Here is a 144,179-nt window from a genome sequence, read left to right on the forward strand (position 1 = left end):
ATGCAAAAACTTCTGCAATTAACAATATTTTATTGATTACTCTAAAGCTTTCCTAAAATTCATCAATTTTTTGATAAGAAATTAAAGTTACATACAGCTGGGAATCACTGGGGAAAAGAGATTAAATAACAAATATTTAAATAAATCTTATCTTTTACTGGTTTGTTTCATACTTTCATACTTTGTGAAATGAGAATAATTTGCATTGTTTTTAGTGTTAAAAAGATCTTTAATAACCAATGAAAAGATTCTTTTAGCTGCTTTTATTTCATTTTTCATGCAAAAACTTCTGCAATTAACAATATTTTATTGATTACTCTAAAGCTTTCCTAAAATTAATCCATTTTTTGATAAGAAATCAAAGTTACATAAAGCTGGGGAAAAAAGATTAAATAGCAAATATTTAAATAAATCTTATCTTCTACTTGTTTTGTTTCATACTTTCATACTTTGGATTGTGAAATGAGAATAATTTGCATTGTTTTTAGTGTTAAAAAGATCTTTAATAACCAATGAAAAGCTTTTTTAGTTTAGTTTTAGTTCATTTTTTGTGCAAAAATGGCTGAAAAAGCTAAGTTCATCGTCAAATGTGGAGATTTTGGAGCCAAGACAAACATTTTTCACTATTTTCCGACATTTAATCGACCAAACGTTGAATCGATTCGTGTCTGAATGTGAGTTCAGTCTGGGCTCGTCGTCCCTCCGCCTCGTCTTGAAGGTGTGTGAGTGTTTCAGCATGTGAGAGTGTTTTTTAAACGAGAGGAAAATGTGGGTCGCTCCTCGGAAAAGTCCCGAGAACAAGAGGTGCATTGAGAGCGGAGCAGACGGGTGATGATGATGATGGTGGTGATGAAGGAGCAGCGGGGCCTCTCCCCTCAGTCTGGTCAACAGAACCAACCTCTTCTTTAAAAAACACTCGGAAACATCTGGAGGGAAAGATTCTGCTTCTGCACCAAGAAACAGATTCAAACTGCAGACTTTCATCTGATCTGGAACCAGCCGGTCTGTGTGGGGAATAATCAAAATAATTATAATTCAGAGGAAAAAATATGTTTTTATCCAAACGAGTGCCATAAAAAATATTTAATCTCTGTGAAAGAATATTAAAATAAATGTGGAACTATGAGGGGAAACTGAAATAATTAAATAAATGATAAAATAATAAATACAAATATATCAATTAATTAATAAATACATAAATATATAATAAATAAAAGAATAAATAAATCAATTAAAATGTGGAAATATATAAAGATCAATACTGGAATGTAAATAATTATTTAAAATGTTTATATTGTAGTTCTCTATATATTTGTATATTTTCAAAAATGTTTAAATCATTTATTTGATTATAATAAAACAAAAAGATTTTTAAAATGTGTTTTTTATCCAGATGAGTGCCATAAAAATATTAAATCTGTGAAAGAATATTAAAAAAAATATGGCACTATAAAGAGAAACTAAAATAATTGAATAAATAATAAATACATAAATATATAAATTAATATCAGCATAAATAAGTAAATAAAAATGTGTAAAGATAAATACTTAAATATAAAATAATTGTCTGCATTTAATTGTTTTAAATGTATTTTTCTATATATTTATTTGTATGAATGTTTTCTTGTATTAATTTTTTTAATAATAAAAAATCAAAATATGTTTAATCCAGAAGAGTGCCATAAAAATACTAAATCTGTGAAAGAATATTAAAATAAATGGGAAACTAAAATAATTTAGATAATAATGAAAAAATAAATACAATATATATAGAAGAATAAATAAGTAAATAAAACTATTTCATTTTTAAAATATATTTCTGTATATTTATTTGTATATTTTCAATTTTTTAAATAAATGATAAAAACATTTTCAATAATATTTTTATCATTTTTTTAAATCATCAAAATATGATGTTATTCAGATTCAGAATTCATGTGAGTGCTATGAAAAATATTAAATCTGTGAAAGAACATTAAAATAAATGTGAAACTATAAGGAGAAACTAAAAAAATAAATAAAAGAATAAATAAATAAAAGAATAAATAAGTAAATAAAAATATGGAAATATAAAGATTAATACTGAAATATACAATAATTTTAAATTGTAATTCTCTGTATATTGTACATTTAAAAAAATATTTAAATATTAAATATTAATCATTTATTTATTTGATGAAACAAAAGATGATCGTGTTGAGTGATGTGAGTGCCATAAAAATAATAAATCTTTTAAACAATATTTAGTACATTTTTATAACTATTAAATGCATGTGTAACTTTAAAGAGGAATACATAAAATTATAAATGTGCAAATAAAAATTGTGTCAATAAAAGTAAAATTATAAATAAGTAAATAAAATTGAACACAAAGAGAAATACTAAAATTTAAAATAATTGTTATATGCACTTTCCTTTTTCTCATTTATTATTAAAAAAAAATATAAAATGTATATAAATAATTATATATGGTTACAAATGTGTAAATGTTATTAGAAATGAATAAAATGCTCATTCAGTTCAGTAGAGACGCGATTAAAGAACGTAAAGACATAAATTTCACTAAAATCTTCACGATTACAACTTTTAACGATCAGTGATTAAAAACAGACGTTTTATGTTTCATGTTCGGACTTTATTTGGTAAATAAAGGATGGGGGGTTGTGAGTGGGCGTGGCCTGTGTGGTGAAGGGGGCGTGGCTTGTCCTGCAGCTCAGAGACTTGTCCCTGATCCAGTTTCACTTCCTGCTAACCTAAACAGGAGACGAGCTCCTGCAGGTTCATGTGAGGGAGCCGACAGGAGCTGCTGCCGGGGCCTCAGGGGCCTCAGGGGCCCCGTGGTTAGATAAACAGCAGCTCAATTAGAGGCTCCGCTCTGTGATATTTGATACAAAAAGGAATCTGTTGAGGCAGCAGTTACTTCAGGTCAAACATCACATTAACTTCTTCACTTCTTGAGCCACTTCTTAGATGAAATCTGGAATAAAAGACGATAAACAGACGCTGAGTTTTGTCTGACTTTGTGCTGGATGAGATGGAAGTGATTATCTCTCTCTAACATCTGCTGTTTGTTTTGGGCAGATCGTGTTCTGCAGCTGATTGGACCTGCAGGCTGTAGATTGTTCTCTGTATCAAGTTGTCTGCTGCTTATCTTCTACATTCATCGTTTAGGCTAAAACCTACAGTGAAAAAGCTCAAAAGCTTCAGATTTTTCTTCAAAAGCCAAAGATATTCAATCTGCGATAACAGAAAAGTGGCACTTTCTCAAATATAAGATGCTATTTTGCATTTTTGTCAGAGAAAATAACCTCAACAACTAAACGTTTTATTGTTTCAGCTCTCAGAAGGTCTTAAAACCAGATTTTAGCTCCCTGGATAAGAAGGTTACCAACACTAAAAAGTTTTTTTTTTCATGCTGCCAAAAAAAAAGGATCATTATGAACTATTCCACGTTCAAATTTAGAATTCACATCACCCCTATAACTGTCTTGTTTGCATTAATTTATTCAATTTTAACTTGATGTCTTGTTTGAAATCCATGGCTGATTTTTACACTTTTATCCAGTTTGCATTAAAATGCAAAAGAGTTTTTTTCTTTTGAATCTGAAGTGATTTGTTCACAAAACTCCTTCAGTAGTTCAGTTTGGACTCATTCAGTTCCCGTGATCGGGCTCTTTAAGAGTGTTCAACATACTCATTTCCACTTGGTGAAGCGGCTTTGAGCTACAATGATTTGTTGATTATCTGACTGGTTCTATTTGAAGAAGGGTCCTGGTGTTTCTGATAAATCTATTTCACATCTTCAGAGACAAAAAAATCATGGATAATGAAAAGAATCTCTGTCATTGCAATTTTTCTGAATAAGTTCTTGTTAATGTGTCCGAACGTAACATACAGGTACATCTAAAAAAAAATGACCTCTAAGCCAGAATCATCAAAACTACAAGAAAAGTAGGCTTGGAATATTTCACTCTATGTGATGAATCTATATAATGTATGAGTTTCACTTTCTGAAATAATTGACAAAAAATATTGAACTTTTTCATGATTTTCTAATTTTTGAGATGTACCTGTATAGAAGATGTTGTCACACACTGTTTGTGCTTCTAATTATTTTAACACTTTAACCATGACAATATTTCCTCTTCTTCCAGTTCTGTGAGTGGCTGAAGTCTCTGATCCGGGACCAACGTAATGTCCTGCTGACGGCGCTGCTGGGACTCGTGTCCATGGCGTGTTTGGGCGTGTCCTCCGGCACGGCGCTGCCCGCTCTCCTCGTCCCCTTCACCCTGTGGATGGCGAGCTAGAAGCTCCGTTCGCCGCCTCGCCGCTGGTTCGATACCCGGGCCGAGCTGCCATGACGGACAGGACAGAGTCGTCTGCAAAGAAGTTGACTTTTTACTACATTTTACTGCTAATAACACAATAAGGACTGAACCTTCGTGATGCATTTTTATATTTTCTGTTGGATTAGAGTGAACAGAAGAAGAAGAAGAACAGGGTAGTTAGTTTGAGCAACATTAGCAACCAGGACTAACCCAATAAGAAGACTTTTATAAAAGACGGACAGAAGAATCACTTAGTACCGTCAAGGATGTTGAATCGACAGTTTTTTGTTGTTGGTTTTTTTTCTTTTAGTTTTTTGAACAGTTAAAGGCTCTAACTTTAAACTCGGAGGTTAAAGAGACCAAAGATCATTTCATAATTATTGCGTTCTACTGAAGATGCAGCTTTTATTTTGAAGGAGTCATTAAGGAAATAATAATATGTCAGCGTGTCACATCTGGACACACAAAACCACAGAGTTAGAGTCTTTTTTTGTCTAAATTTATACTATTCAATATTAAGTCTGATTGGCCATCCAGTCAACACACTTTCACCAAATGGTGTGCAAATAATGCCAATTTTTTCAAGCCTTTTCGCGTTATCACTTGCATTCTTTACTTTACGCCACTGTGGAGGCCAGGGGACGTAGTATAAAGAGTGAGAAAGTCCTCGCAGGGAGATTTCCATCCAGGAGGCCGCTGTTTGATTCCTGTGTGAAACCAAAACTCAAAGATTGAATGACTTACATCGACTACTTAAACACGTAACTTACTTAACGTGTCAAACTCACTTATTTAACCCAAACATGATCTTTTTACGGTGGCTCTGCGAGCTCACAGCGATGCAACTTAAGAAAACACATGCAAATACACAAAACACAAGCAAATTAAGAAATCATCTTCATCAATTTGACAACACAAGCGCAGCATTTACAAAAAGCTGCAAAGACCACAACACAATAAGAAAAATCGCTGCAAAAAGACCACAACACTACAGAAGTGCTTCCAGAGGACACTTAAAAGTGATGCACACGTCCGGACACGCTTGATATCACGTTATAAGTTATAACGATCCTAGCGTGCTAACGTTAGCCGGCGATCGATAGCATGTTAGCGTTATTCGGCGATCGATATCATGCTAACGTTAGCCGGCTATTAATAGTGTGCTAACGTTAGACGGCTATCTATAGCTGTTATAACATGAAATTGTAATTATCTTGAAATAATGTGATAAATCAAGTGTGTCCAGATGTGTGCATCACTTTTAAGTGTCCTCTGAAAACTTCTTTCAGAGCACTTTTTCTTATTGTGTTTTTCTTAAAAACACTTGTTTTTCTTCTTTCTCTAAATGCTGCACTTGTGTTGTCAAATTGATGAAGATGTTTTCTCAGTTTGCTTGTGTTTTGTGTATTTGCACGTGTTTTCTTAAATTGCAGCGCTGTGAGCTCTCCGGGCCACCGTATCTTTTTCTTAAATAAGTTTTGTTTGAATTACAACAACAACGTTAACTACGGTTTGAAAACTACGACCGTTCGTCCGTATGTGACAAGTTGGGAAAGAGAATGTGACGTTAAATGACACGTAACAAGTTTGATTTGTAGAAGTGGCGCGCTATTTACACACCATGGTCCAATCAGGCCACTTTATAGTGTTTTAAGCTGTTGATTTTGAACTGGAGCTTATTTGAAATTTGAATGAAAACCAAATGTCTCCGGAACAAGAAATACTGAACAATGATTCCCCCTGAAAAGATTCACGTTGCATCGCCAGAAGTCAAGGTTTTTTTCATATCTTTGAGGTTTTTTATAATAAATTTTCTCGACTCTTACAGGAGCACAAAACTCCTTAATTTACCAGCTTTTCACCACATCTCAAGGTCTCGGAAAAGCCTGGAGATTGTTTTTTCTCTGAACTTAAACGGAGAAACTCAGACTCCCTCTGCACTGCCGCCAGGTGAAGCTCTTGTGTACATTTCTGTAGATATCTTTCTCGATTGTTCGACGACAGTCACAGACTTTTGTACAGAATTTATTTTTTAAGATGCTGTAACACTTTATATGTGTTTTCTATGTAAATAAAGGAGAAGGACGTGATGAAATCTGACAGTTTGAGACGTTTTTGTGCTCTTTTTCTTTGGTCAATTTATGCAAAAATAAATAATATTTTCTCAGTAATTCAAACATTTAATTCTAAACTTTACTTTAATTTTGACAAAAATGTTTTTAATCAAATGCAATATTTTGCAAAAAAGAAAAAAATAATATATATATATATATATATTAATACAAACTACTAAGTTACTATTTTAGTTACTTATTTTACCATTAATAACATTTTTCAACATATGGATCGAAGAATGTCAACTTTTTTGATTTATCCATGAAAATAATAATAACAATTATTATTACTTTGAGCCATAAAAATCCAAATAAAGCCAGACAGATATTATTGCTTATTAAGAATATTAAAATCTGTGATACGGAGATAATCTTTAATTAATAAAATAAAAATAATAATAAATAAAAAACATAAAATAAAATAAAAATAATATAATATTTACTAAAATACATTTACAGCAAAATCTTATTTGTTTTAGCCATGAAAATATATATGTATATATAAAAAAAATAGATGTTATTTTTTTAAGGAAATATATATGCAATATTTTAGTATTTTTTCCCAATCACTTGTGTACAAAGATAATTAATATCAGAGGAAAAACGTCTCTTAAAAAAACTTTATCTATAAAACCATTATTATAAGAGATTTTTACTTATGTAATTAATAGTAAATGTTTTGAGACAGTTACTGAAATAATAATAAATATCCAGCCCAGTCCTCAGTAATATGAGACCTTTACCGCCCTCTAGTGGTGACTGCAGGAATTACAACAACACAAATATTATTATTTACAAAGCATGTGAACAATAACAATCACAGCTCAGAGCTCTGAAATGTTTCTTTAAAATACAGAAATCTATACACAGTAAATATTGTTTAAAAACATATCTGTGGAATAACATTTTTATTTTAATATTACAGTAATTGACTTGTTTAGTGACTTTTTTTTTTTTACCTCTTTTTATGATTTATTTTACTTTTTCCACCTTGTTTTACTGTAAGAAAAGTGAAAGTTACCTTAATTTTACATTCAGCAGTATAATGAAAGTAGTTTTTACAGAATTAAATGTTTTGTTTAAGAAAATTATATTTTTATATTTTATATAGAACTGTAAAAAAAACCCTGTAATTTACTTATTTTATTTTTTTTGGCGTTTGTACTCAATGTAGAAGAAAAAAAAAACAAGAAAAACCCTGTAAAATAATACAATAAATTTCTGGTAAATGTTTTCTTCAGTGTGTCAGACTGACAGAAACATCTTGTAAAGAAAAAAGTTGTTTCGGCTGGAAATAGATTTAAATCCCCAAAAAATTATTGAGATAAAAACCTGTTTTTTCACCAGTTCATATGTCATAAAAACATTTAAATCAGATGTAGAAAAAGGAAGAACACACTTCTGTCTCCATGAGGTATAAACATTGTGTCTCAGTACCTTATTTATTTATTTATACAGTCTATGCTCAGTGCAGGTATTAAATCTCTGTGCTGCTGCTGCTGCTGTGTGGAAACACTGCTCACATAATGTTGCTCAATTATAATAATCCTGATGTGAAACTGGCTCTATTGTTCTGGGCTTTGTGTGAATGATTCAGTGAAATTCTGTGAGAAACTTGTTGTTTCCAGTTTCTTCTCCCAGAGAATATCTGTTTTAAGAAGCTTGTCATGTTGATTTATGGGTTTTTATTCATAGTTCAAGCCATGAAAAGGCTGAGACTCTTTTATTTTTCTTCTCATTGTTTCCTACAGAACAAGGTTCATTACAGAGTTTTCACCAGAGAGAATGGAAGTTGTGTCCCATTCTCCTGGATGGAAGTTTCCCTATGCGGACTTTATCGCTCTTTATACTACGTGACCTTACTTTCTTTCTTTCTTTCTTTCTATCTGTCTTTCTTTCTTTCTTTCTTTCTTTCTTTCTGTAAGCTTTCTGAAGTTTCTCTTTGTGGACTTTATCGCTCTTTCTACTACGTGACCTGGCTTTCTTTCTTTCTTTCTTTCTTTCTTTCTTTCTTTCTTTTTTCTTTCTATCTGTCTTTCTTTCTCTCTTTCTTTCTTTCTTTCTTTCATTCTGTAAGCTTTCTGAAGTTTCTCTTTGCGGACTTTATCGCTCTTTATACTATGTGACCTGACTTTCTTTCTTTCTTTCTTTCTTTCTTTCTTTCTTTCTTTCTTTCATTCTGTAAGCTTTCTAAAGTTTCTCTTTGCGGATTTTATCACTCTTTATACTTTCTTTCTTTCTTTCTTTCTTTCTTTCTTTCTTTCTTTCTTTCTTTTCTTTCTTTCTTTCTTTCTTTCTGTAAGCTTTCTGAAGTTTCTCTTTGCGGACTTTATCACTCTTTATATTTCATACCCCTGACTTTGTAGCAAAATTGGCATTATTCACACATCAGTTGATGTTTTTAATGGTTTCCAAAGGCGATATTAAAGGTTTTGTGATGACGGTACAGACGTTGATTCATTTAGAAAGCAAGTCTGCTTTTGTCCAAATGCCGCCGTGGTTAAATGAGCCTGATGGGGGCGCTGCAGTGAACTTTGATAAGTGACCCTAACTCCTGAACTGAGAGGGTGATTAACACAAAACTTGCTACAAATACTACAAACTCTAGTAAAAACAGTTATTAGTTAGTTAGTCAGTTATTAGTATATACAGTAAATATATACTGCTGAATAAGTCTTTGGCAACTTTTGCTGCCACACTTTTCACTGTATTTTTTTTTTTACCTTACTTTTACCTTTTACATTTAATTTAAAGTTTTACTTCAACTGAAATATCATGTATTTTTTTCAACGTACAATTCACTGTAATTGGAAATTAAAGACCATTAAGCAATTACATTATATATATATATATATATATATATATATATGTATATATATATATGTATATATATATATATATATATATATATATATATATGTATATATATATATATATATATATATATATATATATATATGATGTCCCATTATATTCATTCACAGATTTCAACTTTTATTTTAGGGTTAATACTTGTAATAAAAGTATTTTTTTGCACTTAATGTAGAACAATCCTGTAAGGCAATACAGTAAATGCTCTGTAAAATGATGCACCTGTCCACCAGGTGTTTTTTTTAGACAATAATCATTATAAAAAGTGACATTTTGAGCTGTGTTTGTTTATATGTCCTGGATCCTAGATGGTAGTTTCTCTATGCGGACTTTAGTGCTCTTGATACTACATATAAACAAAAACAAAAACAAACAAAAAACAAAACAAATTATCTTATTTTTATGTTCTGAAATATCATGTATGTTTTTTTTAATGTACAAATCACTGTCATTTCACATTAAAGACTGTTAAGCAATTACATAATAGTGTGAAGTATATATATATATATATATATATATATATATATATATATATATATATATATATATATATATGTGGCATTAAAGAAAACATAAAACATAAAAACAGAACATGGAATTCACTGTTATTTAACATTATAGACCATTAAGCAAATAGATAATAGTGTAATATATATATATATATATATATATGTACCATTATATTTCAACTTTTAGTTTAGGGTTAATATTTGTAATAAAAGTCATTTTTTTATTGGCATTGTCACTTAATGTAGAAAAATCCTGAAAAATAATTCAGTAAATGTTCTTTAAAATGATGCATCTGTCCACCAGGTGTGTTTTAGACAATATTCATTTAAAAAAAAGTTACTTTTTGAGACCTATTTGTGTATGAATTGTGAAAGCTGTGATCCTGGTCCAGACTGGGCAGGATCTCTAATCCCCTCTGTGCCCCTCCTCCTCCTGCCTGGGAATAAAAACCTGCAGAACCTCTCCTTCCCCTTCTCCTCCTTCTCCTCCTTCTCCTCCTCCTTCCACCATGTTTCCTCTGCAGCTGCTCGCTCTGCTCTTCATCTCCACGCCGAGACCCGAGCCGAGGGACAGGAAGAGACAGAGGACGGAGGAGGCGGTGGACAAGGGGACGGACAGGAAGAAGTGTGGGGGGACTCTGAGGAGGGGGGACCTGCTGGAGGTCCCCAGGACTCTGTTCACTCACTTTGGGATCTACCTGGGCGGGGACAGGTGAGTCTTCTGTTTCATCTCAGTGTCCACTAAGGCAGCCATTCTCAACCTTGGGGTCCCGACCCCAATTGGGGTCGCGAGGTGATTTCTGGGGGTCGCCAAATCATTTTGGAAGTCAGCTCTGTCTCCACTGTGTTAAAGTGTTCATGTGTTAATGTGTTTTAGTCTTTCTGGTCATTTAATGTCTTTTTTTTGGTCATTTTGTGTGTGTTTTTAGTCATTTTGTGTCTTTTTTTGATCATTTTGTGGTCAATTTGTGTGTTTTTTGGTCATTTTGTGTCTTTTTTTAGTCATTTTGTGTCTTTTTTTGGTCATTTTGTTTCTTAATTGGGCCATTTTGTGAAGCCTCCATGGGGCCCTAAGCAAAATTCAATTTCGGGGCCCTCTATTTCTGCCAATAATATTGATTGTTTATCATTCAAACACACCTACTACAAACTCATTGTGGCTAAGGCAGTGTTGTTTACATTATCCTATTGTCAGCCTGATATGTCTTCACACATTTAAGGGGGTGTCCCAGTTAATTACATAAATAATACCAATGCAATAATGATACAAATGATACCAATGAATGAATGATGTCCGGGGTGTCACATGTGTTTTTTAATCTAAAAATGTATCACATTCAACTACACTGTAAAAAAATAATCTGTTAAATTTACGGTAAATTACCGGCAGCTGTGGTTGCCAGAACTTCACCGTAAAAAATACAGTGAGGGGGTTTTCTACTGTAAATTTAAATATCAGCAAAAACTAATTTAGACTGAATATTCTCGTTATTTTTAAAGTAATTGTGTCATTCATTCACACATCATGGAAAATCTCCATTAACTTTACATGAAAATGTTATATTTTTACAGCAAAACTGTGCGTTTCCTACAGTTCATGACAGTAAAAGTAAAAATTGTGCTATTCTTTTATGTACGGTAATTAAAAGTGCCTACTACGGTGATACACAATTTTCAATTTTACGCCCCATTCCTGATGCAGTTTGACAGTGTTTTACTGTCATTTCTACAAACATTTTTTACAGTGTACAGTGTAAAGCATTATTTTTTTACTGTAAAAGTGTCATCTGGTTTATTATTTTCGAAAAACGTGAAAACGTTCCTTTATCTTGGCGTTTGTTGACATAATATTGTATTTTTGTACAATAATATATCTTTGATCATATAGAAAGTACACTCATGCATGCAAAATATTAAACAAAATATGTACATATTTTTTGTTAATTGCTCTTGGGGGCCCCCTAGTGGCCACGGGGCCCTAAGCAGTCGCTTAGTTCGCTTATGCCTTGGGCCGGCTCTGCCTATGTCCTTTCCTCTGTTGTTTCCTCTCCTCTCTCAGAGTGGCTCACTTCATCCCAGACATCCTGCCCGTCGTCTGCAGCGACCAGTTCAGGATTAAACAGATGGTGACCAACAGCAGGCTGCTGCTGGGAGTCCTGGCCAAGGTGATAAACTCCTGTTTAACCTCTTGTTAAATATAGAATATATCCAACATGGTCTCACAGAAATCCGTGAAATAGCCACGGATTTCGCTTAACCCTCCTGTTGTCCTCGGGTCGAGGAAGGAAGAAGAGGGAAGGACGCAAAGGGAAGTAAAAAAGGATGGAGGAAAGAAGGAAGGAAAGAAAGAAGGATGGAGTAAGGAAAGAAGAGAGGAGGAAAAGGAGAAAGAATGGAAAGGAGAGAGAAAGGAAGGAGGATGGAGGAAAGAAAGGGGAGGAAGAGAAGAAAGGAAGGAAAAAATAAAGAAGGAAGGAGGGAGGGAGAAAAGGAGGGAGGCAGGAAGGAAAGAGGGCAGAAAGGAGGGAGGAAGGAAGGAAAGAGGGCAGAAAGGAAGGAGGAAGGAATGAAAGGAGGGAAGGAAAGGGGGGGCGAGGGAAGGGAAGAAGGAAGGAGGATAGAGGAAGGGATGGAGGCGGGAGGGATGAAAGAAGGAAGGAAGGAGGAAAGGAGAGGAAATCAGGAGGAAGGAAAGAAGAGAGAAAGGAAAGGAGATAGCGGAAGGAGGAAAGAAAAGAAGGGAAGGAGGGAGGAAAGGAAGGAAAGAAAGAAAGGAGGGGCGAGGGAAGGAAATAAGGAAGGAGGATAGAGGAGGGAGGAAAGAAGGAAGGAGGAAAGAAGAGAGGAAGGCAGGAGGAGGGAGGAAAGAAGGAATAGTCAAAACAGATTGGATCAATTTGACCCGGAAGGACGACAGGAGGGTTAACTCAAAATCCGTGGAATAGCCACGGAATCACTCAAATTTCCGTGAATCTGACACGGATTTCGCTACAATGCAAGTTAATGACAGTCATATCCCGTGGCTATTCCAACATACAAAGTGATTATGTACATTCACTGAGTGAATATTTAGAAAATAAAACATATATTTCTCGCTAGAAATGTGATCAAAATCCATTTTTATGCAGAAACTAAGTCAAAATATAGATTTTTTTTCACTAAAAATGAGAGAACTGTCCGCCATGTTTTTTGTTCTGACCGCCGGGACCTTGAAAGTCACGTGACTTGGAACAAACCAATAGGAACAAACATCCATGGAATAGCCACGGGATATGACTGTCATTAACTTGCATTGTAGCGAAATCCGTGTCAGTTTCACGGAAATTTGAGTGCTCCCGTGGCTATTCCACGGATTTTGAGTTAAGCGAAATCCGTGGCTATTTCACGGATTCCTGTGAGACCAGGTTCAATATATGATGATTCCTGCAGTGTGTTAATGGCGTGTTGTCCTCAGTGTGGCAGTGTGAGGGTGGACTCAGTGGAGGACTTTGCTTACGGATCAGAGATCCTCGTCAACACCATGGACACGGTGAGAGCAGCTGCACTACATGAACTCATTCTGACATAAATTCAGTGCAAAGGAGATATTCAGAACCACAAAATAGAGATTAAAAACTAGTTATTGTACTTTTACTTCAGTAAATATCATCAGTTTTTAGTTTTAACTTGAGTAAAAGTAGCAATTAAACAATATAGAAATCCTCCACTACAAGTAAAAGACCTGCATCTGTCAAGCAAAGTTAATATATTTTTTCCAAATCTTTACTTTTTACAGAAAATGTCTCCTAAATTGAACAATTTCTCTCAGTTGAACCTCAGCTTTCACTGATGAGATGAAGGGCTGTGTGAAGCATTAGTTGAACCAATGATAAGCCACTTCTCTACAATCACTCAGAGCTGAATCATTAAAACCATAAACACTTTACAACATACACTACCGGTCAAAAGTTTTAGAACACCCCAATTTTTCCAGTTTTTTATTGAAATTCAAGCAGTTCAAGTCAAATGAACAGCTTGAAAGGGTCCAAAGGTAAGTGGTGAACTGCCAGAGGTAAATAAAAAAGGTAAGCTGAACCAAAACTGGAAAATAATGTACATTTCAGAATTATACAAGTAGGCCTTTTTCAGGGAACAAGAAATGGGTTAACAACTTAACTCTATGGAGTCTTGGGCTATTTTGTCCATTTTTGAATTCTTTTCATGTCTTTGTAAGTCATTTTGTGTCTTTTTTTGGTCATTTTGTGTCTTTTGGTGTCGTCTTTTTTGTCATTTTGTGTCTTTTGGTGTCTTTTTTTAGTCTTTTTGTGTCTTTTTTTAGTCATTTGGTGTCTTTTTGTGTCTTTTTTTGTCATTTTGTGTCTTTTTTAGTCATTTTGTGTCTTTTGATGTCTTTTTTGGTCATTTTGTGTCTTTTTTGGTCATTTTGTGTCTTTTTTTTGGTCATTTTGTGTCTTTTTTTAGTCATTTTGTGTCTTTTGGTGTCTTTTTTGTCATTTTGTGTCTTTTTTTTGGTCATTTTGTGTCTTTTTTTTGGTCATTTTGTGTCTTTTGGTGTCGTTTTTTGGTCATTTTGTGTCTTTTAGTGTCTTTTTTGTCATTTTGTGTCTTTTTTTGGTCATTTTGTGTCTTTTTTTAGTCATTTTGTATCTTTTGGTGTCCTTTTTGTCATTTTGTGTCTTTTTTTGGTCATTTTGTGTCTTTTTTTTAGTCCTTTAGTCCAACATAAAATGTGATTTTGAATCTTTTTTTTACTTTCAAAACCTATCATGCTCAATAAAGAATTGTAAATGTTGCAAATGTGCATTAATTTCAGAGTACACTGAGACATTAAACTGCATCATTTTCAATTAAATTCTGGAAAAGTTGGTGTGTTTTAAAACTTTTGACCAGTAGTGTATATGAACCAAGCAGGGCATAGTGAGGACCATTTCTACAACACTGCAGAGGGTTGATTCAACCCTCGAGGAGAAACTTTCCTTGCTACATTTCCAGAGATGATATTGTCTGTGATGTAGATGAAACTATGTGGCCAGACAGAGAAACATCTGGATATGCATGAATGATTTACAGTAATATTTATGTTGTATGTTCAGTTCCAACTGTTGTGCACAGCTCTACCAAAGGGAGTTTATGTTTGCTGTAAACAAATTAGAATTGAAAAGAGCATATGCAGTAAATACATGAAACATACATATTCAGTGTGTTGTAGTCAGTTACCTCACTAAATAGATATATAGATAGATAGATGGATGGATGGATGGATGGATGGATGGATGGATGGATAGATAGATAGATAGATAGATAGATAGATAGATAGATAGATAGATAGATAGATAGATAGATAGATAGATAGATAGATAGATCAGGATTGATTGAGATTGAGATTGATTGAGAAAAGCATTTATGTTGGATGGTAAAACAGCTGAGTGGATTCTCGGTGCTGCTGTGTTGCAGGTGTGCAGCCGCCCGGCGCTGCAGGCGGAGGAGGTGGCGAGGAGGGCGGAGAAGCTGCAGGGCCACGTGAGCTACAGCCTGCTGTGGTACAACTGTGAACACTACGTCATGTACTGTCGATACGGCACCGTCATGAGCTACCAGACCTTCCAGGTACTGAACCCGAGTCAGACTCAAAGACTTGGACCTCATACTCTCTCCTGCCCTTCATACGTTTACGTAGCTATTTTTGTCTTTTTAACCTCCTGTGACCCTGCCTCCTCATATGTGGACATTTCATTTTAGGTTTTTCTGGACCTTATAGTTAAATCTGCTTAACTATAACATGTTGTCCTCAGTAGTACACACTAGCACAATACATCAGTGAGTGTAAAAATCAGATGGCAGCATCTTGGTCAAGTCAATCAACAGCTTGTCCCCAGACAAAAGTGGACCAGGTACAAAAGCTGATCAGATTTTGTGATTAAAACTTGTTTATTTGTGCTTAATTATGTTTGTAGTTTGATGTTCTGTGCAAGTTTGACTATTTTTTAGCAATAGCAACAAGCTACGACACTGGTAATCAGGAAGTACTCATTTGAGAACTAATAGACTTTTACTATCGTTCTTCCAAAGAGAGGGTGTAGATGTAAGGAAATAAAAAGTATTAATTGTGTTATACAGTAAAATTAAAGAGATAAATCAAAGATAATGCTTAGTTTTTGTACTCATCAGGTCCTACAAATCCAAAATATCTAGGAGAAACAATACATACCAAACAAAAGCTTGGGTCTCAGGAGGTTAAGAGGGAGACAAGGGGTCTTTAGGGGGAGATAGAAGGTCAACAGTAGAAGTCACATAATAGAAGAAGTGTACATCATCTGAAAGCTGGAATGACCACTCAGAAACTGATAAAAATGGTCTTGAATCCCTCCAGCGTCACATATTCAGACTCCAAGACCTTCAGAACAGCAGAGACAAATCCATGCTGTGATTTGGTTTCACAAACTTTTGACATTTTGTGAATTTGTGTATTTTGTGCGATTGTTTGGCAGCACTTGTGTTGTGTTGCTGCTTATTGTGAATCTAGTGTGTCAGCCATCCATCCTCTGAATGCTCCAGGTCTCTAGTTTGTGGTTGTAAAGTTTCATGAGGCTGTGATTATCCTAGAGGTCACAGCAGCTCATTTTATACACTGAGCTCAAGTTTCACTCACTAACATCATCACACATGAAGAACATTGGGCTCATTGAATCCACAAGAGTCTCAGCTTTACACTCAGACCTGATTTATGCAGCTCACAGACTGTTTACAGACGCCAGGATGCACAAAGATTCACATATAAGAGGACACAATAAAACATTTTACTGCAAAAACGGAATGTATTTTGGCCCAAACTGTATTTTTTAGCATAAAGTGGGCATGTCTGTAAAAAAAGAGACTACACATTGGACTAATTTTCATTCAGATATCTTGAGGTCAGAGGTCAATGGACTCCTTTGGGGACTAACATTATCACACATAAAGAAAATTGTGCTCTTCGAATCCACAAGAGTCTCAGCTATCCAGTCAGACCCGATTTATGCAGCTCACAGACTGTTTAGGGACCCCAGGATGCACAAAGATTCACATACAGTAGGAAAAAATAACACTTTTTAATGATTTTAATAAAAACGATGTGTTCTAAACAGCAGGTCATTCGCATAAAGAGGCCATGTCTGTAAAGAGGAGACTTATGGGTACATATAGAACCCTAGATAAACTAAATTTCATCCCCTTCCCCACACGATAATATTGTTGGTAGAGATATATTCCTTAGATCTTCTAGTTTCTCCGCAGTCTTGAATTCTGCTACAACCTCCAAAATGCAGAAATATTCAAACACAATAGGACAAAACTAACACATTTTACTGCATAAAGTGGGCATGTCTGTAAAGAGGAGACCCGTGGGTACACATAGTCCCCAAAAGAGTCAGCTGACCTCTGATTTCAAGATATATGAATGAAAACAGGATCTAACATCATAACACATGAAGAAAATTGGGCTAATTAAACCCACAAGAGTCTCAGCTTTCCAGTCAGACCCGATTTATGCAGCTCACAGACTGTTTAGGGATCCCAGAATGCACAAAGATTCACATTCAAGAGGACACAATAACACATTTTACTGCAAGAGAAACACTGTGTGGATTCTGCCCCAAACAGCTTCTGATAAAGAGCATAAAGTGGGCATGTCACGTCTAAAATCAGCCCAAATATTAAGTAAAATATCATATGAAACTGAGAAGAGAAGCCGGGGTTCACAAACAGAGTTTAGTCTTGTTGTCTCTCCCGATTTATGCAGCTCACGGACTGTTTAGGGGCCCCAGTGTGCAGACATTATCACACATAATAGGACAAAATCACCAAAACTGCATGCTATCAGCATAAAGTGGGCATGTCTGTAGCTTGGGGTCACAGGAATGTCTCGGCCTGGTTACTTTGCAGTGTAAACAGTATTAAACTCTGCTGGTGTTGCTCAGTTTGTGTCTGCAGCAGCACACGGTGACCTTTAGCTGTGAGCCGTTTATTCACTGCTGCAGATTAAAGCTGATCACAGATCAGTTGGGCTGCTCTCTTTAATTGGGTTAAGCCTCTGTGTTGCAGCAACAGTCAAGTTCATTACAGAGCTCTTTTGTTTGTGCGGTTTGGTTTCTCAGCTGCAGATGGTTTTCATTGCACGTCATTAAAATCGTGATAGAATGTAATTTGTGAAATAGGACCGTGTGTTTTAAATGATGAAGAGGGAGACAGACAGACTGAGGGACTCAAATGGAAGATTTACAAGTTTGGGGTCAAAATTTCTCATTCTGACTTTTTCAAGAAAACAAAATAACATCAGTTTGTGTCACTTAATCACTTAAATAACCTAAAACCTATATATATTTTTTATTGTTTTTTTTTAAATTAATTATTGTAAATGTTATATGTAAAAAGAGAAGAGACATAATATCTAAATGAAGAAATTAATGAATTAATAAATTATGTTTCTATTACATCGTATTACTTCTATTCTTTAAGTAAAACAAGATTATTTTTGCTTATTTTTAGCTTACTTTCTTTCCTTTTATTGTAAATTGAATATCTTGTGTTTTTTCCACTCTTCTCCAAGATAATTTATGATTATATACATATTTATACTATATTCATATATATATATTTTTTTCCCCCCAAAATTATTAATACTGAAGCAGTGTAACAATGCAAAAAAGAGGGCACATAATGAATGAATGAATGAATGAATGAATGTATTGTATTGTTCATTTTTATATATTTATGTTTTTAATACATTTTTATTTAATTTTCTTTTTTATATACATTTAAAATAACTTGATTTTATACGTAAAGTAAATTAAATCATTTAATTTATTAATAAATAAATAAATAAATAAATGAATGAATGAATGAATGAATGAATGAATGAATGAATGAATAAATAAATAAATAAATAAATAAATGTGTTTCTATTACAATCAGGCACATTCCTTAAGTAAAACATGAAGATTAATTTTGCTTATTTTTTTCTTTTATTGTAAATTGAATATCTCTTTTTCCTCTTCTCCAAGATTATTTATTATTATATACATATTTATACTATATTCATATTTTTTTTATTTTTCCAAGAGCATTAAAACTAAACTAGTGTAGCAGTGTGAAAACACATAACAAGTAATAACAGATAATAAGAAAAAAATGAATGTGCTTCTCATCCAGTTCAGATGCAGATAACAAATTTACATCTGGGAGAAAATATTTCCAGTTCAGGTTGTAGTTTTTCAGATAGTAGATGTCAGTGTAACGGCTCCATCTAGTGTCTGACTGTTGCTAATGCTCCTCCTCTTCCTCAGTTCTGTAAGACGGTGAGGAAGCTGCTGCTGAGTCGGCGTGTGGCGAAGGCGGGGCTGCTGCTGGGGGTGTGTGTGCTGCTGCAGCTGCAGGCGGTGAGCGCCGGCGCCGCCCTGCTGGCCCTGCTGCTGCCCTTCCTCATCTGGATGGCTGCATGAACACCTGGATGACTCACATCTGGACGAGTCTGCAGCGCCCAGAACGAATGAGCATAATCTGTAAAAATGAGTAATGAATAAAAGAACGTATTTTTCAGTTTGTGGTATTTGCTGTGATGCTGTATTTATCATCAATGGTCGCTGTGGTACCAATTTTTTAAAAACAAAACAAAACAAACAAACAGTTAAGCATTTTATATATATATATATATATATATATACACTACTGGTCAAAAGTTTTAGAAAACACCAACTTTTCCAGAATTTAATTGAAAATGATGCAGTTTAATGTCTCAGTGTACTCTGAAATGAATGCACATTTGCAACATTTAAAATTCTATATTGAGCATGATAGTGTTTTGAAAGTAAAAAAAAGATTCAAAATCACATTTTATGTTGGACTAAAGGACTAAAAAAAGACACAAAATGACCAAAAAAGACACAAAATGACAAAAAAAGACACCAAAAGACAAAATGACAAAAAAAAGACACGAAATGACCAAAAAAAGACACAAAATGACTTACAAAGACATGAAAAGAATTCAAAAATGGACAAAATAGCCCAAGACTCCATAGAGTTAAGTTGTTAACCCATTTCTTGTTCCCTGAAAAAGGCCTACTTGTATAATTCTGAAATGTACATTATTTTTCAGTTTTGGTTAAGCTTACCTTTTTTTATTTACCTCTGGCAGTTCACCACTTACCTTTGGACCCTTTCAAGCTGTTCATTTGACTTAAACTGCTTGAATTTCAATAAAAAACTGGGAAAATTGGGGTCTTCTAAAACTTTTGACCACACACACACACATACACTTTAGTGTATATATATATATATATATATATATATATATATATATATATGTATATATGTATGTATATATACAAGCACAATATATTCTATGTATTTAAACTTGACTAAAACCTTCAGTTAAAACCTTTACTTAGACAAAGCAAGGATATGCATTTATTTAAAATGTTTGATTTTTATACATACAGCATGTAGTGGTGTCAATGCTCATTTCCATTTATATAGTAATATTAACATGGATGATATAAAAGTTCAGTTGTATTGTTCATTTTCACATATTAATGTTTTTTTATTAATTTATTTTGTATTTTATATATATTTAAAATAACTTGATTTTATACGTAAAGTAAATTAAATCAAATTAATTTAACTGCTATCAGGCACTAGATCCCGCCTTCCGGGCTCCAGATTCATGTTGATTGGCTCAGACAGTCTGACCCTCCCGTCAATCATATTTTTTTCAGATAGGTTCATTTATGGTTAATTTGAGTTAATACAGAAGTTTGTTTAAATGTATAATACATTAGATTAAATTAAATTCAATTAAATTGAATTAAATTGAATTGAATTGAATTAAATTAAATTAAATTAAATTAAATTAAATGTATTTAACTACTATCAGACACGTGATCCCGCCCTCCGGGCTCCAGATTCATGTTGATTGGCTCAGACGGTCTGACCCTCCCGTCAATCATAATTTTTTCAGTTAGGTTCATTTATGGTTAATTTGAGTTAATACAGAAGTTTGTGTTTAAATGTATAATAAATTAGATTAAATTAAATTAAATTAAATTAAATTAAATTAAATTAAATTAAATTAAATTAAATTAAATTAAACACGTGATCTGAATGCGCGCTGTGATTGGCTCAGACAACCTGACCTTGCTGTCAATCATGATGTCGGTTGGGTTGATGAGCCGTTGAACAGCTTGTTTCCAGGTAAAATCTTTCTGTCCGATGACATTTTAATTGATCTACACGTCACTGAGCTGCTGCTGGTCGAGGTTTAAACCCTGTCAGAGGAAAACGTTTCACCGGGAGGAGAGATGGCGGCAGACCGAGCCGGTGAGTGTGTTGCTGGGCAGTTTAACCGACCGTTGGTGACGCCCGGCCGGAATAAACTTCTGCGGGTAACGAAAGTTTCCGTAACGTGACGTAGCCGCTAGCTTAAATGCTAGCTGATTTAACGGCGGCTAGCGCGCTAGTTTAGCTTCTGGTGTTGTTTTGTGGACATTTTTACGACTTTAATGTAACTTAATAAAAACTAAACCAACTCGTAAGTTCAGCTAACTGCTTCACATGACTGCCGTTTGATGTTTTCATAAGTTGAACCGGTTCAACAGAAACATGTGAGCTAGCTAGCTAGCTTAACAGCATATTGAAGAGTGCACTGTAAAAAAAAAAGTGTTTTACGGTAAAAAAAAAAACCGGAAGCTGTGGTTGCCAGAACTTTACCGTAATAAATACGGTGCACCTTTTTGTAATATTACGGTGATGATATAAGCACTGTTGATTTCCCATTTAAGATGATATTTTATTCCATATTTTTCTTTTTTTTTTTTTACAATGAAAGAAAATAAAAAGTTTCCTTATTTTTACATTCAGTAACATGATGTGCATTTCTGGGGATTTTTACATAGAATTCACTTCACCTTTTAAGCAAATGTAAAAATTAAAAAAAATTAAATAAAATTAAATAAAAAAAAAAATAAAAATAAAAAAAATCTAAATTTCAACTTTTATTCCATGGTTAACATTTGAAATAAAATGAATTAATTTCCTGATGGCATGTGGGTAACACTTTACAATAACCATCATTTATAAATGGTAAACAGATACACTGTAAAAAATAAACCTGTTGTTTTTACGGTAAAAACCGGCAGCTGTGGTTGCCAGAACTTTACCGTAATAAATACGGTGCACCTTTTTGTGATATTACGGTGATGATATTAGCAGTGGTGGGAAAAGTATTCAGATCCCTTACTTAAGTAAAAGTACTAATACTACACTGTGAAATTACTCCACTACAGTAAAAGTCCTGCATTCAAAACTTACTGAAGTAAAAGTACAAAAGTATCAGCATCAAAATGTACTTAAAGTATCAAAAGTAAAAGTACTCGTTTTGCAGAATGACCCCACTCAGATTGTTAAATATATTCTCAATATATGATTTGATAATTATTATTGATGCATTTATATAAGCAGCATTTTATTTTCTTAAGGTAGGGCTCATTTTAACTATTTAACATGCTTTTATGAGGTCTAATTTAGAAAATGTCACTTTAAACTTTAAACCGATCATGTTTTTCATGTTAAATCCCGATCTGAAAAGTAACTAAAGCTGCTGGCTATATGTAGTGGAGTAAAAAGTACAACATTTGCCTTAACAGCATATTGAAGAGTACTGCCCTACAAAGCCTAACTGCAGTAACTACGCAAAGAGTAAAACTGAGAAAAACTGCTTTAAAGTTTTTTTTTTAACGTTTTTTAACTGGCCAGCCAAATGTGTTATAGGTAGGTCAGTGATATGACACTTATTTCTACATGTAATGATGATGTAATTTTTATGCTCAAAAATCATGATGATTTAATTGACCTTTGACCCCAAAAATGTAGTTACTGCACTCTGGTTTTGCTGTAAAAGCTTCTAATAGTAATGATAAACAGAGTGCAGTAACTATAATGTTGTTGTCTTCTTTCAGCTTTTATATTTTGTTTTCAGTGAATTAACATTTTCAAATTGATTTTGTTATAAGTGTATTTAAAAGTGTTTAACAACTCTTTTCAAAGATGTGCGTATTTTAGATTTATTATAAAGAAATGTTATATTTTATTCTTAATAATATTTTTATCTCACTTTTTCTCACTTAATCACTATGTCGATAATAATTGCACTTTCAAATAAACTTATAATTTCTATTATTTTTATGTTTATTTTTTTTAATTTAAATTAGTATATATATCCAAAGCAGACCATGGTAAGTGCAATTACTGCTTGGTTTTGAGTTGGATTTTGTGGTTTTTGTATCATTATTTCTCTGAAATAAAGCAAAATTGAAATCTAAAACTTTGTCACAAGATAAACAGACATCAAGGAGTTCATTTTTAGTTATAACTCAATTTCGACCAAAAGTGTAGATACTGCAGTTAGACTTTGTAGGGCAGAGTACACTGTAAAAAAAATGTTTTTACGGTAAAAAACCGGCAGCTGTGGTTGCCAGAACTTTACCGTAATAAATACGGTGCAACTTTTTGTAATATTACGGTGATGATATTAGCACTGTTGATTTCCCGTTTAAGATTGCCATTTTATTCCATATTTTACCGTAAATAATAGAAAGTTTTTCCATCAAAACAAACGGCGTTCTACCTCATGAAGTGCTGCATAAATTAAAGGTTCTACCATTAAATATGACAGTATATTTTTGTTAGAGATATGAAGTTTAGTACATTTAACAGTGAGAAAAAAGTCTTTTTTACAAAAAATAAATGCAAAAATCATGGCTTATATATATATATATTACAGTATATTTTTGCTATAAACACTGTTTGGCAGCTAAGCTACATTAGCTTATTGTTTATTTATAAACAAACCAGTTTTATCTGAATTTTGCAGCGGTGGAAGAAGTATTCAGCTCCATTACTGCAGTGAAAGTACTAATACCACACTGTGAAATTACTCCACTACAGTAAAAGTCCTGCATTCAAAACTTACTGAAGTAAAAGTACAAAAGTATCAACATCAAAATGTACTTAAAGTATCAAAAGTAGAAGAACTCATTATAGTGGGGCTGCGTAGCTCAATATATCACAATAATCGTTAATTTTTTGATAAAAGCACTAAATTTGGCAGATGCATTGATAATTATATTGGGAACAAAACTGGATATTGGGCCATCACAAATTCAGACCCTGGTTGCCGTGGCAGCCATTTTTTTAAATGGCTACCAGCAGTTGGCTAAACTTTCCTTTCCCATTGGGCCCAGGTGCAATAATGGACATGATCTAGATCCTATAACCCTGAGAACCAAATCAAATACTCACTCTCACTTTTACAGACTTTTACAAAGTAATTGGTCATCTCATTATATTATAATGTTATTATAATGCAGGCGGAACATAGGAACGCCAAGGGGTTCCATTCATTACTGTAACATGCAGAGGCAATCTCAACATTTTGTTGCATTTTCTTTAATTTTTTTATTGTTTTACATTGTCATAAACTATATTTTCACTTGAACTATTATGTAATTAATATTTGTGGTGAAGAAAACATGTAAATAGCATCTTGGAGACGGCCCAGGTTCTATCTACTTGTAACAGCTGGCCGCCATTTTCCAAAATGGCCGGCATCGTCATCAGATTGCGAATATGCGATAGCCCAATATCCAGTCTTTTTCTAAATATATTAAGCTATATATGTACCAAATTTGGTGCTTTTATCACAACATTAACAATAGGTTAGCTATGCCGCCCCACTATTACAAAGAATGGTCCCATTCATGTTAGAGCTGCAACAATTTTTCAATTAGTCGAACAATAATCAATTATTAAATTAATTACTATTAATATACTATTTTGATAATCGAATAATAACACAATAAGTCCAAATTCTCTGATTTCAGCTTCTTCAATGTGAATATTTCTGGTTTCTTTGTTCCTTTATGACAATAAACTGAATATCTCTTTGGTTTGTGGACAAAACAAGAGATTTGAGGACGTCAACTTGTGGTTTGGGAAACACTGATTGATATTTTTCAACATTCTATTGACCAAACAACTAATCGATTAATCGTTTAAATAATCAACAGATTGATCAACAATGAAAATAATCGTTAGTTGCAGCCCTTATTTTATTATTATTATTATTATTGATTAAAGTTAGTAAGCAACAGTTATTTTCTCAAGCCATTTTAAGCTAATTTTAACCACTAAATATACTGTTATGTGGTTCAATTTAACCCTCAGCGCCCATTCAGATTTTATGCACACTTAGACTGCTTAGCACACAAAACGCGCTTTAAAAGCAACCTCAAAAAAAATAAATACATTATGATATTCTACTTTCATTGTACTGAGTTTTTTCACCTACATCTGACCTAATAATTAAGTTTAGTTGTTTCTCTATATGGTGAATATTGTCAAAATATGGCAATCCGGTGGAAAGTAGTAAAAATGATCAGTTTCGAGGCCAAAGCCCAGATTGACACCCAGATTTAATAAAATGCATATATGACGCTTTAACATGAGTGAGATCAAAACAGCATTTTGAATGGGTTTCAATGGCTCAACCTGAATAGTAACTATTGATTTTACACAGTGTATTTTAGCCTTACTGTAGGAGCTGAGCTGAAAATAACAAGATCAAATAAAAATACACAATTCTGCCAAAATTCCTGCCAAATGCATGAACACAGCCAAAACTATTAAACTTATTATTATTAAAATTATTTAGTAAATGGAAAATAGCTCATTTTTTTTTTATAACTTTTTGTTTTTTTTCTTTTAAAAACAGTGACATCATGTAATCAAACTGGCATTTACAGGGTTAAAATCCTGAAAATAATTGAATATTTGATAGTTTTTATGAGGACTGAAGTTGATTCAAAGATTTAATCCAAAAAAGTTGGAAAAAAATGTATATCAGTAATATTTTTAAAGCATTATTTAGAAGTGGACGTGTCTGCCATCAAGTGGCCAAAAAGGGGTTTTTACATTTTAAATCTGACACTACACAAAAACTAAAAAAATCTTGAGGATTATTTCTGTTTTTACAGTTTCTGGCTAATAAATTGTTGAATTAATGCAGTTATTCAAAGAGAAAGGGCCCTTGAACCCACCATCCAACCATATGAAACATACTTTTTCTTTAAAATATTGCCAAAAATCCAGCGTTTATCATAGAAACGAGTGGTCACAAGACAGATATTCACTGAAAATCTGACAGAACTGCAGCTGTTAACCCCTGTGGGTAATTGGAAAACTAAATATAAATTCCATTTTATACCAATTTCCAAAAAATCATTTAGCAGTAAAATTCAACATTTGTTTTTTTTTTGGGATGGACTTATATATTTTATACATTGATTGCCCGAGGGTTAAAAGTCAGAATTCTTTCATTTGTAGAAGTTGTTGGTACAGACTAAATAATGTTGTCTGTTGGACAGACGGGGACAGAGAGTCGGACGGGGACAGAGAGTTGGACGGAGACTTTAGCAGGACCAGTCCCCTGATGGGCGAGGACCAGTTCAAGGCGTCCTGCGCCAAAGAGATGGCTCTGCTGTCTCTGATGGAGAAGACGGGATACAACATGGTGCAGGAGAACGGCCAGAGGAAGTACGGAGGACCGCCCCCAGGTCTGTCTGTCTGTCTGTCTGTCTGTCTGTCTGTCTGTCTGTCTGTCTGTCTGTCTGTTTCTCCTCTCAGCTGTAGTTCTGTTGGTCCGTCTGGTTCTTTCTCTGAGCTGCAGTGTGTTGGAGGTTTCCGTTCTCTGTCGCTGGAACGAGCTGTCGCTTGGATTTTAGTGCTCTAAGTCAGTAGTTCTCAACCTTTTTGAGTCGCGACCCCCAATTTAACATGCATGTTGTCCGCGAAACCCGCTCACTGAACAGAATCTCACACACACAGTTCAGATCACCCAGAAAAGAAACAAAATGACCAAAAAAGACACAAAATGACCAAAAAAAGACACCAAAAGACACAAAATGACTAAAAAAAGACACAAAATGACCAAAAAAAGACACAAAATGACCAAAAAGACACAAAATGACAAAAAAAGACACCAAAAGACACAAAATGACTAAAAAAAGACACAAAATGACCAAAAAAGGAAACAAAATGACCAAAAAAAGACACAAAATTACCATAAAAGACACAAAATTACCATAAAAGACACAAAATGACCAAAAAAGACACAAAATTACAAAAAAAAGACACAAAATGACCAAAAAAGACACAAAATTACAAAAAAAAGACACAAAATGACCAAAAAAGACACAAAATAACTAAAAAAACCCACAAAATGACCAAAAAAAGACATAAATTGACCAAAAAAGGAAACAAAATGACCAAAAAAAGACACAAAATTACCATAAAAGACACAAAATGACCAAAAAAGACACAAAATTACTAAAAAAAGACATAAAATGACCAAAAAAGGAAACAAAATTACTAAAAAAAACCCACAAAATGACCAAAAAAGGACATTAAGTGACCAAAAAGACTAAAACACATGAACACTTTAACACCGTGGAGACAGAGCTGACTTCCAAAATGATTTGGCGACCCCCAGAAATCATCTTGCGAAATCATCTTGAGAAATCATACAATATATTGTATGTTTATAAGCGTTGCTGGTTCCATATTTAATGTTAAAGCAAAACATGTTTGGTATATATTAAAAGGTTTATTTGTTCAATGTTGGCCCGCGATTTTATTCAAGTTTTAAATATTGGCCCATTGTGTATTTGAGTTTGACACCCCTGCTGTAAATGATCACGATATCGGCGGCAAAATGAATATGAAAGGTTTGGAAATTCTCAGAAATCCCTCTGGTGAAACGTGTGTAATATTTGGCAGCTGCTGGATGCAGACAGAGGAAGGCTCGGCTCGTTTAATGCAGCTAATGTAAACATATAGAGCAGTAGTTCTCAACCTTTTTGAGTCGCGACCCCCAATTTAACATGCATGTTGTCCGTGACCCCCGCTCACTGAACACAATCTCACACGCACAGTTCAGATCACCCAAAAAAGAAACAAAATGACCAAAAAAAGTAAACAAAATGACCAAAAAAAGTAAACAAAATGACCAAAAAAGACACAAAATGACCAGAAAAGACACAAAATGACCTAAAAAAGACACAAATTGACCTAAAAGACACAAAATGACCTAAAAAAGACACAAATTGACCAAAAAGACGCAAAATAACCTAAAAAAAAGACACAAATTGACCAAAAAAAAAAAAAATGACCAAAAAAAGAAACAAAATAACCCAAAAAGAAATAAAATTACCAAAAAAAGACACAAAATTACCAAAAAAAGGAAACAAAATTACCAAAAAAGACACAAATTGACCACAAAGTGACAAAAAAAGACACAAATTGACCACAAAATGACACAAAAAGACACAAAATGACTAAAAACAAACACAAAAAACCCCACAAAATGACCAAAAAAAAAAGGCATTAAGTGACCACTAAGACTAAGTGAAGACTAAAACACATTAACACATGAACACTTTAACACAGTGGAGACAGAGCTGACTTCCAAAATGATTTGGCGACCCCCAGAAATCATCTCGCAACCCCAATTGGGGTCCCGACCCCAAGGTTGAGAACAGCTGATATAGAGAACATCAGAGAACATATGTGAGCAGGAGGAGTGAAAGCATCTAGGAGGAGGGTCGGATTAATTAAAGCTCCTGTTGGGGAAACCCAGCTGAGAACTTAATAAACTGAATAATATATTCCTGCTTACATAAACCTCCAGTGGTCTGAGATGAATCATTAGATCAAACTGTTCATTTGTGACTCAACAAGAAACCAACAGGAATCATTTCATCACCTCAAGTGATGCCAAAAATTATTTAGTAAGTGGAAAATAGCTCTTTTTTTTTTTCTTTATAACTTTTTGTTTGTTTTTTCTTTTAAAAACAGGGTCATCATGTAATCAAACTGGCATTTAAAGGGTTAAAATCCTGAAAATGATTGAATATTTGATAGTTTTTATGAGGACTGAAAGTGATTCAAAGATTTCATCCAAAAAAGTTGGAAAAAAATATATATCAGTAATATTTTTAAAGCATTATTTACAAGTGGACATGTCTGCCATCAAGTGGCCAAAAAGGGGGTTTTACATTTTAAATCTGACGCTACACAAAAACTAAAAATGCATCAAAATCAATTTTGTTCTTAATCTTTGACCTACCCAAGGCTGTGATAGAAACCAATGCCCCAGCCAAAAATTATTTATTATATGGAAAATAACTCAATTTTTTAGTGTTTTTTCTTTGAAAAACAGTGACATTGTGCAATAAAACTGGCATTTAAAGGGTTAAAATTCTCAAAATATTCGAATGTTTGGTAGTTTTGAGCAGGGCAGAAGTTGTTTAAGAGGTTTATGCAGAAAAAAGTAGAAAAAAATCAACAACTACATGTCTTTGTGCAGACTAACACAGTTAGAATGACAGAAATCAGAAAAAAAGGTTTTTCCATGTGGCTACAAGTGTTCCCAATATTGTTAAAATAAGTTAGCTCCACATGCAGATTGAACCATTTCCATTTTTCTGACATTTCTTGTCCTATCCTTTTATTTTTTGGACACATTTTGATGAAATATCACAATTTTAAACCTAGATTTAGATATTTTTCCTGATGGAAGTGTCTGTCTGACATGATGGGTTCATGGCCAGTTTTAAAATTGAAAATCTTGAGGATTATTTCTGTTTTTACAGTTTCTGGCTAATGGAGAAAGGACCCTTGAACCCACCATCCAACCATTTGAAACATACTTTTTCTTTAAAAAATTGCCAAAAATCCAGCGTTTATCATAGAAACGAGTGGTCACAAGACAGATATTCACTGAAAATCTGACAGAACTGCAGCTGTTAACACCTGTGGGTAATTGGAAAACTAAATATAAATTCCATTTTATACCAATTTCCAAAAAATCATTTAGCAGTAAAGATACAACATTTGTTTTTTTTTGGGATGGACTTATATATTTTATACATATTTTTATACATTGCAGTGAAAATTACAGGTGCATCTCAATACATTAGAATATCATCAGAGGCCAACATTTCCATATTAAACATACTTTTTAAAATTGGTCTTTTGTAACTTAATTTTTTTTTGTGACACTGAATTTTGGGCCTTCATTAAATGTAAGCCATAATCATTATAATTAGAAGAAATCAAATAAATTAAGACATGAAATGTTTCATTCTGTGTGTAATGACTCTACTGGTGCATCTAAATTAAAATATCACAGAAAGGCTCATTCAATTCAAAAAGTGGAAATAGCACATTATATAGATCATTACACACAGAATGAAACATTTCATGTCTTAATTTAATTTCTTCTAATTATAATGAGTATGGCTTACATTTAATGAAGGCCTAAAATTCAGTCTCTCAAAAAATTTGAATATTACAAAAGACCAATTTTAAAAAGTATGTTGGCCTCTGAAAAGTATGTCCATCAAGCTGGACTGTTGTCTGGTTTGTTGAACTTCTCGTTTGATTTTCTTTTTGGTAACTTTTGTCAGTTTTGAGAAATTACTTTAAAATTGTGCATGAAATGAATGTAGTTTGGTGTGTGGCTGGTAGTGGACTGAGCGGTGTGTTGTGCTCCTGCAGGCTGGGAGGGCCCGACCCCCCCGCGGGGCTGCGAGGTGTTCGTGGGGAAGATCCCCAGAGACCTGTACGAGGACGAGCTGGTCCCTCTGTTTGAGAGAGCCGGCAGGATCTACGAGTTCAGACTGATGATGGAGTTCAGCGGAGAGAACCGTGGCTACGCCTTCGTCATGTACACCAACAGGTAACACACCCACATGGGACCAAGACTCACATTTACTCTTGAGTCCATTAGCTTCAATAGTTAGACAGATAAATAGGAGGCAATGTGACTGTAATCAATATTATTATATATGTATATGTAATTTATGTTGGAGTTATTCTTTCACAACGATATGGAAGAAAGTTGTTCTTTTACACATAGAATGCTCACATATAGAAGGAGGAATTATTTTCTCAAAATACAATCATTTTAACATTCACAGGGCTTCAAGTGATAATAATTTCAAGTTCATGAATTTGTCTACCAATGGTATGAGAGAAACACAGCTCTCCCTCACTCAAACTAGCATTACTAGCCAATCAGACGTAGAATGGGACAGGTCTTGGAAAAATTTGCTGCAACAGAGTCCAACTATGCAGGTTAGGTCCCGTAGGTGAGGTCCCATAGGTAATGCCCCATAGGTGAGGTCCCATAGGTGAGGTCCCATAGGTGATGTCCCGTAGGTGAGGCCCCATAGGTGATGCCCCATAGGTGATGCCCCATAGGTGAGGTCCCATAGGTGATGTCCCATAGGTGAGGTCCCGTAGGTGATGTCCCATAGGTGAGGTCCCGTAGGTGATTTCCTGTAGGTGATGCCCCACAGGTGATGCCCCGTAGGTGAGGGCCCGTAGGTGATATCCCGTAGGTGATGTCCCGTAGGTGAGGCCCCACAGGTGATGCCCCATAGGTGATGCCCCATAGGTGATGCCCCATAGGTGAGGTCGCATAGGTGAGGTCGCATAGGTGAGGTCCCATAGGTGAGGTCCCATAGGTGAGGTCCCATAGGTGAGGTCCCATAGGTGATGCCCCATAGGTGATGCCCCATAGGTGATGCCCCATAGGTGATGCCCCATAGGTGATGCCCCATAGGTGATGCCCCATAGGTGATGCCCCATAGGTGAGGTCCCATAGGTGATGCCCCATAGGTGATGCCCCATAGGTGATGCCCCATAGGTGATGCCCCATAGGTGATGCCCCATAGGTGATGCCCCATAGTTGTGGTCCCATAGGTGATGCCCCATAGGTGAGGTCCCCTGGGTGAGTTCCTAGAGGTGTTTGCCAGACGACCCTGCGTACGTGTTGCCTAGAATTTAGAAAAATCTATTTTTTGAGCTTCATGTCGCTTCATTGGTTTGCATTCACCTCATTTGACACGGAATGACTCTATTATGTGTTGAAAAAACATTAAAAAAAGCATCATATAACATTTTTATTTATGTTAATGGGAAATGAAATAACATCCTGTAAAACCTGGTTATGTAAGTGTTCTAATTAGGACAGAACGGTGGACATCTGTAGCAAATTATTAGTTTCACATGCTGCATTTCTAATATGGATTATAAACTGCAATTATTTTTGAAACGGAGAGTGAGAGCAGCATTATCCTTTACAAACAGAGTAGGAAATGACTGTGGTGAATAATTCCTCCTGATGACTGGAGTGTTGTGGTGTTTGGGCTGCAGAGAGGCGGCTCAGAGAGCCATCCAGATGTTGGACAACTATGAGATCAGTCCAGGGAAGTTCATCGGAGTGTGTGTGAGTCTGGACAACTGCCGCCTCTTCATCGGCTCCATCCCCAAAGACAAGAGGAAGGACGAGATCCTGGAGGAGATGTCCAAGGTACCAAACACACTGACAGGAACCATGGAAACGGATCAGCTGTACACTGTAAAAAACACACTGTAAAAAGTTACACTTACCCTCAAATAAACAAGTTATTTTACAGATGATTTCTTCAAAATGTTTTCTATATATTATAATGTGTGTATATACACTACCGGTCAAAAGTTTTAGAACACCCCAATTTTTCCAGTTTTTTATTGAAATTCAAGCAGTTCAAGTCAAATGAACAGCTTGAAAGGGTACAAAGGTAAGTGGTGAACTGCCAGAGGTAAATAAAAAAAGGTAAGCTTACCCAAAACTGAAAAATAATGTACATTTCAGAATTATACAAGTAGGCCTTTTTCAGGGAACAAGAAATGGGTTAACAACTTAACTCTATGGAGTCTTGGGCTATTTTGTCCATTTTTGAATTCTTTTCATGTCTTTGTAAGTCATTTTGTGTCTTTTTTTGGTCATTTTGTGTCTTTTTTTTGTCATTTTGTGTCTTTTTTTGGTCATTTTGTGTCTTTTTTTAGTCATTTTGTGTCTTTTTTTGGTCATTTTGTGTCTTTTTTTAGTCCTTTAGTTCAACATAAAATGTGATTTTGAATCTTTTTTTTACTTTCAAAACACTATCATGCTCAATAAAGAATTTTAAATGTTGCAAATGTGCATTAATTTCAGAGTACACTGAGACATTAAACTGCATCATTTTCAATTAAATTCTGGAAAAGTTGGTGTGTTCTAAAACTTTTGACCAGTAGTGTGTGTATATATATATAAATATGTGTGTGTATGTGTTTTTTTAATTATTTTTTCTTTTTTTCTTATTGTCAAATAACAGTAAACAACCATAAGTTCTTGTACAGATGAATTCTTTAAAAATTACAGAAAATATACATAAAACATCTTCAAAAACATCTATAAAAAGAACAAATAACAACTTTTTCTTGCTTAACTTTAATATGACAAAATTGTTTTGGTTATTTACATTTTCATTTATTTTTATATCATAACTTATTCCAAGATTCCATGATTAACATACAATGTAAAAAAACAAACAACAACCCAAAAAACAATAATACATTTTTTTAACATTATAAAAACATTTTTTTTTTTTAAAGTTTCTTACATTAATTGCAAGATTATTACATTATTACATTACATTATTGCAGAGTGTATTTTACATTCTGCAGCATTGTATATTTCTTTGTATTTTCCTTTATACAGAATTTATTGTAATTTCCCATTCAAGACCATCAAGCAAGTAAATAATGCTGTAAAAAAATAAATAAAATTAATTTCCAGAATTCAACCTTGTAATAAAGGTAATTCACTTTTTTATGGGATTTGCACTTAATGTAGAAAAAAGAAGAAAACCCTGTAAAAGAATCCAGTAAATGTCTGTAAAATAACTTCATTGTATTCATTGTAGAGTCTCTTTATTATAGTGAGCTGATTGTAATATGCAGCAAGGCGGCTCAGTCTGAACTCTCAGCCTTTTTAAATCTCCAAGGTACCAAATTAAGTTCTCCTACAGGCCCCAACCTCCTGAGAATAAATTAACTCTAATCAGCTTCGCCTTCAATTAACTTGTGGGAAAAGTTGTTAAAATAATCTTTGAGAACTCGGAAAGAAAACGTACAAAAGGGAAGGAGAATAAATTACAATTAGCAGCTGGAGATTTGAGTGGAGGTGCAGAAAGACGACATGATGTGGCTTCAATGTTTATTTACTGCTTCAGTCACACTTTCATTGTCCACAAGAAAACTTAACATTTAGGGGGAGATAGCAGGTCATGGAGACAAAGTGAGGGACATGGAGACAAAGTGAGGGTCATGGAGACAAAGTGAGGGTCATGGAGACAAAGTGAGGGACGAGGAGACAAGGTGAGGGACGAGTAGACAGAGTGAGGGACGAGTAGACAGAGTGAGGGTCATGGAGAGAAAGTGAGGGACTTGGAGACAAAGTGAGGGACTTGGAGACAAAGGAAGGGACTTGGAGACAAAGTGAGGGACTTGGAGACAAAGTGAGGGTCATGGAGACAAAGTGAGGGACTTGGAGACAAAGGAATGGACTTGGAGACAAAGTGAGGGTCATGGAGACAAAGTGAGGGACTTGGAGACAAAGTGAGGGTCATGGAGACAAAGTGAGGGACTTGGAGACAAAGTGAGGGACATGGAGACAAAGTGAGGGACGAGGAGACAAAGTGAGGGACGAGGAGACAAGGTGAGGGACGAGTAGACAGAGTGAGGGACGAGTAGACAGAGTGAGGGACGAGTAGACAAAGTGAGGGTCATGGAGACAAAGTGAGGGACATGGAGACAAAGTGAGGGTCATGGAGACAAAGTGAGGGACTTGGAGACAAAGTGAGGGACTTGGAGACAAAGTGAGGGACTTGGAGACAAGGTGAGGGACTTGGAGACAAAGTGAGGGACTTGGAGACAAAGTGAGGGTCATGGAGACAAAGTGAGGGACATGGAGACAAAGTGAGGGACTTGGAGACAAAGTGAGGGACTTGGAGACAAGGTGAGGGACTTGGAGACAAAGTGAGGGACTTGGAGACAAAGTGAGGGACTTGGAGACAAAGTGAGGGTCATGGAGACAAAGTGAGGGACTTGGAGACAAAGTGAGGGACTTGGAGACAAGGTGAGGGACTTGGAGACAAAGTGAGGGACTTGGAGACAAAGTGAGGGACTTGGAGACAAAGTGAGGGACATGGAGACAAAGTGAGGGACATGGAGACAAAGTGAGGGACGAGAAGACAAAGTGAGGGACATGGAGACAAAGTGAGGGACTTGGAGACAAAGTGAGGGACTAGGAGACAAAGTGAGGGTCATGGAGACAAAGTGAGGGACATGGAGACAAAGTGAGGGACGAGGAGACAAAGTGAGGGTCATGGAGACAAAGTGAGGGTCATGGAGACAAAGTGAGGGTCATGGAGACAAAGTGAGGGACTTGGAGACAAGGTGAGGGACTTGGAGACAAAGTGAGGGACTTAGATACAGAGTGAGGGACTTGGAGAAAAAGTGAGGGACTTGGAGGAAAAGTGAGGGACGAGGAGACAAATTGAGGGACATGGAGACAAAGCGAGGTACTAGGAGACAAAGTGAGGGTCATGGAGACAAGGTGAGGGTCATGGAGACAAGGTGAGGGTCTAGGAGACAAAGTGAGGGTCGAGGAGACAAAGTGAGGGACTTGGAGACAAAGTGAGGGACTTGGAGACAAGGTGAGGGCCATGGAGACAAAGTGAGGGACTTGGAGACAAAGTGAGGGACATGGAGACAAAGTGAGGGACATGGAGACAAAGTGAGGGTCATGGAGACAGAATGAGGGATATGGAGACAAAATGAGGGTCATGGAGACAAAGTGAGGGTCATGGAGACAAAGTGAGGGACTTGGAGACAAAGTGAGGGACATGGAGACAGAGTGAGGGACGAGGAGACAAAGTGAGGGTCGAGGAGACAAAGTGAGGGACGAGGAGACAAGGTGAGGGACGAGGAGACAAGGTGAGGGACGAGGAGACAAAGTGAGGGACTTGGAGACAAAGTGAGGGTCATGGAGACAAAGTGAGGGACGAGGAGACAAAGTGAGGGACATGGAGACAGAGTGACAAAATGTTGTGTCTTTGTCTCTAATCACATTGTCTTGTGGTTGTCTGTCTCAGGTGACGGACGGCGTGGTGGATGTGATCGTGTATCCTAGCTCCACTGATAAGAGCAGGAACAGAGGCTTCGCCTTCATAGAGTACGAGTCCCACAAAGCTGCAGCCATGGCCCGCAGGAAGCTCATCCCAGGTCTGTCTCTCTGTCTCTGTCTCTGACTGTCTCTGTCTGTCTGTCTCTGTCTATCTGTCTCTGTCTCTGACTGTCTCTAACTGTCTGTCTGTCTGTCTCTGTCTGTCTCTAACTGTCTGTCTGTCTGTCTCTGACTGTCTCTGTCTGTCTCTAACTGTCTGTCTGTCTCTGTCTCTGTCTGTCTGTCTGTCTGTCTGTCTGTCTGTCTGTCTGTCTGTCTGTCTCTGACTGACTGTCTGTCTGTCTCAGACTGTCTCTGTCTGTCTCTAACTGTCTGTCTGTCTGTCTGTCTCTCTGTCTCTGTCTGTCTCTGTCTGTCTCTAACTGTCTGTCTGTCTGTCTCTGTCTATCTGTCTCTCTCTCTGACTGTCTCTGTCTCTCTGTCTCTGTCTATCTGTCCCTGTCTCTGACTGTCTGTCTCTGTCTGTCTCTATCTGTCTCTGTCTGTCTCTGTCTGTCTGTGACTGTCTCTGTCATAACATCTGTAAACACACGTCCTCAGAGCTGACTCTGGGTCAGTCCCTGTCTCTGTCCAGCAGAGGGAGCTATTGTCCAGTTTATTAGGTACACTGAGCTCAGACCTCTATGAAGTCTCTGATGCTCCGTTTGTGTCCATTCAGCTCTTTGATGGGTTGTGCTGCTGTTATATTTCAAGGTTATTCTAATACTTTTAAATATTATAGAAAATGAAAAATATGAAAGCTGCAGAAAAGTTAAACAGATATTTAGTTATTTTAAAGAAAAAAAAAAACAATTCCTTGACATAACTTATTAATGCTGAGGATTTTCAGTTTTTCTGATGTGACAATAAATCTATAATTGTGTGGTTTTTGGACTGTTAAGGCATTTCCAGTTGTTGTTTACCAGACTAACTGGTAAATAAAGAGCCCAGCGGGCTGCAGAGCTGTGACTGTTTGTATTCACACTGAATACACAAACAAATGAAAACAAACAGAGCTGATGCATGATGTTTGTTAGTTTGTGACTCTGTGTTCTGTTCCACTCCACATCCATAATGACAATAATTGTTTGTTGCAGCCTCAGACAAAATAATCAATGCAAGTTTGTTCGTTTAACAGCAGCAAGAAAACCTTCCAACAAAATGATCAACAGCTGAAAATCATCATCACCATTATTCAACACGATTACCCATTGACTTTGGAAACATGCATTTATTTAACTTAACTAAAAAAAGTCTAACAGTTGATTTAATAAATGTTTACAAATATAATCCAACTGGAAAACAAATGTAGTATCAATGTAAAACATTAGGTGAATAAATAAATACATTTACAGTACAATGAAATAAATACTAAAGAAACGATGGATCAAAATTAGAAAAATAATAAAAAATAAAATAAAAAAATTGGAATAACATTGTTAGGTGAAACATGTATGTAATCAATAAAATATTTATTGAAAAAAAACCTAGATCAAATATGTTAAATGATAAATAAAAATAATTAAATGTGTTAAAATATATAAAATAATATATTTTTTAAATTGGACCAAATGAATAAGATAACATATGTAAAATAGTTAATACAAATAAATCGGACCACAATAGATTACATCAAATATGTTAAATAATGAAAGAAAATGAATTCGACCAAATTAAATGAGATAAAATATGTAAAATTATAATAAAAATAAAAATTGGAGCAACATCGTCAGATGACACATGTAAAACGAATAATAAAACATAAAGAGATAAAATAAACTAGATCGAATATGTACAATAAGAAATAAAAATAAATTGGACCAAAATAAATGAGACGCACGTAAATATATGTAGAAATATGTTCAATAATAAATAAAAATGAATTGGGCCAAAATCCATTTGATTAAATATATTATCGTGCACTGCTGCAGCCCACTAAAACTTAAACTATTTGACATGTTGGTACATGTCTTCAGTCAGTTAAAACAGCTCTGGGATTATAAAACAACACAGAACTACCCAACACTTCATCTACCCAACAGGACAATTAGTCCACCGTACGAGTCAATGAGCAGCAACGTATTGAACCTTTGCATCAATGAAGCATCTAACATTGATCAATTGCATGTTTATTTCACCGAATCAGCCACAAACACACATATTTTTATCTGCAAACTTCTAGTGTTTCCCCCTCAGGACTTAGTTTATGAGAGGAAGGAAACTTTCTCCTCTTGTGATCAATTTAAAGCCTGTTTCCACTTTCTCACTCTGAGGAGAGAGGTCAGGACCTGCGTCTCACAGGCTGACTGAGTCACTGGAAGCATTTCAGGCTTTTCTTTTCATATCTGACTCTCTGTGGCCTCGTATATAGAATCTATATGAATCTATGAGTCCTGCAGCTCTGTGGAATCAGCACAATCGGGAAAAACTCCAACATGTCTTTGTGCAGAATAACACAGTAATAAAGTCTGCAGTGACTCATTCAGCTTCACAGTATCTAATGTTCAGTAACCATCTGGTTGGTGAGCATGGTTCAGTTTTGGACACTTTTTAACTCATTAAGTATGGCGTCATTTAAGTGCCAAAATCCACGCGCGTAAAAACATGATCAGCGCGCATAAAGACCACTCTCAGCGCGCTCGTGGTCTCTGTTTATACGCTCGTTGTCACTTTCTGCGTGCTCGCGGTCACTCTCTGCGCGCTCGCGGTCTCTGTTTACACGCCCGCGGTCACTCTCTGCGCGCTCACGGTCTCTCTCTGTGCTTTCTCCTCGCTCGACGCGCGTAAAAAACATGATCAGCGCGCATAAAGATCACTCTCAGCGCGCTGAGAGTGATCTTTATGCGCGCTGATCATGTTTTTACGCGCGTGGATTTTGCCACTAAAATGACGCCATAATTAAGACCTCAGTCTGCTTTAAAACAACCTCCCAGACCCTGAACCACTGCTCAGAATATCAGCGTTTCCTAAATACTTCATTCCTCAGCCTCTGTAGCAGGTAGAGACAGGGCTGTCTGCTTTCACATGGCTTTATTTCATGTCTCTGACTGGAGAGTGTTGCCTTTGTCATCGATAACCAACAACAACAACAACAACAACAACAAAGAATGTAAGATATTCCAGTAATGTGTGACACTGTGTACATCATGAGTGTTTGTTGACAGTTAGTTTCCAGCTGCTCCTCCAGATGTGCAGCATCACTACAGTCTGAGTCCTCGTCTCTCTGTCTCCCCTCTGTTGCTCCGTCTGTCACATGTGTGTCTGTGTGTGTCTATGTGTGTCTGTGTGTTTTGGTAATATTATCTCTGTTTAACTTCAGTGTGGAGACAGAATTTTTTCTCCTTTGGTTTCCACACGAGCCGTTGGATTTAATCGGTTACGTGTCTTTAAATAGACAAGTGTGTGTGTGTGTGTGTGTGTGAGTAAGTGTGTCTGTGTGAGTCTGTGTGAGTCAGTGTGTGTCTGTATGTGTCTGTCTTTGTGTGTGTCTTTATGTGTCTTTGTGTGTGTAAGTTTGTGTGTGTGTCTTTGTGTGTCAGTGTGTGTCAGTGTGTGTCTGTGTCTTTGTGTGTGTGTCTTTGTGTGTCTTTGTGTGTCAGTGTGTGTCTGTGTGTGTGTGTCTGTGTGTATCTCTGTGTGTCTGTGTGTGTCTTTGTGTGTGTCTTTGTGTGTCTGTGTGTGTCTTTGTGTGTGTCTGTGTGTATTTGTGTGTCTTTGTTTGTCAGTGTGTGTCTTTGTGTGTGTCTGTGTGTATCTCTGTGTATCTCTGTGTGTGTTTGTGTGTGTTTGTGTGTGTCTGTGTGTGTCTGTGTGTATCTTTGTGTGTCTGTGTGTCTTTGTGTTTATCTTTGTGTGTCTATGTGTGCGTAAGTGTGTGTCTCTTTGTGTGTGTGTGTGTGTGTGTGTGTGTGTGTGTGTGTGTGTGTCTTTGAGAGCGTGTGTGTGTGTGTGACTTATTAACTCTATGCTTATGTATACTGACACTGTGTCAGTTAACGTAATATGGGCATCCTACGTGCTTGATTTATTTATTTACGTTGTTTATAATCATTAACGTGACGTCAGCCCTCAAATTGCTAGCTGCGGCTAATGGCTAATATGATACTTTTGAAAATGAGTATCATATCCGGATACAACGTTTTAGTATCGATACTTTCTTGAGTATCGATACTTTCTTGAGTATCGATACTTACAACCAGAGGTGGGACCAAGTCATTGTTTTGCAAGTCCCAAGTAAGTCTCAAGTCTTTGCCCTCAAGTTCCGAGTTAAGTCCAAAGTCAAGACAGGCAAGTCCCGAGTCAAGTCCGAAGTCAAGACTGGCAAGTATCAAGTCAAGTCCCAAGTCCAGCAGTTTGAGTTTCGAGTCCTTTCGAGTCCTTTTAACCACAGAGTAATAATATATTTACACAGATCATGTATGCTTTTAAAATCTGTTTTTATTTATAAAAACAAGTGCAGTTGAAATTGCAGAAAAAATTGTGCTGGCATTGCACTTCCTAATTGCACTATTAACCAGTCATTTTTAACATTTAACTCATCTTTTGAAAGAATATTCTTAATTTTAAATACACCTGAAAAAAACAAGTGCAACTGTAATTATTTGTTCAAAAGTGCTAACTTCGTACCTCCATACCAAAGATGCCATATTGCATTTTAACTAGTTCCACAGCAGCTCACACACAATGAAAGATACAGAGCCTTAATAACATATTTTTTTAATCTTTGGGTATGGGGGAAAGTAGCAAGTCTTCTCAAGTCAAAAGCCTCAAGTCCAAGTGAAGTCACGAGTCATTGACGTTAAAGTCCAAGTCGAGTTGCAAGTCTCTTTACATTTTGTCAAGTCGAGTCTAAAGTCATCCAATTCATGACTCGAGTCAGACTCGAGTCCAAGTCATGTGACTCGAGTCCACACCTCTGCTTACAACCCTAGCTTATATACCCCGCGCTGGCGCACAATGTCGGCTTGTCTATCGTTGATAGTGGAACGGCTTTAGCCTCAAGTGGAAGTTGGTGTTAATTCTAACCAGGAACACCGTAAAATCTAGAGTTTTTGCACTCTATAGTCATTCATGTGTCAGTGAGTGTAGATAAATGTCCTGCAGGACAGTAGGGAGCGTGATCTGTCTGTGTGTGTAATAAGTGGAACATAAAGGTCCTGAGAAGTGTCCTGCTGTGATCCACAGGAACCTTCCAGCTGTGGGGTCAGTCCATCCAGGTGGACTGGGCCGAGCCGGAGAAGGACGTGGACGAGGAGGTGATGCAGCGAGTCCGAGTCCTCTACGTGAGTCTCTTTCAACTTTCTAGTGTGTATTCGTTCCTAGAAAAGTAGCTTCTCTGCACTTAAGTAGTTTATTTAGTCACGGTGTTGAAGTTTCCTTCAGCCGCCGGCACACAAACTTTCCCGAGCTTTAATTCAGGAGGATCCAGATATGAAGCGGCGGCGCCGGCAGCTGGCCGCTCCGCCAGAGGTCGGTGTTTCAGGAGGAGAGAGTGGCGCGGCAGCAGCGTGGTGGGATGGCGGGGGGCCGGCTCACAGAGAGCTGCTCGCCCTCCAGGGGATCAATTACCGGCCAGGCTTCTCTCACTGCTCTGAGATCAGATCTGAACCCACAAATAGAAAGAAAAGAACATTAGAGGAGGAGGAGAGTTTTATAGAAGAGGGCAAGAGGTAAACACAGCCTGGGGAGGTGTGTGTGTGTGTGTCTCAGTGTGTGCGTGTGTGTGTGTGTGTGTGTGTCTGTCTCTGTGTGTGTGTGTGTGTGTGTGTGTGTGTGTGTGTGTGTGTGTCTCTGTGTGTGTGCGTGTCTCTGTGTGTGCATGTATGTGTCTCTGTGTGTGAGTATGTCTGTATATTTGTGTGTGTCTCAGTGTGTGTATGTCTGTGTGTATGTCTCAGTGTGTGAGTATGTCTGTATATTTGTGTGTGTCTCAGTGTGTGTATGTCTGTGTGTATGTCTCAGTGTGTGTATATTTGTGTGCGTGTCTCAGTGTGTGCGTGTCTCAGAGTATTTGTGTGTGTATGTCTGTGTGTATATGTGTGTGTGTATGTCTTTGTGTATATGTGTGTGTGTATGCCTGTGTATGTCTGTGTGTATATTTGTGTGTGTATATTTGTGTGTGTATATTTGTGTGTGTATATCTGTGTGTTTATGTGTGTGTATATCTGTGTGTCTGTGTCTGTGTGTGTATGTCTGTGTCTTTGTGTGTGTGTGTGTATGTGTGTATGTGCGTGTGTGTATATATTTTTGTGTGTGTGTCTGTGTGTGTGTGTGCTATCATAGAACAGTCTCCTGGTTCCTTCTGTAGATTGTGCTCTATCATTATTGTTGTTGTTGTTGTTATTATTATCAGTGTTAAAAACAGATGTTTGCAGAGAAAAACATTTAACATTTGAGCCAACGGGTCATATAATAAATCCTGGAACAGCTAACACCATGTACTTTTTCCCGCCTCGGGCCTCTAAAGAACGAACGGTGGAAGAATTGTTTGTTTTGCAGGATTCTGAAATGTCAATAAGTCAAAAAATGTAGTAGAAATGTAAACTTTGCTAAGTGAAAAGTCACCATAGTTGAGTTATTGTAATTTACCCTCAGGTGGAAAACATTTCATATCTATCCATCCAACAGCAGCTCAGATATTCCACACAATTTAAATTATTTGCAAATAAAATCCTAGTGTGAAACCAAGCAGAAAAACTGACAATTTATGTGAATTTATACTTTTATTGTTTTAAAATTAAACCCAAGAATTGAATCTGGATTCAGTATAAAGAACTGTAAAGCATGCATTTCTGGACTGAAAACTGATTTTACAGAGATTCAAATGGATCTATTTTTTCTGAATATATTTTTTCTAATAAAAAATAAAATGTGGGAATTTCAAATTATAGCCATATTTGAAAGATCGATATTTTCGCTTTGCATCTATAGTGTTTGATCGTTGATGATTTAATCGAGATATTGATGCAGATATGTGACGATATACAAATTGAACAAAAAAAGCGACTAGCCAGACAAAAAATTATAGGACTTTTTGTTAATCAAATAAGAAAGTAGTTTCATAAATTGTGCAAATCCCCAAAATATACATATATATTTTTATTGCCAAATTTGCTTTTATGAATGAATAATTATGCCAACACCATTATTTATTTTATTTTTTAATAATATTTGTCTTCCTGTCTTGGATTTTTGCCAACTAACTAATCCTAATATAATATTAATAATAAAATGAATATATAATAATAATAATAATAACAATAATTATTAGGTATTTTCAAAATACTTTTTTAAAAATTCATCAGTTTTTTGTTCATTATTCAATTGTTATTTATATTTTTCCATAATTTTAAAGGGTTAAAATCCTTTAAGAAATACATGTAAATTTTATAGTTAAGATCAGGACTGAAGTTGGATCAAAAGATTTAATGCCTTGAAAGTGAAATGAAAAATATTAATATATGATATTTTTATAGCACTTTTTAGGAAAATAACATTTTTGCACCAAGGGTCAAAGGCTGGGTATTTTTTTTTAAAAAAACAACAACTTACACTGCAAAGAATAATGCATTAAAATCAATGTTGTTGTCAATTATTGACATAAGCAAAGGTCTAATAATTTTGTGGAAAAAAAAAGAAAAAACATTTTTTGCGCCATTTTTGCAATCTGACAATCCACAATAAATATAAATGCATCAAAACCAATTTTGTTCTTAATCTTTGACATATCCAAGGCTGTGATAAAAACCAATGCTCCAGCAAAAAATTATTTATTATATGGAAAATAACTATTTTCCTACAATATACTCATATATTGACTTTTTTTTTTCTTTGAAAAACAGTGACATCATGTAAAGGGCGGAAGTTTAAGAGGTTAAAAAAGTAGAAAAAATATTAATCTGTAATATTTTTATTACGTTTCTTTGGAAGTGGACATTTTCAGCTGGAAGGCTTTGAAAAGGTAGTAAATTAAAGAGGGCCAGAGGGTTAAAACACTGGATATTGTTGGATGTTTGAGCCAAAATGTGGCTATAAATGTTGAAACGTTCCAGTAAAAGCTGAACGCCTGGTGCTGTGCAGGTGCGTAACCTGATGCTGAGCACCAGCGAGGAGACGCTCCGTCAGGAGTTCTCTCGTTTCCGGCCCGGCTGCGTGGACCGCGTCAAGAAGCTCAACGACTACGCCTTCGTCCACTACCGCTGCCGCGAGGACGCCGTCACCGCGCTCAGCCTCATGAACGGAGCGCAGATCGACGGCGCCACCGTGGAGGTGACGCTGGCCAAACCGGCCGGGCTGAAAGAGGGCGGAGCCAGGGGGAGGAGGTACAGCAGCAGCAGCAGCAGCTGCAGCAGGGGGTTCATGGGAAACGTCCCCGGAGGACGAGGGAGGATGATGGGCGGAGCCGGAGACGGGAGCCCGCCGCTGAGGACGATGTCGTCACGCCTGGGCAGCAACTTCTACAGCGGAGCAGACGGTGAGTGTGACATTTAAGATTCAAGCGTCTTTATTGTGAGGCTGCAAAATGTTGAGCATTAAATAATAATTCAACCCTCTGAACCACCTGATTTTGTGTATATATGTATATATATATATATATATATATATTTATATATATATATTTTTTAATGTCTTTTTGGTGATGTTTGAGTTTTTTTGGGTGATTTTGTGTGTTTTTTTAGGTGATTTTTAAAAAATATTTTTTTTGGTAATTTTGTGGGTTTTTTTTTTTTTAATTTTGTGTTTTTTTTTTAAATAATTTTGTGTCTTAAATACTTTTTGTTAGGGGTGCACCGATTGCAATTTTCTGGCCGATCACCGATTTTTAAAAAGCCTGACCTGCCGATTCAGATTTTCGCCGATACCGATTTTTTTGTAACTCACAGCTGAACCTTCAATGTTTGAATCTAATTTTATTGAAAAACAATAACACAGCAGTATTTTTCTTTAATAAATGACGGATACACACTGTACTGCTACAGAGCTAACTGCTGCTAATGGCGGCTCGTTAAGAAGAGTGAGAAGGAGTTGCTGGATTTGTCTCCAGTTGCTTTCTTGAAAAGTAGTTGCTAAGGGGGTTTTGAAAAGTTGCTAAATTTAGCTACAAAGTTGGGAGCACTGCTTCGCCTGTGGGGGGTTATTATCGAGGTAGATAAGATGCTAGATAAGATCGGTTTGACGTTAAAGAATCGGCCGATCGGTTGGTGCACCCCTACTTTTTGTGTTTTTTTTTAAATTTTGTGTCTTTTCTTGGTGATTTTGTGTCTTTTTGGTGATTTTGTATCTTGGTGATTGTGTCTTTTTGGTAAGTTTGTGTCTTTCTGGTGATTTAGTGTAATTTTTTTGTCTTTTTTTTGTTGTCTTTTTTGGTAATTTTGTGTTTTTATGTAATTGTGTCTTTTTTGGGTAATTTGTGGCTATTTTGGTAATTTTGTGTCTTTTTGGTAATTTCAGGACACTTGTGGGTACTTAGTGATTATATATAAATTATGTTTTATTACAATTTTCTTTCTGATTTCTGTCATTCTAACTGTGTTATTCTGCACAAAGACAGGTTTGAGTTGTTCTGATTGTGCTGATTCAATAGAGCTGCAGGACTTCTAGATTCATATAGATTTTATACATTGCAGTGAAACACAAGGACACAGAGGAGGGTGTTGGGGTTTAGTGGGTTAAACACATTCAGTTCACAGCACAAAGCACAGTGAAACTTTTCAGTTCAAGTTTCCATCCATTTAAAATGTTCACATGCAGCAGTTTGAGAAGGATGTGGGAATATTAATCCCGATCAGCGCGAGCATTTATACAGGAAAATCCATTCTTTTATCGGTGTCTTTTTCTTAATGATCAGATCAGTCACCCTGCTGAGTCATTCAGTCAAACACTGAAAGGTTAAAGCTGCTGCTGACAGCTTTGGACGATTTTCACACGAGAAATGATCCAGTAAGTAGTTTGCTCCAGGTCTGCAGTGCATTTGTGAAAGCGGCTTTCGATGACATTGATATTGCAATATATCGACAAATTGTCCGACTCCACATGTACTGAGGGCTTTCTCTCTAAGCCAGAACATTTTCTACCTCTGGGTAAGTTCCACCAAATCTGCCCAAACTTTCTACCTTCCTGACTGCAGGAGTTTGTTTGGAGCGTGACCGCCCAGACTATCGATCCCACTCGTCCCCAGGAGAGGGTTAGAACGCCCCGTTTCTGCTTCTACATAAACTCTAATGGATCTCTTCAGGAAGGGATGATTAATGAGCAGCACAGGGGCTCCACAAGGCACTGTTCTGGCTCCATTCATGTTCACACTGTATACAGCGGACTTCAAATACAACTCTGAGTCCTGCCACATCCAGAAGTACTCCGACGACACTGCTATTGTGGCGTGTATCAAGAATGGACAGAAATCTGAATATAGGGATCTGATAAAGGCCTTCAGTGACTGGAGTCACAAGAACTATCTCCTACTCAATACGTCAAAGACTAAGGAAATGATCATAGATTTCCGCAGGCTCAAACCCCCTCTTCAGCCAGTGAATACCTCTGGGTAAGTTCCACCAAATCTGCCCAAACTTTCTACCTTCCTGACTGCAGGAGTTTGTTTGGAGCGTGACCGCCCAGACTATCGATCCCACTCGTCCCCAGGAGAGGGTTAGAACGCCCCGTTTCTGCTTCTACATAAACTCTAATGGATCTCTTCAGGCTTCCTAATGAACGCCATTTACTGCTGTTTTTGTTTCGTAATGCTCTGCTCTCCCCTGAGTTTTTGACTTTGTCTCCATCCATCACGAGCCACATTCATCCAGGCTTATTGGTAACAATCCGGTGACGAAGCAAAACTCTCTGAAAATGAGAAAAGTTTCAGCGTTAACTCTCCCACAAATGGACTGGTGAGATATTTATGAGAGGGGAAACTCTCGGGGCAGTAAGCTGCTGCTTGTACTACAGCAGAGAGAAGAGTGTACGGGCAGATTTAAGGAGGGAAGAGATTAGAGAGACTCCTGAGGAGATGAGCTGGAGGATAACGGTGGGAGCTGGACGCCTGGTGGAGGGATGATGGAGGAGGAGGGCCGGACAGACGGGATGAAGAGAAGAATAAAGAGAGAGCAGAGAGAGAGATTGATGGGGATGAAGTGGAGGGGGTTTAGAGGAAAGATGGAGATGATTCTGAGGCTGAGACAGACAGACAGAGACGCTGAATGAATGTAATGCTGCCTGACACTGAGTTAGAATTAAAGCTCTCGCCACAGTTATGACTGTAATTAACAGTCATTTAAGATGAAAACCTGAATCTAATACAAGACTCACTCAAAGGACTGTCACATTCCAGAAACTTTCCATGGGATGTTGATCTGGCGAATTTGGGATATACTCCGAATTTGGAAACCTTCCATGGGAATTTATGGGAATTGACTGGAAATTGGTGGTAATGTAAACAAACTGTCCAAACATGAATATAAACTTTTTGTTTCATCATAAGCAGACATCCTGCAATATAAAACAACCAAGTTTTAATTCTTTCATTGAACAACAAAACATCAATGTTGAGTCAAATATAACTAATTTCCCCAACCCCACCCATTCAGAAATTGAGTCCCCAGAAAGTCCCATTCAACATGTAAAGGAATTGGACATGCACAGTGCATGTAGGGGGCGTGACCTCAACAGGGGGCGTGGTTGATGTAGGAGGTGTGGCCTATGTTGGCGTCACACACAGCGATGCAAGGCGGTTGGACAGACTGGTCTAAAGAGCTGGTTCTGTGGTTGGAGCCAGGTTAGACACACTGGAGGAGGTGGTGGAGAGATGACCTGTCAAGATGTTTGAGGCCATCTTGAATTACCCGGATCATCCGCTACACAAAACCTTTATGGACCAAAAAAACAGCAGTGGACGGCTCCTCTCTCTCCGTTACAGGACGGAGAGATTCAAAAGATCCTTCGCTCTTATAGTCCCCACTAACTGAATTTCCCCTCAGGGATAAATAAAGGAATTTTAATTGATTTGATTTGATTGAAACGCCTCAGTTTTTCTAATGTTACTGTAAGCTTCCTTTGCTATCGTGTCGCCCGGCTCGCTACTGACATATACTTATACGTCCGTTAGGGCTGGGCGATATGGCGCTAAAAGAATATCACGATATTTCAGGCTATTTTTGTGAAAACTATATTCTTGACGATATTAGGAAATACTTAAAAAGATATAGAAAACATGATTTTTTTTTAGTCTGTATAAATAATTAAAAATCTAAAATGTAGTTTGAAGTGCAAATCTCAACTGTTGCCAAATACAAAAAATTTACTCTTGACTCTTGAGTATGAGCAAATAATAAAAATAACCATTTAGGGTTTTTGGGGGCATATTTTAATGAAATTTTGCAAAGGAGAATAAAGGTTATTGTATGTTTTATTTAAGGCATCTTATTTTGACAGTCTTCTTGTAAATTCTGTGGTGGATTCTCTTAACACACTGTGCTCTTATTTTGAAAGCTGCATGTGTTTAGCGACAGGCAGTAAGTAGCTTTTTGTGATTAAAACAACTTTAACCACTACATCAAGAAGTAGGAACGTTGCCAATATCTTGATATGCATTTTTTTTAACCATAAAAAAATATACCGATATTATCGTGAACGATATGATATGGCACACCCCTAACGTCCGTACGTAAACATCAACATAGAATTCCACTGAATGGAGCGATAACGCCTCAGCTGTTTGAGTCGTACGGCCACAGCACGTTTTTCCACCTTGCGTCAGTCCATCTCAGATGAGCTCGAGCCCCGAGAAGTTTGCGGCGTTCCTGGATGTTGTTGATATCACACTTTCTTTTTACAACATAGGAGCGTTTTTTAAAATACTTTTAAAGATTTCATTTGAAGGCCAATCTCGCGCAGACGATGAGGGCAGGAAGAAGCCTTCCTCTCAGCTGTTTTTGCCAAATAATTAAACCCAAGTAAATGTAAATGGGTCTGACTGTGACATTCTGATGTTAAAAAAAGCTTTTCTCACAAACTGTTGGAATAATGAGCAACAAGGTGAAGATTAATTATTCCCATTAATTACAACAGAGCAAATAGAGCAGCATAAATTTCCATGTAATCATGAAAGGCAGAGTGTGTGAGTCACTGTGCGCTGCCAGATAAAGTTCACATCATGTGTTTAAAACAAGCATATTGACACAGAAGAAGCTGCTAATGAATGCACTCCCTGGCCTGATTAATGACATCATTAGCATAACTGGATATTTCTCGCATATCATGGTGATTACAGCAGCTCAAGTGTTTTGTTTACTGACAGATAATGCTGGTCATATTTCATGTCGGCGAAGGATGTCCCACGGGCCGCTCCAACACTTCGGCTCTGCTTTTAATGATATTTATTGCTGGTTTTTAGTCGGTAAAAGCTTGTTTTTTTACTGATTTAATTCAGAAGAAACTCTTAAAGTATTATTTAACAGAAATAAATGATACAAGTGTGGATGGAGGCTGATGAAGAGAGATTTAAAGAGGGAGTAATGGAGACATGGAGTTGCTGAGTCGGTCACATTTAATGAAAAGATAAGCGCTGATAGTCCTGTTCTGCTGCTGAACTCTCAATTTAATCATTTAAATGAACTGAGGTGCAATAAAACGTTTTGGCTGTAAGACTCAATTACACTGAAAATCATCACAGAGTGTAAAGACGGTTTCTGTTCAGTGGGAAGTTGATAAAAAGTTAAGTAGCAGTTGTCTTATCTAGAGTGAGCATCCGCATGATTAGTTATGAGTTTCTGATGAGTATTTGAAGTCCATCTCATGCTCAATTATGTCTCACGAGTTATAGCTGAAAATTTTTCCAGAATCCTATATTCAGACACCAAGAGAGAAAAATCCATGCTGAGATTTGATTTCAGAAACTTTTCAGAAAGCCCCTTATTGTGAATCTAGAGTCTCAGCCATCCATCCTCTGAATGCTCTAGCTCTCTAGTTTGTGGTTGTAAAGTTTCATGAGGCTGTGATTATCTTAGAGGTCACAGCAGCTCATTTTATACACTGAGCTCAAGTTTCACTCACTAACATCATCACACATAAAGAAAACTGGGCTCATTTAATCCACAAGAGTCTCAGCTTTCCAGTCAGACCCGATTTATGCAGATCACAGATTGTTTAGGGCCCCCAGGATGCACAAAGATTCACATACAGTAGGACACAACAACACACGTTTAAATAAAAACAGTTTTTTGCTTTAAACTGCATGTGATCAGCATAAGGTGGGCATGTCTGTAATGAGACTTGTGTGTTCACACAGAGTCCATGTCTAACTTTGGTGAGTTATTTCACGCCCTTCCAAACAAGATATCATGGTTGGTACAGATGTATTCCTGAGAACTTCTACTTTCTCTGCTGTCTTAAAATCTGCTACAACCTCCGAAATGCAGAAATATTCAAATGCCGTAGGACAAAACGACACATTTTACTGCATAAAGCGGGTATGTCTGTAAAGAGGAGACTCGTGAGTTCAAAAACAACCTGTCTTCATTCAGATATCTTGAGGTCAGTGGTCAGCGGACTTCTTTCGGGACTAACATCATCACACATGAAGAAAATTGGGCTCATTTAATCCACAAGAGTCTCAGCTTTCTAGTCAGACCCGATTTATGCAGCTCACAGACTGTTTAGGGACCCCAGGGATGCATAAAGATTGACATTCAAGAGGACACCATAACACAATTTACTGATTTTAATTTAAAAGAATATATAGATATAGCCTTAAACTGCCGGCCATCTGCATAAAGTGGGCATGTCTGTAAAAAGGAAAATCATGGGGACACAGAGAACCTGTTTTCATTCAGATATCTTTAGTTCAGAGGTCAGCGGACTCCTATGGGGACTAACATCATTACACATGAAGAACATTGGGCTCATTGAGTCAACAAGAGTCTCAGCTTTCCAGTCAGACCCGATTTATGCAGCTCACAGACTGTTTAGGGACCCCAGTGTGCAGTAACCAATCCCCACAAAAAAAATCAGTTAAAAATGCTGCAGTTTCCGAACAAGATGTTTGTTTTTTCTTTTGGATTAAAGTCTCAGTTGTTTGCTTTTTGTCTTCAAGTGTGCTTTTGTTCGATATTAACTTTATAAACCCATCATACAAATTGAAAATAGAAAATCCTCACAATGGAAACACTGCAACAAGGACGTCTTTGTTGTTGTCTCTTGATGAATACACTTGTTGACAATTCATTCTCTGTTGTATTTCTTCTGTGTTTTCTGTTTTTAAAACTGTTCCACAGATTGTCTTCGCCTTCGTCGTCCTCGCTGCACTTCACTCTTTATCTCTCGTCTTTTGTGTGTCTGCTAAGCACAGCTGTAATATTTCACACTGTGACTGAACGTGTCCGCTCCACTGAGCACTAATGCTGATCCTGTTTGTCTCCGTGGCGTCAGACGACCCAGACAGGTGTGTGTTCCCCCTGTTCCCGGGCACCCCGCTCAGCCCCACCAGCCCGCTGTCGCTGAAGAAGAGTCAGATCAGCTCCGCCGTCAGTCTGCTCGACTACTACTGCCTGAAGTGCTGCTGGTCAGCGCCCGAGTACCACCTGTACTCCACGCCGGGACAGGACGGGAAACTGCTGCTGCTCTACAAGGTCTTTCAAGCCCAACACACACTCACCAGGCTTCGAATTTCGTCATTTTAGGGGCAAGGCCATTTGGCCTTCCTGTTCACACTTATTTTAAGGGCACAAAGGCCACATGACAGGGCATAAAGGCCGTTTGGTTAAATTACGCTGGTTTTACCTTTCAGATTAATACCTTAACATTCTCATTCACCAAGAAACATTAATGCACAATATATTAAATATATTAGAAAGGACCTTTTTGGGAAATGACAAATGAACCTGTTTTGAAAAGATGGCAAATGCATATATTTTGAAAAGATGGCAAAATGAATCTCCTGCCTGAGTTCATCTAAGAGTAAGGAAAGAGAAATGCCTCCTCCTGCCATAAAAAAGGAACCTGCTGAGGTGAAGTTTACATCAGCTAAATGTCGAGCCCTTGTTCCTGAGGTAGTGAAGACGTTAGCGCTATCCCAACTAGCTAGCTATCGCTAGTTTTCATGATGCAAAAATGTAATGTTAGCAGTCGACTTTAAATAGGCAAATACAATGGTAATTATCTATCAATAGTACTTTCTATAAAAACGTAAATGTTAAGTTCTGTCAAATACTACCACATACTTCAGTCACAACATATCAAAACAGCTTGTCCCGCTAGCTTACATGTGCTGCACATCAACACATGGCTCATTAGAATATTCAAATGAGCCATGTGTTGATGCACATGGGGAGTGGGTCGGGTTAGCGTTGTGTTTACTGGAACTTTGACAGGGGCGCAAAGGCCACCTTGGCCGTAAATTGAACATTTTTTCACAGGGCATCAAGGCTAGAGTGTGGGGCAACGATGGCCATGGCCGTCGTGGCCGACGTGAAATTCCCACCCTGACACTCACACACCTAAGTGCCGCCTATGTGTAACAACAGAGCAGGGTTTATGTCTACAGCAATGCAGAGTGTTGTGCACTATTGACTTATCGCCTCAGTACGACTCGCCTTCCTGAAAAGAAACCCAACGAGCTGTTTCAAGACGTTTTTTTAACTCTTTTTACATTCTCCTCTCTGTGTCCTTGTGTTTCACTGCAACATATAAAATCTATATGAATCCATAAGTCCTGCAGCTCTGTGGAATCAGCACAATCAGAAAAACTCAAACATGTCTTTGTGCAGAATGACGCAGTTAGAATGAGAGAAATCAGAAAAATTTAATTGAATTTCTCTGATCATTTAAAAAAAAAAAATTGAATAAAATGGAATTTATATTTAAACACTTTTTCAAGTGCCCACAAGTGTCCTGAATGTAGTAAAAGAAATGACCAAAAAAGAGCCAAAATGACCAAAAAAAGACACAAAATGGAAAAAAAATACATAAAATGACCAAAACCATTTTGTCCACATATTGTACATATTGAAGTATTGTCATGTTTCCAACCTCTCCTGTCCTCTCCTCTCTGCTCTGTGTAAACAGCCTCTCCTGTCCTCTCCTCTCTGCTCTGTGTAAACAGCCTCTCCTGTCCTCTCCTCTCTGCTCTGTGTAAACAGCCTCTCCTGTCCTCTCCTCTCTGCTCTGTGTAAACAGCCTCTCCTGTCCTCTCCTCTCAGCTCTGTGTAAACAGCCTCTCCTGTCCTCTCCTCTCTGCTCTGTGTAAACAGCCTCTCCTGTCCTCTCCTCTCTGCTCTGTGTAAACAGCCTCTCCTGTCCTCTCCTCTCTGCTCTGTGTAAACAGATTCTCAGTGAATATTTGTCTCGTGACCGTTGGTCTCAGCAGAATCAATCATGTCTTCACAGTGTCTCTGAGGAGAATTTAATGTTTTTAACAGGATCTGGTTAGTGCAAATGCTTTATTTTAAATGACAAATGTAGAATAAAGAGATTCTGACACAAATATCAACATTTAACACAAGTTTTGGTCACTTTTTTATAACGGAAACGTTTCTAACCGATGATACATTCATACAGTACTGTCGGAAAGTTTAAACTCTGTAATAACAGGCATCATCGTCAGTTTCCCTCTGTGATAAACCTCAGATTTTTGGATTTATTTCATGATATGTATTTTATTTGTGTGTGTGTACAGGTGGTGATCCCTTCCACACGGAGCACCTACTTCCCAGACAAACTGTGTTTGCTGCTGGATGTTGCCAAAGAGCTCGCTGCCCAGACGACCCTGTGGAACCTGGGTACTGTTCACACACACACACACACACACACACACACACACACACACACAATCTATTTAACATGCGTGTAGTGTGTGTTCTGGCTGTGTGTTTACTTGCTGTATGCATGAACACACTGGTGAAGCTGCTTCGCTTCAGGAGCTTCTCACGCTGCACAGGATTCACATTTATATTCATAAGTCCTCTTACTAACAAGCTGTCCAAGATTTGGTGAAGTGAGAAAGTTTGGATTTGTTTAAGGAGCACAAAATCCTCCTAATCTGCCCTCAGTGTCTCATGCTGTTGTGACAAACGGCACATGAGAGAGACGTTACCAGCAGCTGGCTTCAGACGGCCCAGAGTCCGTCCAGGTGCTCGTCTTTTCTCTCCACAACGGGACGCGTGTCTCCACCGGACTCTGAAGCAAGGTTATTATAGTTAACGAAAACTAACTAAATAACGAAAACTACAATTGAAAAAACATTTTCGTTAACTGAAATAAAAATAAAAACTAGAGTTTTTAAAAAAACGATAACTAACTGAAACTGTATCATGTGGTTACAAAACCAACTAAAACTAACTAAAATTATAGTGAAAATGTCCTTAATCTTTGTTTTTGTCAACTTTTTTCATTCATAATTCAGTGTTTCTATTTGAACATGAACACATGGTGAATATGTTTACTGAGACTGGGATGTTTACACTAGAACCAAAATTCAAAACAGTTCATAACCTTATTGGGGCTGAGATGATAAACCAAAGGAAATAAAGGAAACATTTATTATGACCTCTTTGAATCTCGCACCCAACACATAGCCCATTACAAAAAAACTAAAACTAAACACTAAAACTAATAAAAACTAAACTAAAACTAAGCATTTTCAAAAAATAAAAACTAAACTAAAACTAGCAAACTCACTCTAAAAACTAACTAAAACTAACTGAATTTGAAAACAAAAATTCACAACGAAATTAAAACTAAAACTAATGAAAAATCCAAAACTATTATAACCTTGCTCTGAAGTCAAGACAGGAACAATGCAGCATGACGGCAAATAACAAGTCATTTCTTTTAACAAATCAGATATTCGTAAACACAACATCAGCTGAGACATTAACCTCTCGGCAGCTCAGGGGCTTTTTAACTCCACCAATCTTTGCAACAACCCTCTCAAGTAGTAGCAGCTTTCAAAATAAGAGCACAGAATCCACCACAGAAATTACAAGAAGACTGTCAAAATAAGATGCCTTTAATAAAACATAGAAGAACCTTTATTCTCCTTTACAATAATTAATTAAAATAGGCAATGATGTGTTTGTGAGGTGTTTGCTCACATTTAGCTCTCAAAGTGGACGAGATTGATCACATTGTACTATAAAATGTACAGACCCCCTAGAAGGTTATTTTTTATTATTATTTGCTAATACTCAAGTAAGTAATTTTTTTGTATTTGACAACTGTTGAGATTTGCAATTTACACTACATTTAGATTTATGATTGATTTTTGTTTTGTTGTACAATTTTTATTTATTTATACAAACTAAAAAATAATTTTCTATATATTTTTCAGTATTTTTTAATATCGTCAAGAATATCGTTATCACGAAAATTATCTGAAATATCGTGATAATCTTTTAGGGCCATATCGCCCACCCCTACTCTCAAGTTACAAATATTCACAGAAAATCAGACAGAACAGCTCTGAAAGAACTGACTGAAAAAGATGTAAATAGTTCAATATCTGTAGTATTTTTTTCGCGATATTTGTTGATTCCAGTTTTTTTCACAGTCCATTTTATTGAACATACAGTCATGGAAGGGCTACACGGTGGTCTAGTGCAGTAGTTCTCAACCTTTTTGAGTCGCGACCCCTAATTTAACATGCATGTTGTCGGAGACCTCCGCTCACTGAACACAATCTCACAGTTCAGACCATACAAACTCAGTTGATACGACAAATTTTGGACAAATAATGAAGCACACAACAACTAAATAACTAAAAAAAAACCCACAAAATGACAAAAAAAAAGACATAAAATGACCAAAAAAGGGAAACAAAATGACCAAAAAAGACACAAATTGACCACAAAATGACCAAAAAAGACACAAAATTACCATTAAAGACACACAATGACTAAAAAAACCCCACAAGATGACCAAAAAAAGACATAAAATGACAGAAAAAAGGAAACAAAATGACCAAAAAAGACACAAATTCACCAAAAAAGACACAAAATGACTAAAAAAACACAAAATGACCAAAAAAGACACAAATTGACCACAAAATGACCACAAAATGACCAAAAAAAGACACAAAATTACCATAAAAGACACAAAATGACAAAAAAAAACCCACAAGATGACCAAAAAAAGACATGAAATGACAGAAAAAAGGGAACAAAATGACCAAAAAAGACACAAATTGACAAAAGACACAAAATGACTAAAAAAACACAAAATGACCAAAAAAGACATGAAATGACCAAAAAAGACACAAATTGACCACAAAATGACCAAAAAAAGACACAAAATTACCATAAAAGACACAAAATGACAAAAAAAACCCCACAAGATGACCAAAAAAAGACATGAAATGACAGAAAAAAGGAAACAAAATGACCAAAAAAGACACAAATTGACAAAAAAAGACACAAAATGACTAAAAAAACACAAAATGACCAAAAAAAAGACATGAAATGACAAAAAAAAGACTAAAACACATTAACACATGAACACTTTAACACAGTGGAGACAGAGCTGACTTGATTTGGCGACCCCCAGAAATCATCCCACGACCCCAATTGGGGTCGGGACCCCAAGGTTGAGAATAGCTGGTCTAGTGGATAGCACTCTTGCCTCACAGCAAAAGGGGCGCCGGTTCGACTCCGTATGAACGGAAAAGGAGAATGAATGAATGAATACAGTCATGGAAAAAAATATATGACCACTTTTTTCTTCAATTTCTTGTTCATTTTAATGCCTGGTACAACTAAAGGTACATTTGTTTGGACGAATATCATGATAACAACAACAACAGCTAACAAGAGTTTAATTTAAGAGCTGATATCTAGACATTTTCCATGGTTTTCTGGATAGTGATTTTGTTTATTAAGAAAACCATGGAAAAAGTCCAGATATCAGCTCTTGGTCTAATAATTTTTTTCATGACTGTATTTCGTCGCTGAAGACACTTTTTTTTTCCTGTTGCTGTTTTTGCTAAAACATAACATTCAAAGTAAAACGAGCGCCATATCACCTTTTAAAATCATGCACAGTAAATAATATCAGTTTCCAAGACGTGCCCAGCCATAACAAGTGTTTTATTTCTTCTAGTGCGTACAAGAGAATATATTATGAGCTTTTATGCATAATACAACACGATGTAACTTGAGTTGTATTCTGCATAAAAGCTGACATTTTATCACATTTTCCCCCTGATTTGACATTTGTGAACCACTGCCCCGTGACCACTTCTCCTCCAGTTCGTACAGTGTGTGTAATATTAAAGAAAGGCTTCTTTATGTCTTCACTGTGTTACTTTAAAATGGTGGAAGGAGGTTTGTTTTTTTTTTACTGCCAGCCTTTTAAAATGCAGCAGAGTGAAGAAAAAGTGTTAGTTAAAGCCATAAAGCAGAACAAACAATGCGTTTGAATATAACGCTGTTGAGTTTAACTGCTTGACTGTTGTTTGTACAATTAAAATGAGATTTTATGAAATGTTAATTATGCCCTCAGAAAGTAGTTAAAGGACCATCGCTTTATTCATGCTTTTCATACATTTTACCTTCTTTGTATTCATACGGAGCTGTACATGTTTGAGCAGCCTGCAGCTACAGCGGCACATTAAAATGTGTTTGCATTATTACATTTATAGTCTCAACTCAACCACCATCATTTATTCACATTCACATTATTGTTTCTTCTGCTTCTGCTGCTTTATGCTGCACATAAAGGAAAGAGTTGGCCTGCTTAGATCTGAAGTAACTCACGATGAGAGGAAATCTTGTTCCTGCTTTCATTTTCCTGGTGTTGTTCCTTTGCTGAAGCAGTAAGTTTTCAGAAGTTCTCCTCCCTGCAGGCTTCACAGCCACCTTAATTACCAAGTCACCTGAAAGCAGCAGTGAGGGAGTGCTTTGGCAGCGTGTTGTGTTGTGTATTGTTGTTGACAGCTGCTGTGAAACGGTTTCGGAGTGTGAACTCGTGCCATCTGGAGCTCCCTCTGAGCCAATCACAGCGCAGCCGGCGCCAGCATCCAGCAAAGCCTGGCTGCAGGAACAACATGTTGTATGTTTCAGGAGCTCTCTTCCAAATCATATATTTGAAAATAAAAATTACTGGCACGCCACCTGGACGGACATCAAGACTTCCTCTGATATAATTGAAGTTATTAAATATCAGCATTTAAACATCTGCGCCACTAAATCATTCACATTTACAGAGTCTGAGTTGTTAAAAACGCTCGCATGGTTTTACAATGTTCGAGAAGAAAACATTTGATTTCATGCATGGAACAAAGTGGTTAACAAGTGGTTAAAGTTGGACCCTGACCCAGAGTGGTTAAAGTTGGGTGCTGACCCAGGATGATTAAAGTTGGGTGCTGACCCAGGGTGGTTAAAGTTGGACCAGGATGGTTAAAGTTGGGCGCTGACCCAGGGTGGTTAAAGTTGGACCCTGACCCAGAGTGGTTAAAGTTGGGTGCTGACCCAGGGTGGTTAAAGTTGGGCGCTGACTCAAGGTGGTTAAAGTTGGGTGCTGACCCAGGGTGGTTAAAGTTGGGCGCTGACCCAGGGTGGTTAAAGTTGGACCCTGACCCAGAGTGGTTAAAGTTGGACCCTGACCCAGAGTGGTTAAAGTTGGGTGCTGACCCAGAGTGGTTAAAGTTGGACCCTGACCAAGAGTGGTTAAAGTTGGACCCCGACCCAGAGTGGTTAAAGTTGGACCCTGACCCAGAGTGGTTAAAGTTGGACCCCGACCCAGAGTGGTTAAAGTTGGACCCTGACCCAGAGTGGTTAAAGTTGGACCCTGACCCAGGGTGGTTAAAGTTGGGCGCTGACCCAGGATGGTTAAAGTTGGGTGCTGACCCAGGATGGTTAAAGTTGGGTGCTGACCCAGGGTGGTTAAAGTTGGGTGCTGACCCAGGGTGGTTAAAGTTGGACCCTGACCCAGAGTGGTTAAAGTTGGGTGCTGACCCAGGGTGGTTAAAGTTGGGTGCTGACCCAGAGTGGTTAAAGTTAGGTGCTGACCCAGGGCGGTTAAAGTTGGGCGCTGACCCAGAGTGGTTAAAGTTGGACCCTGACCCAGGGTGGTTAAAGGTGGGTGCTGACCCAGGGCGGTTAAAGTTGGGCGCTGACCCAGAGTGGTTAAAGTTGGACCCTGACCCAGGGTGGTTAAAGTTGGGTGCTGACCCAGGGTGGTTAAAGTTGGGCGCTGACCCAGGATGGTTAAAGTTGGGCGCTGACCCAGGGTGGTTAAAGTTGGGTGCTGACCCAGGGTGGTTAAAGTTGGGCGCTGACCCAGGATGGTTAAAGTTGGGCGCTGACCCAGGATGGTTAAAGTTGGGTGCTGACCCAGGATGGTTAAAGTTGGGCGCTGACCCAGGGTGGTTAAAGTTGGGTGCTGACCCAGGGTGGTTAAAGTTGGGTGCTGACCCAGGATGGTTAAAGTTGGGTGCTGACCCAGGGCGGTTAAAGTTGGACCCTGACCCAGAGTGGTTAAAGTTTGACCCTGACCCAGGGTGGTTAAAATTGGGCGCTGACCCAGGGTGGTTAAAGTTGGGCGCTGACCCAGGGTGGTTAAAGTTAGACCCTGACCCAGAGTGGTTAAAGTTGGGCGCTGACCCAGGCTGGGTAAAGTTGGACCCTGACCCAGGGTGGTTAAAGTTGGGCGCTGACCCAGAGTGGTTAAAGTTGGGTGCTGACCCAGGGTGGTTAATGTTGGGCGCTGACCCAGAGTGGTTAAAGTTGGGTGCTGACCCAGAGTGGTTAAAGTTGGACCCTGACCCAGGGTGGTTAAAGTTGGACCCTGACCCAGAGTGGTTAAAGTTGGACCCTGACCCAGAGTGGTTAAAGTTGGACCCTGACCCAGGGTGGTTAAAGTTGGGCGCTGACCCAGAGTGGTTAAAGTTTGTCATTGATCTTGAATTCTGTTCCAAATCATATGTTTTGAAAATAAAAATAATACTGGCAGAGTGACAGCACACCAGCTGGACGGACATCAAGACTTCCTCTGATATCATGGAGTTATTAGTTATCAGCATTTAAACATCTGTGTTAATAAATCATTCTGAGTTGATGAATGTAGAGCAGCATTTTATTGCTTCAGTGGTATACTAGCATAGTTTTTCTTTCTTATTGCATGATAAAATTTGCTGTTGTAAAGCTGCAAATTCCTACACTTTGGGACTAATGAAAGGCTTTTCTTATGTTTACAAACAACATAAAAACTCATTTTAAGCTCTTAAGCTAACCTACTTTGTCCATTGGACAATAGTTTACTAAATGAACATAATGCTGTATCAAAGAAGACTTTAATCTAATGATTGAGACCATAAACTCATTATGAGAATATTTACTGAAGTCACAAATCAAATGAGAAGTAGGGTCATTTTCTCATAGACCTCTATCAGACCGGTGGTGTCGCCCCCTGCTAGCCGTTAGACAGAATGCAGGTTTTCCGTATTGCCTTCACGTTCCCTACCCGGAGGCTCGGCCCAGTTCTTTGCCTGTAAGACGCAGCTGGTCTGTGATGAAAGTCACTCCTGTGGAAATAGAGCAGAGCAGAGTTTTACTGAATGCATCTCTTGGGGATGGCACTTAAGCGCAACATCAAATCAACCATCCGTGCAGTTAAATGTGGTATTCAAAGAGAAATCCTTACATCAGTGTGAAAAGGAAAGTAAGAGCTGAATAAAGATGGGGTGAGAAAATGAACATGAGAAGGCTGAAATCTGACTCCGAGTTAAAATGTTTTTCTTAATTGACTTCTTGCAGGAAGCAGGTTTGAGTGGATGAGTTATTTCCCCGCGGTGTGAAACCACCAGCCACCCACCACGCAATTAAAAATGTCTTTTCTTTTGGACACGAGATGTGACTTTGAAAGCGTGAAGAGGGAAAGTTGGGAGTGCCTGGCGCTACTGGAAGTCCACCCTGTGGTGGACGCTTTTAATCAAACTCTTCTCACAGCGCATCCATTTTTTATTGTGCTCGCTGCTCCGGGGGGAACTGAATATATGCAGAGATGAAGCTCGACCTCCATGTCTTCTAGTCTTCTCTTTTCTCTCCCTGCTGCTTTCTTTATCTGTGTTCATCGCTGAAAACTCCACTTATTTTTCTTAATATCAAATATGAAATTATGAATATGCAGAAGTGCCTCACGACTTGAAATAACAGTGATTTTACTCCATCTATTTTATGGACCCTGTGGACAGAAGCAGAAGTGTTTTCATGACCACCGCTTTGTGTCGTACAGATCTCCATCTGGCTGAGCGTGCAATTGTTTTGGAAGCGAGGAAAAGAAAGTCAAAGCTTGTTTTATATTAATTTTTTAAAACACAGCTGTTGCTGCAGGATGCATAATGATGTGATAATGTATTTGTGGCAGTGTTAGATTAATAACTGTAATATCAGGGTGAACTTTGTATTTATATGTTTATATAGTTATATAACATTTCTAAGAAGAGGCTCAGTTCATTTTTTGTTCTTTGGTCAATTCTTCTCTTTTTCTCTTTGATGATCCTGCCCCATTATCAGCCAAAACCACAAAATAACATCCAAGATATAATTCTCCAAAGAGAATAAATAAATCCTCCTGCTCCTTTTTACCTGGGTAATGTAAAACTCAATGCCAAACTTCGGCTGCTGGGAAAGCGTAAACATGTCACAGAAACTATCGGAAGTAAATCTTGTGTTTTGAATTTTATTATCACACTGTCGGAAAAGTACAGCTGCAGACTAGCAGTAAGCACAGCTCTGTCGTCTTTGAAGTGTCGTGCCTTTTTTTCTTCGGTGCGCACAAATAGTTGGAGTTGGAGGGAAAAATACAGGTAGAATGTCGAAATCAAAAGCTCATTCTGATGGATTTTAGAGAAATTGAGAAACCCCTATTCAGTCCTACCTTCAGCTGCTTTTGAAAAAAAGATTTCCAAAGTTCGAACCATTGTAGTGTTATTTTGTAATTTATTTCAATAATGTCACACTGACATTTCTTGTTAACAGCTGTGTTGTGTATCCTTGAGGCCCGACAAAAATGCATTTCCCTTATCATCAAACATTTGAAATTTGCTTTGTGAAGCTAATTATTGACTTTAACTTGAGCTACTTCTCTGATACAAACATTTCTAGTGTGCCTGTTTTATTCTTCTCTCTGTACTTCTCTTCCATCATTTCCCTTCATCTTCGTCTTCTGCGCTTGCTCCGTTCTTTTCTTCCATCATCTGTCTCAATTTGTCATCCTATCTTGTCATAAAAGTCTTCCCATGTTGCTTTCTCTTGAGGTTGAGGCGAGATAGTCACCATGCGTTTGTAAAGCTCTAATAAAGTGGTTACGGCAAGGCGTTGACCTCGAGTGGTTAAAGTTAGGGTTGATCTTGATTGGTTAAGGCTGGACGTTGATCTTGAGTGGGTAAAGTTGGGCATTTAACTCGAGTGGTTAAAGTTGGGTGTTGACCTTGAGTGGTTAAAGTTGGGTGTTGACCTCGAGTGGTTAAAGTTGGGTGTTGACCTCGCGTGGTTAAAGTTGGGCGTTGTCTTTGAGAGGTTAAAGTTGGGTGTTGACCTCGAGAGGTTAAAGTTGGGCGTTGTCTTTGAGAGGTTAAAGTTGGGTGTTGACCTCGAGAGGTTAAAGTTGGGCGTTGTCCTCGAGAGGTTAAAGTTGGGCGTTGACCTTGAGAGGTTAAAGTTGGGCGTTGACCTTGAGAGGTTAAAGTTGGGCGTTGACCTCGAGTGGGGAAAATTGGGCATTGTTAAAATTGGGCATTGATCTCGAGGTTAAAGTTAGACGTTGTCTTTGAGAGGTTAAAGTTGGTCGTTGTCTTTGAGAGGTTAAAGTTGGGCGTTGTCTTTGAGAGGTCAAAGTTGGGCGTTGTCCTCGAGTGGTTAAAGTTAGGCGTTGTCTTTGAGAGGTTAAAGTTGGGCGTTGTCTTTGAGAGGTTAAAGTTGGGCGTTGTCTTCGAGAGGTTAAAGTTGGGCGTTGTCTTCAAGAGGTTAAAGTTGGGCGTTGTCTTCGAGAGGTTAAAGTTGGGCGTTGTCTTCGAGAAGTTAAAGTTGGGTGTTGACCTCGAGAGGTTAAAGTTGGGCGTTGTCTTCGAGAGGTTAAAGTTGGGCGTTGTCTTTGAGAGGTTAAAGTTGGGCGTTGTCTTCGAGAGGTCAAAGTTGGGCGTTGTCTTCGAGAGGTCAAAGTTGGGCGTTGTCTTCGAGAGGTTAAAGTTGGGTGTTGACCTCGAGTGGTTAAAGTTGGGCGTTGTCTTTGAGAGATTAAAGTTGGGCGTTGTCTTTGAGAGGTTAAAGTTGGGCGTTGTCTTTGAGAGGTTAAAGTTGGGCGTTGTCTTCGAGAGCTTAAAGTTGGGCGTTGTCTTTGAGAGGTTAAAGTTGGGCGTTGTCTTCAAGAGGTTAAAGTTGGGTGTTGACCTCGAGTGGTTAAAGTTGGGCGTTGTCTTCGAGAGGTTAAAGTTGGGCGTTGTCTTTGAGAGGTTAAAGTTGGGCGTTGTCTTCAAGAGGTTAAAGTTGGGTGTTGACCTCGAGTGGTTAAAGTTGGGCGTCGTCTTCGAGAGGTTAAAGTTGGGCGTTGTCTTCGAGAGGTTAAAGTTGGGCGTTGTCTTCGAGAGGTTAAAGTTGGGCGTTGTCTTCGAGAGGTTAAAGTTGGGTGTTGACCTCGAGTGGTTAAAGTTGGGCGTTGTCTTCGAGAGGTTAAAGTTGGGCGTTGTCTTCGAGAGGTTAAAGTTGGGTGTTGACCTCGAGAGGTTAAAGTTGGGCGTCGTCTTCGAGAGGTTAAAGTTGGGCGTTGTCTTCGAGAGGTTAAAGTTGGGCGTTGTCTTCGAGAGGTTAAAGTTGGGCGTTGTCTTCGAGAGGTTAAAGTTGGGTGTTGACCTCGAGTGGTTAAACTTGGGCGTTGTCTTCGAGAGGTTAAAGTTGGGCGTTGACCTCGAGAGGTTAAAGTTGGGCGTTGTCTTCGAGAGGTTAATGTCGGGCGTTGTCTTCGAGAGGTTAAAGTTGGGCGTTGTCTTCGAGAGGTTAAAGTTGGGTGTTGTCTTTGAGAGGTTAAAGTTGGGCGTTGTCTTCGAGAGGTTAAAGTTGGGCGTTGTCTTCGAGAGGTTAAAGTTGGGTGTTGACCTTGAGAGGTTAAAGTTGGGCGTTGACCTCGAGAGGTTAAAGTTGGGCATTGTTAAAATTGGGCATTGATCTTGAGTGGTTAAAGTTGGGTGTTGGCCTGAGGGGTTAAAGAAAGGCTAAATTGTCAGACAGTCTTGTGAAACTTTTTTGCAGATCTAGGTTTCCATCTAGACCTAACCTCTTCACCCCCTCTCTGTTCTCCCTCTAGACTCGTCCTTCCTGAGCACAGCTTCCTCTGATTCTCCCAGCAGCTCCTCTCCTCCGCTCTCCGGCCCGCCCCCCTCCACCAGTCCCGGGTTGCTGACCTTCGCCTCCTGCCTGCCTCCCCCTCCACCGCCCTCCCCGTTCAGCCTCCCTCCCCTCCCCTCTCTGTCCCCGATCAGCCCTCCTCCCTCCCAAACACGGGGCCTCTACCTCGGCCACCAGTCGCCTTTCTACTGATGGTGAGATGCACACATTACTTCAGATATTCATAGTTTAGGCCTACAACACTTGGATTTAAGCTTTGTTGCATTTATAGTAAAATGAATCCAATTTCATGTTCAAGACGTTCCCGAGGGCAAATCGGTGGGTGGTAAATGAAAAATAAAAATAGTTATTTATTATAAAGATAACACAGCCAAGCCGCCCCAAACAAAACACACAATGTATTTATTCATTTATTGCATGCTTAAAGATTTAAAATTCAGATTTATCAACAGTGTAGATTGATGTTGCAGGTGGCAGCTTTAAATTGTGACATTTCTGTCAGAATCGCTCAAAAGTGTGGGGTCACCCAGAAAATGTCTGTGTTGTTTTCCATGAAATGTTTTATTCATGAAACGAGTCACAAAATGAATCGAAAATATAGTAAAGACAACGACGGGCAGAAATAATAAATTTAACCTGTAGAACTTTACCTCTAGATACTCAGCCAGCCTGAGGAAGGATCATTTTACTGCCTCTCAAATCAGCACAAAACATTTTGCAACAACATAATGCTCAGGTGTTTTAATGATCAATGAGCCTTTCAACACTATAAACGTGGATTAACACGATGCGCCACTGGAACACAGGACAATATATAATAGATATTTCATAAGAAAATCGCTATCCAGCTTTAATAGTCATTTACCACATTAACAATGTATATACCGTACTTTCCGCACTATAAGGCGCACCGGAGTATAAGCGGCAGCAGCTAAATTGAATGATGTGTACATATATAAGCTGCACTGGACTATAAACCGCAGGTGTTTTAATGTTTAATTACCATATGTAAGGGTTGGTGCGCAGAGGGGATTGTGGGGAAAGAGATGGCTGCTTGAGGAAGCTTCTTTTTTCACACAGACAAGTGAAAAATAGCTTAAAAGTATATGAAGGACCCCGAGCCGATCTGGTACGTACACCTGCCTCCAGCTTTTCCTGCTGGAGCCCGCCGCTCCTCGTGGACCGGTCATAGAGCCCATAGAGTTAAAGTTGGTGGACTGTAACCTGTGAAATCCATAGATTTAGGAGGTAACCTAGTGGCCGTTAGCTGTAAAAATCCATAGATTAGCCGCACCGTTATATAAGCCGCAGAATCGAAAAATGGGGAAAAGGCGCGGCTTATAGTCCGAAAATTACGGTACTGTATTTCTATTATTGTAGTTTTAAAAAAAAATCTGCTTTTCTTTAAAAAAATAAGGACATTTCTTAGTGACCCCAAACTTTTGAGCGGTAGTGTACATGTGTCCAAAAATAAAGCGTTTGCACCTACCAGATCCTGTTAAAAACATTAAAATCTGCGCCACTGCTATCTGAAAAAGTCAGATGGGTGCCTTCCCAGTTGTTAGATTTCTGTGCTTGGACTTGAGGGACCTTTAACAGGGATGCCAACAAGTCGCTTTTCGGCGATTCTTGCTCTTTTCACGGGAGTTTGGGTGTCATACTCGCCTGAACTCCTTTGAAAAAACCTTCTAATTAACACAACGATCATTGTGACGGATCACCTGGTAATTGGTCATTTAAGTTACACTGTTACTGAAATGAGTTCACATTTATCTACAAAATATGTGCCGAATTACATTGAAGTGGCTGAATGAATTTTTTTTTTTCAATATCATCCATGTTGTTTATCCTAAACTCCTCTAAACAAGGGTTGTTGTAAATAGTGTATTTTTATAAGGGAGAGTTCAGTATCTCCAGCACACCTCCAGCATTTCAGAGCAGATGATTCTGCTTATTGTTTCATGACTTTAAACATAATTTCATATACTTATTCATTTGTTAATTCTTCAGCTTTCTGTGGGTGGTTAATTGTATTTTATTTCATATTTATTTAGCAAACAAGACAGAGAGTCTGATTTGGTGATCAAATCTCACCATAAAAGTGTGATTTTTGGCAATTAACATATTTGAATTCGGAGGCTCTCTCTTTTTTCACCATACCTACACTACCGGTCAAAAGTTTTAGAACACACCAACTTTTCCAGAATTTAATTGAAAATGATGCAGTTTAATGTCTCAGTGTACTCTGAAATTAATGCACATTTGCAACATTTAAAATTCTTTATTGAGCATGATAGTGTTTTGAAAGTAAAAAAAAGATTCAAAATCACATTTTATGTTGGACTAAAGGACTAAAAAAAGACACAAAATGACAAAAAAAAGACACAAAATGACAAAAAAAAGACACAAAATTACCAAAAAAAGACACAAAATGACAAAAAAAGACACCAAAAGACACAAAATGACTAAAAAAAGACACAAAAAAAAGACACAAAAAAAAGACACAAAATGACGAAAAAAGACATCAAAAGACACAAAATGACCAAAAAAAGACACAAAATGACTTACAAAGACATGAAAAGAATTCAAAAATGGACAAAATAGCCCAAGACTCCATAGAGTTAAGTTGTTAACCCATTTCTTGTTCCCTGAAAAAGGCCTACTTGTATAATTCTGAAATGTGCATTATTTTCCAGTTTTGGTTAAGCTTACCTTTTTTTATTTACCTCTGGCAGTTCACCACTTACCTTTGGACCCTTTCAAGCTGTTCATTTGACTTGAACTGCTTGAATTTCAATAAAAAACTGGAAAAATTGGGGTGTTCTAAAACTTTTGACCAGTAGTGTATGTTTGCATTCCTGCTTTAAAGAAGTTTCATCCAGTGATGTAAAGCTGTGACGTGTTGTTGCAGGAGCCCTTGTCTCATCTGAGGTTCAGCAGTGAGGGAAAAGATCCAAGGACAAGCAGGAGGAAAGGCAGGACTGTCTTTATCATCAGACTGTTTGTTTGGTTCCTTTCTATTTTTAATGTAAGCTCAGTCTGAGACGATTCCCGCTCAGCTTCTTCTTTCTGTCACTTCTGATGTGGAAAACAAAGATAGACGCTGTTTAGACTCCACAGTGTCTCTTCTCAACATCTGTTACATGTCAGTGTCAGCCTCCTCTCTGGCTCCCTACAGTCACCTTAAAGCACCCGCAAAAATAAGCTAATTTTAGCTCTTTTTACCCATTTTAATTGTTTCCAGATGAAAGCCATAAATCGGCCATAATCTATATTTGGACCTTAACCCTTTGATGCACAACATGGGTCAAAAATGACCCGCATTCATTTTTTCCCATGTTATTTATTGCTTGCTGTGTTTTTCTGTGCTCTATCTTTTGATATCAACTTATTTTATGATTGGATATTCCAAGAATGTTTTAAATATCTTGTTATTGATAACAACAGATTATTATTAACATTTTGCTTCTCATACTTTATGAAGAAAAAACATTTTTGTATTATTACGCAGCTAACTACTTGGCTAGGTAGCTTGCTAAGCTAACTACTTGGCTAACTACTTGGCTAAGTAGCTTGCTAAGCTAACTACTTAGCTAACTACTTAGCCAATAAGTCAGCTAAGTAGTTAGCTTAGCAAGCTACTTAGCCAATAAGTTAGCTAAGTAGTTAGCTTAGCAAGCTACTTAGCTAAATAATGGATATGATTCATTTTTTACTCATGTTGTGCATTAGAAGCGTAGTGACACAAAAAGGGATTTTATTAAAAAATGAATAGGAAAACATAAAATTAGGATGTATGATGATCAAAAACAAACTAATTGAGGAAAACCTGAAATACTGAATGAGGAAAATAATTTATTGCAAAGATATAGAATATAAAAACTCTGTCGGGTCACTTTAGACCCATGTTGTGCATCAAAGGGTTAAAACACCCTCAAAAATAAGCTCTTTTAGCTCTTTTTACCCGTTTTAATCGTTTCCAGATGAAAGCCATAAGTCTGCCATAATCTATATTTGGACCTTAACCCTTTGATGCACAACATGGGTCAAAAATGACCCGCATTCATTGCCCATGTTATTTATTGCTTGCTGTGTTTTTCTGTGTTCTATCTTTTATATCAACTTATTTTATGATTGGATATTCCAAGAATGTTTTAAATATCTTGTTATTGATAACAACAGATTATTATTCACATTTTGCTTCTCATACTTTATGAAGAAAAAACATTTTTGTATTATTACACAGCTAACTACTTGGCTAAGTAGCTTGCTAAGCTAACTACTTAGCTAACTACTTAGCCAATAAGTCAGCTAAGTAGTTAGCTTAGCAAGCTACTTAGCTAACTACTTAGGCAATAAGTTAGCTAAGTAGTTAGCTTAACAAGCTACTTAGCTAAATACTTAGCCAAGAAGTTAGCTAAGTAGTTGGCTTAGCAAGCTACTTAGCTAAATAATGGATTTGAGTCATTTTTTACTCATGTTGTGCATTAGAAGCGTAGTGACACAAAAAGGGATTTTATTAAAAAATGAATAGGAAAACATAAAATTAGGATGTATGATGATCGAAAACAAACTAATTAAGGAAAACCTGAAATACTGAATGAGGAAAATAATTTATTGCAAAGATATAGAATATAAAAACTCTGTCGGGTCACTTTAGACCCATGTTGTGCATCAAAGGGTTAAAACACCCTCAAAAATAAGCTCATTTTAGCTCTTTTTACCCGTTTTAATCGTTTCCAGATGAAAGCCATAAGTCGGCCATAATCTATATTTGGACCTTAAAAGAAACGGTGAAGCGATCGTCTCCTCGGTGACAGTTTTTACTAGAAACTTTTTCCTGTTTGACTGTGTTTGAAGCAGTTTAACCTCCTCAGGCTCAAGCACGGAGGTTTAAAGTGAACACCAGAGACGGAGCGGGGAGTGTAAAAAGGATTTAGAGATTAAAAAAACAACGTTTTCCACGACATTAAAGTCTGATTTCCTTTCATCCTCTCATTACACCGCTCGTCTCCACAGCCACAGAGAGCTTAAGACTGAGGAGGAGGAAGGTTTACTGCTTCCTCTTTGTCTGCTTCTTTCTGACTACTTTCTCTTTTTCATCACGTCTTTATGTTCTCTCTGTCTGCCTCGTTATCTTTGTCTTATTCATGTTGTTTTCCTCTATTTCTTCTTCGACGTACTCTCTTTGTTGTCGTCTTTGTTTGTCTTCTTAGTCATTGTCTGTTTCTTGTCTTATTATTCTTCGTCTTTGTCGACAACATCTTCCTTCCTTTTTGTCTTCTAAGACTTCTCTTTCCTTGTCTTTGTCTTTGCCTTCTTAATTTTCGTCTTCCATCTTCTTTGATTGTGTTTTGTCTTCAAGTTTTTAGTTTCTCTTCTTAGCCACCTTCTTCTTAATCTTCTCCTTCTTCCTGTTTGTCTTTTCTCTGTTGTCTTCGTCTCTGTTGTCTTGATCACGTCCTTTGTCTTATTAATCTTCACCTTCGTCTCTGACAACGTTGTCTTCTTCTACCTTAATTTTTGTCTTTGTCTTATTTGTGCTGTTTTTGTCTTTGTCTACTTCTTTAACATACTTGTTGTCTTTTACGTTTTTCTTGTCTTCTTCGTCTCTGTTGTCTTATTAATCTTCACCTTTGTCTCAGACAACGTTGTCTTCTTCATCTGCTTGGTCTTTGTCCTTTTTGTCTTCTAAGACTTCTTGTTCTTTGTCGATGTCTTCTTTCTTACCTAAACCTTATTCTTACCTTAAAATTAATTTGTCTTTGTCTTAATTTTCATCTTCATCTTGGATTTTCCTTTTTTGTCTTCACGTTTTTGTCTTTTGTTCTTCATCTTCTCCTTCGTGTTTGTCTTTTGTCTTCATCTTCGTCTCTTCTTTATCCCCATTGTTGATCTCTATTTCTTTATAAACTTTTTAGTTTTCTTCCGTCCTCTGCTTTGTCCACATCTACTTCTTCGTCTCTTTGTCTTATTAATCTTCACCTTCGTCTCAGACAACGTTGTCTTCTTCTACCTTCATTTTTGTTTTTGTCTTATTTGTGCTGTTTTTGTCTTTGTCTACTTCTTTAACATACTTGTTGTCTTTTACATTTTTCTTGTCTTCTTTGTTGTCTTATTAATCTTCACCTTTGTCTCAGACAACGTTGTTGTCTTCATCTGCTTGGTCTTTGTCCTTTTTGGCTTCTAAGACTTCTTGTTTTTTGTCGATGTCTTCTTTCTTACCTAAACCTTATTCTTACCTTAAAATTAATTTGTCTTTGTCTTAATTTTCATCTTCATCTTGGATTTTCCTTTTTTTGTCTTCATGTTTTTGTCTTTTGTCTTCATCTTCGTCTCTTCTTTATCCCCGTTGTTGATCTCTATTTCTTTATAAACTTTTTTTTATTTTTTCTTCCGTCCTCCTCTTTGTCATTTTCTCCCCGGCTACTTTGTTATCTTTCTTCTTCTTCTTCTGCTCCCCAGAGGAATATTTACCCGTCCCTGAGTTATTATCTGAGGGGAGGCTTAGAGAGACTTATCAAATAAAGGTATTTTCCGTGTGCTGGCCATCAAGGTTCAGCCCGTTTGTTGATGCCTCCGAATTCTCTAAAAGACTCGCCGTCGTCGTGATGAAACTTCCTTCTGGTCAACTGAGACAAAAAAACTAGAAGTTGGAGAAAGAGAGGAAACAGTGGGTGTCCTGGTTTTCCCGCTGACCCACTTCACGGCTGTTTTTGTAGATGTTGTAGCCGTCTGAAGGATGAAACGGGAAAAAAACTGTCTCTGAGGAACGATTTCAGCCGTTTTTACAGCAGACCTCTTTCTTGTAGTCCAATTTAAAGTACACTTGCTGAGAAAAGAGACGAGCTGAAAGAGGAGAGAACACCATTAGACGTGTTTTTCCCCCCGTTTCCTAATTTGTCCGTTTTCATGGTTTTCCTCTCGAAAAAAACACAGAAATTATGAGGAAAACGAAGCGTTACTGCATCAAGTTTTTGTTTATCAACTATACATTTAACAAGCTGAAATTCTAGTATGTTCTATGCTCATTATAAAGGGGGAAAAAAAGTAATTTTAGATGCAATGCATGTGAATTTGACTGCTTTAAGAACCATTAATGAGTAAAAAAAGTTTCTCCAGAGTGTTAAACCTTTTATTTTGGAAAACAACATTTACAGGAAACAAAATAAGAGGCAGCTGAAGGAATAAAACTGGGTAAAAAGTTTCTCCAGAGTTTTAAACCTTTTATTTTGGAAAACAACATTTACAGGAAATAAAATAAGAGGCAGCTGAAGGAATAAAACTGGGTAAAAAGTTTCTCCAGAGTTTTAAACCTTTTATTTTGGAAAACAACATTTACAGGAAACAAAACAAGAAGTAATTTTAGATGCAATGCATGTGATTTTGACTGCTTTAAGAATCATTAATGAGTAAAAAAAGTTTATCCAGAGTGTTAAACCTTTTATTTTGGAAAACAACATTTACAGGAAATAAAATAAGAGGCAGCTGAAGGAATAAAACTGGGTAAAAAGTTTCTCCAGAGTTTTAAACCTTTTATTTTGGAAAACAACATTTACAGGAAACAAAATAAGAGGCAGCTGAAGGAATAAAACTGGGTAAAAAGTTTCTCCAGAGTTTTAAACCTTTTATTTTGGAAAACAACATTTACAGGATATAAAATAAGAGGCAGCTGAAGGAATAAAACTGGGTAAAAAGTTTCTCCAGAGTTTTAAACCTTTTATTTTGGAAAACAACATTTACAGGAAATAAAATAAGAGGCAGTTGAAGGAATACAACTGGGTAAAAAGTTTCTCCAGAGTTTTAAACCTTTTTATTTTGGAAAACAACATTTACAGGAAATAAAATAAGAGGCAGCTGAAGGAATAAAACTGGGGAAAAATCCAAATAATGAAAGCAGTTTGAGACTGTGAGAGGCGGAGAGCAGGATGTTTATTTCTCCGTCAGAGGAAATAAGAAGCCGAGCGGCAACTGTTGTTGTTGTTTTAGAGCTTTTTATTCACACTCGAGGTCTGAGGTTAAATAAGTGTTGTAGCTTTGACTCTGAAGTGGTTTTATCGATCTGTTTTAACGTCTCCAGCAGGAACAAAGAATGGTTTTCTTCATGTTCGTGTTGTGTTTATTGATCGGTTCAGAACTGAGCAGCTCATTAATCTCCTGCTGCAGTTATTTGTTGCTTTCAGGCTCTTTTGGAGCTTTAAACATGTTATTTGTACAGTTTTAATGTTTTATTATAATTTAGTCCGCTATGTGTTTTCAGGGCTGATTGTTTCCAAGCTGAAAATGTGTATAAAAAGTTCAGTTTAGTTCAGTTTATCTACGTGATTTGTTGATATTTAATGAGTTCAAATGGAAAGGAAAGTGGAAGAAAACATGATTATCTAAATCCAGCTTATAGTTTATTTATTTTTCGAACTCAAATCCAAAGCAGCTTGTGATTTTCTGTTAATCTGTTATTAATTTAAAGTTTTAATCTGCTCACTGATGCAAATTAAACAAGCAAGCAAAAAAATATACTGATATTTAAAAAACAATCAGGAAAACTATTTGGTGTAAATAAATATGACACTATTTATTTCAATTTAAAATGCCGTACCCACTTTAAATAAAAATGAGTTTCATTAGAAAATAAGTCTCGTCCTTGTGATTAAATTTGAGGAGTTAAAATATATTTTACTGTGTTTCTGTTTTAGAAAGTTTGTTGTAATGTTACTGTGTGTGTCTGTTAATGTGTGTGTGTGTGTGTGTGTTAGAGAGAGAGAGTGTGTGTTAGAGAGAGAGTGTGTGTTAGAGAGAGTGTGTGTTAGAGAGTGTGTGTGTTGGAGAGTGTGTGTGTTAGAGAGTGTGTGTGTGTTAGAGAGAGTGTGTGTGTTAGAGAGAGTGTGTGTGTTAGAGAGAGTGTGTGTGTTAGAGAGAGTGTGTGTGTGTGTGTGTTATAGAGTGTGTGTGTGTGTGTTAGAGAGTGTGTGTGTCTTAGAGAGTGTGTGTGTTGTAGAGAGTGTGTGTGTGTTAGAGAGAGAGAGAGTGTGTGTGTGTGTGTTTATAGAGAGAGAGTGTGTGTGTGTGTGTGTGTGTGTGTTAGAGAGAGAGAGTGTGTTTTAGAGAGAGTGTGTGTGTGTGTGTTATAGAGTGTGTGTGTGTGTGTGTTAGAGAGTGTGTGTGTCTTAGAGAGTGTGTGTGTTGTAGAGAGTGTGTGTGTGTTAGAGAGAGAGAGTGTGTGTGTGTGTGTGTGTGTTTATAGAGAGAGAGTGTGTGTGTGTGTGTGTTAGAGAGAGAGAGTGTGTGTTAGAAAGAGAGGGTGTGTTAGAGAGTGTGTGTGTGTGTTAGAGAGAGAGTGTGTGTGTGTGTGTGTGTGTGTGTGTGTGTTTATAGAGAGAGTGTGTGTGTTTATAGAGAGAGAGTGTGTGTTAGAGAGAGAGAGTGTGTGTGTGTGTGTGTGTGTTAGAGAGAGAGAGTGTGTGTGTGTGTGTGTGTTAGAGAGAGAGAGTGTGTGTTAGAAAGAGAGTGTGTGTGTTAGAGAGAGTGTGTGTGTTAGAGTGTGTGTGTTAGAGTGTGTGTGTGTTATAGAGTGTGTGTGTGTGTGTGTGTGTGTGTTAGAGAGTGTGTGTGTGTTAGAGAGTGTGTGTGTCTTAGAGAGTGTGTGTGTTATAGAGAGTGTGTGTGTGTTAGAGAGAGAGAGAGTGTGTTTGTGTTAGAGAGTGTGTGTGTGTATGTTAGAGAGAGAGTGTGTGTTAGAAAGAGAGTGTGTGAGTGTGTGTGTTAGTGTGTGTGTGTGTGTGTGTGTGTGTGTTAGAGAGAGTGTGTGAGAGAGTGTGTGTGTGTTAGAGAGAGAGAGTGTGTGTGTGTGTGTGTGTGTGTGTGTGTGTGTTAGAGAGTGTGTGTGAGTGTGTGTGTTAGAGTGTGTGTGAGAGAGTGTGTGTGTGTGTGTGTGTTAGAGAGAGAGAGTGTGTGTTAAAGAGAGAGTGTGTGCGTGCGTTTTAGAGTGTGTGTATTAGAGAGAGAGAGTGTGTTTTTTAGAGTGTGTGTGTGTTAGAGAGAGTGTGTTTTTTAGAGTGTGTGTGTGTGTGTGTGTTTTAGAGTGTGTGTGTTTATTAGAGTGTGTGTGTGTGTGTGTTTTGGTAATTGTACGACTTTGTTTCTAATGTCTTTTTTGGGTGATTTTACGTCTTTTTGGTAATTTTACGTCTTTTTGTAATTTTGTGTCTTTTCTGGTCACTTTACGTTTTTTTTGGTAATTTTGTCTTTTTTGGTCATTTTACATCCATTCTTCGGTAATATGACTTTGTTTTTGGTAATTTTATGTCTTTTTTACACACTATGTGCCTTTTAGTCCTTATTTTTGGGTGTAGAGCAGAAACCTGGTTAGACTCTAAAAGACAGTTTAAACAGTACATGAATGATCTAAATGCTGGAAGTGAAGTAGTTAGGAGGACAACGTGACTACTGTTGAAAAGTTTTAAAAAGTGATGCACAATGGTTTAGTTTTGTTGTCAGGGGAACGCCGTTTCATGGGTGAAAGTCCCGGGATTGTTTGACCCACCCACCCTGCGTGCAGCTTTTCCACCGGTGTCAGGCCTGAACCAGAGCCAGAACCAGAACCAGAAGAGCCAGCATCAGACCTGGTTCTGCTGACATCATGGGGCGGAGGCCAAGAGTGACCGAGCAAGAGGCCGCCAGACGAGTAAATCTCCCACTGGCTTTCAGAGAGACTGCAGACAGACGCTGACCTGTAAGTACACCAACCAGTACTGGCTTTACACAGATCAGAGGGGAGAGGACAGGAGAGGCTGTTTACACAGAGCAGAGAGGAGAGGACAGGAGAGGCTGTTTACACAGAGCAGAGGGGAGAGGACAGGAGAGGCTGTTTACACAGACCTGAGAGGAGAGGACAGGAGAAGAGAGGCTGTTTACACAGAGCAGAGAGGAGAGGACAGGAGAGGCTGTTTACACAGAGCAGAGAGGAGAGGACAGGAGAGGCTGTTTACACAGAGCAGAGGGGAGAGGACAGGAGAGGCTGTTTACACAGAGCTGAGAGGAGAGGACAGGAGAAGAGAGGCTGTTTACACAGAGCAGAGGGGAGAGGACAGGAGAGGCTGTTTACACAGAGCAGAGAGGAGAGGACAGGAGAGGCTGTTTACACAGAGCAGAGAGGAGAGGACAGGAGAGGCTGTTTACACAGAGCGGACAGGAGAGGCTGTTTACACAGAGCAGAGGGGAGAGGACAGGAGAGGCTGTTTACACAGAGCAGAGAGGAGAGGACAGGAGAGGAGAGGCTGTTTACACAGAGCAGAGAGGAGAGGACAGGAGAGGCTGTTTACACAGAGCAGAGAGGAGAGGACAGGAGAGGCTGTTTACACAGAGCAGAGAGGAGAGGACAGGAGAGGCTGTTTACACAGAGCAGAGAGGAGAGGACAGGAGAGGCTATTTACACAGAGCAGAGAGGAGAGGACAGGAGAGGCTGTTTACACAGAGCAGAGAGGAGAGGACAGGAGAGGCTGTGTTTTGTGACTTTTGGTAATTTTGTGTCTTTTTTGGTGATTTTGTGTTCCTTTTTTTGGCGATTTTTTTGTCTTATTTTGGTAATTTTGTGTCCTTTTGTTATGGGGATTTTTGTCATTTTGGTAATTTTGTGACTTTCTTTGGCAATTTCTGTGTCTTTTTGGTGATTTTGTGTCTTTTTTTGCAATTTTGTGTCTTTTGGTAATTTTGTGACTTTTTTGGTCATTTTTGGATCTTTTTTTTTTGGGTAATTTTGTGGCTTTTGACCTTTTTATCGCTTTTTTCGTCATATAAATCTTTTGGTAATTTTTCGTCATTGTTTGGTAATTTTGTGTCGTTTTCTGTTCTTGTATTTTTCTGATTTTGTGTCATTCGTGACACATGGGCAAAAGCAAATACATAAAAGAATTCATCTTTCATTTTTTTCTTCTTTCCTGCACAAAAACATGTCTGAGTTATGATTGCGCTGATTCCATTTAGCTGCAAGACTTATAGATATTTATTGATCTCTCTTTTTCCCGCCATAATTTTCTTTCTCATTTCTGCTGTTATGCTTGTGCCCATTCCTTAGGTGCATAAAAGCGCCGATAGAAACGTCCCCTCTCTTCTTGTCCTCTTTTCCTTCATCCCTCTTTCTCTCTGTTTGTCTTTTTTTAGCTGCAGTTTTTCTCCTTCACTCTGACTCAGATTTATAATCCCTGTTCTCCTCCTCTCTGCTCCACTGTTCTCCTGTCAGCACTCACAGCTCCACACCTCTGTGCTAATCAGGCCTGCTGTTGCAGCCTTGTGTGTGTGTGTGTGTGTGTGTGTGTGTGTGTGTTAGTTTTCAGGTGTTTTCAGCTCCTTTTTGCTGTTTCTGCTGCGTGATGGTTAAAGGACATCAAAGTGTTCTTTCTCTTCTTTAACCTGCTGATGGAGGAAAACCTGCTGCTGAAACTCTGAGTGTGTGTTCGTTTAAAATGCCTCTGCAGCCGTTTTTATCACCATGAATCCGTTCAGTTTACTTCACAAATCCAGAGAAGAAGAATCACCTCCAGACTCTGGAGGAGTGAACTAACTTCTCTCCTCATGTTCCTCCTCTTCCTGTTTCCATCATCTGCCTTCCTCTCTTCCTCCTCCTCCTCATTATGTTCCTCATCCTTCTCATGATCCTCCTCTTCCTCCTTTTCTTCGTCCTTCTCATGTTCCTCCTCTTCCTCGTCCTTCTCATGATCCTCCTCTTCCTCCTCCTCCTCATGTTCCTCCTTTTCCTCGTCCTTCTCATGTTCCTCCTCTTCCTCCTCCTCCTTCTCATGTTCCTCCTTTTCCTCGTCCTCCTCATGTTCCTCCTCTTCCTCCTCCTTCTCATGTTCCTCCTTTTCCTCCTCCTTCTCATGATCCTCCTCTTCTTCCTCCTCCTTCTCATGATCCTCCTCTTCCTCCTCCTCCTTCTCATGTTCCTCCTTTTCCTGTTTCCATCATCTGCCTTCCTCTCTTCCTCCTCCTCCTCATTATGTTCCTCGTCCTTCCCATAATCCTCCTCTTCCTCCTCCTTCTCATGTTCCTCCTTTTCCTCATCCTTCTCATGTTCCTCCTCTTCCTCCTCCTTCTCATGATCCTCCTCTTCTTCCTCCTCCTTCTCATGATCCTCCTCTTCCTCCTCCTCCTTCTCACGTTCCTCCTTTTCCTGTTTCCATCATCTGCCTTCCTCTCTTCCTCCTCATTATGTTCCTCGTCCTTCCCATGATCCTCCTCTTCCTCCTCCTCCTTCTCATGTTCCTCCTCTTCCTCCTTCTTTTACTCCTCAGCTTCTTCCTCCTCCTCCTTCTCATCTTCCTCCTCTTCCTCCTCTTTCTCCTCATTCTCATCTTCCTCCTTTTTCTTGTCTTTTTCCTCTTCCTCCTTCTCATTTAACTCCTTCTTCTCCTCTTCATGTTCCTCCTCTTCCTCCTTCGCATGTTCCCCCTCTTCCTCCTCCTCATGTTCCTCCTCTTCCATCTCCTCCTCCTCATTTAACTCCTTGTCCTCCTCTTCATGTTCCTTCTCTACCTCCTTCTCATGTTCCTCCTCCTCCATCTCCTCCTCATGTTCCTCCTCTTTCTCCTCCTCCTCCTTCTCATGTTCCTCCTGGTCCTCCTCATGTTCCTTCTCTTTCTTCTCTTCTCCTGCTCCTCCTCTCCTCTCTCCCCTCTGCAGCCATTTTTATCACCATGAATCCGTTCAGTTTACTTCACTTGTCCTGCAGTGAAAATCCAGAGAAGAAGAATCACCCCCAGACTCTGGAGGAGTGAACTAACTTCTCTCCTCATGTTCCTCCTCTTCCTGTTTCCATCATCTGCCTTCCTCTCTTCCTCCTCCTCCTCATTATGTTCCTCCTCCTTCCCATGATCCTCCTCTTCCTCCTCCTCCTTCTCATGTTCCTCCTTTTCCTCCTCCTTCTTATGTTCCTCCTTTTCCTCGTTCTTCTCATGTTCCTCCTTTTCCTCCTCCTTCTCATGATCCTCCTCTTCCTCCTCCTCCTTCTCATGTTCCTCCTTTTCCTGTTTCCATCATCTGCCTTCCTCTCTTCCTCTTCCTCCTCATTATGTTCCTTGTCCTTCCCATGATCCTCCTCTTCCTCCTCCTCCTTCTCATGTTCCTCCTCTTCCTCCTTCTTTTCCTCCTCAACTTCCTTCTTTCTCTCTGTTTTTCCTCGTCTCCTCCCTTGTCCTGTTTTCCTCAGTTTTTTTCTTCCAAGCTCTACTCGTCCTTTTCTCAATCTATTCTACCTTTTCTTCCTTTCTTAAGATTCCTCCTCCTTCTCATCCTTTCTCTCGCTCTGCTCCTCTCCTCTTCCTCCTCCTCATTCTTCTCCTTTCTTTTCATCATCTTGACGGCAAAAGAATTAGAAAAGGAATCTAAATGGAGAGAAAAATTGACTAAACTGGAGGGAGGACAGGATGACACGGGGGGGAAGAGGAGGATGAAGAGGGATAGAAGAGTGGGAGGACAAGTAGAGAGGAAGACCTTTAAAAGGGGGAGGAAACGATAAGGAGAAGAGGCAGAGGGGGAGGTGCAGGAGTTACACAGCTGGGATTATGAAAATGAATCTCAGCGGGAGAGGAGGTGTAATATTTATGCTCTGTGTGTGTGTGCGTCTTTAATTAATAACAGAACTCGACACAGTGAACGTTTCATCAGCTGATTCCAGAACTACACTTTCTTCTTCTGCTCTTTTATTATCTGCACTAGATCTAGAGTGTTGATTTTATGTTGATTTTATGATTTTATGATATTTTGTTTTTATTGTATTCATGCATATTTTATTTTGTGCGGGCAGTACGTTTTACATTTTATTTTATTTATTTTTATCCCATTTTTTATTTATTTTATCTTACTGCATCTTACTGATCTATTGTTTTACTACATCTCTTTGTATTGTGTTATGTATTTATTGTTTGTGCAGCACTTTGGAAACCTTGTGTTTGCTAAAATTGTGCTATATAAATAAAGTGGATTGGATTGGATTGGATTGGATTGGATTGCACTAGGGCTGGGCGATATGGCCCTAAAATAATATCACGACATTTCAGGCTATTTTTTGCGATAACGATTATTCTTCACGATATTACGAAATACTTAAAAAGATATAGAAAATATAATTTTTTTTTTAGTCTGTATAAATAAATAAAAATCTAAAATGTAGTTTGAAGTGCAAATCTCAACAGTTGCCAAATACAAAAAAAATTACTCTTGACTCTTGAGTATGAGCAAATAATAAATATAACCATTTCGGGCAGGGGTCTCAAACTCAAATTACCTAGGGGCCGCTGGAGGCAGTATCAAAATGACCAAAAAAAGACACAGAATAAAAAAAAAGACATAAAATGACCACAAAATGACTTAAAAAAGACACAAAATTACCAAAAAAGACACAGAATTATATGGTGGATTCGGTTAACACACCATGCTCTTATTTTGAAAGCTGCATGTGTTTAACGACACAGAGTAAGTAGCTTTTTGTGATTAAAACAACTTTAATTGTTAGCCTTACGCCACTAAATCAAGAAGTAGGAACGTTGCCAATATCATGATATGTTCAGTTCAGCTTTTTATTTCGAACATGTGCGAGTAACACAACAAAGTAAACACAAAAACAAATACATCCAATGAGAATAATCAAAACAAAACAAAAAATAGCAATAGTCAAAACAAACGCTGTAATGTGAACGCAGCATGTCCGAAAAGGAGCAGGATGAAGCATATGCTTATTCAAACCTTCTCTCCCCTTTTCTAAACACATATTTCAATAATACATATTTACAAAAAAAATAAATAAATAAATTTTTTTTTTTTTTTTTTTTTAAGAAATAGATTAGATTAGATAGATAGATTCCTCCTCCTTCTCATGTTCCTCCTCTTCCTCCTTCTTTTCCTCCTCAGCTTCCTCCTCTTCTTCCTCCTCCTCCTTCTCATCTTCCTCCTCTTTCTCCTCATTCTCATCTTCCTCCTTTTTCTTGTCTTCCTCCTCTTCCTCCTTCTCATTTAACTCCTTGTCCTCCTCTTCATGTTCCTCCTCTTCCTCCTTCTCATGTTCCTCCTCTTCCATCTCCTCCTCATGTTCCTCCTCTTCCTCCTCCTCCTCATCTTCCTCCTCTTTCTCCTCATTCTCATCTTCCTCCTTTTTCTTGTCTTCCTCCTCTTCCTCCTTCTCATGTTCCTCCTCTTCCATCTCCTCCTCATGTTCCTCTTCTTCCTCCTCCTCCTTCTCATCTTCCTCCTCTTCTTCCTCATTCTCATCTTCCTCCTTTTTCTTGTCTTCCTCCTCTTCCTCCTTCTCATTTAACTCCTTGTCCTCCTCTTCATGTTCCTCCTCTTCCTCCTTCTCATGTTCCTCCTCTTCCTCCTGCTACTCCTCATGTTCCTCCTCTTCCTCCTTCTTTTCCTCCTCAGCTTCCTCCTCTTCTTCCGCCTCCTCCTTCTCATCTTCCTCCTCTTCCTCCTTCTCATGTTCCTCCTTTTCCTCCTCCTCATTTTCCTTCTCTACCTCCTCCTCTTCCATCTCCTCCTCATGTTCCTCCTCTTCCTCCTGCTACTCCTCATGTTCCTCCTCTTCCTCCTTCTTTTCCTCCTCAGCTTCCTCCTCTTCTTCCTAAATACAATTTTTTTTTAATTTTTTTTTTTTTTAAAGAAATAGATTACATAAACAAATACATGAATAATTTATAATTTATGAAAACACCCGGTTGTTAAAGCCCTTCTTCCTGCCTGTACCTTGTGAAAACCATGTGTTTGTACCGCTATGCATTTTTTTAACCATTAAAAAAAAATTAATAAATAAATAAATAAAATAAAAAAAAAAAAAATATATATATATATATATATATATATATAATATACCATTAAAAAAAAATATATATATATATATAAAATATACCGATATTATTGTGAACGATACGATATGGCACAGCCCTAATCTGCACATTCTGTGTCTCCGTTAGCAACAAAAAACCCTCAGAAAGGTTTCACTCTTCTTCTTCTTCTTCTCCTGTTTGTTTTATTTTTCCTGCGTCACTCTGTGCGTCTTCTTCTTCTTCTGTTGTTGCCTCTCTCACCGTGCTGGGAGTTCATCTTCCAGTCAGGCGTCTCCCTCGGCGCCTCGCCGCCGACTGCCCTCCGCCTCGCCGCCACAGGAACAGACAGAATCAAAAGCTGCTTTTTGGTACACGTGTTTAACTCGCTTTAACTCAGAGCTTATTTTATTTATTTCAGGTAGTGCTGCAACGATCAGTCGACTGAACGACAGAAAAATAACAAACTAATAATAATAAGTGTATCATGTAGCATTCTCCTCTCTGTGTCCTTGTATTTCACTGTATTATATAAAATCTATATTAATCTACAAGAAGTGGGAAAATCTCAAACAGGTCTTTGTGACGAATAACACAGTTAGAATGACAGAAATTAGAAAGAAAAATCTCATTTTAATTAGAATAAAATGGTGTTTATGGATACAATACTTTTCCAAGTGTCACAAATGGTGTAAAAAAAGTGTTGTAAAACAAAAAATGTAAAAGGGTAATAAGTAAAAAGGAAAATGGAAAAGGGAAATTCAAAAGACATAAAATTCAAAAATTACCAAATACACTAAAAATGTAAAGAAAAGAGACAAAATCACCAACGGACACAACATTACGAAAAAGACTAAAAATCAAACGAGACAAAATGTAAAAAAACCCCACAAAATTGACAAGAAACGACACAAAACTACCAAAAAACACACAAAATTACAAAAGAACACACAATTTACCAAAACAAAGACGAAAAATGACCACAACAGACACATTACCAAAAAAAGGACAACAACCAGTTTTCTCCACATATTGTACAAATTGTCAGTATTGTCATGTTTCCAGCTTCCCCATAACAAAAGGACACAAAATTACCAAAAAATAAGACAAAAAAATCACTAAAGACACAAAATTACCAAAAGTCACAAAACACAGCCTCTCCTGTCCTCTCCTCTCTGCTCTGTGTAAACAGCCTCTCCTGTCCTCTCCTCTCAGCTCTGTGTAAACAGCCTCTCCTGTCCTCTCCTCTCTGCTCTGTGTAAACAGCCTCTCCTGTCCTCTCCTCTCTGCTCTGTGTAAACAGCCTCTCCTGTCCTCTCCTCTCTGCTCTGTGTAAACAGATTCTCAGTGAATATTTGTCACGTGACCGTTGGTCTCAGCAGAATCAATCATGTCTTCAGTGTCTCTGAGGAGAATTTAATGTTTTTAACAGGATCTGGTTAGTGCAAACGCTTTATTTTAAATGACACATGGAGAATAAAGAGATTCTGACACTAATATCAACATTTGACACAAGTTTTGGTCACTTTTTACTACGGAAATGTTCATAACTGATTATCCGTTTAAGGACCGTTGGAAAGCTCAAACTCTTACGATAATGTCCGTTTTACAGTTTCTCTTTGATAAAAGGTGGATTTTTGGCGATTCTTTAAAGAAAACATACACTACCGGTCAAAAGTTTTAGAACACACCAACTTTTCCAGAATTTAATTGAGAATTATGCAGTTTAATGTCTCAGTGTACTCTGAAATTAATGCACATTTGCAACATTTAAAATTCTTTATTGAGCATGATAGTGTTTTGAAAGTAAAAAAAAGATTTAAAATCACATTTTATGTTGGACTAAAGGACTAAAAAAAGACACAAAATGACCAAAAAAAGACACAAAATGACAAAAAAAGACACCAAAAGACACAAAATGACCAAGAAAACACACCAAAAGACACAAAATGACCAAAAAAAGACACAAAATGACAAAAAAGACACTTAAAGACACAAAATGACCAAAAAAAGACACAAAATGACAAAAAAGACACCTAAAGACACAAAATAACTAAAAAAAGACACAAAATGACAAAAAAGACACTTAAAAACACAAAATGACCAAAAAAAGACACAAAATGACTAAAAAAAGACACAAAATGATCGAAAAAAGACACAAAATGACTAAAAAAAGACACAAAATGACCAAAAAAAGACACAAAATGACAAAAAAGACACCTAAAGACACAAAATGACTAAAAAAAGACACAAAATGACTAAAAAAAGACACAAAATGACTAAAAAAAGACACAAAATGACCAAAAAAAGACACAAAATTACTTAAAAAAGACACCAAAAGATACAAAATGACTAAAAAAGACACAAAATGACAAAAAGACACCAAAAGACACAAAATGACCAAAAAAAGACACAAAATGACTAAAAAAAGACACAAAATGACTAAAAAAAGACACAAAATGACAAAAAAGACACAAAAAAAGACACAAAATGGCCAAAAAAAGACACAAAATGACTTACAAAGACATGAAAAGAATTCAAAAATGGACAAAATAGCCCAAGACTCCATAGAGTTAAGTTGTTAACCCATTTCTTGTTCCCTGAAAAAGGCCTACTTGTATAATTCTGAAATGTACATTATTTTCCAGTTTTGGTTAAGCTTACCTTTTTTTATTTACCTCTGGCAGTTCACCACTTACCTTTGGACCCTTTCAAGCTGTTCATTTGACTTGAACTGCTTGAATTTCAACAAAAAACTGGAAAAATTGGGCTGTTCTAAAACTTTTGACCGGTAGTGTACGTGTTTTATTGTATTAAGCAAGTCAATTATAATTCTATGGATTCAGGTAGTTTTTGAGTCCGACTCGTGACGGAAACAGAAATCTTTAACGGAGCTCAGTTTGAACTCTTCCTCACGTTTCATCCCTTCATCCTCCCTTGCAGATTGTGTTCCACTATGAGGGACCTCTTCCTGTAATTGCACTGTAACATGTTCACGTGGAACATTTAATGAGCCCCACTGGCACACTGGTATCATTTTACTGTCTTTCTCCGAGCTTTGAGAAAAATCTTCCAAAAAGAGAAACCCCGTCGTCCGTAACGCGCCAGTTTTCACAGAAGTAGGTGAAGGGAGAAGATGATGAAGTTGCATCACATGGGGATTAGTGAAACCGCCAAGGGAGCTCCGTCTCTGAGTCGTTACTGTTCAAATCAGACGAGGCAGGTCTGCACGGGATTTAGAATCACAAACTCCAATTATAGCAAATCCTGGCGGTCCCTGAGAGGCGGCGGCCCCCGGGGGAGCTCGCTCTGATGTACGGATCCAACGCCAGTCTTTGAAGTGAAGCCCACCAGACCTCTTTCTTTTCTCTCCTCCGAGTGTTTTCCTCTGCGAGCAGTAAAGTAGGCTGCCAGGACGTCCCTCTAAGACACACAGACGGACACATGTGTCGTCTTAGCAAAATCCAATCAACAACAATAAACAACTCATGGGTCTCAAACTCGCGGCCCGCGGGCCAATTGCGGCCCTCGTGATGATATTTTGTGGCCCCCACCTTGATATGAAAGTTTAATGTGAGTTTTATATGAATGGCACTTTATCGTGTTGTGTGTGTAAGGTCCCTTTAATTACTTTTTTTTGTTAATTTTGTGTCTTTTTTTTGGTGTCTTTTTTAAATAATTGTGTGTCGTTTTTAATAATTGTGTGTCGTTTTTAATAACTGTGTGTCGTTTTTAATAATTGTGTGTCCTTTTTTGGTAATTTTGTGTCTTTTTTGGGTCATTTTGTGTCTTTTTTAAATAATTGTGTCTTTTTTGGTAAATTTGTGTCTTTTCTGGTAATTGTGTGTCTTTTTTGGGTCATTTTGTGTCTTTTTTAAATAACTCGTTTTTAATAACTGTCGTTTTTAATAATTGTGTGTCCTTTTTTGGTAATTTTGTGTCTTTTCTGGTAATTGTGTGTCTTTTTTTTGGTCATTTTGTGTCTTTTTTAAATAATTGTGTCTCTTTTTTGGTAATTTTGTGTCTTTTTTTAAAGTCATTTAGTGTTTTTCAGTCATTTTTTGTCTTTTTTGGTAATTTTGTGTCTTTTTTTAAGTAATTTTGTGTCTTATTTGGTAATTTTGTGTCTTTTTTTAAAAGTAATTCAGTGTTTTTCAGTCATTTTGTGTCATTTTTTTGGTAATGTGTCTTTTCTTGGTCATTTTGTGTCTTTTATTTAGTAATTTTGTGTCTTTTTTTGGTCATTTTGTGTCTTCTTTAAGTAATTTTGTGTCTTTTTTGGGTAATTTTGATACTGCCTCCAGCGGCCCCCAGGTAATTTGAGTTTGAGACCCCTTGATTTAACTGATTGTTTCTTGTAGGATTGTCCTATGTTTGCAAAAAAAAAGGGGAATTTAGCGACACATGTGCGAGCTGGGAGAGTGCGTTCGTGCTCTGATGGGTTTATAATCAGCAGCAGGTTCACTGTGGAATGAGAGAAACTAGTTTTTGTGGTTGTGTGAAACAAATGTGCTCATTATAAGTATGAGCAAATAATAAATATAACCATTTAGGGGTTCCGGGGGCATATTTTAATGATATTTTGTAAAGGAGAATAAAGGTTCTTGTATGTTTTATTTAAAGGTACACTCCACCGTTTTTTCATATTAAAACATGTTATTCGGGTAAGTAAGACGAGTTGATACAGACCTCTTGCGTCTCAATGCGTGCACTCAATCGCCCTGGCGCGCGGCGCCACTTGGCTAGCACTTAGCTTAGCCCAGTTCATTCATTAGGATCCAAACAGATGGACAGTTAGAAGCAACCAAACTCCTCCACGTTTTCCCTATTTAAATACAGCTGCACGAGTAGTTAAACGACCAAGTATGCCGACACAAAATGACAAAAAAAGACACAAAATGACAAAAAAGACACTTAAAGACACAAAATTACTAAAAAAAAGACACAAAATTACTAAAAAAAGACACAAAATTACTAAAAAAAGACACAAAATGTCAAAAAAAGACACAAAATGACAAAAAAGACACCAAAAGATACAAAATGACTAAAAAAAGACACAAAATGACCAAAAAAAGACACAAAATGACAAAAAAAGACACAAAATGACCAAAAAAAGACACAAAATGACAAAAAAAGACAAAATGACAAAAAAGACACTTAAAGACACAAAATTACTAAAAAAAAAAGACACAAAATGACCAAAAAAAGACACAAAATGACTAAAAAAAGACACAAAATGTCAAAAAAAGACACAAAATGACAAAAAAGACACCAAAAGATACAAAATGACTAAAAAAAGACACAAAATGACCAAAAAAAGACACAAAATGACCAAAAAAAGACACAAAATGACTAAAAAAAGACACAAAATGACAAAAAAGACACAAAATGACCAAAAAAAGACACAAAATGACTAAAAAAAGACACAAAATGTCAAAAAAAGACACAAAATGACAAAAAAGACACCAAAAGATACAAAATGACTAAAAAAAGACACAAAATGACCAAAAAAAGACACAAAATGACCAAAAAAAGACACAAAATGACTAAAAAAAGACACAAAATGACCAAAAAAAGACACAAAATGACTAAAAAAAGACACAAAATGACAAAAAAGACACAAAATGACCAAAAAAAGACACAAAATGACTAAAAAAAGACACAAAATGACTAAAAAAAGACACAAAATGACTAAAAAAAGACATGAAAAGAATTCAAAAATGGACAAAATAGCCCAAGACTCCATAGAGTTAAGTTGTTAACCCATTTCTTGTTCCCTGAAAAAGGCCTACTTGTATAATTCTGAAATGTACATTATTTTTCAGTTTTGGTTAAGCTTACCTTTTTTTATTTACCTCTGGCAGTTCACCACTTACCTTTGGACCCTTTCAAGCTGTTCATTTGACTTGAACTGCTTGAATTTCAATAAAAAACTGGAAAAATTGGGGTGTTCTAAAACTTTTGACCGGTAGTGTATGTCGATTAAAAAAGAAGAAAACAAAGGTCTCATTCTCTCGGGACAACACACAAAATAAAACGTGGCGCTTTTCTAAGCGGATAAAAAGGATAACTATAATGTATAATAGCACTTGGGAGCACTTCGACTCGGCGCAGTAATATCATCACTCCTGAAAAATCTTCTCCCCTCAGGAGTGATGATATTACTGCGCGCCACGTTTTATTTTGTGTCGCCATACTTGGTCGTTTAACTACTCGTGTAGCTGTATTTAAATAGGGAAAACGTGGAGGAGTTTGGTCGCTTCTAACTGTCCATCTGTTTGGATCCTAATGAATGAACTGGGCTAAGCTAAGTGCTAGCCAAGTGGCGCCGCGCGCCAGGGCGATTGAGTGCACGCATTGAGACGCAAGAGGTCTGTATCAACTCGTCTTACTTACCCGAATAACATGTTTTAATATAAAAAAACGGTGGAGTGTTCCTTTAAGGCATCTTATTTTGACAGTCTTCTTGTAAGTTCTGTGGTGGATTCTGTTAACACACTGTGCTCTTATTTTGAAAGCTGCTTGTGTTTAGCGACAGAGAGTAAGTAGCTTTTTGTGATTAAAACAACTTTAATTGTTAGCCTTACGCCACTAAATCAAGAAGTAGGAACGTTGCCAATATCATGATATGCATTTTTTTAACCATTAAAAAAATATACCGATATTATTGTGAACGATATGATATGGCACACCCCTAATCTGCACATTCTGTGTTCGCTTTAGCCGGGAGAGTGCGTTCGAGAAATTAGTTTTTGTGGTTGTGTGAAACAAATGTGCTCATTATAAGATCCCTCTCTTCCATTTCACAGCTGAGATTAGTCCGCCTGCAGAGGGAAACACAAAGTAATGTAACTCCAGCCACTCATAACTCATCTCGGGGAAAAGCGCTGTTACATTAAAAACAAAACTGCAGGCAGAGCAGAGACGGATGGCACAACAGAACTTTACTGACCTCCATAAAGTCTGCGGGCGTTTCTCCTCTCATCAAGACTCTCCGGTGACTCTGGTGAAACCTCTAAAAGTGAGGGATCTCATGTACTGAGAGAATATTGTTCTCATAACATTTTGAATTGATGATTGCAATGACAAAAAAAGACCAAAAAAGTCATAAAAGAGCTACAAAAATGTAGATGACCAAAACAAAAAACATGAAATGACCAAAAAAAACACAAAATGACCAATAAAAGACACAAAATGACCAATAAAAGACACAAAATACTCGACAAAAGACTTTTATTTCCGCCGGAGGACGAGGCCCGGTGACTCTGGTGAAACCTCTAAAAGTGACGAATCTCATGTACTGAGAGAATATTGTTCTCATAACATTTTGAATTGATGATTGAAATTACTAAAACAGAGCAATAATAAAAGTAAAGATTACCAAGAAGTCATAAAAGAGCTACAAAAGATATAAATGACCAAAAAAGACACAAAATGACCAATAAAAGACAAGAAATTGCCAATAAAAGACACAAAATACTCCAAAAAAGACTTTGATTTCCTCCGTGACAAAGCCCAGTGACTCTGGTGAAACCTCTAAACAACAAAAAATTACAAGAAAGGCTGGGACAAAAAAACTTTACTGACCTCCATAAAGTCTGCGGGCGTTTCTCCTCTCATGAAGACTCTCCGGTGACTGCAAAAGATTTAAATGACAAAAAACCCCATAAAATGATTAAAAAAAGACACAAAATGACCAAAAAAGGACAAAAAAAGACACAAAATGACCAAAAAGACACAACATTGCCAAAAAGTCATTAAAGAGCTACTAAAGATTCAAATGACAAAGTAAACAACATAAAATGACCAAACAAAGACAAAAAAGACACATAATGAACAAAAAAGACACAAAAAGCACTGTAACATTACAACAAACCTGCAGGCAGAGCAGAACTTTACTGACCTCCATAAAGTCTGCAGCCGTTTCTCCTCTCATGAAGACTTTTATTTCCTCCAGAGGACGAAGCCTGGTGACTCTGGTGAAACCTCTAAACGTGATGAATCTCATGTACTGAGAGAATGATGCTCACATAACATTTTTGATTGATGATTGAAATTACAAAAAAGACCAAGAAAAGTCATAAAACGGCTACAAAGGAAAAAACAAACAAATTAAAGACACAAAATCACCCAAAAAAGACAGAAAATAACCAGTAAAAGACAAAAAATCACCATAAATTGACACAAATAACAAAAAAAAAAAAGTAAAAGTGAAAAATCTGATATACTGAGAGAATATTGCTCACATAGCATTTTGGATTGATGATTGAAATTACAAAAAAAAATGACCCAAAAGTCAAAAGAGCTACAAAAGATTTAAATGACAAAACAACGACATAAAATGACCAAAAAAAGACACATAATGACCAAAAAAAGACACACAATGACCAAAAAAAGACACAAAATGACAAAAAAAGACACAAAATGACCAAAAAAGACACAAAATGACCAAAAAAAGACAAAATGACCAAAAAAAGACACAAAATGACCAAAAAAAGACACATAATGACCAAAAAAGACACAAAATGACCAAAAAACGACACAAAATGACCAAAGAAAGACACAAAATGACCAAAGAAAGACACAAAATGACCAAAAAAAGACACATAATGACCAAAAAAGACACATAATGACCAAAAAAGACACAAAATGACCAAAAAAAAAAGACATAATGAGACAAAAGTTTGATTTTGACCCGCTGATCATAAGAAAAAATGCCGGTTTAAAAGGACTTCAGCATTAAAAACGGCCATATATATATTAACTCAGGACTGTTTTCTCTTCACATTCCTCCCTGACATAAATAAACAAAAAACAACAACTAAGGTTCTTAATTTCCGTGACATTTTCTGCATTTTCTGCTGTGAACGCGTCCTTCCTGTTGACACTTCTAGGACTGAATAAGTTTAAAATGCAGGTGACTGTAGCAGTTTAACTCGCCTCTCTCTCTCTCTCTCTCTCTCTCAGCGTGTTTGGATAATTAAAGAGCTTCTCCCTGCAGTCTAATTAAAGACTTTTCCTCCGCAGCTCCAGGCCTCTTTAAAAAAAGCACCAAACGAATAACAAACATTCAGTGTTTGACTCTAAATGTAAAAACCTCCCGAGGGGAATGAAACCATCCAGCAGAGTGATATCGATCTAATCAGAGGGGGAACGACACTGATCACCACTGATTTATGAGTTTTAATAAAAGCCTAATAACATCATCAGCATGTGAGTCCGATCTAATCTCAACTCATCATGAATCTCTCCTTTTTATTCTGAACTCCGAGCTAACCGTTACTATTTCTTCTTCCACGTATGGAGCATGAAATTATCTCCGTTTATGAGTCTTCGATCGTCATTAACACGGTTTCCAACCCTTTAATCTTCTCTGTGATGCCCCAGTCTAGGGGCCTAGAGCACAACATGAAAAGGCCCCATCTTAGTCCAAGATAAGTTTGAAGAATGGGTAAATATTTATTTACAAAGAGAACTTAGGTAAATACAAATATTCTTCAACTTAAGGGTGGACTAAAGCCAAAATAACAAACAAAACAATTAGTCAGGCGGCTTAGCTAAATAAAAGCTGGACAAAAGCACCAAATTTTTTCCACGTGCTCGGTAGGAGCCACTTCATCAAGATGGCCGATCCGAGATGGCACCCATATAAAGTCTATGAGAACCAATACATCTTCCAAGCCACTCAGAAGGTCAATCTTGGTGTCAAAATCGACATTTTCTGGGTCAAGGAATCATTTAAAGCTGTTGAGAATATCACTAGATGATTAGTTGATCAAATAGAAATGTTCATTTTCACCCAGACTGGTAGGCAACTCGCTTCAAGTGCTGCAGCAGAGAATCCTGAGCTGAAAATGTTTGGAATCTAATAATTATGTAAATACATGGCCAAAATGAACATATCTATTTGATCATCTAGTGATATTCTCAGTAGCTTTAAATTATTCTTTGACCCAGAAAATGTAGATTTTGACACTAAGATTGACCTTCTAAGTGGCTTAGAAGATATACTGGTTCTCATAGATTTTATATGGCTGCCGTCTCCGATCTGCAATCTTGATGAAGTGGCTCCTACCAAAAATTGAAACCTATAGTGATAGAGATGGTTTATTCAGGTAAATAAGAAATTTACCTGAAAAACCAAAAGATACAAAATCTTACCTCCGTACCTACTTAAACAGGAGAAAACGAGAAACAAAACCTGGCAACCCACCTTTACTGCTCAAAACAAGGGAATTAAGTCCAAAACCACAAGTTAACTCAAAAGGTGTGAACCGGTTGGGAGAAGAGGAGGATGAGGAAAAAGCCTGCTGCCACCGACGGATGGCACAACAGAACTTTACTGACCTCCATAAAGTCTGCGGCCGTTTCTCCTCTCATGAAGACTTTTATTTCCCCCGAAGGACGAAGCCTGGTGACGCTGGTGAATCCTCTAAAAGTGACGAATCTCATGTACTGAGAGAATAATGCTCACATAACACTTTTGATTGATGATTGAAATTACAAAAAAGACCAAGAAAAGTCATAAAACAGCTACAAAAGAAAAAAGTAACAAATTAAAGACACAAAATCACCCAAAAAAGACAGAAAATAACCAGTAAAAGACAAAAAATGACCAGAAATTGACACAAATAACAAAAAAAAAAGTAAAAGTGGAAAATCTGATATACTGAGAGAATATTGTTTTTCATAGCATTTTTGATTGATGATTGAAATTACAAAAAAATGACCCAAAAGTCAAAAGAGCTACAAAAGATTTAAATGATCCAAAAAAAACCCGACATAAAATTACCAAAAAAGACAAAAAATAATCAACACAGACTTTTATTTCCCCCAGAGGACGAAGCCCGGTGACTCTGGTGAAACCTCTAAAAGTGACGAATCTCACCGACGGCCGCCATCTTGGCTCAATTTAAACCAGGTGGTTCCAGCTGCAGCCAATCCCAGCCCAGGAGTGGAACCTCTCCACCAATAACACCACGGCTACGGCACACTCCTATCTGCATATAAAAAAAGGAAAACAAAAACACAGGGCACAAATACCAACCTGGTCTCACAGAAATTCGTGAAATAGCCACGGATTTCGCTTAACTTAAAATCCGTGGAATAGCCACGGAATCACTCAAATTTCCGTGAAACTGACACGGATTTCGCTACAATGAAAGTTAATATTTTTTCCTAATGGTTTGTTCCAAGTCACGTGACTTTCAAGGTTCTGGCGGTCAGAACAAAAAACATGGCGGACAGTTCTCTCATTTTTAGTGAAAAATCAATATTTTGACTTTGTTTCTGCATAAAAATGGATTTTGATCACATTTCTAGCGAGAAATATATGTTTTATTTTCTAAATATTCACTCAGTGAATGTACATAATCACTTTGCATGTTGGAATAGCCACGGGATATGACTGTCATTAACTTGCATTGTAGCAAAATCCGTGTCAGTTTCACGGAAATTTGAGTGATTCTGTGGCTATTCCACGGATTTTGAGTTAAGCGAAATCCGTGGCTATTTCACGGATTTCTGTGAGACCAGGTTGCACATACAAATGCAGTTTTCTAAACAATAACTATAATATGACCACAGTCATAACATCTCGGTCCTCCGTCCTGCTTTAACAATCAGAGTGGTGTCCACGCCCTGAAGGCGCTCCTCCTCTTCCTGATAGAAAAAACAAAAAACAAACTGCACGGCCGAAGATGAACCGAAGCGGCATAAAAACCAGCCGGCTCGCTCTGTTATTATAAATCTCTACTGCACACGCCGATAAGCATCGCTGACACAGACAGAAGGCCTCGTTCGACCTCCGTCCCTCTCAGCAGAGGTCACAGCGCGATCATCCGTCTGCCCCAACAATCTGCCTCCAAAACTCATGAAATATGGCACCACAGTGTGCTTGTTTGCCACGTCATTTGTATTTCTGATTTATTCTCCACACAAGCTGCCGCAGGCCTTTCTCACCTCGTACAGGAAGAGAATCCTGCTGCTGCAGCTTCAAAATAAAATCAGTTTTGCGATGCAAGTAAATAAAACCGACCCAGTGGCAGCAAGTGGTCTGTAAATGAAGACAGTCTAATGTTTTATGAGCTTAGATGTAAAGGCAGTGAGCTAAATTAGACTACAGAAGTTGTTGTGGAGGTTAAAGTGAAGGGTTTTATCAAGTTTCTGTATTGATATGACCAAAAAAGTAAAAAATAAGCAAAAAAAGACACACAATGACCAAAAAAGTCATAAAAGACTAACAAAAAACATAAAAGAACCAAATGTCATAAAGTGACCAAAAAATACAGAAAATTACAAAAAATTACCCAAAAGTCATAAAAGATCAACAAAAGATTTTGTTGTGGAGGTTAAAGTGAAGGGTTTTATCAAGTTTCTGTATTGATATGACCAAAAAAGTAAAAAAAATAAGCAAAAAAAGACACAAAATTACCAAAAAAAGACACAAAATGACCAAAAAGACACAAAATGACCAAAAAAGACAAAAAAGATACAAAATGAAAAAAGACACAAAATGACCAAAAAAAGTAATAAAAGAGAAACAAAAAACCGAAAGATGACAGCGTATGGCCAGAAAAGACAGTGTGACCAGAAAATACATAAAATGACCAGAAAGACACAAAATGACCAACATACATACAAAATTACCAAAAAAAGGGATATGACTAAAAAAGACACAGTATGACCAAAAAAGACAAAAAAGACTAACAAAAAACATAAAAGAACCAAATGTCATAAAGTGACCAAAAAATACATACAATTTCAAAAAAATTGCCCAACAGTCATAAAAGATCTACAAAAGATTTAAATGTCCAAAAAAACCCACAAAATGACCAAAAAAGACACAGTATGACCAAAAAAAACCAAAACACATGTAAAACCTCTGGGCGTTTTTAAAATAAGCCCCTAAAACGTGAAGTTTTTCTGGAAATTCAACAGAAGTGTCAAGGCTTCCTACTAAATAATAGATTTTTCAGCCTCTGTAGCAGATAGAAATGAAACTCAAAAAGTATTTGAGAGCTTATACAAATACTACAAAACGACGTATCCGCTTTCCAGGCTTCAATGGGTTAAACGGGCCACTCACTAACTAGGGACGTCACCATGACGACGTCCACTATTTCTATACAGTCTGGTTTATGACCAAATCCCATCAGCCACAAAGTATCTGACTCTTGAACCACATTTCATCAGTTTCTGCAGTTGTTGTTGTTGTTGAACAACAGTGGTGGGCTGTGTCAGTAATGTTGGCTGAAGGCGAGCTCCACTGGCTCTGGGAGCCATTTGTCCTCAGAAAACACTCCCTATCCACCAATCGGCTGCCTCGTCACGTTTGATTGACAGGCGGCGGCGGGTTCCTGCTCCGAGGCGCCGCTGAACCTTTTCTGTTTGACAGTAATCACCAGCCGAGTGGGGCGTCCTCGGCGGGGCGGTGGGGGGGATGTGGAGGCTCGGCGGGGAAGAGGGGCTGACAGAAATCTTGAATGAAACAGGACCCGCGGGGCCAGGACCCCGAGGCAGCGGAGGCTCCCCGCCACGCTGCAGTTATCTGCCGCTGAGCCGGACTAAAGTTCTGTGGAGCGCAGGCACAAACCCAGAGGACTAAACTCATTTCTGTTTCACACTTTATGGAAGTTTACTGTTAAAAGTTTGACTCTTATTTGGTCTCGGAACAAGGACCCCCGGTGGTTTTTCATTCTGCCACCAGCCGAGTTTGTTTTGTTTTGTTGTCTGACCTCTTCCTCTGTATGGATCCAGAAACTAACATTTGGAAGATAATCTTTTAACAAATAACAACAAACAAACTGTAAATAGGGACAGATATAAAAAATCTTTCCTTCCACATGCCATCACACTGTACAATAACAAATAATAGTCTGGTTCATTACATACTGTTTATGCAGTATATGTGTTTTTATGCACACTGTTCATTGCACCTTATTCGTTTCATAGCACCAACATTTTTATACTGTATATTCATATTTATTCTGCACTGGAATTCTATTCTACTCCTTCTCCAGACACTTTACATTTTATTGTATTTTTATTGTATTTTTATATTTTATTGCTTGAAGTATGCCCCATCCATCCATCCGTCTGCTCATCCATCCATCCATCCATCCATCCATCCATCCATCCATCCATCCGTCTGCTCATCCATCCATCCATCCATCCATCCATCCATCCATCCATCCATCCATCCATCCATCCATCCATCCATCCATCCATCCATCCATCCATCCATCCATCCATCCATCCATCCATCCATCCATCCATCCATCCATCCATCCATCCATCCATCCATCCATCCATCCATCCATCCATCCATCCATCCATCCATCCATCCATCCATCCATCCGCACTGAAAACCAGTAGGACTTCATGTTGTGTTCAATTCATCTGATACATTTATAGAAATGTATTTACCTTCTAAATAAAAGCCTCATTTAACGTCATAGTTAATACAGTTATTTATTTTAAATATAGTGCTACTATTATATATGTTCCTTTATTGTTTAATTCTATTCTGACTGAAAAAAATCTTATTTTCTCCTCCTACCTGGCCCTGGTCCTCTTCCACAATTAGAGCCTAAATACAATGTTTTGTTAGGTAATTAACATTTGTATTGCAATATTAAATGTCGACCTTTAATTAAGCAGAATTGAGCAAAAGATCATTGTGACTACGAAAAATGACCAAAAAATACACAAAATGACCAAAAAAATACACAAAATGACCAAAAAAAGACACAAAATGACCAAAAAAGACTCAAAATTACAAATATTACCCAAATAAAGTCAAAATGATCAAGAAAAGTCATAAAACACCTCCAAAAGATTTAAATGACAAAAAAAGACACAAAATTACCTAAAAAAGGACACAAAATATTCTTATATAATTGTTTTAACTACAGTGCTACTATTATACTGCATATGTGCTTTTATTCTTTAATTCTATTAGAGCCTAAATACAATGTTTTATTAGGTAATTAACATTTGTATGGCAATATTAAATGTCGACCTTAGATTAAGCAGAATTGAGCAAAAGATCATTGTGATACACAAAATGACCAAAAAATTACACAAGATGACCAAAAAAAATACACAAAATGACCAAAAAGAAACGCAAGATGACAAAAAGACACAAATTGCCCCCCAAAAAAGACACAAAATGACCCACAAAGACACTAAATCTCCCTATATAATTGTTGTAAATATAGTGCAACTATTATATATGTGCTTTTATTCCTTCCATCCAGCTTATTATCCAGGGCCGGGTCGTGGGGGCAGCAGGCTAAGCAGGGCATTCCAGACGTCCCTCTTCCCAGCCACAATTTCTAGCTGCTCCTGTGCTTTTATTGTTTAATTCTATTCTGACAGGAAAAAAAATCTTATTTTTTCCTGCTATCTTGCCCCAGTCCTCTTCTGTAATTAGATCCTAATTACAATATTGCATTAGGTTATTAGGGTTTGTATGGCAATATTAAATGTCTACCTTAGCTTGAGCAGAATTGAGCAAAAGATCATTTTGACGAAACAAAATGACCAAAAAAAGACACCATATTACACAAAATTACCGAAATACCACTATAGTGCTACCATTATGTGTTCTTTTATTGTTTCATTTTATTGTTTCATTCTATTTGATCTTAAATATAATGTTGCATTAGGGTAATCAACAGGTGGTAAGGCCTCTCCACCTGTCGGATCACTTTTTATCCAGTTTAATGTCACTATCAGAGGAACCGTCTGCTCCTGCACCAATGGTTTTGTCGCCTCTGCCCTACCTCCACTCAGCACATTCTCCTCTCTGAAGGCTAATGATGCCACTGACTCACTCTGCTCTACTCTAAATTCATGTCTGAACAGGCTATGTCCTTTATCTACAAGGCCTGCTCCACCCAACCAACCCCATGGTTGAATGATACCCTTAGATCACAGCGTACCAAGCTCAGAGCTGCTGGAAGAAAATGGCTCAAATCCAAACTTGCCGATGATCTCTTAACCCATTAAAGTAGTTTTTTCCACCTATTTTCAGTCTCTTGGACAATTAAATGCATCAGAATACATGTGGGAGTGTCGCAATGCAACATGAGACTTTTCCAGAACTTTGAAATCATCACCAAAAAAAGACACTAAATGACCAAAAAGGACACACAATTTCCAGAAAAAGACACAAATTATTAAAAAAACAACACAGAATTACCCAAAAAAGACACAAAATTACCCAAAAAAGACACAAAATTACCAAAATAAGACACAAAATTACCAAAAAAGACACAGAATTACCAAATAAAGACACAAAATTACCAAAAAAAAGACACAAAATTACCAAAAAAGACACAGAATTACCAAAAAAAGACACAAAATTACCAAATAAAGACACAAAATTACCAAAAAAGACACAAAATTACCAAAAAAGACACAAAATTACCAAAAAAGACACAGAATTACCAAATAAAGACACAAAATTACCAAAAAAAGACACAAAATTACCAAAAAAGACACAGAATTACCAAATAAAGACACAAAATTACCAAAAAAAGACACAAAATTACCAAATAAAGACACAAAATTACCAAAAAAGACACAAAATTACCAATAAAAGACACAAAATTACCAAAGAAGACACAGAATTATCAAAAAAAGACAAAATTATCAAAAAAGACACAGAATTACCAAAAAAAGACAAAATTATCAAAAAAGACACAGAATTACCAAAAAAAGACAGATACAATTACTAACAAAACTTCGGGTTTTAGGGGCTTATTTTAAAATCGGCCAAAGGTTTTGCAGGCATTTTCCCCAGGCTTTTTAAGCCATAATGGGTTAAGCTATCAGACACTCTTGTCCTCCTTCTCAGCCAGCGTCAGCGCTGCAGAGACTGCTTTTTACAACGACAAAGTCAACAGTGTCACTGACTCCCGGAAACACCTCCTCCTCCTCCTTCCTGCCTCACCGCAGACACATTTGCATCCTTCTTTACAGGCAAAGTGGCAGCAACCAGCAGCCAACCAGTTCCTACCAGAGCAGGGGCGTCCCTCTCTACCTTTAAATAACTCCTTTAACCCAACTCTTCAGAGAGCATCTTCTCTCCTAGCACCACACGACAATTATAACCCTTAACGAATTGTCACTAGCACTTATTGCTACACTAATGGCTCTTATTAGTCAGGCGGCTTACCTAAATAAAGGGGACATGCTGGACAAAAGCACCAAATTTTTTCCACGTGCTCTCTATCACCATAGGTTTCAATTTTTGGTAGGAGCCACTTCATCAAGATGGCCGATCCGAGATGGCACCCATATAAAGTCTATGAGAACCAATACATCTTCCAAGCCACTCAGAAGGTCAATCTTGGTGTCAAAATCTACATTTTCTGGGTCACGGAATCATTTAAAGCTGTTGAGAATATCACTAGATGATTATTTGATCAAATAGAAATGTTCATTTTCACCCAGACTGGTAGGCAACTCGCTTCAAGTGCTGCAGCAGAGAATCCTGAGCTGAAAATGTTTGGAATCTAATAATTATGTAAATACATGGGCAAAATGAACATATCTATTTGATCATCTAGTGATATTCTCAGTAGCTTTAAATTATTCTTTGACCCAGAAAATGTAGATTTTGACACTAAGATTGACCTTCTAAGTGGCTTAGAAGATATACTGGTTCTCATAGATTTTATATGGCTGCCATCTCCGATCTGCAATCTTGATGAAGTGGCTCCTACCAAAAATGTAAACCTATAGTGATAGAGAGCATGTGGAAAAAATGTGGTGCTTTTGTCCGACGTGTCCCCTTTCTTCCCAAATCTGGTCCTAAACCGCCGGACTATACTGCACTATACCTTGATTGCTCCCCTTTTTTCCTGTATGTCGCTTTGGATAAAAGCGTCTGTTAAATGATTAAATGTAAATGTAAAAAACAGCACTGTGACTCTCTGAGATGAAAGCTAAAGAAACACAACTCAACAGAACATGGCAGTGTTGAACCACAGGGACAGTCAACAGTATTGTATAAACTTTGAAGTCTCATTGCTTTGTTTGATGTGTACTTCACTCTGCACACACACACACACTCAAGCCCGGACAATGAAGCCATACACACAAAGAGAAGCTGACATTACCGAACACAAAACATGTTTGTAGTCCGTCTTCAGGACCGTCTCAGGGACAAAATCGAGCTTCTATTGTACTCAAAGGTGTTTTTTATAAAGTTTATATAATGGATCTGAATGCAGCTTTTGAAATGATTAAATAATATGATGTCAGTGTGACCTCACAGATATGAGCCTTTTAATCAAACTGTCACTAAAGTGAAAGTTCCACAGACACACAAAGATCCTCAAAGTCCAAATGTTCTCCACTAAAAATGGCAATAATACCAACAAACTGGACCCCCCCCATAAGAAACAAAATGAAAAAAAAAGACAAAAAATTACCAAAACGAAACAAAATGACTAAAAGAAGAAACAAATGACTAAAAGAGTGACAAAAAATGACCCTTAAAGACACAAAATGACCAAAAATGACCAAAAAAGACACAAATGACCAAAAAAAGAGACAAAAATTACTAAAAAAAGGCACAACATGACCAATAAAATACACAAATGACCAAACACAAAATAACTAAAAGAAGACACAAAATTACCAAAAAAGACACAAAATGACTAAAAAGACACAAAAAATGACTAAAAAAAGCACAACATGGTCAAAAAAATACATTAAGCGTCTTTGAGTGTCTAGAAATGCGCTCTATAAATGAAATGTATTATTATGATTATTACAATTGTACTCGACACCAAAACCAAAGGTTGGATAGGTGCGGCTAAAAGTAGATTTTTATATGGCACGTGAAAACAAAAAATCTCCATACCAACAAGCACTGAATTCAACCTTTAGCTTTTAGGTTGTGGAGATTTACAGTTTTGGAGTCGAGAAGGTTCTACGTCACTAAATTACTAGTATATAGCAGAACTGTTCTTGTGACAATACTGCCACAAAACCTGAGATTAATATCTATCAGCTAGACCAAATGTTTGTCTTCCATGCTTAACATAAACTTTAATTAAATCCCAAAACCAAAGTTTTCATATGTAAACCCTTATATCTACGTATTAAGAAGTGTTGGTGATTGATTGAGCTCCAAATCTGTGAATCTTAAAAATATACATTTTGTGGACAAAATATGCACGTGGATTGCCCCCTACAGGTTGAAACTGAGCTTTACCGTTACATTCCTAATCTTAGTGTAATTCTCTATATTTGGTATCTGACGAAATGACTTATGATGCAGCATAGCTTCTTTTAAATGCATGAAAATGTTTTACACTTTACTTAACGCCAACAATGAAACATCATGATTAGCTATACTGCATTATAGATGCGTCTATATGAACCTCACTTTACTTAAAGCATGCATTGATCATTTATTTATACTTATGGCATCCTATGAGTCCTTATAACAATTGATTGTTGAGGTGTGTGTATAGAGGGGTATGAGTAGTTGTAATGTATTATAAGCCTCATCAGTCAGCCTGTAGTTTATAACCAGTCAAGAGCACTCATAAGACACTTGGATTTATAAGTCATTATAAGCTATATTTATAACTGTTGATATAGTGCATCATGAAGCTTTATATGTGTTTATGAATGCAGTCATAATGCATTATGATTGATTATAATGAGCATTATAATTCACTATGAATGTGCTCATAATGCACTATAGATGTAGTCTTCATAGAAAGTGTTACCAAAAAGAATTTTCTATTTATTTTTAAGTATTTCCTAATATCGTCAAGAATATCGTTATCGCAAAAATAGCCTGAAATATTGTGAAATATCGTGATATTCTTTTAGGGCCATATCGCCCAGTCCTAATTCTATACTATTTAACACTGATACTTGTCCATGTGAAACACCAACACTTTGTGGTGTTTGTGCAGGTTTTTCCAGGTCATCTTGTCCAAATATATGTGAAGTCAAGCTGAAGAAGAGTCCTGTTGCTCTGCGGCTCAAGCTTCAGTCCTGAGGCTCATTAAGCTCTTTCACAAATCCATTTATCATAAAGTTTAAAGTGCAGAGTCATCATGAACTTCTCTCTCTGTGTGTTCCTGAACAGCGGCAGGAAGCCGTGACCACACTGCATAAAAACACTCTGACTATGAATTCTTAAAAAGTTCATCTTCACTGTTAATGCTGCTTTGACTTCCGACCATCATGGGATCAGCTCTGCAGCAGTGTGACCTCAATACTCTCTCTCTCTCTTTTTATTCTCAATGCAGAGACGGCGTGAAATTAATCTTTAAAAGGACTTTGGCCCTAATCGAGTGAACTGACCCGAGCCCTCCTTCTCTCCTCGCCGCCGCCTGTTTATTTCCTCGCTCCGCTCTGTTTATCAGCCGGTCTGAGTCATCCTGATGCTCAACAGTCACTGAACAACTGAGAGGAGAATTCTGCAGGTATTGAAGGCACTTACAGTCATTCACTTGGATGTTTTTAATCATTCATTATTCCAAAAAACAACTTTTTTAGCTTCCCCAGTTTATTTACATTAAGACGATGTTTTTTTGCATTACAAGTTTTCTGATATTTTATATTTTAAGATATGCAAATGAGGCGTGAACTCATTAATTGTGCGCTTAGTTGCATATATTTCTAGGACATCCATCTGAACATCTGTAAAAACCTTGAGAATATACACTACTGGTCAAAAGTTTTAGAACATCCCAATTTTTCCAGTTTTTTATTGAAATTCAAGCAGTTCAAGTCAAATGAACAGCTTGAAAGGGTCCAAAGGTAAGTGGTGAACTGCCAGAGGTAAATAAAAAAAGGTAAGCTTAACCAAAACTGAAAGATAATGTACATTTCAGAATTATACAAGTAGGCCTTTTTCAGGGAACAAGAAATGGGTTAACAACTTAACTCTATGGAGTCTTGGGCTATTTTGTCCATTTTTGAATTCTTTTCATGTCTTTGTAAGTCATTTTGTGTCTTTTTTGGTCATTTTGTGTCTTTTTTTTAGTCATTTTGTGTCTTTTTTGGTCATTTTGTGTCTTTTTTTAGTCATTTTGTGTCTTTTTTTAGTCATTTTGTGTCTTTTGGTGTCTTTTTTTGGTCATTTTGTGTCTTTTTTAGTCCTTTAGTCCAACATAAAATGTGATTTTGAATCTTTTTTTAACTTTCAAAACACTATCATGCTCAATCAAGAATTTTAAATGTTGCAAATGTGCATTCATTTCAGAGTACACTGAGACATTAAACTGCATCATTTTCAATTAAATTCTGGAAAAGTTGGTGTGTTCTAAAACTTTTGACCAGTAGTGTACTTAGGTATAAAACTGGTCAGTTTGGTGTCTGTTGGTGGAGCTGAAGTTGAGATTCGTGAGAAAAAACTAATTTTGAGAAAATGGCCTTTATAGGTTTTTATACATTCTTGAATGTCTGAAGGTTAATAGGGTCATTTTTAAACTTATAGATATCACCATGAAACTTCCTCAGTTTGTTTACATTGAGACAAGATTTTTTTGCATTACAAATTTTCTGATATTTTATGTTTAGATATGCAAATGAGGTGTGAACTCATTAAATATATGCTAATTTGCATATATTTCCAGAACATTAATCCGAACATTGGATGAAACAAATTACATTTTTTAAAAGTTTTTCAACAGAAACAAATTGGCATATCTCCTTTGATCATTTCATTAATCAGAAAATACTGTCAAAAGCCATGATAAAATCTATTTCCGTAATGTTACTTGGGACAAAATGTTAATGGGGGGGGATGCTGGTGCAACAACTAAGTCTTGCTCTTATTAAGAGCAACTTTTGCATGGCTGGAGAGTCGTAGGGGCCCTTCTGTACTCTTCTGGAGTGCTGAGGGACTTTCTGTGCGAGCCTTTACCAACTGGTCAACAGAAGTGGGAGTTGCATGATGTTTACTGGATGACTGACTGTGTAAGACGTGGCTTCACGGCTTGGTGTCTGGTTCAGCACCAAGGTAAACCCAGAAACACGTGAACGGCCAAAATAGTTCAAACACTCTTAATTGTACAGTTGATAAAATTATAGAAATTGTTGAAATTGCTCCAGTTGGTCTCCTTTTAGATAGCCTGGGTATACCCAGACTGCCTTGCGCGCTCGAATTTAATTTCGAACTGCGACGGAGTCTGGAAACTAGGGCCGTTTCTTAGCCCTGTTTTAGGGATCCAATCACAGAGCGGGGAGGGACGGCAAGACGATGACGCGTACTACTCGGCACTTGGAAGCTTGTAGTTTTCTTACGGATCCAACATGGCTGCTGCAGACGCGAAACTCTCTTTAGCTGTAGATGGTGTTTTAAATAGTTTAGAGCGAAAGTTGAAAGGCGAAAGGTCTCTGTGGCTCCGCTGAGATCACCGGCGTTATGGTAGCGGGGCTATTAGCGTCGCTAGCGGCTATTAGCGTCGCTAGCGGCTATTAGCGCCGTTGGCGGCTAATAGCTAATAGCCGCTAGCGGCTAATAGCCCCGCTACCGCGGACAGCGGAGCCGCCGAGAGGCCCGCAGCAGCTTGTTTGTTGCCCATAAAATCAGTGGATGTGTGTGGCTGAATGACATGAGGGGGAATAAAGCGTCACAATAAATAATCTTGCAGAAAGCGAGAACTGGAGAAGCAAAGCAGCAGCAACACTCTCTCACAGACACACACACAACAAACATCCATCTCTGTTGCTCTACTACGTCATCTGGTATAACTGATCTGATTGGCTAAGAGCTACCTACAGACGCTTTGATAGACATTCTAAGCGCCCAATAAACGGCTCCGGAGGATCGTAAACCACACCTCCTCTACGGAGAAATCCATTGCTCGTTGCCAGACTAGACCTCATTTGAGAATAGTCTGGTGTTAGCCAGGCTACCTTTTAGACTGAAACTGATGAGATTTAGTTTGTGATTTGAATGTGTGAAAGTTGTATGTTTACACTCTGCAGGTTAAAGCTGAAGGTCTTGTGCTTGGGGCCCTGCAGGACTTTGATAGAGTGACATATTTGTTTCAGGTCAGTTCTTCTTTATGGTCTTCTCTGCTTTTGTCTGCTCATATAGTGAACTTAAGTTTTTTAAAACTTTCTAGGATGCAACATCACTCACTGATGATCCCTGATGGATTATGGAACGATCGGCCCCAGAGCTCTGAGTCTCCTAACTCCCTCCTCCTCACATCTGTCACGCTTAACGTGAGTCTTTGTTTCAAGGATTTCTGAAGTTGAACTATAACTCTTAAGTTCTGCTGTTGGTTGAGAAATGAACTTCTTCGCTCCGACATGCCGGAGATGAAGTGAGGCTGTCCAAATCTTTTCCAAATGTTTCTTCTAAAACTTCCACATTTGATGAAGTGATGAAGCAGTTTGGATTCTTCAGTTTGGATTCAATGTTCAGCCATAACTTGTATTTTTCTTCTGAAAAACAAAAGGCTTCTCAGAGGTTTGTCTCTTTGTGTAACTAATTTGGCAGTTTGGGGTTTTAACCAGAACATCATGCAACTCAAATATTCTTTAAGTGTATTTTTCTTTTATATACACTACTGGTCAAAAGTTTTAGAACACACCAACTTTTCCAGAATTTAATTGAAAATTATGCAGTTTAATGTCTCAGTGTACTCGGAAATTAATGCACATTTGCAACATTTAAAATTCTTTATTGAGCATGATAGTGTTTTGAAAGTAAAAAAAAGATTCAAAATCACATTTTATGTTGGACTAAAGGACCAAAAAAGACAGAAAATGACAAAAAAAGACACCAAAAGACACAAAATGACAAAAAAAAGACACCAAAAGACACAAAATGACAAAAAAAAGACACAAAATGACCAAAAAAAGACACGAAATGACAAAAAAGACACCAAGAGACACAAAATGACTAAAAAAAAGACACAAAATGACCAAAAAAAGACACAAAATGACAAAAAAAGACACCAAAAGACACAAAATGACCAAAAAAAGACACCAAAAGACACAAAATGACAAAAAAAAAGACACAAAATGACCAAAAAAGACACAAAATGACCAAAAAAAGACACAAAATGACAAAAAAAGACACAAAATGACTAAAAAAGACACAAAATTACCAAAAAAAGACACAAAATGACAAAAAAAGACACAAAATGACCAAAAAAAGACACAAAATGACAAAAAAGACACCAAGAGACACAAAATGACTAAAAAAAAGACACAAAATGACCAAAAAAAGACACAAAATGACAAAAAAAGACACCAAAAGACACAAAATGACCAAAAAAAGACACCAAAAGACACAAAATGACAAAAAAAAGACACAAAATGACCAAAAAAGACACAAAATGACCAAAAAAAGACACAAAATGACAAAAAAAGACACCAAAAGACACAAAATGACTAAAAAAGACACAAAATTACCAAAAAAAGACACAAAATGACAAAAAAAGACACAAAATGACAAAAAAAAGACACCAAAAGACACAAAATGACTAAAAAAGACACAAAATGACAAAAACAGACACCAAAAGACACAAAATGACTAAAAAAGTCACAAAATTACCAAAAAAGACACAAAATGACAAAAAAAGACACAAAATGACCAAAAAAAAGACACAAAATGACAAAAAAAAGACACAAAATGACTGAAAAAAAGACACAAAATGACCAAAAAAAGACACAAAATGACTCACAAAGACATGAAAAGAATTCAAAAATGGACAAAATAGCCCAAGACTCCATAGAGTTAAGTTGTTAACCCATTTCTTGTTCCCTGAAAAAGGCCTACTTGTATAATTCTGAAATGTACATTATTTTTCAGTTTTGGTTAAGCTTACCTTTTTTATTTACCTCTGGCAGTTCACCACTTACCTTTGGACCCTTTCAAGCTGTTCATTTGACTTGAACTGCTTGAATTTCAATAAAAAACTGGAAAAATTGGGCTGTTCTAAAACTTTTGACCGGTAGTGTATTTAATTCCTTTGCTTTTGATATTGATTGTCTCTTTTAACTCTGGCCTGACAGGAACCTGGTTGTTTCACCAAACTCCAAACCTCGAGGATTTCGTGATGCAACAAAGGTAAGTTGCCGTTTATTCTTTCAGTTAATGTCTGATGAACATGAACTTTGCAGATGAAGATATTAACAGCAGCTCTGCAGTTCAGAAATGAACCCAAACCCTAAACCAAACCAGGAGCCCCCTCCTGGTGGGATAACACACGGAGACAGATAATGATTCATAAATGAATCAAAAGGTCAAAGATAACAGCGTTTTCTTTCGGCTGAGACAAAAACATAATTAGAAACTGTCAGTGTGACATTCTGTGAATTCATAATGTGTTGAAATATTTAATTAAAGATAACACAAAAACAAAACAGGAAGTTTATCTCCAGTGTCACTTTCTGAGGGGTTTTTCTAATGAAGTTTGCTGCTGAAATATGAGAAGAGACACAAAGAGAGAGAGAGCTGAAGGCGAGGTGAGAATAAAGAGACGGGGTTAAAAGTGGACGATACACAGTGTTTCCCACAGACCAGATAGCAATTTGTGGTGCTCCACTGACACCGGTAAAGTCCTAAATTCTTTAAATATATCACTTTATTGACATTTCAAACATTTTTAGGCAAGAAAGTAGCCGTTTAGATCCCCAGGCCGTCGTTAAATTGTCTAAATACCAGCTGTTTACACTTTTGTTACGCTACTCAAGCTAGCCGTCGTGAGCAACGCACTTCCGGTTAGCTAGCTTGAAGCAGCCGTTTTGACTGCTCTCGTCCCGTTAACGGCATTAGCGGCTAACCATTCAATATGCCTTAACGTTACCGGAGAGTCTTGCCAGCTCTGAGACAAAAAAAAGACACAAAATGACAAAAAAAGACACCAAAAGACACAAAATGACTAAAAAAGACACAAAATGACTAAAAAAAGACACAAAATGACTAAAAAAAGACACAAAATGACTAAAAAAAGACACAAAATGACAAAAAAAAGACACAAAATGACTAAAAAAGACACAAAATGACAAAAAAAGACACAAAATGACTAAAAAAAGACACAAAATGACCAAAAAAGAGACACAAAATGACAAAAAAAGACACCAAAAGACACAAAACGACTAAAAAAAGACACAAAATGACCAAAAAAAGACACAAAATGACAAAAAAAGACACCAAAAGACACAAAATGACTAAAAAAAAGACACAAAATGACAAAAAAAAGACACAAAATGACAAAAAAAGACACTAAAAGACACAAAATGACAAAAAAAGACACCAAAAGACACAAAATGACCAAAAAAAGACACAAAATGACTAAAAAAAGACACAAAATGACCAATAAAAGACACAAAATGACTAAAAAAAGACACAAAATGACTAAAAAAAGACACAAAATGACCAAAAAAAGACACAAAATGACTTACAAAGACATGAAAAGAATTCAAAAATGGACAAAATAGCCCAAGACTCCATAGAGTTAAGTTGTTAACCCATATCTTGTTCCCTGAAAAAGGCCTACTTGTATAATTCTGAAATGTACATTATTTTCCAGTTTTGGTTAAGCTTACCTTTTTTATTTACCTCTGGCAGTTCACCGGCCCGGTTCATTGTAAAACATTTATTTATTGATGTGAATGCTGTGTCTTCTGTGCGTAGGCTAACGTTACGGACGTTACAGTTTTTTTAATGTCCTAGAGAGGAAAAAATAACAGAATCATTTTGTGGCGGTCGGTCTCCATTATGTGGGGGGGCGCCACAGAAAGGTCTATGTGTGGGAAACACTGATACAGGATGATGCTGTTATTTATGAACTGGTGGCTCAGTAAGATGACCTCCACTCTCTTTTTCTTCACCTCTACTTTTTATCCAATCCCCAAAACGCTCCCTCCCTCCCTCTCTCCGACCATTAGAGGCAGATTATGGCCCAAAATCATTTAATTTCATTTCAAATTACTGTGGATTCTTCTGAGAGTCTCCCTGTCCTTGGATCTGTCTAATCAGCCGTACAGTTCTGTGCTTCTAACAAACATAGGGGTGTGCCATATCGTATTGTTCACGATAATATCGGTATATTTTTTTTATGGTTAAAAAAAATGCATATCATGATATTGGCAACATTCCTACTTCTTGATGTAGTGGTTAAAGTTGTTTTAATCACAAAAAGCTACTTACTCCCTGTCGCTAAACACATGCAGCTTTCAAAATAAGAGCACGGTGTGTTAAGAGAATCCACCACAGAACTCACAAGAAGACTGTCAAAATAAGATGCCTTAAATAAAACATATAATAACCTTTATTCTCCTTTACAATATTTCATTAAAATATGCCCCCGAAACCCCTAAATGGTTATTTTTATTATTTGCTCATACTCAAGAGTCAAGAGTAATTTTTTTGTATTTGGCAACTGTTGAGACTTCACACTACATTTTAGATTTTCATTTATTTATACATTTTCTATATCTTTTTACGTATCTCCTAATATCTTCAAGAATATCGTTATCGCAAAAAACGCCTGCAATATCGTGATATTCTTTTAGGGCCATATCGCCCAGCCCTAGTATATCAATAATTTGCGTGGCGATGTTAAATCGATTCATAGCCGGCAAATTTCGATATTTAGCGATCGGCTGGTTGGCTGTTTTCGCCGTTCCGAGGCCGTAGTGGGCTCACTTTTAAAGAGTTCACTGGTGATACTGGTGTCATATGAAACTAGATGATCTAAGGAATCTATAGCCATCTAAACTCAAGCGGTCAGTAGCGACACAAGTCTTCGTTTTGTAAAGATATGGCTAATTTTAACTACTTAAATTAATTTAAAATATGTCTAATCACTTTTAATTGATTGTTATTTATGTTAAATCTCAATCTAAAAAAAGTGACTAAAGCTGTCAGATAAATATAGTGGAGTAGTATAAGTATAAAGTTACATGAAATGGAGATACTCAAGTAAAGTACAACTACCTCAAAATTGTACGTAAGTACAGGACTTGAGTAAATGTACTTAGTTAGTTTGTACCGTATTTCCTCAATTTAACGTTCTTCTGGGCTTTTTAGTAGTTTAGACATTTTAAATCCTGCTTAAAATGAACATTCAGCGTGCTGTTCATTGTTTGTTTACATCCGAGTACTTCCAATATGGCCGACATCTGGGTAACTGGCTAAAATGCGCTGTGTAAAACACTCTAAAAAGTGCCGGTCAGAGTTGCTCTGATTTTCTTTTTTTTAATAAAAGCCTCCTTCAAATAATAGCCTGCCCCTTTTATTAACAACAACAGGCACAAAATTACCAAAAAAGATACAAAAAGACACAAAATGACACAAAAAAGACACAAAATGACAAGAAAAAGACACAAAAACGACACAAAATGACACAAAACTAAATAAAAAAGACACAACAGACACAAAAAGACACAAAAGATCAGAAAAAGACACAAAATGACACAAATAACTAAATAAAAAAGACACAACAGACACAAAAAGACACAAAAGACCAAAAAAGACACAAAAAGACACAAAAAGACACAAAATAAATAAAAAAGACACAAATGCGCTGTGTAAAACACTCTAAAAAGTGCCGGTCAGAGCTGCTCTGATTTTCTTTTTTTCATAAAAGCCTCCTTCAAATAATAGCCTGCCCCTATTATTAACAACAACAGACACAAAATTACCAAAAAAGATACAAAAAGACACAAAATGACACAAAATGACACAAAAAAGACACAAAATGACAAGAAAAATACCCAAAAAAGACACCAAATGACACAAAATAACTAAATAAAAAAGACACAACAGACACAAAAAGACACAAAAGACCAAAAACGACACAAAATGACACAAAATAAATAAAAAAGACACAAATGCGCTGTGTAAAACACTCTAAAAAGTGCCGCTCAGACCTGCTCTGATTTTCTTTTTTTAAATAAAAGCCTCCTTCAAATAATAGCCTGCCCCTATTATTAGCCGGGTCCCAAACTGATTTTTTATTAATAGAAGCCCCGGCTACTATTTGAGGAAATACGGTATATATTTTTCAGAATTTTGCAATATCGTCAAGAATATCGTTATCGCAAAAAATTCCCTGAAATATGGTGATAATCGTTTAGGGCCATATCGCCCAGCCCTATTCACACCTCTATAGGACTGTGAATTAAATAGCTGTTGAAGACGTGCAGCACCCTTTTTATTCAAAAACCAATATAATGGCAGCATTCAGAGTGAAATGACTCCATTAATGCTTCATTATGATTTGTGTGTGGAGCGGCTCCGCTGAGTGCTGCTGAGGAGATAAAGTATCTGTTAATGCACACTGATTACAGCTCACTGTCAGCACTAATGAACTGTTAGGCCTGATACCATTAGCTTTTCTTCTGACGGCTGTATTTTCTGTTATCCAACAATTTAGATCAAGCCTGTTATCTCTGAATAAAGTTGAAGTGGAGCCAGTTGTTGGACTGTGAATGAAAGAGTTTTTATTTATCTATTCATGCAGAACTTGTGTTTAATTCTGGGGTCGTAGCCGAACACAGAAGTCACAGTTGGGTTCATCGCCCTGCTCAGGAGTCAGGAAATGTCTCCAAACAGATTCTGCATGTGAATCTGCTGTCCAAGGTCGATAAGTAAACTATGAATAAAACAGTTAAGAGTACAGAGAAACATCCAAACAAACAACCACAGCTGGATCACAGAATACATTTCTACATCATGCACAAAAAAGCTTTAAATTATAGACGACAGTAAAAAGAAAATATCTCCCTTGAAAGTGCCAGGAAATCAATTAAAAAAAACATAAATTATCTAAATAATACATACACAGATGATGATAGGGAAAGATGAATAATAATAGTGGAGGAAAAATAACAGTGTCAAAGACAAACACACTCGCCTTTTTTGTTCATTTTTATTGCATGGATACGGCTCGATTTCACTCGTTCTTTTGTTGGGTTTACATTAGTTAAAGTTGTGGATAAAACCTGCAACTTTTCTTGGTTCCACCTTGGTCGAAGTTCCAGGCGAGCTGGACACGATGTGGGACGAACCCATCCATCCATCCATCCATCCATCCATCCATCCACCCATCCACCCATCCACCCATCCATCCATCCATCCATCCACCCATCTACCCATCCATCCATCCACCCATCCACCCATCCATCCATCCATCCATCCATCCACCCATCCACCCATCCATCCATCCATCCACCCATCCATCCATCCATCCATCCATCCATCCATCCATCCATCCATCCACCCATCCATCCATCCATCCATCCATCCACCCATCCACCCATCCATCCATCCATCCATCCATCCACCCATCCATCCACCCATCCATCCATCCATCCATCCACCCATCTATCCATCTATCCATCCATCCACCCATCTACCCATCCATCCATCCATCCATCCATCCATCCACCCATCCATCCACCCATCCATCCACCCATCCATCCACCCATCCACCCATCCATCCATCCATCCATCCATCCACCCATCCACCCATCCACCCATCCACCCATCCATCCATCCATCCATCCACCCATCTACCCATCCACCCATCCATCCATCCATCCATCCATCCATCCATCCATCCATCCACCCATCCACCCATCCATCCATCCATCCACCCATCCATCCATCCATCCATCCATCCATCCATCCATCCATCCATCCATCCACCCATCTACCCATCCATCCATCCATCCATCCATCCATCCATCCATCCATCCATCCATCCACCCATCCACCCATCCACCCATCCATCCATCCATCCATCCATCCATCCATCCATCCACCCATCTACCCATCCATCCATCCATCCATCCACCCATCTACCCATCCACCCATCCACCCATCTACCCATCCACCCATCCATCCATCCATCCATCCATCCATCCATCCATCCATCCATTTTCCTCCGCTTATCTGGGGCCGGGTCGCGGGGGCAGCAGGCTAAGCAGGGCATTCTATGACTAAAAATGGACACAAAAAGACAAAAATAGACAGAAAATGACTATAAAAGGACACAAAAAGACAAAGTTACTAAAAATGGACACAAAAAGGCCTAAAAGACAAAAAAAAGACATACAATGACTAACAACGGACACAAAAAGACAAAGAAATATGTTTTGTGTCTTTTTTGGTCATTTTGTGTCCATTTTTAGTCATTTTATGTTTGTTTTTTTTTGTATTTCAGTTGGTTAGAAAGTTAAACTGACAACAAAACAAATATAAGAATTTCCTGGTAAACCGTCAGTGAAAAGTCAAACTGTTTCAAACAGAACGCACATGTCGTGCGGGGCTAATGTTGAAGTAAAATGTTCCATGTTGTTTCCAGGATATTTGGTCATATTAATACAATTTCCAGGTGTCTTCTTTAAAACTAGTCTCTGAATGTCCTCATGGAGGCCACAGCTTGCCTAAAAAAAAAACTGTCTTGTACACAAATTCTATTATTGTGAGTGTTTCAGTATGCTGAGAGAATAAGACACTCCATTACTCCTGCACAGAGCATAATAAATCTCCTGCTGACACGACTCTATAAAAGTCAACACGATAACGTCTCTGTGCCAGTTTCAAACACTTTGTCAGATGCATTAAACTTCCTGTTAACAGCGCTGGTGATTACTCTGGCGTCAGTCACGCCGCGCCGCTTTCACGCCTCCCGAAAACTCCTTTGAACTCTAGACAAAGTGACCAACGGTGTTCCCGTCTCGGGGAAGACATGGTCTGCGTGTCTTCTGCGGGGACGGGACTCAGCCTGACACTTGACTAGATGGAGTTTCCGCTCCATTTGCCAGGAGTCAAAGTGCCACGACTATCGGTGTGTTTACGGCTTTGTATTCACCCGTCCGTCCCTAAAACCCACCTCCAGCGCTCCCCGAGAAACCACCTGAGCAGACTCTGAAATTGCGCCGGCATCAGCCAGAGCGTCCTCGCCTCACCTCGTCTCTCTGCAGCCGAGTTGAAGATTTGAAGTGTTATTCCCTGTGAGCTCAGACAGCTGCTGTGGAGGTGTTATTGTGCCGACTCACTGCGGGCTTTCATACCTGCTGCTGACGCATGACACGGCGTCTCAGAGATAACAGGGTTGAGGCTCCAGATGCCTTTTGTTTGTACCCGGGACGCCGATGATGACGTCTTCTTTCCTCGGATTTTTAAAATTCTCGCACCACTGGCGATGATAACCACCGTGACTGAACAGAAAAAAAAAAAAGAAGGATTCAGATCCTTCTAGTTGTATATAAAAATAGGAGCAGGGGATGTTTAGAGGGGAGATAAAAGCAGGTGCCACACAGAAGAGCTGTACGCCATCTCAAAGCCTGTCTCGTCTCTAGTCTTCAATAAACAGTTGTTTTGGTTCGAAGCCAATTAAAATGTTGAAAGTTTAGAGTTATAAGGGCTTAGAACATAATGATGTGAGTGTAAGAAGTCCATTCCCATGCTCAGTTATTTCTTATAAGCTCAGGAATTGGTAGAAATTGTGAAAAAAAATCCCACATTCAGACACCAAAACCTTCTCTCTATCTCTCTCTTTCACCCAGGAGACGTAAAATAGAGGGGGACAAAAAAAGACTTCCAAGAGTTAATAAAGATATAGATTGATCAAAGAAACAAAGTGACCAAAAAATGACCAAAAAGGACACAAAATGACTAAAAATGGACACAAAATTACCAAAAAAGACCATAAAAAGACACAAAATGACTAAAAATGGACACAAAATGACTAAAAAAAGACACAAAATGACTAAAAATGGACACAAAATTACCAAAAAAGACCATAAAAAGACACAAAATGACTAAAAATGGACACAAAATGACTAAAAAAAGACACAAAATGACTAAAAATGGACACAAAATTACCAAAAAAGACCATAAAAAGACACAAAATGACTAAAAAAAGACACAAAATGACAAAAAATGGACACCAAATTCCCAAAAAAGACACAAGACATTCAGACACCAAAACCTTTAGAACAGCAGAGAGAAAGCCATGCTTTGATCTGGTTTCAGAAACTTTTGACATTTAGTAGATTTGTGTATTTTGTGCGATTGTGTGGCAGCACTTGTGTTGTGTTGCTGCTTATTGTGAATCTAGTGTGTCAGCCATCCATCCTCTGAATGCTCCAGGTCTCTAGTTTGTGGTTGTAAAGTTTCATGAGGCTGTGATTATCCTAGAGGTCACAGCAGCTCATTTTATACACTGAGCTCAAGTTTCACTCACTAACATCATCACACATGAAGAACATTGGGCTCATTGAGAGTTGCATAAATCGGGTATGACTGGAAAGCTGAGACTCTTGTCGATTGAGACTGTTTAGGGACCCCAGGATGCACAAATATTCACATACAATAGGACAAAATAATGCATGAGGATCTGTTTTTTGCCTTAAAGTGCGTGTGATCACTATAAAGTGGGCATGTCTGTAATGAGACTTGTGTGTTGACATCGTGTCCATGTCTAACTTTGGTGAGTTATTTCACCTCCTTCCCGACAAGATGTATCATGGTTATAGATGTATTCTTTAGATCTTCTAGTTTCTCTGCTGTCTTAAAATCTGCTACAACCTCAGAAAAAAGCACAAATATTAGAATACAACAGGACACAATTACACATTTTACTGCATAAAGTGGGCATGTCTGTAAAGAGGAGACTCGTGGGGCCACATAGAACCTGTTTTCATTCAAATATCATGAGGTCAGAGGTCAGCGGACTCCTTTGGGGACTAACATCATCACACATGAAGAAAATTGGGCTCATTGAATCCACAAGAGTCTCAGCTTTCCAGTCAGACCCGATTTATGCAGCTCACAGACTGTTTAGGGACCCCAGGATCTACATAAAGTAGACGGAAATTGGTTTCTAGTTTGTAGTTTCTCTGCTGTCTTAAAATCTGCTTCAACCTCTGAAAAAAGCAGAAATATTAGAATACAACAGGACACAATTACACATTTTACTGCATAAAGTGGGCATGTCTGTAAAGAGGAGACTCGTGGGGACACATAGTACCTGTTTTCATTCAAATATGAGGTCAGAGGTCAGCGGACTCCTTTGGGGACTAACATCATCACACATGAAGAACATTGGGCTCATTGAATCCACAAGAGTCTCAGCTTTCCAGTCAGACCCGATTTATGTAGCTCACAGACTGTTTAGGGACCCCAGGATACACAAAGATTTGCATAAAGTAGACGGACATTGGGCAAAAATATCACCTTTGCATGAGAAAACTGCAGGTTTCTGCCCCAAACTGCATGTTATCAGCATAAAGTGGGCATGTCTGTAAAGAAGAGACTCGTGGACACACATAGAACCCAATTTATTTGGATATCTGGAGATCAGAGGTCAAGGAAACCCTTTGAAAATGACCATTTGGATTCATTTAATCCACAAAAGTCTCAGCTTTCCAGTCAGACCCGATTTATGCAGCTCACTGACTGTTTAGGGACCCCAGGATACACAAAGATTCACATAAAGTAGACGGAAATTGGGCAAAAATATCACCTTTGCATGAGAAAACTGCAGGTTTCTGCCCCAAACTCCATGTTTTCAGCATAAAGTGGGCATGTCTGTAAAGAAGAGACTCGTGGAGACACATAGAACCCAATTTATTTCGATATCTGGAGATGAGAGGTCAAGGAACCCTTTGAAAATGACCATTTGGATTCATTTAATCCACAAAAGTCTCCTCTTTCCAGTCAGACCCGATTTATGCAGCTCACAGACTGTTTAGGGACCCCAGGATGCACAAAAATTCACATACAAGAGGACACAACAACACATTTTACTGCAGGTGAAACACTGCATGGGTTCTGCAGCAAACAGCTTCTGATAGAGTACATAAAGTGGGCATGTCACGTCTGAAAACAGCCCAAAATAGATTCAATAAAGTATCATATGAAACTGAGAAAATGAGATAAGGTAAAACATATTTAATATCAATATATAAAACTAGGTAATCTCCATTTAAAATTCTTTATTGAGCAGGATTGTGTTCTGAAAGTAAAAAAAAAACATTTTCCAAATCAGATTTTGTGTTTAAAATGTTGATCCAGTAAGTCAAGGTGAGAAAATAATGATTATAATGAATATATATAATATATAATAATATATATATAATAATATAATAGGTTGTATAGGTGAGGTTGTGCTCAAAGAAATGATACCGACATGGTATTGTAAATATTTTAATATCAAGTTTATATACAGGCAAGGTGAAAAGGAGTCAGAAAAGAACAAAAACGGACCAAAACTCCAACAGCTGAGAAGAAAGCCTGAACAGAAACGCTCTCGTATGTTTTTTTTTTTTTCTCCTCCAGGATTTAGTGCATTAATTACTGTGTGTGAATATTAACGAGGAGACTTCCCGCAGGAAAAGACTCCTCAGTTTGTCCTCGACACGTTCTTGACACAAGGTAATTAAGAGAACATTAGAAGTCGCAGCAGGAGTCGATGGTAAAACCGTCGCTACACGTCGGACGTGATTAAAAGGTTTTCTCTAAATGATTCCTCCAGGGATCCAGAGACAGATCCTCCTGCACCTCCTGCAGAGGGTTGGGTTGTCGTCTCCAGACTGAGGGGAATATTCACAATCTGACAAAATGCGCCCGTTTATCCTTGTAAATACCGTCAGGCTGATTGTTTTCTAATGACAGCTGAACTTGGTCTTTAAGGGGGAAACACTTTCCATTTCCAAAAGATAAATCTGAACATTTGATATAAAATGATCAAAGAAACAAAGTGACCAAAAAATGACCAAAAAGGACACAAAATGACTAAAAATGGACATAAAATTACCTAAAAAGACACAAAATGACTAAAAATGGACACAAAATGACTAAAAAAAGACACAAAATGACTAAAAATGGACACAAAATTACCAAAAAAGACCATAAAAAGACACAAAATGACTAAAAATGGACACAAAATGACAAAAAAAGACACAAAATGACTAAAAATGGACACAAAATTCCCAAAAAAGACACAAAATTACCAAAACGACCATAAAAAGACACAACATGACTAAAAATGGACACAAAAAGACAAAAATAGACAGAAAATGACTGTAAAAGGACACAAAAAAATCAGAAAATTACTAAAAATGGACACAAAAAGACCTAAAAGAAAAAAAAGACACAAAATGACTAACACTGGACACAAAATTACCAAAAAATAGACACAAAAAGACAAATAAAAAATGTTTTGTCTCTTTTTTGGTCATTTTGTGTGCATTTTTAGTCATTTTATGTTTTTTTTTTTTTTTTTATTTCAGTTGGTTAGAAAGTTAAACTGACAACAAAACAAATATAAGAAGCATTTTCCTGGTAAACATGGTAAAGCCGTCGCTACACGTCGGACGTGATTAAAAGGTTTTCTCTAAATGATTCCTCCAGGGATCCAGAGACAGATCCTCCTGCACCTCCTGCAGAGGGTTGGGTTGTCGTCTCCAGACTGAGGGGAATATTCACAATCTGACTAAATGCGCCCGTTTATCCTTGTAAATACCGTCAGGCTGATTGTTTTCTAATGACAGCTGAACTTGGTCTTTAAGGGGGAAACACTTTCCATTTCCAAAAGATAAATCTGAACATTTGATAAAGCAAATGATAAAGTTATTGTTTTATTTTGTTGATATATTAGATTTAAAGTTCTACACTGAAGGAAATTGGCATATTTATCGTTTCTTGAATCAGAAAATAATGTCTTCTGAATGTTTTCTGAAATTTCATGTTTAGAGGTGAAAATGAGGCGTGAAGTTAAATTCATTAAATATTCACTGATTATTTATATATTTCCAGGACATAAATGACCATTGGATGAATCAAAATTCAAAATTATCATTTCATTTTGTTGATATGTTAGATTTAAAGTTCTACACTGAAGGAAATTGGCATATTTATCGTTTCTTGAATCAGAAAATAATGTCAAAAGCCATAAAAAAATCAGTTTTCATCATGTTTTTAGGAACAAAATGTTGTATAAATCAGGCATGAATGATGTAAAAACCTTGAGAATATAGTTAGACTAGGTAAATTTAACTAGTATATAAATAGTAAATAAAACTGGTAAATTTGGTGTTTGTACGTAGACCTGAAGTTGAGATTTATGAGAAAAAACTCAATTTGACAAAACGGCCTTTATAGGTTTTTATACAGTCTAAAGTGGAGACACTCCAGGTGATTAGTCCTTTTTAAAACTTATATTCACTGATTTTTTGTATATTTCTAGGACATAAATGACCATTGGATAAAGCAAATTAAAAAATTATCATTTTATTTTGTTGATATGTTAGATTCAAAGTTCTACACTGAAGGAAATTAGCATATCTCCTTTTATCGTTTCTTGAACCAGAAAATAATGTCAAAAGCCATAAAAAAATCAGTTTTCATCATGTTTTTAGGAACAAAATGCTGTATAAATCAGGCATGAATGATGTAAAAACCTTGAGAATATAGTTAGACACAAAACTGGTAAATTTGGTGTTTGTACGTAGACCTGAAGTTGAGATTTATGAGAAATGACTCAATTTGTCAAAACGGCCTTTATAGGTTTTTATACATTCTAAAGTGGAGACACTCCAGGCGAATTGTCATTTTTTAAACTTATATATATATATATATATATATCACCATGAAACTTCCCCAGTTTGTTATTTACATTAAGTCAATATTCTTTAGCATTACAAGTTTTGTTAAATTTTATGTTTAGATGTGAAAATGAGGCGTGAAGTCATTAAATATTCACAGATTTTTAATATATTTCCAGGACATAAATGACCAGTGGATAAAACAAATTTCAAAATTATCATTTTATTTTGTTGATATGTTAGATTAAAAGTTTTCTACAGAAGGAAATTGGCATATCTCCTTTTATCGTTTCTTGAATCAGAAAATAATGTCAAAAGCCATAAAAAAATCAGTTTTCATCATGTTTTTAGGAACAAAATGCTGTATAAATCAGGCATGAATGATGTAAAAACCTTGAGAATATAGTTAGACACGAAACTGGTAAATTTGGTGTTTGTACGTAGACCTAAAGTTGAGATTTATGAGAAAAAATTCAATTTGACAAAACGGTCTTTATAGGTTTTTATACATTCTAAAGTGGAGACACTCCAGGTGATTAGTCCTTTTTTAAACTTATATCACCATGAAACTTCCCCAGTTTGTTATTTACAATAAGTCAATATTATATAAATAGAAATTTTATGTTTAGATGTGAAAATGAGGCGTGAAGTCATTAAATATTCACAGATTTTTAATATATTTCCAGGACATAAATGACCATTGGATAAAACAAATTTTAAAATTAAAATTTTATTTTGTTGATATGTTAGATTCAAAGTTTTCTACAGAAGGAAATTGGAAAATACTGTCAAAAATCTACTTTCATCATGTTTATAGGAACAAAATGTTGTGTAAATCAGGGTATGAATAATATATAGACAAACCCCTCTTTAAAAACCTTAAGAATATAGTTAGGAATAAAACTGGTCAGTTTGGTGTCTGTTTATGAGGAAAACGTCATTTTGAGAAAACGGCCTTTATAGGTTTTTATACATTCTTAGTGTGAATGGTTATTTGAAGACAACATATTGAATGTAATTCATAGCAACAACAATATAAATATGAAATAAATAATGTGTGTTTGTTTGAAGAAATGTGTGGAGAGAAAAATGTCCCAAATCCTTTTAAAATAGATTTTATTTCCTATCTTGCCTTATAATATCGATGGTCGTCAATCACTCAGTTTAAAATATTTTGTGTCACTTTTCCGTCAAACTTTTCTGTCTCAGTGGAGTTCAGAGCTGTTTGGTGCTTCAAGTTTTCTGCTCCAGCTGAGAAATAACCTCAGAGAACCACAGAGTCTCTCCACTTAGTGAAAATAAAAAATGGCGCCGCAGCTGCTTAACCGCCTGGATAATCTCCGCTGCGCCGCCAGCGCCCGAACCTCCACATCTCCTGAGTTTGAGCTCCTGCTGAGATCTGCCAAACCCCCGCCGAGGCTCGGCTCGGCTCGATGTTTCTGTGCTGCTGCTGTGAGACGGAGGATTTACTGTCACATGGAGAGATCCTGCTTTCAACTGCCTCCAGGCACAAACCAGAACAGGGGCTGGATTCTACTGGAAACCAGTTTCTATTAGGGGTGTGACGACCAGTGGTGGAAGAAGTATTCTGATCCCTTACTTAAGTAAAAGTACTAATACCACACTGTGAAATTACTCCACTGCAAGTAAAAGTCCTGCATTCATATCTTACTTCAGTAAAAGTACAAAAGTATCAGCATCAAAATGTACTTAAAGTATCAAAAGTAAAAGTACTCGTTTTGCAGAATGACCCCACTCAGACTGTTAAATATATTCTCAATATATGATTTGATGATTATTATTGATGCATTTATATAAGCAGCATTTAATTTTCTCAAGGTAGGGCTCATTTTAACTATTTAATATACTTTTCATGAGGTCTAATTTAGAAAATGTCACTTTAAACTTTAAACCGATCATGTTTTTCATGTTAAATCCCGATCTGAAAAGTAACTAAAGCTGTCAGCTAAATGTAGTGGAGCAAAAAGTATAACATTTGCCTCTAAATGTAGTGGAGTAGAAGTATAAAGTTACATAAAATGGAAATACTCAAGTAAAGTACAAGTACCTCAAAATTTTACTTAAGTACAATACTTGAGTAAATGTACTTAGTTACATTCCACCACTGGTGACGACACTCTCAGCTCACGCGACGAAACGAGACACGATATTGGGTTCAGGAGAACGAAAATGACAATATATGACTGGACCAACAGACTTTTATTTATCCAAGTTGCACATGCATTTTGAAATATTTTATTATTTTATTATTATGTAGGCATGAGCTTTTAACCCTCTATCATACAGTGTTGCCCGCAGGCAACATAACCATTTTGGCCTCAAATTTCTACAAGTCATGTTTTTGAGTGATGCGTTACTTTAAAAAAGAGGGAAGAGTATAGGGAACCAATAGCAATGCTTTAATTTGTCACATGACCTCCAGGAGGCCATATTGAAACCCTATTTTGCAGACTTTTCCAAAGGAAACAGCTTTGCCATTTTGCGCCACAAAAAAAATCACCCAAAACTTAATTTCCTGTCCCATTTCCATCTGGAAAAAAATATGTTCCTACTGATAGATGAGTAAATCTTCATTTTTGATAGTTTCATACACTTAGACTGTTCATTCATTTCAATGGTACAATGCAATGCAACATTCAGACAAGAAACCGGTTTAAAAAGTTCCTTTAATAATGTTTTTAAATTTAAAATGTTATGTATTGTACCCTGTTGAAGCTACTGAATCTTTTACAAATGTTTATTAAATAAATTATGTTAAAATTTATTTTAAAAACTTTCTTTTTCACTTGTGCACCGTTATGGTACAACGTTTCCTACGGACAACAAACCCCATAAACTTCCAAAAAAAAATAAAAAGAATGATAAAATTTCTTCAGATTTTGTTTATTTAGTCTATATTAAAACAAACATTTTTTCCTTACTGGCATCATAATGCATACCATAGAGGGTTAATAAACTTCTTCTTCCACAAATTGAAACTAAAACTAAAATTTATAAAAGTTAAAATAAGATGAATAAATAAATAAAAAATCCCCCAGAGGGATTAATGAGACTCCAGAGGTGAAGTATGCTAATCGCTTAGCAACTAGCAACAGTTTCGACTGTGATCCGTGATCACATACACAACGGATTAAACACGGGAGACGCAACTGTGGCCGCCGTCTCTAACTGCACAACATCAGCAGCTGATCAAAACAAAGCAGCATAGCTAATTAGCATAAACATAGCGATCTTGAATTAACCAGCATCGCTAACTGTTCACAGTTAGACAATTTTGGTATCCAGTCGTGCTGCTTATGAGACACCAATACTTCCCTATGTTTCAAGGAGACGTAACAAAGAGGGAGGCAAAAAAGACACCCAAGACTAAATAAAGATATAAAATCACCAAAAATGACACGAAGTGACTAGAAAAAGACACAAAGTGACCAAAATATGACTTAATTACCAAAAAAAGACACAAAATTACCAAAAAAGACCTGGAAGACCGAAAAAAAGACACAAAAGACAAAATAAAGACACAGAATGACCAAAATAACCCAAAAAAACAAAGCAATGACCAAAAAATGACCAAGAGACCAAAAATGACTAAAAAAGACAAAATAAAGACACAAAATTACCAAAAAGACCAGAAAAAGACAAAATGACTAAAAAGGACACAAAGTGACCAAAAAAACAACTAAAATGACAAAAAAGACCAAGAAGACCAAACAAGACACCAGAGGACACAATATAGACACAGAATGACCAAAAAATGACCCAAGAAGAGAAAGAAAAGACACTAAATGACCATTTGGGTCTTTTTTGGGTCATTTTTTGTCTTTTTCGGTTGTTTTGTGTCTTTTTTGGTTGTTGTTGTTTATTTCCTGGGGGGGGGGGGGGGCTCATTTTACATCTTTTTTTGGTAATTTTACGTCCTTTTTAATTCAGTTGTTTAGAAAGTTAAACTGACAGCAAAACAAATAAAAAAGCATTATCCTAGTAAACAGACCTTTTTAAAGAGAATACACATGTTAAAGTAAAATGTTCCATGTTGTTTCCAGGATATTTGGTCATATTAATACAATTTCCAGATGTTTTCATGACTGTTAAAACTAGTCTCTGAATGTCCATGTTTGAGAAACTTTGTGTGAAGTTCTGTGGGTTTAAACGAACCAATAAATCTTCCAAACACTCGGCTTAGAGACAGCGAAGCTCCTGAAGGTAACTGACAAAGTAGTCAAAGAATAGATTTAAATTCATGAGCTCAGTTTGTTTACATGGAAAAGAGAAATAAAGTGACTTTTGTCTCTGTTCAGGTGTAGCAAACACACTGAATCTCGTCATTTTCTTTTTTTTTGTAATTTACTTTTTATTGGTTTTTGAAATGAACAAACAAACAATCAACATGAAGACCTATAGACAAATACAGAAAATATCAAAGAAAAAAGTAAAAGTGTACAAAAGGGGATTGGAAAACACCCAAAAATAAATGAATAAATAAAATAAAATAAAAAGGGGAAAGGTACAAAGAAATGAAAGTATTCTGATCGTCCAATCTGAGATTACCTGAAATCCGGTTTTATGGTAGAGACATATGTAATCCATTTTTGCCAATTTTCAATAAATACCTCTTTTTGTGTTCTTAAATTGAAAGTAATTCTTTCCATTACAAAGATACTGTACACAATATCAATCCATTCATCTGCACTAGGTGCCTCCTTCTTCAGACATTTCTTTGTTATTGATTTCTTACAGGCCACCAGTAATATTCTCAGTAAATATTTATCTTTATTCCTCCACTCCAGTTCCTCTAGATCAGGGGTCTCAAACTCAAATTACCTGGGGGCCGCTGGAGTGAGTATCAAAGTGACCAAAAAAAGAAAAAAAATGACAGAAAAAAAACAAAATTACGTAAAAAAGACACAAAATGACCAAAAAAAAAGACACATAATTACTTTAAAAAAAAAAAAAAGACTCAAAATTACCAAAAAAAAGACACAAAATTACCAAAAAAGACAAAATGACAGAAAAAAACACTAAATTACTCTAAAAAGACACAAAATTATTTTTTTAAAGACACAAAATGACCCAAAAAGACACAAAATTACAAAAAAAGACACACAATTATTAAAAAAAAGACACAAAAGTATTTAAAAAAGACACAAAATTACCAAAAAAAAGACACAAAATTACCACACAAAAAAGGTAATTAAAGGGACCTTCCACACACAACACGGTAAAGTGCCATTCATATAAAACTCACATTAAACTTTCATATCAAGGTGGGGGCCACAAAATATCATCACGAGGGCTGCAATTGGCCCGCAGGCCGCAAGTTTGAGACCCATGCTCTAGATCCACTAAATATAATAAATTGAAACAAAAAGTTATTTTTGTTGAAAACACAGTCTCTAGAATTTGATGTACGCTCAACCAAAATGGGGTCCCAACAGGGCAACACCAGAATATGTGACAGTGATTCGCGTCTTTGCTTCACAACATCTCCAACATTCTGTCTGATTGGAATATGATCTCTTTTGATATGGAGTGCAGAAATAGTGAATTAGATTTTTCCATGAATATTCTCTCCAAAGTGGAGAATTTGTTGTTTTAATCTCGTCATTTTCAACCTTAAAACGCTTTAATTTACGACTCGATGTGTCAGGAACCTGAACGTCTCACCGAGTCTCTCTTCAGACCTCTCAGGGCTTTAAGCAGCTTTTCCTCCAAACTTACAGAGAAAGATTCAATTCACACATTTTAGGGAGAATTAATTCCTCTAATTAGATCATTTCTGTCTCGAAGGCTGTTAAAGTAAATATTACTATCTTATTTCAATAAATTCTAGCATGAACTATCTTCACATGTTCAGTTTTTATTAAAGGAATACTTCACCTTCATTTATTATTGACCATTACTGTAACTTCTGGAAGAAAACTTTTTTTGCTTCTACAGTGAACGAAGGATTCAGAGTTTAGCGACAGATAAACTAGGTGTTTACGCTCAAACAATCAGTCATTTATCCACTTTTATGTTAACTACTACTAAGTGTGAGACAGTTTACGTCGAAGTGTGAGTTCTTAGTTTGTGACAAAGTGTTTAGAAAAAGCATTAAACTGGATGAACAGGCTTATAGTGCAGGACGAGAGTTGGAGTCACGTCTGCATAACCATTTGCTTTTCAGAATCTACGTTAACCCTGGAAATAGGTGCAAAAAAATGTTTTTTTTGTGCAAATTTAAGGTAAATAACTGACGTACAAATGGTTGATGTGCAGGTGAACCTCTACCTCTAAAAAGCATTCAAATTATAGGAAAATTGAAATGAATAAAAAGGTGAAAATAACCTGAATAACCAAAAAAAAAAGAAAAAAAAAAGACAAAAAAAAAGAACCAAAAAAAAGACAAAAAAAGAGACAAAAAATATACGAAGTGACCAAAAAATGACACAATACACTCTAAAAAGACACATAATGACAAAAAAAGATGTAAAATGACCAAAACAGATGTAAAATACCCCCCACCAAAAAAAACCTAAAATAAACCCCCCCCCCAAAAAAGCCAAAATGACTAAGTATGTAAAATGACCAAAAAAATCACGAAACGACAAAAAATAAAACTACTTAAGTAATAAAACCAACCAAAAACAAATGTAAAAAGACAAAACAACCAAAAAAAAGACCCAAATTTACAAGAAATGTAAAATGTTCAAATAAAGATGTAAAAACACCAAAAAGACACAATACGACCACAAAAAACAACAGGACCCAAAATTTTCTTTTGACAGTTTTTCTGATTTCTGAAATGATAAAAGGAGATATCGAAATTTCCTTCTGTAAAAAAAAACGTAATATCTAAAAACTGGGGACGCATCCTGGTGAAATCTATCAGTTAAAACTGACCTTTAGCTTCCATAACTGAAAGAAATAGTCTGATTTTATTCCAGCTTTAAAACTTTAAAGCATTTGTGAAACAATCTTTTCAAGTACATAAAGCAAAGAGATGGTGCAGGTTAGTTTGAGTTCAGTTTGCAGCAGATGAGTAAAGTGATGAAACTGAACATTTCCACAGAGATTGTTAGTTAACCCTCTGACTGAAAGATCCTCCGACAGGTTCTGAAAAGACACAAACTTATCAGAAAGACAAAAAAAAAGACACGAAATGACCAAAAAAAAAAAAGTTTCAGTTCCCTCCCTTTGCTTTTTACCAGTTCTTTTTGTTGGAAATGTTCAAACTTTGCAATGATGACTCGGTTGTGAGGTGCTGAGTTATTGCTGAGTTGTTGTTGTTTTATTGTTTGTTTGGTTGTTGTTGTTGTTGTTGTTGTTGTTGTTTTTTCTCTCTTTTGTTTTGTTTTGTCTGGTTTTGTTTGTCAATTTACTTGTGTTATGAGGAATATGTGAAACATGATGTATCTTTTTTTATGAGAAATGTAACTTGGTGATCATGTTCCACTGCTGTCTTTAAATGTGTAAAATTCGATAAAAATATTGTGGGGAAAAAAAAAAAAAAACAACATACAAAGTGATTATGTACATTCACTGAGTGAATATTTAGAAAATAAAACATATATTTCTCGCTAGAAATGTGATCAAAATCCATTTTTATGCAGAAACTAAGTCAAAATATTGATTTTTTTCACTAAAAATGAGAGAACGTGACTTGGAACAAACCAATAGGAACAAATATCCATGGAATAGCCACGGGATATGACTGTCATTAACTTGTATTGTAGCGAAATCCGTGTCAGTTTCACGGAAATTTTTGTTATTCCGTGGCTATTCCACGGATTCCTGTGAGACCAGGTTCCATTAACGACACTGACAGATTATCAACTGTACAATCCGCATACATAAACATATTTAAGGGCTTCAAGACAAGTTGTAATCACATTGTATTTACATATATCTACAGTACAGGCCAAAAGTTTGGACACACCTTCTCATTCAATGCGTTTCCTTTATTTTCATGACTATTTACATTGTAGATTAATCAAAACTATTAATGAACACATGTGGAATTATGTACTTAACAAAAAAGTGTGAAATAACTGAAAACATGTCTTATATTCTAGTAAGCAAAGGGTGGTTACTTTGAGGAATCTAAAATACAAGACATGTTTTCAGTTATTTCACACTTTTTTGTTAAGTACATAATTCCATATGTCTTCATTCATAGTTTTGATGCCTTCAGTGAGAATCTACAATGTAAATAGTCATGAAAATAAAGAAAACGCATTGAATGAGAAGGTGTGTCCAAACTTTTGGCCTGTACTGTATATCACCAGTTAAATCAATGGCATTCATAAAATAAAATGGTAAATGCATCTGCCCCAAATAACACACCGGGGGACTGCTAGCACGAGAGGTCGCTATAATAACTACAAATGCTCTTCTTCTTTTCTCTTCTTCTTCTCTTCTTTTCTTCTTTAACATATAGCACTCCTGTAGCGATGACAGTTGGCTCTTAAAGTTATCTACTTACCTGATTCCTGTGGTCTAAGTCCAGTGGCGGTTCTAGACCAGTTTTACTGTGGGGGCCAAGGAGGGGCCAGTGTTTAATCAGAGGGGCACATTAGCACATGAAAAAAGACACAACAACAGACACAAAATTACCAAAAAAAGACACAAAATGAGAAGACAGAATAACCAAAAAAAACCCCACAGAAGACATAAAAATGCCAAAAAAAGACACAAAATGACCATAAAAAGACACAAAATAACTAAAATAGACACAAAAAAGACACAAAATAACAAAAAAAGACACAAAATACATAAAAAGACACAACAACAGACACAAAATTACCAAAAAAAGACACAAAATGAGAAGACAGAATAACCAAAAAAAACCCCACATAAGAAATAAAAATGCCCAAAAAAGACACAAATGACCATAAAAAGACACAAAATAACTAAAACAGACACAAAAAAGAAACATAAATGACACCAATGATAAAAAAGACACAAAATAAATAAAAAAGACACAACAACAGACACAAAATTACCCCAAAAAGACACAAAAAAAGACACAAAAAAGACACAAATTACCAAAAAAGACACAAAATGAGAAGACAGAATAACCAAAAAAAACCCCACAGAAGACATAAAAATGCCAAAAAAGACACAAAATTACCATAAAAAGACACAAAATAACTAAAACAGACACAAAAAAGACACATAAATGACACCAATGACAAAAAAGACACAAAATAACAAAAAAAAAGACACAAAATGACTTACAAAGACACGTAAAGACATGAAAGGGATTCAAAAATGGACAAAATAGCCCAATAAGACTCCAGAGAGTTAAACTATTATACAATGTAACATTCTGGGTTCCTTTTGTGTACAATGAGATATTGTTTGAACAACAAAAAAGTTAGAATTGTTCCATTGTTCCAGCTTTAATCTTGTGTTCCTCTTCCGAGCGGTTTGTTTCCTCCGGTTGTTGCTCCCAGAGAAAGAAGAAGGTTTAAAGTGAAAACATGGAGCTGCCCGCTGCGCCGCCGCATGAATTCTTAAACTGTCTGAATGAAGAAAAAAAAGAGTTCAAAATGAGAAAGTGTCAACTCTTATGAGTGACCTGCTGTGAGTCATCAGTGAAAAGCTCTTTTTCTTTACGTCCCTGAGGGCCTTTTCAATAATTGATCAGAAGTTTGTAACGGCCTGAAGTTTCTCATATCAGACATGGTGCGATGGTGAGGAGCGTCAGAAGTGAAGCAGATGAAAGTGAATAATGGAAGACGGACTCAGCTTTGTGCTGCTGCAACAGTTTATCTGTCAGAGCCGTTCTCTCCACTCGCTGGACAAATATCACCACTTCACACCTTCAGATTACACCAAAATACAGTCCTGAAGATGAGACGCCAAGCCTTTAGCATGTTTCAAAACCAGGAGACAAGAAAAGACATACAAGACTAAATAAAGATATATAATGACCAAAAAGGAGACAAAATTACTCAAAAAAGACACAAAATTACTCAAAAGACACAATGTGACTAAAAAGACCAAAAAATACACAAAATTATTAAAAATTGATACAAAATGATCAAAAAAGACATAAATTGATCAAAAAGATACAAAGTGACTAAAAAAAAGCCAGAAAAGACACAAAATTACAAAAATAAAATTACACAAATTGACTAAAAAAGGCACAAAATTACTAAAAAATTTACACAAAATTACTAAAATTTGACACAAAATGCCCAAAAAGACCAAAAAAGATGCAAAATGACTAAAAAAGGCACAAAAGGACCAAAAAGATACAAAAGGACCAAAAAAAGACAAAATGACCAAAAAAAATAAAATGACTAAAAAAGTCACAAATTTACTAAAAAACATAAAATGACTAAAAAGACGCTAATGACTAAAAAAAGACACAAATTTAACACAAAAAAAAGACACAAAATGTTTAAAAAAAAAGACACAAAATGACCAAAAAAATACAAAATGGCTAAAAAAGACACAAATTTAACAACAAAAGACACAACTTGAGGGGAGGGAGGGGAGGTGAATTGGTCAAACAAAAAAAGACATACAAGACTAAATAAAGATATAAAATAACCAAAAAATGTCAAAAATCACCAAAAAAGACAAAATTACCAAAACCAAGTCATAAAAGACAAACAAAAGACAAATAATGACCCAAAATGACACAATGATTTATGTCTCGTGGTAGAAAAACGTTTAGATCCCAGGGGAAAATACCAAACTACCAGTCTACTGGTAGTTGCTGCAGATGTTCCTGTTTGGTTGTTAAATCATCTTCTATAAGATCTTCATGTTCGTGTCTCTAAAGATAGAATCCGTCCTGCCGTCACCGTGGTGACGGTGCTGCTGCAGCTCATCCCTTTAGGCTTCTGAGGAGTTTATTTAACTTAAGAAGTAGAAGAATTAAACCGGATTAAAGAGCCTTAAATGTAGGCTGACGGTGCTGATGCTGTAAATCTAGCACCTTTCAAAACATCAAACTGAGTAAATCCTCACCTGCTGGAGGACGGAACGGTGGTGACATCACCATCTACTCCTCCGTTCTCATCCCTTCATCCAGGCAGGAGGACGTTTTAACTGTTTGAAACATCCAGCAGCGTTCTCCAGCCGTTCCTGGGGAACCTTGATGAGATGTAGAATCTGTTGGTGGAGTCCTGGTCTACCTCGGGGATCAAAAATGACCCTCATTCATTCCCCATGTTATTTAATGCTGCTGTGTGTTTCTGTGCTCTATCTTTTGATATCAACTTATTTTATGATTGGATATTCCAAGTATTCTTTAAATATCTTGTTTTTGATAACAACAGATCATTATTTCCATTTTGCCTCTCATACTTCATGAAGAAAAAAAGTTTTTGTATTATTACATAGCTAACTACTTGGCTAAGTATTTTGCTAAGTAGTTAGCTTAGCTTATTCATTTTTTAATATAATCCCTTTTTGTGTCACTACCCTTCTAATGCACAACATGGGTCAAAAATTACCCATATCCATTTTTTTAGCTAAGTAGCTTGCTAAGCTAACTACTTGGCTAAGTATTTAGCAAAGTAGTTGGCTTAGCAAGCTACTTAGCCAAGAAGTTAGCTAAGTAGTTAGCTTACCAAGCTACTTAGCTAAAAAAATGGATATGGGTAATTTTTGACCCATGTTGTGCATTAGAAGCGTAGTGACACAAAAACATTTTTGTCAAAAATGAATAAAGGAAAACATAAAATTAGGATGAATGATGATCAAAAAACTAATTGAGGAAAACCTGAAATACTGAATGATGAAAATAATTTATTGCAAAGATATAGAACATAAAAACTCTGTTGGGTCACTTTAGACGGGGTTAACGGGGTCCAGGAGGATCCTGATCAGAGGCCTGAATCACCTCACCTCAACCTTTTCCATTAAAAAGAAGCAGCGATGTCTGAGCTCTTTGTCCTGTTTTTAAGGCTGAAAATATACATGAACACGTCCACAATGTGCAATACACACATGACCAGTAGGGGCAGTATAGGACAAGTCCTTACTGTGCTGTTTGAAGTGTTTGTGTGTCCCTAGTGTGGACACCTGGACAATCTGAGCACATGCACGCTACAGAGGTCAGGCTTTAGGGATTCATAGAAACACAGGAGATAACCATCCCAACGAGTCTTCAAATAACAAAACAGGTTAAATGTTGTAGTCTTGCTGTCACAAAATGCAGTTTTTACGTTCAGCAGTTTTCCTTTTTCCCTTCACATGAGAAACTCTTGAATCTAAAAAGGGATGACTGAAAAAAGACACACATTGACAAAATGTAGGTAAAATCACCAAAAAAGGACCAAATTGGCAAAACAAAAGAAATACAAAGACCAAAAAGAGACACAAAATGACTAAAATCGGATACAAAATAACTTAAAAAGGCACAAATGACTTAAAAAAGACACAAAATGACAAATAGAAACAAAATGACTAAAAAGACACAAAATGACAAATAGAAACAAAATGACTAAAAACAAGACACAAAATAAGTTTTTAAAAAAAGACACAAAATGAAAAAAAAAGAAACAAAATGACTAAAAAGACAGAAAATGACAAAAAAAGACAAAATGACAAAAAAGACACAAAATGACAAAATTGCAAACAAAATGACCAATAAAGACACAAAATCACCAAAAAGACACAAAATGACTAAAACGACACAAAATTACATAAAAAAAGACACAAAATGACTAAAATCGGATACAAAATAACTAAAAATGACTAAAAAATAGACAGAAAATGACAAATAGAAACAAAATGACTAAAAACAAGACACAAAATAAGTAAAAAAAAAAAGACACAAAATGACCAAAAAAAGACAGTGACTAAAAAGACACAAAATGAAAAAAAAGAAACAAAATGACTAAAAAGACAGAAATGACAAAAAAAGACAAAATGACAAAAAAGACAGAAAATCACCAAAAAGACACAGAATGACTAAAACGACACAAAATGACCAACAAAAGACCAAAAAAGACACAAAATGTCATAAAAAAAGAGACAAAATGACAAAAAAGAAACACGATGTCAAGAAAAGACACAAAATAACCACAAAAAACCCCCAAAGTTTTTCAGGTTTTCTTTATGATGTTGTCATGTTGGACTCGTGGCGAGTGTTGCATGATGGGAGATAAAGCGCCTCATTATTGGACCTTCGCACCACGTTCCCTCCGCCCCAGATCCCTTGACGCTTTTATTTTGGCGGTCTCCAGCAGGAGATCTGGCCATTATTTTGTCGCTGTGAAGAATAGTTCAGTGTCAGACTTTCTTCAGCTCCTGCAGCTGTTTGTGCTGAACCTCCAGCTTTGTCAGGCTTTGTGCCTTTGTTTCTGTGTGTGTGTGTGTGTGTGTGTGTTTATGCCTGTCAGTGTGTGTGTGAGTGTTTATGTCTAAATGAGGCCGATAAAGAGCTTATATCTATCCCAGCATTGAATGAGAAGCTGTTTTGTCGCAGCGAGAGACTTTGGGAGATGTTTGTGTGAAGACTCCGACTGTGTGTGTGTGTGTGTGTGTGTGTGTGTGTGTGTGTGTGTGTGTGTGTGTGTGTGTGTGACAGACAGCGGCAGTAATTGAGAGATCTTCGTCACTGATGTGTTGTCTTGTCGTGATGTTCCGCTGACTCCTTATTAGCCTTTTCTGCACTTCGTCGGATCTATTTTTGAATTCTCGGTGAAGCTGAAAGTTTTGAGCGCTCAGTGAAAGTTTATCTCCTGCAGAGGAAAGCTCTCCCCGATGTTTACCTCCTGTTTATCCAGGGAAAGGTGACTCGACTCCAGCCGACTCGTTCCCTCCTGGGAGCTGAATCCTGTTTATCTGACTCTGTCCAGGTCACCTTCAGCCACGGCTGTGCAGGCTGAAAGTATCTCACATCTAAAACCCCAATTCCAAAAATGTTTTAGAAAACAAAATGTAAGTAAAACAAAATGTGCTAAACTTGTTTGGCAAATGTTTTGTCTCTAAAGAAGACATATAAGACCAGATATAGATGTAAAATGACCAAAAAAAAGACATAAATTGACAAAAAAAAGCGATACAATTGCCAAAACAAAGTCATAAAAGACCAACAAAAGACATAAAATGACTATGAAAATAGTTTGTGAGTTGCATAAATCGGGAGAGACAACAAGAGTTAAGTGTGTGTGTATGTGAACCCTGGCTGCTTCTCTCAGTTACATATGATACTTGGGCTGATAATCTTTGGGCTGTTTTTAGACGTGACATGCCCACTTTGTGCACTTCAACAGAAGTGCACAAAGTGGGGGGGCAGAAACCACAGTGTTTCTCCTGCAGTAAAATGTGTTGTTGTGTCCTCTTGTATGTGAATCTTTGTGCATCCTGGGGTCCCTAAACAGTCTGTGAGCTGCATAAATCGGGTCTGACTGGAAAGCTGAGACTTTTGTGGATTCAATGAGCCCAATTTTCTTCATGTGTGATGATGTTAGTCCCCAAAGGAGTCCGTTGACCTCTGACCTCAAGATATCTGAATGAAAACAGGTTCAATGTGGACCAACGAGTCTCCTCTTTACAGACATGCCCACTTTATGCAGTAAAATGTGTAATTTTGTCATATTGAATTCTAATATTTTTGCATTTTCTGAGGTTGTAGCAGTTTTTAGGCTGCAGAGAAACTAGAAAATCTAAGTTTGTCTGTTTTAGTGAGCACATGGACTTTATGTACTCACATGTCTCCTCATTACAGACATGCCCACTTTATGCAGATAACATGAACTTTAAGGCAAAAAAACTGTTTTTCCCATGCATTATTTTGGCTTCCTGTGTGTGAATATTTGTGCAAACTAATCTTTGGGCTGTTTTTTAGAAATGACGTGCCCACTTTGTGCACTTCAACAGAAGCTGTTTGGGGCAGAAACCACAGTGTTTCTCCTGCAGTAAAATGTGTTGTTGTGTCTTCTTGTATGTGAATGTTTGTGCATCCTGGGGACCCTAAACAGTCTTTGAGCTGCATAAATCGGGTCTGACTGGAAAGCTGAGACTCTTGTGGATTCAAGGAGCCCAATTTTCTTCATGTGTGATGATGTTAGTCCCCAAAGGAGTCTGTTGACCCCTGACCTCAAGATATCTGAATGAAAACAGGTTCAATGTGGACCAACGAGTCTCCTCTTTACATACATGCCCACTTTATGCAGTAAAATGTGTAATTTTTGCATTTTCTGAGGTTGTTGCAGTTTTTAGGCTGATCTACAAGATCTAATACATCTGTAACCATGATATATCTTGTCGGGAAGGGGCTGAACTAACTCACCAAAGTTTTGCTGTTTTAGTGAGCACATGGACTTTATGTACTCGCAAGTCTCCTCATTACAGACATGCCCACTTTATGCAGATAACATGCACTTTAAGGCAAAAAAACACAGTTTTTCTCATGCATTATTTTGGCTTACTGTGTGTGAATATTTGTGCAAACTGGGGTCCCTAAACAGTCTCAATCAACAAGAGTCTCAGCTTTCCAGTCATACCCGATTTATGCAGCATGTGAGATGATGTTAGTGAGTGAAACTTGCTGCTGTGACCTCTAGGAGAATCACAGCCTCATGAAACTTTACAACCACAAACTAGAGACCTAGAGCATTCAGAGGATGGATGGCTGAGACTCTAGATTCACAATAAGCAGCAACACAACACAAGTCCTGCCACACAATTGCACAAAATACACAAATACAAAAAGTTTCTGGAAATGTAATCACAGCACAGATGTTTTTTTCTCTCTTGCTGCCTGGATGTGGGATTCTGCAGGGAGTTTTCACCACTTGAACAATTTTTCTAGTGTTAAAAATGGAATGGAGCCCCAGTGTGATGGTAGAATAGAAGAACAGGTAATCAGGAGGCAGAGTGCAACAACACTTGTAAATGTAAACCCACTGCTGTCCTCTGGCACTTTTCAAGTGCTGTAAATGTAGCAAAACTCTCAACTTTATCTGTGTTTGACAGATACTTACATTAGGTACAGAGATAAGACGTGGCTGGGATTATAGAGTACACAGAACCTGCCCGATGCATCGATACCAAAACCAAACATTACCCAGAGATTGGCGTTTAGTTTGGGAACATTTGATAGTGATTCAGGGAAACCAGTGTGTGTGAGGTATTTGGGTGAAGTAATGAATGTTATGAGCTAAACAGTTTCCCGTCCTGTCAGTCAAGTCTGATAAAGTGGTGGTGGAGAGTTCCAGTCGGCCGGGCTGAGCTGTGTTTTGTCTCTGGGAGCTGCTGTTTATTGATGTCGCTGTCTGTTATCTTGGCAGAGCGGTTCAAAGTCGCCCAGAGGAGCGCCGGGTGGGTATATTTCAGCAGCGGTGGCGGTGGCGGGGATGTGTTCAGGACATAAAGAGCAGTTGGTGGAGTGTGTTTGTGTGGAGGCAGCAGCAGAATGAGCTCAGCCTCCCACTCTCACTGTTCAAACCGTAACAACTCTGAGACTTCACAGCTGTTTATCACTGCCTCCGTCTCAGCAGCTCTCTGGGATCTTAATGATGATTCCCAATCCTCAGCGCCTCGATTTCTTCTTACTGGGTTTATTCTCCTTATTACCAAATTAGGAGTTGAGGCTGCAAATGAGAAGGCTGATTGTTGGTTAAAAAAGTTTGCAGACAGTAGTCGTGTTTCCATCAACTGATTTTTCTGCACATTGTGAAGATTCTCATGAAAAACACCAAAATTCAATAAACTTTTCTCTTTTGTTGTTTTTTTATGATTTCGTTTTATTAATTTGTCTGTTTTTTTGGTGATTTTGTGTCTTTTGTTTGTCTTTTTTGACTTTTCGGTAATTTAATGTCTTTTTTCTGCTGGTAATTTTTTGGGTAATTTTGTGGGGGGGTTTTTTTGGTAATTTGGTGTTTATTGTAGTAATTTTGACTTTTGGGTAATTTTGTGTCTTTTTCTGTAATTTTGTGTTTTTTGTAAAAAATTTGACTTTGATAATTTTGTTTCTTTTTTCTTAATTTTGTTCCTCTTTACGGTAATTTTGTGTCTTTTTTTGGTAATTTTCTCTCTTTTTGGGTAATTTTGTTCCTTTTTTTGGTAATTTTGTGCCTTTCTAGTAATTTTTTAGCAACTGTAGAACTCTGAGACTTCACAGCTGTTTATCACTGCCTCCGTCTCAGCAGCTCTCTGGGATCTTAATGATGATTCCCAATCCTCAGCGCCTCGATTTCTTCTTACTGGGTTTATTCTCCTTATTACCAAATTAGGAGTTGAAGCTGCAAACGAGAAGGCTGATTGTTGGTTAAAAAAGTTCCCACTGACGGTTTGCAGGCAGTAGTCGTGTGATTTTTCTGCACATTGTGGAGATTCTCATGAAAAACACCAAAATTCAACACATTTTTATCTCTTTTGTTGGTCTTTTATGATTTAGTTTTATTAATTTGTCTCATTTGGTCTTTTTTTTAAGTGATTTTGTGTCTTTTGTTTGTCTTTTTTGACTTTTTGGTAATTTAATGTCTTTTTTTCTGCTGGTAATTTTTGGGTAATTTTGTGGGGTTTTTTTTGTAATTTGGTGTTTATTGTAGTAATTTTGACTTTTTGGGTAATTTTGTGTCTTTTTTTTTAATTTTGTGTTTTTTGTAATAATTTTGACTTTGGTCATTTTGTTTCTTTTTTTGGTAATTTTGTTCCTTTTTACGGTAATTTAGTGTCTTTTTGGTAATTTAGTGTCTTTTTGGTAATTTTGTGCCTTTTTGGTAATTTAGTGTCTTTTCGGTAATTTTGTTCCTTTTTTTGGTAATTTTGTTCCTTTTTTTGGTAATTTTGTGCTTTTTTGTAATAATTTTGACTTTGGTAATTTTGTGCCTTTTTGGTAATTTAGTGTCTTTTCGGTAATTTTCTCTCTTTTTTGGTAATTTTGTTCCTTTTTTTGGTAATTTTGTGTCTTTTTGGTAATTTTGTGCCTTTTGGTAATTGAGTGTCTTTTTTGGCTAATTTTCTCTCTTCTTTTTGGTAATTTTGTTACTTTTTTTGGTAATTTTGTGCTTTTTTGTAATAATTTTGACTTTGGTAATTTTGTTTCTTTTTTTCTTAATTTTGTTCCTTTTTACGGTAATTTTGTGTCGTTTTGGTAATTTTGTGCCTTTTTAGTAATTATGTGCCTTTTGGGTAATTGAGTGTCTTTTTCAGTAATTTTCTCTTTTTTTGGTAATTTTGTGCCTTTTTGGTAATTTTGTGCCTTTTTTGGTAATGTTGCTTAATCTGAACATTGGATAAAGCAAATTTAAAAAGTTATAATATGAATTTGTTGATATATTCTCATGATAGAAACACCAAAAATGTGACAAAACCAAGGCTTTAACTTTTATTTCATGTATCTGTTTGCTGCAAAGGAATAACTGATTTAATAATCTGCAGTTTGTTTAGGTTTCTGGAGGCTGTTTTGAGGTTTTAGAGGGATTTTTGCGATCTTGTTTGCAGTTCCAGTCTGTTGGTTTCTGCTGCTGGTGATGTCGTCTCACATTTGTCACCGTGCAGGGAAAGTTTTTCTCTCATGGCTCAAACTTTCCTCCCTCCGTTAAACACTCTAACTCTTCCTCTCTGTGGTCCGGATTACATTTCCACCTTCCCGACATCCCATCAGCTCCCGCTGAGAGCGTCTCAGGTTTTTACTTCCCATTATCCAGATAAGATATGCAGATACAGATCACATTTTAATAGCAGCTGAACTCGGCCGCCGTCTGATTGGAATCTGTTCGATTCTGCGGCTGAACCGAATTAAACTGCTGGTTACTTTCTCCAAGGTCACTTTCACTGGTTCCTCTCTGTCTGAACAGAAGCTCAGTGAGTCGTTATAGATTAAAACAGATCATTCGTCTCACTGGCTGATTCAACCCATTTAAACTGGGAAATCATTACCGCATTTCTACCATTAAAACCGGGAGCGTTGTTGTGTTATTCTACCATTAAAGCCTGGAAATCGGATACGTTGTTTTTTGTATTTGTAGTTTTTTTTCACCTATTTTCGGTCTCTTGGCCAATGAAATGCATCAGAATACATGCGGGAGTGTTGCAATGCATCATGGGACTTTTCCAGAACTTTGAAATCATGTTGGAAGACGACTATAGCGGAGGAGCTCAGCAGGAAGTGACGGAAGAGATCTGATGAAAACAGCACCGATGATTTTATTGCTGATCCGACTTTGAACCCTCGGAACCAATCGACCGGCATTTATGGATGAGGAATATGTTTTTAGACGACATATTTTCACCGAAGAACAGACAGATTTGTGGCCATCTGGAGATAATAATAATGTTATTAATAATATATTAATATTAATAATACTAATTGATTGTGATGATGATATAAGACAGAGGTGTCAAACTCTGGCCCGTGGGCCCAATTTGGCCCGCAGTATAATTATATTTGGCCCTCGAGGAAATGCCAAATGACAACCAGAGCTGGCCCGCCGGTATTATACAGCACAAATAATACTACAAATCCCAGAATGCTCTGCTGGTGTTTTGGCTTGAACACAGTAGATCAGTGTGGAGCAAACTGAGCAACAATTAAACTTGTCTTTATGCACTTTTTCTTGCTAGTCCAAGGCTTGAATGGCTGCACATTCATTGAAGGATATTATTATTATTAGTCATTTGGTTTATTATTGTTATTTTATTCTCACATTTATTTTTAGCCTGTGGAAAAAGATTACTGTTAAATTTTAATTTAAAGAAGGCCGCATATAAAATAAAGGGACATACGATTTTTATTTTAATTTTATTTAAGAAATGAATGCCATTGATGTGTTTGTTTGTTTTATTTGATATTCGATTTTGCATGTTTGCAATATTATGTTATATCAAGCTTTGCTTGTTCCGTTTCGTTTGAACTTGTTTAGGTCAATTTTTTCAATAAATATCAATGTTGGCCCGCGACTTTGTCCAAGTTTTAAATTTTGGCCCACTGTGTATTTGAGTTTGACACCTCTGATATAAGAAATCATGACTGTTTATGTCTCATATTACTTTATGCGTCGTTGAGTACCCTGAAAAGTGCAATATAGATCAAATGTATTATTATTATGTATTATTATTATTATTTTATTTTATTTTATTTTTTTTTTTATTACAGTAGGCTTATGAGAACTATGTCTATTTCTTCCAATGGTTATATCATGTTTGCATCTTGCTAATGGGCATGTATTAGTATTATGCATAGGATTTTTATTCAGTCAAATGTAATATTTGCTGATTTTGTTGATTTTTTTCTTTCAAAATCGGTTTTCCAGGCATTTTTTCCAGGCGTTTTAGGCCTTAATGGGTTAAAGCTCTCATAAGAACAATGTTGAATCAACCAGGTGTTTTTATGTGTTTACGCGTCTCAAGTCGAGAGAGAACTGATTATTAAACACATCAACATTTAAAAAAACCAAAATAATCCGATCACTAACGGCAGCATGTCGGCGCAGGAACCTTTATCTGACATTATCTCTCTCTGTGGCATTTCTGTGTTGTTGGGCAGCAGCCGACCGGGACGCCGCCGCCAGACGGATGAGGGACGACACACGACAAAGGTGGAGACAAAGGTCGAGACAAAGGTGGAGACAAAGGCCACGGGTGGGCCGTGACCCCGTGACGTGGAGGAAGTGGAGGCTGTGTGACCCCACAAACATTCAAAGAAGAAGAAGAAGAGTGGAGGGACGAGCCTCCTCTTCCTGTCTGCAGCCTCCTCGGGCTAACCTTTGTGAGTAAAGCTGGCTGTGATTGGCTCAGAGATAGAGCAGGAGGAAATGTCACGGAGCGATGGAACGATAGGAAACGAGCCCCGCTGCTCCTTTTCTTCTTGTTTGTCCTTGAGTGTGGTTTGCTCAGTAACCTGATCTGAATATCTGCACACAGCATCTTTTATGTCCACCTTTTGTTTACTCACAAAGCTTCTCTGTATATATGAATAGAATCAGTGAAAGTGCTGAAAAATCAGTGTTTTTCTAATGCAGTTTGGCACGCAGACTTCAGATCCAGACGTCTGACGACTCAAATGCTTCATGAGGACCAAAAAGACACAAAATGACTCAAAAAACACAAAATGACTAAAAAACACAAAATGACAAAAAAAAGACACAGATTGACTAAAAAGACACAAAAGGACTAAAAAAGACACAAAAAGACACAAAATGATAAACAAGACACAAAATGACTAAAATAGACACAAAAACACACAAAATGACCAAAAAGACACAAAAAGACCAACGAAAGACACAAAAAGACTAAAAAAGACACAAAATGACTAAAATAGACACAAAAAGACACAAAATGACTAAAAAGACACAAAATGACTAAAAAAAGACACAAAAAGACTAAAATAGACACAAAATGACGAAAAGAACATAAAATCACTAAAAAAGCCAGTGACTAAAAAAAGACACAAAATGACTAAAATAGACACAAAATGACAAAAAAAAGACACAAAAAGACTAAAAAGACACAAAATGACTAAAAGAACACAAAATCACAAAAAAACACAGTGACTAAAAAGACACAACATTACGAAAATAGACACAAAATGAAGAAAAGACACAAAATGACCAAAAAAGACACCAAATGACCAAAAAAAGACACAAAATGACCAAAAAAAGACACAAATAGACTAAAAAGACACAAAATTACTAAAATAGACACAAAATGAAAAAAAGACACAAATCCTTGAGTGTGGTTTGCTCAGTAACCTGATCTGAATATCTGCACACCGCATCTTTTATGTCCACCTTTTGTTTACTCGTAAAGCTTCTCTGTGCTGCAGGAGCTCTCATGTCCTCTGAGCTCTGCAGCAGAGAGCACATCTGTCCTCAAGCTTCATGTTTGAGTCTTTTAAACATGCAGGGTGTCATTTTTCTGACACTCAAAACAACTAAAGTAGGAGCAGAATTCCCCTCAGAGGTCTCCTCCCTCAAATACGAATAGAATCAGTGAAAACGCTGAAAAAACAGTGTTTTTCTAATGCAGTTTGGCACGCAGACTTCAGATCCAGACGTCTGACGAGTCAAATGCTTCATGAGGACCGAAAAGACACAAAATGACTAAAAAAACACAAAATCACAAAAAAGACACAGATTGACTAAAATAGACACAAAATGACTGAAATAGACACAAAAAGACACAAAATGACAAAAAAGACACAAAATGACAAAAAAGACACAAAATGACAAAAAAGACACAAAATTACTAAAATAGACACAAAATGACAAAAAGAATACAAAATCACAATGACTAAAAAAAAGACACAAAATGACAAAAAAGACACAAAATGACTAAAAAGACACAAAATGACTAAAAAGACACAAAAAGACACAAAATGATTAAAATAGACACAAAATGACAAAAAAGACAGTGACACAAAAAGACATAAAATGACTAAAATAGACACAAAATGACAAAAAAGACAGTGACACAAAAAGACATAAAATGACAAAAAAGACACAAAAAGACACAAAATGACTAAAATAGACACAAAATGACAAAAAAGACAGTGACACAAAAAGACACAAAATGACCGAAAATAGACACAAAAGGACTAAAATAGACACAAAATGATCATTAAAGAATTTAATAATACTGCTATAGAAATAACAACTATAATGTCCCATTCATTTACAGATTTAAACTTTAATTTTATGGTTAATATTTGTAGAAGAAACAAGAGAAAACCTGTAAAATAACAGTAAAAGTCTCTGTTTTATATCATCTGATGGCGACTACAGAAGGATTATCGATGTTTTATTGTTCTTCAGAGGGGTCAAAGGTCACCTTAATGCTGCTGATGTCCTTGTTGCGTCCCGTGTCCCCGCTCTGTGATGGACAGAACCGACCAATTAGCATCCAGGGTTTCAGGTCAGAGTGTGTGTGTGTGTGTGTGTGTGTGTGTGTCTGTGTGTGTGTGTGTGTGTGTGTGTGTGTGTGTGTGTGTGTGAGATCCATTGTGAGTCCTTCACTTCCCTCTTCAAACACTCATAATAAGTTTGTGTGCATGCATTAATCTGCTGTGTGCTTTGAGTCATAAACGTCCTGTGTGTGTGTGTGTGTGTGTGTGTGTGTGTGTGTGTGTCTGTGTGTGTGTCTGTGTGTGTGTGTGTGTGTGTGTGTGTGTCAGGATGTAAACATCCCATCATCCAAAGGTCATCTCAAACCGGATGGCAATTAGTGGCAGATTGTCGCTGGGGACAACGCTCAGATGCCTTGGTAACCACGCACAATACACACACACACACACACACACACACACACACACACACACACACGTACACACACACACGTGCAGAGCTGCTGTGATCCTCTCAGCTTTTCTTCTTGTTTTATTTTCTTTTGGTTGCAATTTTTTCGATGCATGTTAATCAGATCCAACATGCTCATGAATATTAATGAGGCTGTTTACTGCTTGTACATATTTATGATTCATAAAATAGACACAAAAAGACACAAAATGACCAAAAAATGACACAAAATGACTAAAAAAAGACACAAAAGGACTAAAATAGACACAAAATGACTGAAAATAGACACAAAAAGACACAAAATGACAGAAAAAGAAACAAAAAAGACCGACAAAAGACACAAAAGGACTAAAATAGACACAAAAAGACACAAAATGACAAAAAAGACACAAAATGACTAAAATAGACACAAAAAGACACAAAATGACAAAAAAAGAAACAAAAAGACCAACAAAAGACACAAAATGACTAAAAAGACACAAAATGACTAAAATAGACACAAAAGGACTTAAATAGACACAAAATGACAAAAAAAGACACAAAATGACTAAAATAGACACAAAAGGACTTAAATAGACACAAAATGACAAAAAAAGACACAAAAGGACTTAAATAGACACAAAATGACTAAAAAGACACAAAATGACTAAAATAGACACAAAAGGACTTAAATAGACACAAAATGACAAAAAAAGACACAAAATGACCAAAAATAGACACAAAAGGACTAAAATAGACACAAAAGGACACAAAATGACTAAAAAGACACAAAAAGACCAACAAAAGACACAAAATGACTAAATTAGACACAAAAAGACACAAAATGACTAAAAAAATACACAAAATGACCAAAAATAGACACAAAATGACCAAAAATAGACACAAAAGGACACAAAATGACCAAAAAAAGACACAAAATGACCAAAAAAAAGACACAAAATGACCAAAAAAAGACACACGATGACAAAAATAGACACAAAATGACAAAAAAGACACAAAATGACTAAAATAGACACAAAATGACTAAAATAGACACCAAATGACTAAAATAGACACAAAATGACAAAAAAGACACCAAATGACTAAAATAGACACAAAATGACTAAAATAGACACCAAATGACTAAAATAGACACAAAATGACTAAAATAGACACAAAATTACCAAAAATAGACACAAAAGGACTAAAATAGACACAAAATGACCAAAAAAAGACACAAAATGACTAAAATAGACACAAAAAGACACAAAATGACTAAAAAGACCAACAAAAGACTGCTTGTACATATTTGTGATTTATAAAATAGACACAAAAAGACACAAAACGACCAAAAAAGACACAAAATGACTAAAAAAAGACACAAAATGACTAAAAAAAGACACAAAATGACATGTTCATAGACTTTTACACGTTTACAAAGCTCAATACGTTTATAGATTTGTAGATTTTTGTGCACATTTACTAAACACAGATTTACTTCTAACTGCAGATGGATTTGCTACAACAATAAAAGCCCCTATACTTGTTATTATTGGTGCATAATATGCACTTCTTGTTGTTATTGATGATGAATAAAACATAAACACATTGAGTGTGATGTCAGCATGTCAGCCAGCAGCTGCTCATGAAGCTTCTTAAAAACATACGGAGAGCAGCTGCACGCTCTGAATCTCGATGCAGGTATGTTATTAAAATATGCTAATACAAGGACAAGGTGCCTCATTAGGACCAACACTAAACACTCACCAGGGTCTCAGATCCACGCTGCTCACAGCGCCGGCTGCACGGCTGCTGCTGCAGACCCTGAATGCATCACGAGGAGGAGATGTTTGTGTGTTGTCATCAGCCGGCAATCTCCGTGTCTGAGCATGGAGGCCACCAGGAAGTGCATAAAGCCTGCAATTCACCGAAAATTCCAGTAGGGGGCGCTAAGTTTGGCTGCAAGAGAAATCTGCCCATTCATTTCAGTGCTAAATTTAAAAACTTCTCACTTGATTTATTACCTCAGAAAATTTTTTCAGGACAACACTATGGTCTCAATCACTAGTAAAAAATCTTCTTCAAGACAATTTGATGTCAATAGTTCTAATAATGGCCCCATTTAGAAGAAAATAGAAGATAAAGAATCGTATGATTTGGGGCGGGGCTACCTTTGATTGACAGGTCACTGACAAGGCGAGCCGTCACCAGGAGAGAAGCAGAACAATGCGTATCCACGGCAACGTGTCAATAAAGTTATATATAACGTTATATAGATAGAAAAGAG

The 144,179-nt window shown here is 37.0% G+C and overlaps 4 protein-coding genes and 1 long non-coding RNA gene across 6 annotated transcripts in view; 3 read left to right on the forward strand and 2 right to left on the reverse strand.

The window, feature by feature from the left end:
- Window positions 1-5,190, forward strand: part of LOC131989819 (lecithin retinol acyltransferase-like) — a 10,550-nt gene extending 5,360 nt beyond the window's left edge. The window contains exon 2 of the mRNA XM_059355156.1: window positions 4,155-5,190. Within this exon, the coding sequence (XP_059211139.1) occupies window positions 4,155-4,307 (153 nt within the window). The 3' untranslated portion in view covers window positions 4,308-5,190. The remainder of the gene's footprint in view (window positions 1-4,154) is intronic.
- A 5,082-nt stretch (window positions 5,191-10,272) lies between these two features.
- On the forward strand, window positions 10,273-19,301 carry lratb.2 (lecithin retinol acyltransferase b, tandem duplicate 2). Its single transcript, XM_059355157.1, has 5 exons — window positions 10,273-10,534; window positions 11,882-11,987; window positions 13,277-13,351; window positions 15,277-15,429; window positions 19,143-19,301. The coding sequence occupies exons 1-5, from the start codon at window positions 10,332-10,334 to the stop codon at window positions 19,296-19,298; spliced, it is 693 nt and encodes a 230-aa protein (XP_059211140.1). The 5' UTR covers window positions 10,273-10,331; the 3' UTR covers window positions 19,299-19,301.
- A 1,708-nt stretch (window positions 19,302-21,009) lies between these two features.
- Window positions 21,010-101,557, forward strand: rbm46 (RNA binding motif protein 46). 2 transcript variants are annotated; one of them, XM_059355153.1, is made up of 11 exons: window positions 21,010-21,171; window positions 26,274-26,462; window positions 30,466-30,646; window positions 32,128-32,284; window positions 35,934-36,063; window positions 41,189-41,286; window positions 44,084-44,477; window positions 51,422-51,621; window positions 53,667-53,769; window positions 64,283-64,517; window positions 67,235-67,842. In XM_059355153.1, exons 1-10 carry the CDS (start codon window positions 21,153-21,155, stop codon window positions 64,513-64,515), a joined length of 1,704 nt encoding a protein of 567 aa, XP_059211136.1. In that variant the 5' UTR covers window positions 21,010-21,152; the 3' UTR covers window positions 64,516-64,517; window positions 67,235-67,842. The 2 variants fall into 2 exon arrangements, with proteins under 2 accessions (XP_059211136.1, XP_059211137.1); XM_059355154.1 differs by lacking the exons at window positions 64,283-64,517; window positions 67,235-67,842 and adding an exon at window positions 101,420-101,557 and having other exon boundaries at window positions 21,011-21,171.
- LOC131989821 (uncharacterized) lies at window positions 69,687-70,702 on the reverse strand. Its single transcript, XR_009395991.1, has 3 exons — window positions 70,566-70,702; window positions 69,958-70,053; window positions 69,687-69,807 (listed from the first exon to the last, which is right to left on the reverse strand). It is a non-coding gene; the product is annotated as an uncharacterized LOC131989821 (long non-coding RNA).
- LOC131990102 (cilia- and flagella-associated protein 251-like) lies at window positions 74,893-80,551 on the reverse strand (the record flags this gene model as incomplete). The annotated part of the gene is made up of 3 exons (XM_059355509.1): window positions 74,893-75,075; window positions 76,929-77,219; window positions 80,225-80,551. Coding segments are annotated over 3 exons (801 nt in total), but the record flags the coding sequence as incomplete, so codon positions are not given.
- Window positions 101,558-144,179: the final 42,622 nt, after the last annotated feature.

The sequence above is a fragment of the Centropristis striata genome, chromosome 17 (genome assembly GCF_030273125.1).
Source record: "Centropristis striata isolate RG_2023a ecotype Rhode Island chromosome 17, C.striata_1.0, whole genome shotgun sequence".
Taxonomy (NCBI): domain Eukaryota; kingdom Metazoa; phylum Chordata; class Actinopteri; order Perciformes; family Serranidae; genus Centropristis; species Centropristis striata.

What these genes read in the sequence shown, in the direction of transcription:
- lratb.2 (XM_059355157.1), top strand. Translation starts at nt 10,332, where the DNA reads ATGTTTCCTCTGCAGCTGCTCGCTCTGCTCTTCATCTCCACGCCGAGA. An exon ending in TCGTCAACACCATGGACACG is followed by an intron (nt 13,352 to 15,276) that starts GTGAGAGCAGCT and finishes GCTGTGTTGCAG; the next exon opens with GTGTGCAGCCGCCCGGCGCT. An exon ending in TGAGCTACCAGACCTTCCAG is followed by an intron (nt 15,430 to 19,142) that starts GTACTGAACCCG and finishes CCTCTTCCTCAG; the next exon opens with TTCTGTAAGACGGTGAGGAA.
- rbm46 (XM_059355153.1), top strand. An exon ending in GTACGGAGGACCGCCCCCAG is followed by an intron (nt 26,463 to 30,465) that starts GTCTGTCTGTCT and finishes GTGCTCCTGCAG; the next exon opens with GCTGGGAGGGCCCGACCCCC. An exon ending in AGCGAGTCCGAGTCCTCTAC is followed by an intron (nt 41,287 to 44,083) that starts GTGAGTCTCTTT and finishes GGTGCTGTGCAG; the next exon opens with GTGCGTAACCTGATGCTGAG.